At 37.2% G+C, this 140532-nt stretch overlaps 1 pseudogene; it reads left to right on the top strand.

Annotated features, from left to right (window-relative positions):
* The first annotated feature begins 66348 nt into the window (after positions 1–66348).
* On the top strand, positions 66349–118896 carry LOC140523153 (protein transport protein Sec61 subunit alpha-like; annotated as a pseudogene).
* Positions 118897–140532: the final 21636 nt, after the last annotated feature.

Here is a 140532-nt window from a genome sequence, read left to right as displayed (position 1 = left end):
AATAACCAGCACGGATCTGTCACTCTCCTAGCCAAAAAGCATTGATGGCTTCCAATTGCCTCCAGGATAAAATAGAAATTCTTCAGTTTAGCATTTAAAGTCCTTTAATATTTGGATCTAGCCTGCCATTTTGTATATATTTCATTATTCCACTTCATAGAATGTCATTCCTCTTCCAGTTAAACTAATCTACTTGCAGTTCTTGAAGTTGGCATTCCATCCAGGCTAATTCTCATCCCTAGAATGTGCCTGGTCCTCACCCCCATCTCTTACAATCCTTAAATTCCCTTGATAACTAACTCATGTCCCACCACCTAAGGGATCTTCTTTACTGTCCCTGCTCTCTCCTGCCTCAAATGACCTGGTATTATTTATCGTTTTATATGTTCTCCTTCTGAAGATCCCAATCTTGTTGTTCCGTAGCCTAGAAACAGTCTTTAATTTTGTCTTTGAATCCCCAGCACCTTGGATTAGTGCCTTTCACATAGGTAATGATTTAAATGAAATGAAATTGAAAATTAAGAAGAAATGTTCATTTATATTTCCATATTTCCCTGTTTGTTTTTGCATTTTATGTACCATTCCTATAAAAATGGATGTTTACCCTCACTAGAGGTCAAAGGATGTTAAGACTGGTAACTTTTTGTCCTGTCATTTATTTCCTGGTTAGCCTTTGGCTGTCTCTTTGTGCCTTAAGATAATTTGCTGAAAAATGATACTATTAGAAAATCATCCTTAATCTCCCACATAAAGTACATTTTGAAAAGAGTCCCTAAATATTTGTAACATCTCAGATGACAGAGTTAATCAACAGTTTCTCAACCCTGGTGAGAAATATGCGTAAATGTAAAATGAGTTTTTTTTAAAAAAACAACAATTTTCCCTCTGTCTCCCAAGTAAAACACTGCTGTTTTAATTCCTCTATTTACTTTTTATATTGACTCTTCTAACAGTTGTAAAGTGTGTTCTCTTTCACAAACCACCAGGGAGGGTCTAGGGGGTAGGAGAGAAAAAAAGTTTGTTGTTTAACATTCTAGTATCTGCTGGGAAATAGTGTCAGGATAAAAAAACACAAACAGGAACCCCACACTTGACAACAATGAGAGATTTGGGTTTTAAAACTTACACAATTAACTGGCTCTTGTTCCTACTATGGGTCTACAGCAGCTGTATGACTCACTGCTGTCTGTTTTGCATGCTTTAGCACTGAGAGGCTGATGTAAATAGGAAGTGATGAGGAAAATCAATTTGGGGCAAACACATTTTTTCAAGGCTGTAGCAGGAAGAGATAGGAAGCCCAGGAAGATACTTGATAGATATTCAACTCTGTAGAAAAAAGGAAGTAGCATGTTGAAGCACTAGACTTAGTTATTTTGAGTTGCTCGACGGAAACGGGATACAGCAAAGAAAGGATACGGAGAGGATGCATTTTGTTGCTTAGCAACGCAGAGGATAGAAGCTGCTGTACATAACTGAGACCATCTGCTGGTATGAGAGACAAGAGAGAAACACTTGCCTGGGGAAAAAAAAATGGAAAAGGAGAATAGGATTGAGGAAATAAGGGTGTATAGAACACATACAATTTGTTGATCCTTTCAAATGTATATTTCAGGGTAATATTTTGATTTTTTTTATAACATTGTAAGGAACCACCATATTATCAACATTTTTCATCAGCATTTTTTTCCTAAAAACTTTATAAAGTGCCCACTAATCTTGTCAAGCTATATGATAGGAGTTAGGACAAGGAGAGAACACCTTAATTCCTTGTACTATCATTCATTTCAATATGTCTCTGAGGGACACTTTTTTTAATCATCTAAATTAATCTCATTAAACCCAATTCAGATCTGGACAGAGAGGGAAAATGAGAATGTGGTCCCAACAGAAGTTATAGCTTTATTCTTCCTTACTTCTTGCTGTGTATGACTCCCACAAAATATTCCTAGAAATAATTGCTATTACAGCATCCTGAGCAGAGGCAAGGAATGAGAATCCAGGGAGACAGTTCAGGTAAAATGTTGTATAGAGGATTCTCAGGACTTTATTTGGAGTCTCTCCCACTCCAATCCATTTTCCATATAACTGCCAGAGTGTGTGACTAGGTCCCTTCCCTAAACATGGAAATCTACTGGGTCCCTATCACCTTCAGAATCAAGTAAGTTCCAGACAGCTTGACTCTACACAGCCTGGGGCAGTTGTTTGAAGAATGAATGGATCCTGGGGCCAGGAGTGAGAAAAATCTGAGATCAGGTCTGGCCGCTTCAATAGAAGGCTGACATCAGCAACTTAGGAACACAAGTCTTCAAAAGTTTCAGAGAAATGGCAAGCAGATTCCCCAGGATCAAAATTCTAAAAGGGAATTCAGCCCTGTTGGGATAGGAAGCCCTCAAGAATGAAATTTTGAAACCACAAATGGGAAAGATTTGTAGGTGGTGAAAAATACTTGTCCGTTGACTGACATTAAGAATTTTGCAACTTTAAGGAGCTATGTAAACATAAACTGTTATCACAAAGAAATGAAGGACTATTTATCACGCATGAAGTACCACCAGCAAGACATGATAAAAAGTATATTGGCTTAGAGTCTTGACATTCTCATAAAATTAACTGAAATTGGCAAGGAGTGCTGAGGAAACAAATGTTATATATGGAAATAGACACAAATACAGAGATAGACAGCAGCTGAGAAACAGAGACAGAAGAGACTGACAGAGAAACAGAGACAGAAACCCAAACAGAGACAGAGATTAGCACTATTCACAAATAGTGGAGGATCAACAAACAGAAAGGATGATGGTAATGGCCTGTAAAATGAAGACAAATACTTAATTCTTATTATTCTCCTTTTTTTTTTTACATAAAGACAATATTCTATGGGATGAATTATATTTATCTAAAATCATAAATTTATTAACATGGAATTCTGCATAGGAAACTCTAATTTCTTGGTTGCTTCTGCCCTTTTGGGGATCTCTCCTCATTCCTAATTTCAGCAATTCGGACTTGCTGTTTTAGCAATGCTATGAGTATTTTTTTTTATAAAAAGCTCTTGGATTTAGGCATCATTTGAATTATTTGCCATTTTCAATTGTACCTATGTTGGCTTTGATCCAGGTTATTTTTCTCTTTTCCCTTTTTTTAATTGCATATTTTCCCTATTTTAACATATGAATTTAATTTATTAATTTTTTATTTTTCTTGATATCAGCATCCAAGATAGGAATTTGCTTCTGAGAACCCCTTTGATTTCATTCTACTAATAGTAAAATATATGTTATCACTGTTGTTCAAATTTATTGTTGTTTCTGTAATTTGCTCTTCACTTAGTCATGATGTAATAAATACTTCTTATTTGTTTGTTTTCCATATAGGCTTATACCTCTTATTCATTGCATTAATATTTACTACAAATTTTATTGCATTGTGGCTTGTAAGTATAGTACATAGTACCTCTGTTCTATATTTGACTTTTTATAGCTTAACACATGATCAATTTTTGCATGAATTTCATCAGTTCTAGAAAAAAATATATTATTTGCAGCTAGATGGCAGAGTGGATAGTGTTCTAGGACTGGAGTCAGGAAGACCTGAGTTCAAATCTGGCCTCAGAACTTAATTGTGTGACCTTAGACAAGTCACTTAACTTCTGTTTATTTCAATTTCCTCAAGTGTAAAATGAAGATGATAATAACACCTACCTCACAGCATTGTTGTGAGCATGAAAGGAGACAATAATTGTAAAATGCTTGGCAAAGAGTATTATATAAATGTTATCTCATATTATCATTAAAATTAAGCTTTCCCCACATAGATATTACATGTTGCTTGTTTAATATTCTGTTTGGCTCTATTCCTACTTTTAAAAATTCTTTGTTGTATTTGTCATATTCTGATAGTGGGGTGTTCCTCTCTCATAATTATTGACTTCTCTAAATCTATTTTTGAAAGACTATGAGCTTTCTCTTATAAATTTTGCTACCGAATTATCAGCTTAATACATATTTAAAACTGATATGCTTTAATTTTACATAGAACTTTTCAACAATTCTTATTTTCTTAATGTTCTTCAGGTTGAATCCAACTTTGTCTATTATCATTGGAGCCATGAGAAACAAATCGCCATGTTGGCCATGTCCAGATATGTATATTTCATTCTGCATATGGAGTTAATCACCTCTCTGTCAGAAGGTAACATTCTTTATCATCTGTCTTCTAAAATCAAAATTAATAATTAAGTTGATCAGAGTTTTTGTCTTTCAAAATTATTTGTTAATAATGTTCATGTTATTGTATAAAATTGTTCTTTTAGTTCTCACTTTATTTTGTATCAATTCACATCTTACTTGTTTTCTCTGAAACTGTCCCTTCCATCATTTTTTACAACACAGTAGTATCCCATTACATTCATTGGTCATAATTTGTTCAGCAATTTCCTAATTAATAGGGATTTACTTTTTAGCTCTTCACCACCACAGGAAAGAGCTTCTATAAACATTTTAAATATATGGTTTCTTTTTTCCTTAATATTCTTATGGTATGGCCTAGAAGTGTCGAAAATCATTTAAGAAGCACATTCCAGGTACTGAGACTGACACCTTTCTGAATTCTTTCTCAATGCAGATTCACATCGTTCCTCATTAGGTTTTTTGGTGTCTCAGTCAATGGAAATACTCTAAAATACTTTATTTCATATGCATATTTTCTATATTTGTTAGAAGTTTGAGAAATAATAAGGGTTGAAAACAATGTTCAGTTGTCCATCATGTTGATCATATGATCCAGAAGCTTCCTCTCATTTTCAAAATATTCTTCTTTTTAAATATATTTTCTTTATTTTGTTAAATATTTCCCAATTACATGTAAATATATTTAACATCAATTTTTTAAAATTTTGAGTTTCAAATTCTCTCTTTCTATTCTGCCCCTTCTCTACCCCTTAAGGCAATCAATATGATTATCAACTATACATGGTAAGTCATGCAAAACATTTCCATATTAGCCATAATTCTTCTTAATTTTATTTCTATTATTAACACAAACTTAAATCTTAAAGTTTGCCTGCCTTATGTTAATACTTACCTAGGTTTCTTTAAATAACACTTTTCTTTTTACCAATAATAGTGGGTTGTTTTAGAATTATATTGGTTTTTTGTATCTCTTTTCTCTGGAATATCTTTCAGAAACATTTAAAGATTTAGTCAATAAATGCTCCGAGGGATTTAATATTTGGTTATCAGATCTTATAGCCCTAATTTGGGAAGAAGGAAATGTTTTAAATAATTATCTGTTCAATTTTTTTTAATAAATGACACATGAAGTTATATATGGCATACTTAACAAATCTTCAGATGTCACATGATTGCAAGGAATGGCTCACATTGCTAGAAAAGAGAGTCAGGATGCCAAAAGTTCTTGACACCAGTTCAAATCTAATAAGATACAAATAGATGTAAAGTCTTACACCAAGGTTCAAAAAAAATCAATTTCACAAGCTCAAGATGAAGGATGCATAGATAGCCATTCCTCTGTAAAAGAAGTAAGTCATTAGTGAATTTCAAGTTCAATCTGGCCTAGACCCTTCCAACCTTTCCAGCCTTCTTACATGCCACACCAGAATTCTTGGCTACTCCTTGCACAAGACACTCATCTCCAGACTCCAGGTATTTTCTCTGGGTGTTCAACATGCCTAAAATATTCTCCCTACTCATTTCCACCTCCTGGCTTCTTAAATACCAGGCTTCTTGTAAAAGATGGGATTTTATATGGTATTTAAAGAAGTCAAGAGATGAAAATGAGGAGGGAGAACATTCTAGGCATGTTGGACAGCCAGAGAAAATGACTATCAAACGGAAGATTTTATATTAATGAATTGCTTTCATTACAAGAACTTTAATCCTTGTAGAAGTTGTGGTTGTTAATGTCCCTCCATTACCACAGCTTGGCAAACCCTTACATGTCTAAGTGAATTGCTATGAATGAAAAGTCACTTTTCACTGGACATAAGAATCAGCCTGGATGGGAGCCTCTCTGAAACGGATTAAGTTTATGATCAGACATAATATCTGTCACTGAGCCCAAGCTCAAAGACTTTCCAGCTTGGTGGGACCCACAGTTACTGGTTCTTCTAGTTTGGGATTTTAAAAGAAAAAACCTCAGTGCCAATTGGAATGAGACACAGGAGAGGGCTTGTGTGGAATTTGTCAAGTTCTCTTGAAAAGAGAAAGGGGCAGTGTGGTGTAGTGGATGGAGGGTCAGCTTTAAATCAGGAAGACTTGGTTTCAAGGCTATAGTTGAAATGCCCAGCAGGTCACTTGAACCTCTTAGTGCCTCGGAGAACTCTTTAAGACAATAAATGGTAGCATTTTCTTCTGCATCATGGCTTAATATGGAAATATTTTACATGACTGCACATGTATAATCTATATCAAATTGCCTTCTTAAGGAGAGGGAAAAATTTGGAAGACAAAATTTAAAAAAAGTTTAACAATTATTTACATGTAATAGAGAGAAAAAAGAAAATCAAACAAAAAATGAATAAATTGCAAAATAGCTGCTGTTCTACACTGGTGGGGGACTTGCCTCTGTGAGGGACAAAAAGCAAAATGTTTAGTGATCACAATTTATTATGCCAATCATTTTGATTTAGAGAGGAAATTTTTTATTTTATTTTTGCTACAAATGAAAGAGAAAATTTCTTCTCCATCAACCACTCACTGGCACAGCACTTAGCACAATGCCTGGCACATAACAAATGCTTAGGGAATGTTTATTGATTGACTAACCATTATGTTTTTGGATCAGTATAAGGAGTATGTATATCTCTTAGTTGTCTGTTTTTGTGTATCTGCTTCTTGTGTGTTCATGAGATTCTGAACTTCTTGAAGGAATTCTAGGTCTCTCCCCTCTCCAAGTCATCTTCTGCTCAGCTGCCAAAATAACTTTCTAAAACATATCTAGCTATGCCATTCCCCTGAAAAACAGCCTTCAGGGATTCCAGATTCCTTTAGGATAAAATACAAACTCTTCAGCTTGCAATCACAATCTGGCTCTAGACTTCCTTTCTAGACTTACTATGCACTACTGTTCTTTGTGTACTCTCTGTTTCAGCCAAACTGGTCCTCTTCATGTTCCTATAAGTTTAGCATTCTCCTCTGAGCCTTCATTCAGAACGTCACCTGTACCTGGGATACAGTGCACTCCTTTTTCAGGTTTGCTTCTTAGAATACCTAGCTTCTTTCAAAGTTCAGCTCTTGTAGAGCCCCAGACTTTCTTAATGCCCTTAGTTGTTGATTTTCTCTCTCTGAAAATTTTCATATATGTGTGTGTAGGTATGTGTATGTGTGTATATTTATGTATATGTGTATGTATATGCATGTATATGTATATACACAATATACATATGTGTTTGCCTATGTGTAGGCATGTATACATGTGTATATGCATGCACATGTATCTGTGTATATGTCTTTATTGTGTATGTGTTTATAGTATATATGTATAAGCATGTATATCTACATGTACGTATTTGTAGGTATGTGGATGGATGGATGGATGGATATATGCACACATATTTTGTTGTTCAATTGTGTCCAGGTCTTTGTGACCCTATTTGAGGTTTTCTTGGCAAAGATACTAGAGTGATTTGCTATTTCTTCTCCAGTTCATTTTACATATGAGGAAACTGAGGCAAACAGAGTTAAGTGACTTGCCCAGGGTCACCCAGCTAGTAAGTGTCTGAGGTTGTACTTGAACTCTGGTCTTCCTGACTCCAGACCTAGACTCTAGACTCTAACCACTGAACTATCTAGTTGCCCTTGTGCACACAAATACATGTGTGCATTCACATATATTACATATATTCGTACATATGGAATGTGTGCTTGTGTATATACATACATATATTTATCCATTTATGTATTGCATTCCAGAGGCAGCTAAATGGCACAGTATAAAGAGCACTGGGTCTAGAGTCAGGAAAAACTGAGTTCAGATCTAGCCTCTCAGGTACTTACTAGCTATGTGACATTGGGCAAGTTATTTAACTTCTGTTTGCCTTAGTTTTTACAACCACAAACTGGGAACGATGATAACCCTAGCTTCACAGGTTATGAAGATCAAACGAAATGATATTTGTAAAACTCGAGCCTGGTGCCTAGCACAGAGTGGGCACTACATAAATACTGATTCTCTTCCCCTACCCTCCCATCTCTATCCTCCTATAGAAGGAAAACTCTATTTTTCTTCCCTTTTCCTATCCAGGGTGTCTTGTTCTTCTCCAGCTCATTTTACAGATGAGGAAACTGAGGCAAAAAGAATTAAGTGACATGCCCAGGTTCATGTAGCTAGTAAGAGTCTGAGGCTGGATTTGAATTCATGAAGATGAATCTTCCAGATTCCAAGCATCTCAGAACTCTATCCACTCTACCACCTAGCTGCCCCAGTCTTGCAAATCGAAGGTGATTAATATGTGCTTGTTGGGTGAGGTTGTTAGAGCACTATTGCTTCCTTTCTATCTACCCACAAAACTGAGAACAACACTCCATGTACTCTGTACTGATAAACAATAAATGGTGTTGGGACTGATTCACTCAAAAGCAGTATTAAAATGGATTTCCACATCTGCCTGTGTTTTATAGATGAACCCAAGAAGCCAATACTGATTTGGATCTTCTTTATTCTCTGCTCCCTCAGATGTGCAAGCCCATGTGGGCACCTGTGATTACCATGTACAACATAATGAAGCATTTTAAAAGGAGGCCCTTTTCTACTCTAATGATCACCCTCCTGTCAGCGGTCAGATTAGTGCCATCAGTAAAAACACAGTATTTTAGGAGATGAGGTGCTAACAGCTCCCCCCGCCCAGCTCTCAGCATTCTGGTTCTTGTTTTCTTTTCCCTATACTGTTTCAAATGAGCATATACTTAAGCTGCCATTTTCTGGGCTGTCCAACACATAATTGTTGAGGAAATAACTGTGTTGCACCTGTCAGAAGCAATCCATTGTCATGGACTGAGCCAGAGGGAATTACTGTGAGCAAGGACCTTAGTGTCTTCAGCTGATTATGTTCTATACTTCTTGGTAATAGGCGTTGTGTCCTTACACAAGTGTAATCTACAAATAGCATCTGCAGCTGGAGGGACCTTAGAGATCATCTAGTCAGTCAAATAAGTGTGTATTGAATACCTACTATGTGCCAGATACTGTGCTTAGCACTGAGGGTACAAATACAAAGAATTAAACTATCCCTACTCTCAATGAGCTTACACTCTAAGGGGGAGAGAAGAAGCACATGAAAACACATCTACAGAATAGATATGAAATTAATAAGTACACGTATGTAATTATATATAGACAAAGTAGTTAAATACAGGGTAGTTTGGGAAAAAAGGCACAAGCAGTTGGGGGATCAGAAAAGGCTTCATGCGAAAGGTAGCGCTTAGACTCTTTAGAAGAAAGACAGGGCTTCAATGACGCAGAGGTCAAGAGAGGATATTTCAGGATGAGGGTTAGCCAAAGGCACAAAGGTGAGAAATGAAGGATCATGGGCAAGAAAGCAGAGTGAAAGCAAATCCAGCTCAGTCATGGAGTGTGCAGAGGGAGAATAGTGTTCATAGAGGCTGACAAAATATAGGTTGGAATCAGGTTGTTAAGGGCCTTAAAAAGATAAGCAGAATATAAGAAATGATGAGCAGGATACTCCCAGAAAAATCTGGAAAGATATACGTAAACCGATGCAAAGTGAAATGAGTAGAACCAGGAGAACGCTGTACATAATAATTGTAATATTATGCGATGATCAGCTGTGAATGACTTGACTATTCCAGTAATGCAATGATCCAAGACACCTCTAAAAGATTTATGATGAAAAATGGTATCCATCCCCAAAGAAAGAACCAATGGAGTCTAAATACAGATTTTTTTTTTTTACTTTTTTTAACTTGATGTTTCTTGGAGGTTTTTTTTTTTTGGTCTATGTTTTCTTTTACAACATGAGTAATATGAAAATATGTTTTGCATGATTATACACATATAACCTATATCAAATTGCTTGCCTTCTCAATGGGAGTAGGGAGGGAAGGAAAGAATCTGGAACTCAAAATTTTAAAAACAAATATTAAAAATTGTTTTTACATGTAACTGGGAAAAATAAAATACCAAATACTGTTTTTTAAAAAGATAAGTGGAAGAATATACATTTATCCTAGAACCAATAATAAACCACAAGATTTGATTAAGTATGGGAGTCACATGGATGGATTTGTGACGAAGGAAAAGTGATAGCAATGTATGCTAAAGAATGACTTGGCAGAAAGTTGAATTAGGAGGCATCTGCAATAATGTCATCTAGAGGGGATGAGGGTCTAGACTAAAGTGGCAATTTTGTGAGTTGAAGAGGGGTAGGATACAATAACTGTTGTGGAGGTAAAATGGCAAGATTTCACAATTAATTGCATATGTGGGTTAAGAGAGACAGTAAGGAGTTCAGGAAATGTGAAAATTCAAAACCTAGGACAGTGGACCAATGATGATGCCTTTAACAAAAGTAGAAAAGTTTGGAAGAGGGGAGGGTTTAGAGAGAACGATATTAAGTTTTAGACATATCTCTGGAATATCTAGTTTGAAATTTCCAATAGGCAATTGATGACATGGAACTGAAGGTTGGGGTGACACAGGAGCTGGATATGTAGATCTAGGAGTTATCTGTATAGAAACAGCTAAACCCATGGAAACTGATAAGGTTACTAAAAAAGAAAGAGTGTAAGAAGAGATAGCCCAGAACAAAAACTTGGGAAACACCTACAGTTAGGGAGTGTGATACAAATGATAAGAAAGCAAAGAAAATGGAGGAGTGGCTATATAAGTAGAAGGAGAACTAGGAGAAAGTACCATCATGAGAACTCAGAGGAGAGAATATCCAGGAAGAGAGGATGGTCAATCATGTCAAATAGCAGGATTATCACTATCATCTCCTTATTCCTGGATCTCACAGGGTAGAGGAGAAAGAAAGAAGCCTGGGTTTAAGACCTGACTCTGAATCACAAGTCCACCAGTTTTTCATTTCATGTCTCAGAGACTCCATTTCCATATCTACAGAGATCTTAATACTTGAACTAGCAATTCCATAAGACTTTAGTAAGGAAAGCATTTATTCACTTCTCCCATTGCTCTTAAGAATGAGCTAAAAGCACACTGGTAAATTGGAGAGGCAAAGAAAGCTACTAACTTCAGTGAATATTTGTTGAGTGGTCACAGTTCTCTCATTGGATCAGCTTCTGGTCTTCTGGGATATCCTAGTTTAACTGTATTTGGAAAAGAAGTATGAATACTGAAAGTCAGTGGTTAAGAAAGTTCTTAATGTAGAATCCTGGATTAAAATTGTGCTTCTGGGCAGTAACAGGTGGTACAGGAGATAGAAGATGGAGCCTGGAGTCAGATTTTCTGACTTCAGACACTTACTAGCTGTGTGACCCTAGGTAAGTCACTTAACCTCTGTCTTCCTCATTTTCCTCAACTATAATTAGAGGATAATGACAGCACCTACTTAATGGGGTTGTTGTGAGGCTCAAATAAGACATTTGTAAAGCACTTAACAGGGTAAGTAGCATGCAGAAAGTGCTTAATAAATGATTGTTCCCTCCCCTTTCCTTCTTTACTTGACTCATCATCCACTTCCTGGAAACAAGTGAGAAGTATTTGAGAGACATTACTTTGTCTAGAGAGGAAAAGACATCAAGATCCTCAGGAAGAAGGGAGGCTATGCTTCTCCTGCTTAGCCACGCAGCCCAGATCTAGAAATGGCAAATAGAAGCTGCAGAAAAGGTTATTTCCCTGGATGTAAGGGGGAAACCCTAACAAATATTAAACTGAGTTTCTTGAGAACAAGGACTGTTTTTGTTTGAGACGGAAGGGGTTCCTTTCTGTGAATTCTCATCACTTAACATATGTGCCTGGCACATAGTAGGTGCTTAATAAATGTTTACTGACTTGACTTGTTGAGTATGCTGTAGAGGTCATCCTATTCAGACGTGTATTAGATTTGATAACCTCTGCTATCCCTTTTAATTCCTGTTCTATGATTCTCCTTTCAAGGGACAAAGAAAGAGACAGAATGAAATTTACTCCTACAAACACTTCTACTGACTCATCCGTCATTCAAACTGGTTCTACCTCACATCCATTAAGGGCGCTAAGAGGTTCAGCTTCTCCTTTCATCGTAATTTATTGTTGTTGTTTTTCCATATGACTCAACAATTAAAACCCCATTGAAGTTGATTGGTTCTGGGAAAAAAATAGAAGCATCAGTCCTTATCTAAAAGGAAGAACTTCATAGCATTCTGACCCAAAGCTATTTTGTTTTTAAACAGGATAATGAAGGCATTAGATTATGGAATCTATATTCCATTATGCTAAGTTATTCCCTTTGCACATATACCTCTCCTGGACGTATTAAAGACTGATCAGAGAAGCTCTTTTTCTCTGTTGCTTGAATTTGCTTAGCATGTTTCTAACAGGAAGGCCGTCTTTCTTGCCTTAGGTGGGGGATGGCAGAGAGTCTGAGGAATCTGGTCCTATTATTACACCAGGCGTCTTGAGTTGAAAACTCCAGCCATGTACCCTATCAACACCTGCTCCCTAACTTAGTCCTAACTCCCCTGAGCATGAAGAGGAATCAAGTCCACAGTCACAAAGCCAGTCTGTGTCAGAGGCAGGCTTGAACCTAGGCCTTCCTGATTCCAAGGCTAGACCTCTATCCGTGACACCATCCTGCCTTCCAAGAGAAGAATAGGATTTATACTAGACTTTTAATATTTTGAATCTCATCTAGAGGTAGTGTGATAGAATGGAAAGGACCCTGGATGTTCAAATCCTAGCCTTGCCATTTACCACCTCTAACACTTTGGGCAGGCCATTTGACCTCTCTAGGACTCAGTTTCCTCATATGGAAAATGAGGGAGTTGGGAAAATGAAGGGTCTTAGGATCCTTCTATCCAAATATCTTATTCTATGATCAAATTTTGCTTTTTAGTCACTAAGTTTAAATGCTTGATATTATTCTACCTCCAACTAAGTTTTAGTCACTTACCAGTGAAGCACAAATTCTACATCCTACCTAGGAATTTGAATATTGCAATAATAGTAATCACTGACTTTTAAATTGTTTACTTAACTCTTGCAAAGCTATATACACACATGACCTCATTTAAGTCTCTGAAGATTCTTATGAGGTAGGTACTATGGTTCCTATTACCTCCATTTTACAAATGAAGAAACTGAGATTCAAAGAGGTTAAGCCACTTGCCCAGAGTTACTCAGCTAGTGTCAGCATTCAAAAGCAGAACCTTCTAACTCCTAGTGTTCTGTCTGCTGCCCACACTACCTGCAAACCGCCTTGATTAGTTCATTGTGTTGGTAACGTAATGGTGATCCCATCTGCCTCAAAAGGCCAGGTCTTCCCAATGGCAGACCTGGGGAAGGTACCCCTGGCATACTTGGAAAAACCCTGAATGTAGAAATAGACAACTTGGATTCTAACTGATACTTTTTAATTCTATTTTAACCTTGGTCAAATTACTTCACCTTACAAGCACTCAGTTTCCCTATTTGTAAAATGAGGGAGATAAAGGACCTTAGAGATTTATGGCCCTTTCTAGCTCTAAATCTTGAAAGACTATGATAATCATCCTCCTAATAGCATTTGGGGAAGTAAAGGAAGGGGTGTTTTGTTTTGTTTTGTTTCCTGTAAAGCAAATTGGAAGTCCTCACTTTCAACTCTAAACTACACAAGAAAATCCAGCTCAAATTCCTAACAGTAGCTGAATGATTTGGTGAATTGCCCAGTAATCGAAATAGCTATGGTACAGTAATTTAGGAATAGTCCAGTAGCTTTAAGATGCCCATAACCTGTCTTAATCAGCATATCTCTGTGTTCATTAAATCTCATTACATGAACAGCTTTCACTGATAACCACTGGCTGGTTAGACAATATTATAAATAAGTAAGAACCAAATTCCTGTGGGCTGGGGGCCCATTATGCTACACAGCTTTTCTGAAGCAGTGCATGACTGGAGGAAATCATTATCAACCTAATGATGTTCCCTAGGCTCCATAGTCAGTAGAGAAAATCTGTAGCAAGGAGCAACCAAGAAGATTTTGTTTAATATTCAACTGCCCTTCAGTTTTAAGTGAATGTAGAGCATTTCTTCAATGTTTTACCAGTCATTTTCTAACTGGAAAACTATGATTTTTTCCTACTACACCGTTAATATCATTGCCTTCCCCCTTCCTCCCCCAACTCCCCATTTATATAGTGCCTACTATGTGCTAGGCACTGTGCTAGATCGTCACAATAACCCTGTGAGTTAAGTGCTATTATTGTCCCCGTACTACAGTTGTGGAAACTGTAGAGGCAGAGAGAGGTTAAGCCAACTACCCAGAGTCACACAGCTGCTAAGTTTCTAGGGCTGGATTATTTCCCATTTATCCTGTGGGCAGATTGATTGTACAAGTTTTCACATGTTGTCTCCCCCTAAGACTACGTGTAAGCTTCTTGACAGCAGGGACCCTCTTTTACCTTTCTTTGTATCTCTGGTGTTTAGTTCAGTGCCTGGCACACAGTAGGCACTTCATAAATGTTTATTGACTGCTTGAGGTCTTCTTGACTCCAAGTCATGTCTGGAATTTTGCCCCTTTGCTTTCAGATGATACTGGCACTACCAAATCCATAGAGTTGTGGCAAAGATCAAACGAGATAATGTACCTGTAAATATAGGCTGTTCATCTTATTCTCTGCTACGTCATACCCCAACGTTTCAGTATAGTACAGGGGCAAGCCGAGGCCTCTGAGGTCAAGATAAAGGAACGCAGGCTCAGGAAGGAAGCAGGTCTTACAAACTAGAAAAGCTTGTATGCGCCCGGCCACACACTGCATATTTATCACTTGAAGGCTGGTGTCTCTAAGCTGGTCGAAGCTCCTCGCCCAAGGTAAAGCCTGTCACCATGAGGTAACGGATTGTTTTTAGCCTCAGTCAGGAAGACCATCTGCTCAGGCAGAAAGGGATTGAACTCTGTACTGGTGGAGACAGGAGACACCCTGGCGAAATCACCAACCTTTCGAACTATTGAAATGAGTAGTATTGTTTCTATCATTTCAAGAGTTGAAAAGGGGTCTAGTTTTGGCTTATTTAAAACTTTATGCTAAGAAATAAATAAATAAATAAGAAATCTAATATATACAATTTAAAATAGAATGATAAAAAATAAGAAATAAAGTACCCAGTTCCCAGCAAGGTACTATCATGACCTTCTATCAGAATGAAAATAAGGTGACTATCAGACGAGGAAAATAAAAGCTGAGCCATCCACTGAGGTTGCCTAGTATGTATGTGAGCTCATATGTATTTTTAGTGACTCAAACATCTTACACTTGAGGGATGGTATTAAGAATAAGCCAGGGTAGAATTATCCACAGTATGGAGAATCCTGTGAGTGATGTGAGGGTTAGGCGAGGGATACAAAACCTCTATGTAAAATGTAAGACAATACAGACTGCATGGTTTAGAATTTCACATCTTAAGAGGAAGGAGGAGGATTGGAAGGGAGTGTAGGGAAGGGAAACCAAAATGATTAATTTCAGGGTAAGGAAATAAAGCCAAGGAAGAAATATGGGAGTATTTGGCATTTACTTAGCCTATGTAATAGGGGCCTGATGGGAATGTGTAACACGTTCAGCCAGTATAGCCCCTAAATGGAAGAGACTGGGGAGCCTGCTTCTGGAAAGGCATAACATGTCAGGGGGTGCTCTGGCCCCCAGTTTGGAGCACCTGGAGAGATTCTATAACTGGATCTGAAGAGGCAGTCTCTTCATTGGCTGTGAAGTTGGAAATGGGGTACATCCAAAAGGACCTAAATGTTCAAAACAAAACCTTGTCCTCATCACTGCCTGAGGTGAAGGCCCTTGGTGGAGGGAGAAGCCTCAGGTCTTTACCTCCCCACTGAAGCTGCCACATGGCTCAAGAGCACATAAACCTGCTATTGCTTTAACAATTCATTTTTATTCTTCCCTGATTATAGGTGAAGACATATTAGAGACTACTACAACCTTGTACGCTTTGAAAGGCCAAAATAGTAGGCCTCCAGAGCTCTGAGATCTGGAGTCCATGCTAATATTTACCAGAAACTCAGTGGTAAGGAGCAAAGTACCAAGCAATTTGTTTGACCCAACCCAGTAGTAGATGAGATGCCAACTCTTCAACTATGACACATTTGGAAGTAAACTTGGCTATGACCCATTAATGGAGAGAAAAATAGTATAGGGAACCATATACTTCCAGGTGTTGGAAGGGAGGGAGAACATTTTATTTCTATTCTTGTTATATCTTTACAATAAACAATCCCTTTATTGAAATGGGCCTAGAGTCAATAAGGCCTGAGTTCAAATCTGGCTTCAAAAGCTTATGAAATGTGTGACCCTGGGCAAGTCACTTAACCTCTGTTTACCTCAGTTTCCAGTTTCCTAATAATAGCACCTACCTCCCAGGGTTGTTATGAAGATCAAATGAGATAATATATAATATAATAATTGTAAAGTAATTAGCACAGTACCTGGCACATAGCAAGCACTATGTAAAAGTTATTATTATGTTGTTAATCACTTGAAGTTAACAATGGGGGAAGCACCAGAACAGGGTCTTGAATCAGCTGCTAGAAAGACACCCACCCCTCCACACCTTAAAACAAGAATTCTTTACCTTTTTGTGTCATGGACCCCTTTGGGCGAAGCCTGTGGACCGCTTATTAGAAGAATGCTTATAAATGCATAAAAGAAAAGACATAGGATTATAAAGGGAACCAATTATATTAAAACAGAGTTGTCAAATTTTTAAAGAAAAATCATAAACCTCAGAGTACCCCAGAATTCTGAGGCAGAGATATAAACCAGTCTTGTTCTAAGAGAATGAACCCAGAGTATTGCTATATGCCTATAAAAGTTAAGCTTAAGAGCCAGTTAATAGAAGTCTCCGAGTCTCTGCTTTGAGACACTATCATCGTCCCAACTATTCTGACTCAAAATCTTCAAGTCATCTTTGACCCTTCCATTGTTTCCATGCCCCAAATGCCATCAGTCACCAAGTTCTGCTTTTGAAATGTTTCATGTTAGCTCTTTCCTTTCCATTTCAGCTATTAGCCCTACTGGTGTCCCTTATTACCTCAAGTCTGGTATAATTCAGGGGACTCCTAACTATGCTTCTTTCACCTCCAATGTATTCTGTGCGCCATCATGAGATTTATCTTCCTAACAAACAGAAAAGTAGCTTAACAACTCAAGTGCTAGAATAGAGAGTCAAGAAGACCAGGTTTGAATCCTGCCTAGTTATGTGTTATTTAACCTCTACATAGCCTCATCTGTGAAATAAGAATTATAATAGTACTTGTGCTGCTGCGTTATCCTGAAGGTCAAATGAGTTATTGTATGCACAGTGTTTTTTTACATACCTTAAAATTCTTTCTAATTGCTACATAACTATGAGCTATCGTTATAAGTAGTCACATAAATTCTGAGCATCCTTACCCCAGTTTCCACTATCAGAGATGAGTTGGGTCCCCAAGGATAGTTACATTTCCTTTCAGAGTTCTAAGGGCATTTCTTGAGGGATAAAGGATATTTTCATTAATACCATTCACCTGAGCCCTTATTACAATATATTCTACTCAATATCAATTGCCAGTGATTGCTGTTCACATATCATTTAACCAATTAACATTAATGAGCTTTTACATAGGGATATACACTGAAATGTGACAAGAAGGGAAGCATAAAGCATTTCACACCAAAATTGGGGGGCACATTTTCCCCTTTACTATCTTGGCCCCAGGGGAAAGTGGGCTCAAACTTAAAGCAGTTTTTACAAAACATTTGCCCCACTAAGGTCACGTTCAAACACAGCATAGCTATATTTTTATTCTATGAAGTTCAGTTTCTAAATGCGCTGATGTCCAATATTTAAAGCAAAGATTATTAACCCTTTTATGTCGTGGAGCCTTTTGGGAAGCTAGTGAAGCATATGGACCTCTTCTCAGAATAATATTTTTAAATACATAAGATAGAATTACAAAGAAAAACAAATATATTGAAATAAAAGAATCAAAAGAAAAGGTTTTCTCAATCAAGTTCATAGATCCCATATTTGGAACTCTTGGTTTAAAATATCCCGATTACTGGATCCCAGCAGATTGGAGTACAATCAGACTCAAAAAAGAGTAACAGAAGAGGTGAAGTATACCTTACCTAAAGTCTACCTCTCACCCAGCAGGCTCAACAGCAGTTTACTCTGAAGAAGAGACTTGCCACTCCCAAAAGCTTAGTACTGGGCCCTTTCCTTCTATTTTTCTCTATGCTGTGTCATTTAATGATCTCATCAGCTCCTGTAGGTTCAATGATCATGTCTATCATAGGTTCCCAAAATGGGTGATACTGCCCCCTGGGGGTACTGGAATGATCCAGAGGGGCAGTAGCCTCAGGTGCAATGGGGGGAAGGGGGCATTGAATAAAAATAAGAAGGCAGTAGAAGCATAAGGAAAGAGAAGGGAAGGAAATTTTGAAAAACTGTTCATACATGTTTCATCTGTTGTGTAACAAAGTTAAAGTCATAGTGATTACATTATTTTCCAAAAAACACAAAATGCAAGTTATAACCAATCAGATGTCAAGTCAGCTGACAGGTCTTAACAAGCAAGTTTTGGCAGGCAAGTAATGTTGCACTTTGTCAAGAAGTCCAGCATGCATCAGCAGGAATATGTGCATGTAATGACTTGTTTACAATATGATACTATAGAGTTACATGATGCAATATTTTGTCATCAAAATTTCAGTACAAGAAAAAGTGAACAAAGTTATGATAAGTTACTAAATTTAGGATGCATAATTTTAAAAAATTTCATATTTTTTGAAATGAAGTAAATTTTTTAAAAAGTTAAAGAATTAAAGAAAGTAGATTTCCAGGGGAGCACTGAGTATGTTTTTAAGGGGGCAGTAGGTCATCTAAGTTTGGGAAACTCTGAAATGATTCCCAGATCTATTCTATACATCAATCACTGATCTCTCTCTCAAGAGTATAAATATAATGTGTGTATGTATGTGTGTATGTATATCATATGCTTATACACATATGTACATATATACTTGTGTCTACATGTATGTGTGTATGTAGGTATGAATGTATATGTGCATACCAGTTGCCAAACCCTGCCTTCCCTCTTTTCTTCACAGCATTTTGATATCCATACCCTACTCTCCATTCGCATAGCCACCTGAACTAGGCCACCATCTTACCCACTTACACATGGACTATTGCAATAACCTTTTCACTGGTCACTTCTCTCAAGTATCTCCTGCTACAATACACGTCCAAATAGCTAAGTTTTCCTAAAGCATATATCTGACCATGTCACCTCCCTAACTCAATAAATTCCAGTGGCTCTCTATTACCTGTAGAATCAAGATGTCCCAATTCCTAAGTGTGACATTTAAGGCTCTTCACAACCTAACCTCATCCTATCTTGCTAGTCTTTTTAATTTTTAGTTTTCTTGATTTATTATGGCTAACATTCCACAAATTTCTCAAATAAGAAGTTTTATTCTACCAACTGTCCCATTAATTGAATAGTTTTAAATTGACCATTGAATCTATTGATGGCCTGGTTAACCTCACTGGTGTTCATCAGGATGGATGTGCGGTCCTTGACTCAGTGATCCCAACATATAGACCCACTAACTCACGGATGGTATTCTGGACTTTGGAAGGGGAGGGACCAGGTTCTTAGCCCAATATGACAGATGACATAAAGTCTTATTATTTGCACACATTAATCCCTTCCATGAATTCTACAGTCCAGCCATATGGATCTATTTTGCTATTCCACAAATAATAACTTTACATCTCCCCTTATCTTGGTTGTCCTTATGAATGGAATGTTCTCTCTCCTAACTTTCCCTAGTCAGGTGGCCTGGCTTCTTCCTTTAATACTCAGCTCAAACCTTATTTTCTTCCAAAGTGTTCTCCTGATCTACCCAGATGCTAACACCTTCCTCTCTAAGGTTACTTTTTATCTACTCTGTACTCGTGTTGTATGTATATTTTTACAATCATGTTGTAAATTTGTGCAAATGAAACTGAGGCAGCAAGGTGGGACAGAGGATAGGGAGCTGGACCTGGAGCCAGGAAAACCAGAATTCAGATACAGCCTCAGATTATTTATTAGTGGAGTGACCCTGGGCAAGTCACTTAACTCTTGTCAGTCTCAGTTTTCTCGTCCGTAAAATGAAGATAATAATAATGCTGGGGGTTGTGAGGATAAAATATCTTTGTGAAGTGCTTTGTACACCTTAAATCAATATGCAAATATTAGCCATTTGTTGCCTTCCTTATTAAAATGTAAACTCCTTGAAGACAAGGATAAATGTTGTTTTTTCCTTGTATCCCCTTAATTTGGTAACAAGATTTGGTACATAGTAGGTGCTTAATAAATGCTCATTGATTGATTTATTCAGTAACCATTTGTTGGGAAAATATAGCATCAGAGATAGGGAACTAAAGGGACCTTAAAGTCCATATGGCCTAAATCTCTAATCTTATGGATGGTGAAATGGGCTCAGAAAGGTTAATTTTCCAGTGTCACACAGATAATAAGTAATCAGACCAAGATCACACCAGTGTCCTCTGACCTTAGCTCCTTCACTCTTTCCATGGTACCACTGGATGTCCAGGATGGAATACTAAAGATGGAATTCCTATTTGGATACAAATTGGATTGGATCACATCTACAGTCACTTTCAACTCTGGGATTTTATGATTTTCTTATTAATAGGATTTTGTACTCTTTTCTCTATAGGTTTATTTTCTCCCATTTTTGTGCCTCTGCACAGTAAGTACTTAATAAATGCTTTTGAATTGATAGTATACACCTTATAAATATATTCATTTTTCCTCAGTGGAATATTCCTTATTAAATTATCTGACTGCCCCCATTGCTTTGTTTAATGATAATCCATCAGCCAAATCACTGGGATTGATGCACCTTTAGTAAACAAAAGACTGCTTGGTGATCAGAGACACAGAGCGGTCTGCTTCACAGGAAGAGCTCTCCTTGGCATGACGTTGGATAGACTGTTGTGCAGCCAGTTGTACACACACACACACACACACACACACACACACACACACACACTTCACTTTTATTGCCCAAACTCCTGACCTGAGGAGGATGCATTCTCTGCTAGAAACATCATTTAAAACCTTTGGTTTCCTGGGTTACAGAGTAATATTGCTTTGAAGTGCCTGGCTAGGCTAAATGAAATATTGAAGGTAGAAAACGAATCCGCAGCATTTTAGTGTTGGGAGGGACTAGAGGCCATTTAGCTCAACACCCTTACCCAGAACACAAGCCACTCTGCGCCTTCCCTGGTGAACAACCATCAAGTCTCCATAGGAACTCCTCGAAAGATGGGTCTTATTACCAAAGGCAAAGGAAGAAAAAATCCAGGCATGTCACATACTAGCAAGATGAAATATACACAGGGAACAACTGTAGGGCGATCTAATCCACTTACGCACCTTCTCCACAAAAGGAAAATCCTTTTTTAAAAAAAATTGATCTGTTTTTGCATTACAAACACAGATTACCCCCTCTACATGAGGGATTTTTTGTAACAAACTAAAACAATTAAGTAAAACTATAGTTTATAGTGACCTCATAAGACTGCTCATGCACCATTCCATATTTAGAGAAGTCCCACCTCTCTATTTTTTTATTTAAAAAAAATTAACAGAGATTTTTCTCTCCTTCCCACCTCCCACACCAATGGGGGAAAAGAGACAATAAACACAGATGCCTACTAACAATTATGCAGAATTAAACAAAACAAATTCCCTCCTTAGTTGTATACAAAAATATGTTTCATTCTGCATCCTAAATCTGTCACCTCTCACAGCTTAGCTCAGTTCCTATATAGCCTTAGTGTCATCATATTCCAAGTCCAAAGCACTCCTTCCCCTTACATTCCAACTCTCTGGCTTCTCGGAACTTCCCTACTGAGCTGGCTGCAAATATAGCCTGGAATCCTGGCTCCAAGGTTGGCATGGCTCAGGTTCTCAAGTCCAGAGTCTTTACTCCCTGCTCCAAGAACTGAAGAGGACAAATGAATCTCGGTCATGGGCCCTAAAGGAAAAAGAAAAAAATGTTCCTTCTCCCACTCCGTAAAAAAAACACAAAAAAAACCCTTAACCTTGAACATCACCAAAAAGAGAGAACAACTCTGCCTCCAACAGGTCAATTTAAAGATGCAGCTAGTTCTAGCAACACAATGTAAAGAAGCTGCTCCTAGCCATCTGATAGGAAAATGCAGGATGGCCTCTCTCAGAAGCAGGTCTCTGGCATCTCCCACATGCTGGCCTCTGTCTTAGGTGATTTACATATGCACAGAAGCCCATTACATTCATAATGTTGATGTTATGGGATAAATTGTTCTGCTGGTACTTCACTCTGTATCTGTTCATGTAAGTTTCTTCAAATCTATTTCCTCATTTTTATAGCACAGTAGTATTCCTTTATATTCATATATTATAACTTTTTCAGTTATTCCTCAATTGATAGAATTCTTTTAGGTTCCAGTTTTTTGCCACCACAAAAATAACCAGTGTAAAGATTTTTGTACCCATAGGACTTTTTCCTATTTCTTTGGTCTTTTGGAGAATATAGACTGACTAGTAAAATAACTGGGTCAAAGATCATATATTATTTAGTAACTTTTTTGCATAAAATTTCAAATTACTTTTCAAAATGGTTGTACTTATTCACAGATTCACCACTAGTGTATCAATGTGCCTATTTTCTCACAGCCCTTCCAACCTTTATCATGTTCCTTTTTGCTATTTCTGCTGATATGATAAGTTTGAAGTGGAATCTTGTAATGTCATGATGTGCAAATGGCCAGGAAGGGGTGTGACAGGGTGAAGACAGGACAAGATAAGGCTACTGTTCCCCAGTCAGAGCCCAGGGTACCACAGTCTTAAAATATCACACAAATGTAATAGAAAATCATGGCATTAAGAGAGACAATTATCTCATACAATAGTTATATTTCAAGAATGATACCTCCAAAAGATGATCATGTCATAGGTATACAGCATTGGACCTGGATTCAAGGAAACCTGAATTCAAATACCTCCTCAGACTCTTACTAGCTGTGAGACCCTGGACAAGTTAATTAACCTCTCTGGCCTTGGTTCTCTCATTTATAAAATGAGGGAGTTGGGCTTAATGACTTCTATGGTTCCTTCCATTTCTCAGTCTATGATCCCATGACCTCTCAAAGTCAACTTCGACCTCAGTGATTCTTTCAAGTAGCACCTCAGAGGCTGAAATTTCTTTCTGTCTCCCATGTATAAGGAAAGAGTGAGACAGTAAAGCCTTCATCATCATTTTTTATGGTGTCACCGATAGCCATTGCCAAACACTAGAATTGCTAGCTAAGTTATAGGTTTCTGGCTAATAGCTTTTTAAAGTTCTCTATCTCATTAAGTCAGCTCCACTCTAAATGCTGCTCATTTAAACAATGTGCCCGTTGCACCGGCATACCTCTGAAGCTGAAGTTAAACCTATGAAATTTCTGTTCTGCCATGTAAACTGGACCCACTTCCTGTGTAAAGTCAGTTTACTCTATTTGCACTGATAATACTGTATTTACCCTACACAATGCATTACTCTATGAACTCTCCTGGATCTGTTTGCCTTCCTTTTTATTTGGTTGTTAAAAATGAAGCTTTAATGAAGGTAAGAGTTGAGTTTACTTGAAGACCATCATTATAATAAACGTGCAGTGAAAGCAGTAGGCTTTAAAAATAGTGTGGAATCAGTCAGGCACACCAATAGACTATTGGTGGAGTTGTGAAATGGTCTGACTATTCAGAAAGGTCATTTGGAATTAGGTTAAAAAGGAAAGACTGAGTAAAAATCCATACGCTTTTGACACAGAGAGCACATTGTTAAATAAGCACTCCAAGGAGGTCAAAAACCAAAAGGTCTCATGTATACCAAAATATTTGTGGAAGTATTTTTTGGGACAGTAAAGAACTGGAAACAAAATCACTGACCATCGATTGGTCGAGATGGCTACACAAATGTAATAGAAAGTCATGGCACTAAGAGAGACAATTAATATGAAGAATTTGAGACCTATAACTGATACAGAGTAAAGTAAGCAGAACCAGGAAACTATTTAAACAATAACTACAACAACGTAAAAGGAAAGAGCAGCAAAACAAATTAAGCGGAAGACTTCATTATTATAGTGGCAAAGCTTAACCTAGAGAAGAGTTGAGAATGTATCTGCTTCCCTCCTGTTATTGCAGAGTTAGGAAATTATGCATGTGTAATATTGCACATTATTAGGTGGCATCAACATATTCATAAGTTATGCTGAACCGTGTTTCTCTCTTTTTTCGTCTTTGTTACAAGGGATGACTTGCTAGATGGGATAGGTAAAGGGATGTTTTGGGAAATAAATATAAAAAAAAGAAATCAATAAAAATAAAATAATTTTAACAATGTGAAATTGATTCTAAGGGCCATCAAGATTGTTGTCATTATGTGATCAATAAGCTGTGGAACGTGAAGAGGCCTCAGAGACCAACTAGTTCAATTTTCTTATTTTTTGCAAGTAATGGAATTGAAGCCCAGACAGGGGATATCACTTGATTGAGGTCCCATGACTTGTTGGTTGCTGGGTTAGGAAAAGAACCCAGTGTCCTGACTATGTAGCATTCTTTCCATTGTATAACACCAGTTCTCTTCTAAGCAGTTTTATTGTTGTGATTATAAGCTAGGGGAGGAAAGTTATGTGGTATAAAGGCCAGAACTTTGGAGAAGTTACCATTCCTTTCTGGGCATTAGTTTTCTACTCAATGAGAAAGTTTAAATAGCATACTAAAGAAAGGTGATCAAGAAATAACAATAATAATTTCTGACCCATATGCTAATTTATCAACTTTTTGAAAATATTCTATACATGTAAATTAATTTAGAATTCTCTTGATAAATTTGCATTTATGTGTATATATACATATCTATTGCATATGTGTATACACATATGTATATACACACATATATTTTATCAAGAATATAAACATGTATATTCCAGTTATAGAGATAGTTAGATTTATATATGTACATATATATAGACATTTATATAAAGATGATATAGATACATGACAGAAATGGATTTATGTCATTACTGATATATGTTGTTGTTTGTCCTTCATTCTCAAAGAGGAACAATGACATCACGAGGGTGACGTCTTGATTTGTACATTAATTGGATTTAAGTGAGGCAGAGCTATGTAAAATTGTCAATCTCCCTCTCTCCTCTAGAGTCATCAAAGTCCAATGGCAAGACAAAAGTCAAGACAACTGGAAATGGTCTGGGATGCAGTAGATGACCTTGGCCTTTCTAAATTAAGGTCTTTTCCAGGCCTCAGTTTGTCTGAAGCAACACCCATTCAATGACTAAGGGCTAGGTAAGAATTGAGACAAAATATGGCCTAATTTACCATCACAAAAATATCCATAGTCAATGTATGAATGTAAGAATGGAGGGCAAGGAAAGGCTTCACCAATTATCGTCTAAGGAAAATCATGTCTTCAGTCATTTAATCACCTGATAGGTGTAGAGAGTACAAAATCCTTCTATGTTTATTATTTGTTTATTTACAAGATTTCTTGATTATGAGACAGCATTTGACTTAGATAGAACAAAATATATTCTTAAAAGGAACCACTCCTCCATTTGCAAGATATTCTCCATGATGGTGATGAATATCTTTGCTGAGCACATTCCCAACTTTATGCCTCACTTGATATTAATAATCAAGGTATCATTGAAGGCATTTATCTCTATAGGAATCTTTTTTGATAGTCACATATAGGTGAAACTCTTTTGAGAGAACCTTTAAGGATGCATCATTCTCTAGCAAGTCTAGAACTTTCTTACAATTAAACCACAGTAAACACAGATTAAATAAGATAGCATTTTTTTCTTTTCCTGGTTCCCCTTAATGGTATTTTCCGTCTGTTGATTATCTCTAAATGACCCTGTATATATCTTGTTTGTACATAATTGCTTATATTGTCCCCCTCAGTGCGCTCCTCAAGGGCGGGAACCATGTTTTTGTTGTTATTGTCTTTGTAGCCTCATCATTATGTGCATATGGCCCACAGTAGATGAGCTGATGCTTGCTGACTGGCAGAGGGTGTCATCTCTGTACCTTTCAGCCCCCTGTGTGACTGAAAAGACAATGTATGTGAAAGAATGTCACTTATGAAATCTTGCTCACTTCCTCCTCACATTTTTATCAAGGGTAAATTATAGATTATTATAATAAAACATATAGTGAAAGAAAATGCATATGGTGCCAGAGTTACTGAAATCCTTTTGATTTTTTCTTTGCTAATAAAATTATCATAACTTTATTTGCATTTTGAGGTATCTTTCCTTCTTTCAGATATTTGAAAAGCCAGACTTTCAATGCCTTCAAAATTGTGTTGCCTTCAATACAAATTCTTCCATGTGTATCTGATCTGACCTACCTGCTCTTCCCAATTACTTCTTGAATACCATTACCAATCAGATACATTAGGTACTAAAGTATTAGAGCCCAAATGTACTTTCATCATATCAACAATGGAAGTATATCATTATAGAAAGATTTACACATCTGTTTCATTTTTCAAATATTTGTTGCCCTTCTTCCATTTTCATCAATGAATGTCCTTGGGATTGTCTAACCTTGTGGGTTCTCATACCAAACTTTCTAAAGACAAATTTTCCTTCCTTGTTCTTCAGTGTTTTATGAGATAATACTGCTCATAATTTTTCACCATTATCTTAATAATGTTTTTAATAGATTTTATTGGGATCTTTTGTTTCTACATTGTCCATATTTCCCTTTATGTCACTGTACCTTCCTCCTCCCAGACAACTATCTCTTTGGGGTGGAGGCACAATCAGGGTTACGTGACTTGCCCAGGGTGCCACAACTAGTAAGTGTCTGAGACTACATTTGAATTCAGGTCCTGCTGACTTCAGGGTTAGTGCTCTATCCACTGTACCACCTAGCTGCCCCAAGAACTATCTTTTATAACAGAATTTTCTTTAAAGAGGAAAAGAAAATAAATTGAGCAAAACTCATCAACATATCAAAAAAATCTGGTATTATATTCAATATTCCATGGCCTTGACTCATTGAAAAAGGAATGAGGGAGGTTTCTTCTCATACCTTTTTGAGGTTAAGCTTGGCTTTTTGTTGTTGTCTTGCTTTTTAGAATTTTGTCACATTCAGTTTTAATTGTTTCGTAGTTGTTATTTCTATTTTCATTGCTGAATTGTTGTGTTATATTGTCTTTTTGATTCTCCTTACTTCACTTTGCATCAGTTCATATAAGCCTTTTCAGGTTTCTTGGTATTCATCATGTCCATCATTTCTCTGATGTCACGGTCTTCTTCAAAAACAAAGAATGAACAGAGACAGACAGGTATTTCTTATATTACAGCAATATTCTATTATATTCATATAGCACAATCTGGCCATTCTCCAATCAATAACATCTACTTTGTTTCCAGTTCTTTGCCACCACAAAAGATCCTGATACAAATATTTTGGGGTTATGTGTGTGCTTAGTATGTGCATGTATGTGTGTATATGTGTGTGAATAACATGCATGCATGTGTGTAGCATATGTATGTTATATATTACATACTGTATATACATATTCTATGTGTGTACATATATAATTTATACATATATATTGTGTATACATATATTATATATATGTAAAATATATTTGCTGCCTTTCTTTTTGTTACTGACTTCCTTAGGGTATATGCCCAACAAAAGAATCTCTGGGTCAAATGGTAGGGACATATTAGTCACTTTATTTGTATAATTCCAAGGTGCTTTCCAGAATGATTGTACCAATCTACAGCTTCACCAAAAAATATGTTTCTCTTTCTTTCCACAACCTTCCTAACATGGACTATTCCTGATTTTCTGTCATCTTAACTGTTTGCTGGCTTCCTGTTTTGAAAATTATTTTATTTTCAAAAGAGTGTTATCCCTGATTTACAGATCTCTCCATTTGATAAGAGACCAAATATTTGCTGATAAAAGCAATTTCTGGCCTCTTGTGACATCCTTATAGCAGTAATTGATTGATATTAGTTTAACTACTATAGGAAAATGCTGGTAACCAGAATATATATCTTTTGTTTTATCTATTCCCCTTTTTACCTCACAGATACTTTGTGTGAATAGGTCAAGTTGGAATTGCTGTAATTACATACAATTCTTCTCAAAGCTCTCCTTTCTTCTAATTTGTTATTGATTTTGTTCTGTTCTAACTAACCAACCATCTTACTTCAGAGACTTACTTCACTAATAATCAAAATCACATGATTCTCATGTTGATTACCAGACATTACCTGCTTAGATATATTCAATTTATTTTTTTATGATAATAAGTATTCACCAAATCCAGGAACTTTTAACTCTTCTTGACGAAAATACTCATGATATAGAACTGTAGGATAATCTAAACATCTTCAGCTACTTACATTTCTTAATTCAAAATCATATTTTCCCATATAATTTTTCCTTGTGCGTAGTTTGGCATGGAAGAACTGATTTGGAGGATATTAAGATATTTCCTAAAATTTCTCTTCTATACCCTATATAACACAATTGGTCCACAAGATAACATTTATCTTTATGGTGGTCTTTTCATTTACAGGCATAATGAGCTCTATAACGCAAGATAGTCCAACGGCCCATGAAATTGTTTCTTTTTTCCTTTGAACACACAATAAAATCAACTCTAACAATGTCTTTATTTGCTTCTCTAAGAAACAACTATGAGTCATACTTCCATTTAGCTGCAACTTCCTTCTGTATTCAGGACTGATTTATAACAAGAATATAAACATGGATGTGATTGAGTTTCTCCAGTTGTACACTGATTTGTTTACTGAACAAGGTCTCATATTAAATTAAGCATTAGATTAATGTTTATATGTGGTCTAAATATTGTGTGATTCTTAGTACCCTCTATCCCCTTTCTCACCTTTCTGTCACCATCATCTCAAATTCTGTGAATTAAGGTCAAAGTCCTAATTCTAGAAATTGATCAAGGTTGAAGTGAATACTTTAGGAACAAGAAATATGGTTACTAGAGTGGAGCATAGTGTGGTATTTGAGTTCCACATGCTGAGTGAGATTTCTCTTTTACTTAATCTAGAGTCAAGATATTGTTGACTCCTTCCCACATCTCCCTTTTACTGACTGTAAAAGAGAGATAAATGTCATCAATAAACTGCTCTTCCAGTGTTGCTTCAGGACCACATGGAGATGACCCTGGCTCCTCAAAGGCAGTAAAGAAAAGGTTCGGGTAATTCTCACCAAACTGGAAAGGCTTCAGATTTGGGCCAGTAACAGATGCATGCCTATCATCTGCTAAGGAGTTCAGAGAGACTCATCAATGAATTAGCCAATCCACGAGCTACATTCCAAGCACTGCAGTAAGAACTGGGAATACAGAGACAAGGAAATATCTCTCTAAAGAAACCTATTTTCTATCAAGGTAGACAACATGTATGTAGGATAGGGATTAAGTGTGTGAAATCTCTGATATAGGGAACTTCCAGTGAGAAAACTTTCTCAATTAATGTAAGTCAGCACTTTCTTGGCTTCACCTTTCCATCTTAGAGAGTTACCTAGATCACTGAGAGGTTAAATGACACACTCAGAGGTCTTGAGTCAATTTGTGTAGAGATGGGACTTGAACCCAAGTCTTCCTGGCTGTGGCTAGCTCTCTATCCATTAGACTGCACTGTCTCTTAATATGTACATATGTGTATGCATATATGGATGAGAGACAGACAAAAAGGGAAAGAAAGAGAGAGAGAGAGAGAGAGAGAGAGAGAGAGAGAGAGAGAGAGAGAGAGAGAGGAGAGTTGGAAACAAGGGAAGAGGGAACAAAGGGAATATCTCAGGCACCGTGCTAAGTGCCTTATAAATATAATAAACACACCATATTATAAACAAACATAGATATTATACATAATTATATTATATATCATTATATTACCAATGAATATATAATTATATTATAAATCATTATATTACAAATGAATATATAGTTATATTATAAATAAATATCTCATTTGATCCTCACAGTAACCCTATGAGGCAGGTGTTATTATTATCTCCATGTTATAATTGAGGAAACTGAGGCAGTGGAGGTTATGTGACTATTAAGTGTCTGAAGCTATATTTGAACTCTGGTCTTTCTGGCTCCCAGGCCCAGGGTTCTAATCACTGTACCACCTAACTTCCTATGAATTTTTGGTGATGGATTTTTTTGGAAACAGCAGCTCTCAAAGAGTATCAACCAAGTCATAGATGGATTATAATATATATTTGTGGAGAAAGTATCTGCACTTATGAAAAATCACAAATCTCTCAAAGATTGAAGTAAATAGAAAAGAATGTAGCACCTTATACCTTACAAAATATTCATGCCACAATCACCCCATGAAGTGAGTCATATAGGCATTATCTTCATTTGTTTTTCACATTAAGAAAATGAAGTTCAGAGAGGTTGTGCCTCTCCCAACATCACACAGTAAGCAAGTGACACATTAAGTGCCTTTTCTGCCACACTATAATGAAGGCTCCATGATGATCCTTGACAAGGTCCCAATGAAGGTCCTACCATTAATGACATAAATTTCTGGTATCATTTCCGGTGTCTCTTCATGTTCTTTCTTTCAAACTTTTGGCTTGGCCCATTCAGTAACGAGGGCAATGAGCCTAAAGTCAGGAACACCTGAGTTCAAATTTCACCTCCAGAATACCTGTGTGACCTTGGGGAAGTCACTTAATCTTCATTTTTGTCAATTTCATCAACTATAAAATGGAGGTAATAATGACACTTACTCCCAGGGCTGCTGAGAGAATTAAATGAGATAATATTTATAAACCAGTTAGCCATTCTTGGTATATAGAAGACACTATAAAAAGGTTAGTTATTAGTATTACTCTTATCATTATTATTTAGAAGAAAACCTTCTTTGTGGGGTTTAGACTGAATTGATTCAATTTTTTCCTTCTACCTTTCATTTAGGAGCCTAGAAAAGGCAATATTTTCTCTGTCTTGGGGATTCCAAACTCGATTCTGAAAGCACTAGATGGAGTCTTGTTTTGTTTTGGTTTGGTTTAGTTTTCTTTTCTTTTTTTTGTCATTTGTCCCAAATGATTTCAATTTGCCAGCTGCAAATGATATCTTATCTCCTCTGCATGGAGCTGACTTTTCCAAAGCTGATAATGGACAAAGTTTCACTGCAGATGGGAAAAGAGTGGGAGGAATAGTTGAAGAGATGAAGGATGAAGAGTTAGGGTGGGTAGAGTGATTCACCTCCTGCACTGAGGGAAATGGGTTATTCTGAATTTTGAAATGGGAAGTAGAAGGGGTTTTTATAAAAGATCATCTTTTCTTCACAATAAGCTGGCAAGCCACAAAACCCGAAGCCAATGATGAGTGACTGTTGAGTTTTTTTCTTCCGTACATCTAGCATTAAAGCAATTCCAGTAAGCCTTGATTTATATATTATATTACCATGAAATTGCATGGAAACCAATTGTTTTAATCAAGCTGTTTTTAAATGTACTAGAGCAGAAGTTCTTAACTTGGGGGTCTGAGAACTGTAACTGTATCTAGATATAATTGGTTTCACTTTTAATCCTATCTATTTTATGTGTTTAAAAAATGCTATTCTGAGGAATTCATAAACTTCATCAGATTGCTAAAGGGGAGTACAACACAAAAATGGTTAAGAACCTTTCTACTAAGGAATTTGGCAATATGAAAGAAACCTGTCATAAGTCCTTTGGGAAAAGGAAGGAAGGAAGGAAGGAAGGAAGGAAGGAAGGAAGGAAGGAAGGAAGGAAGGAAGGAAGGAAGGAAGGAAGGAAGGAAGGAAGGAGGAAGGAGGGAGGGAGGGAGGGAGGGAAGGAAGGAGGAAGGAGGGAGGGAGGGAGGGAGGAAGGAAGGAAGGAAGGAAGGAAGGAAGGAAGGAAGGAAGGAAGGAAGGAGGAAATGAAACAACCATTTGTCTACTACATGCTGCACTGAGCACTTTACACATACCATCTCATTTCATCCTTGCAACAGCTCTGCATTCTTAGTATCTCCATTTTACAGCTAAGGAAAATGAGGCAAGCAGAGGTTAAGTGACTTGCTCGGTCACCCAGCTATTAAGTGTCTGAGGTCAGACTTGAACTCGGACTCCTGGCCTAGAGCTTTATCCACTGTACCTAGCAAGTAATTTTGTAAAGCAAGTATCTATAATCCAGTTTCTCTTCTTATGAGGAAAATGTTTTTACATTTACAAATATATTATCTATGTTGTTGCCTTGCAGTTTGCAAATGGTTAGATTTTTTAAAGTTAGGCATTCTTGTATGCTTTACCATTCCAGTTGTTAAAATAACTAAGAATCTAATAATATTTTGCATATTTTTTTAAAAAAGCAGTTATGTAGTAAATGTCCCTGAAATACAAACCATAAAATTATACATTATCTTGAATTTTATCACGTGTCTGCTAGATTTATTTCAAGTATCATAACAGAGTTGCATCAATTCTGTCCCTGACATTGTGATGCTCTTTTGGTTCTTAGAACCACACAGAGGTCCCTGATCTTGGTTTCAGAAGTCATTTGAGCTCATCAAATTATTTGTAACTAGTCATCCGGTTTGTCCAGAGATCTCCATTGTAGAGTGCTTAGGTTATCACCTACCTAACTACCATAGGAAGATGAGATAAAAATGTGCTTATATATACCATTCCAAAGACTGGTTCAGAATATTCAAAACCTGGATTCTAAGGGGAAAGAGTCAGAATTTCCATCAGAGGAGGACTTTGGGAAGTTAACTTGTTTGTCTTCTAACCTTAACTGCCGTGAATAAAAGATTCCAACTCTATTTTTCGTGTGTCTGTGTTCTAAAATTACCATTGAATCATAGAGTTAGAAAAGACCTCAGAAGTTTTCTTGTTCGACCCATACCCACACCCCATGGGCAGGATCTCTGACAAGTGGTTATCCAGATCCCACAGAATGAAATTATGAAAATTATGAGTGGCTGGATCTATAACTAATTACACATGCAAAAAGTTTACATAAGTATATCATCAGTTCCTTCATTTACAGACATAGAAACTGAGGCCAAGAGGTTAAATAATTCATCCAAGTTCACACCAATAAGAAATGCTTCTAAATCTAGTACTGTCACTGTAAATTCCACTATTACATGATAATGTTTGAGTTTGTCTCTGTGTCCAAATCCTTTAGCACATTTAACTAGCTGGCACAGGATAAAGTGTTCTAGGCTGGAACTCAGGAAGATATGAATTCAAATACAGCTTCAGATACTTACTAGATGAGTGGCCCTGGGCAAATCATTTAACCTCTATGTGCCTCAATATCCTCATCTGAAAAATGGGGATAATAATAGCACCTACCTCCCAGGGCTGTTGTGAGGAACAAAGGAAATAACATTTCAATGTACTTAGCACAATTCCTGGCACATAGTAGGCTCTTAGTAGATACTTCTTTCCTAAATACATGTCAATTAATCAATCAGTTAAGTGTATTTATTCAGTATCTTCTATGTACCAGGATCTCTGCTAGGTACTGGATGTAACAAATATAAAGAGTGTATAGTAAAGTACAACAACAGGATTACAAACCCAGGGAACTAGCAGGACCATGGTACCCTGCAAGGAAACAGGGAAATTCAGAAGCAGTGTGAGTTTGGGGAAAAGATCATCAGCTGTATTTTAACCATGTTGAGTCTGAAATACCCATGGGATGATCAGTTTAAAGTAATCAACAGGCATTTGAATATGCATAATCTGAATGGAGGTGTTGATAATATTTCCATCCGTATAGATGTAGTATATTATATTGTATTACCATGAAATGACATGGAAACCAATTTTTTAAGGTAGATAGACAGACAGACAGACAGATAGATAGATAGATAGATAGATAGATAGATAGATAGATAGATAGATAGATGATAGATAGATGGAACAGGATGAGTTCTATAGAACAGGATAGATGGAACAGGGTGAGTTGAAAATGAAGGGATGATATCTAAAAAATAAAATTAAGGTATGAAAAAGGAATATGTTGGAAGAAGGAGAAAGGGAGAGATAGAATGGGATAAATTATCTCACATAAAAGAGGCAAGAAAATGGTTTTACAATGGAGTGGAAGAGAAGGAAGGTGAGAAGGAACAAGTGAACCTTACTCTCATCATATTTGGCTTAAGGAGGGAATAATATACACACTCAATTGGGTATCTTACCCTACAGGAAAGTAGGGGGAAAGGGGATAAGAGGGCTGGGGGATGATAGAAGGGAGGGTAGATTGAGGGAGGGGATAGTCAGAAGTAAACACTTTAGAAAAGGGACAGGGTCAAAGGAGAAAATAGAATAATTGGGGGGTGAGATAGGATAGTCTTTCACAGCATGACTAAAAATGGAGGTGTTTTTCATAAGAACACATGTATAACCTATATTGAATTGCTTGCCTTCTCAATAAGGGTGGGTGGAGAGGGAGGAAGGCAGAGAATCTGGAACTCAAAGTTTTAAAAACAAATGTTAAAAAATGTTTTTACATGCAACTGGGAGATAAGATATACAGGTAATGTGGTATAGAAATCTATCTTGTCATTCAAGAAAGTAAAGGGGAAGGGGACAAGAGTGGGAGATGATAAAAGGAAGTGCAGACTGGGGGAAGGGGTAATCAGAATGCATGCCATCTCGGGGTGGGGGAAGGGAAGATGGGGAGAAAAATTGGAACTCAAAATCTTGTGGAAGTGGATGAAAACTAAAAATAAATAAACAAATTTGAATCACAGCAACACTATTCTGAGGAATTCACCAGACTGCTGTTATTTACTAGGGAAGCCCCTGAGGATCATAACATTCAATGACTTGCCCAGAGTAACACAGACAGCAAGATGTGATAGAAAGGCAATTTGAATAAGACTTCATGTTCTAAAGCCATCATTCTGTTTACTCTACCACACCACACCATTCCATACCATCCTGTGCCACCATAGTAGGATAGGATAGGATGAAATAGTCTGGGATGGGATGGCATAAGATGAGATGGGATGGGGTGATATGGTATGGCATGGTGTGGTACAACATGGTATGATACAATACGGTTTGTACAGCATGGTATAATATGGAATGGTGTGGTACAGAATGATATGGCATGGTATGGTATGGTATGGTATGCTATGGGGTGGGGTGGGGTGGTATGGTATGGAATGGTAAGGTATGATATGGTGTATGGTATGGAATGGAGTGGTGGGATGGTATGAAAGAGAGTGAAATGGAACAGGATGGGAAGGGATGGGATGATATGATATGGCATGACATGGCCAGCGTAGGGTCATATTCTGTCATAACATATTGTATACTCAAATATGATAACATGTATAGTGTTTCGAAAACCTAAAGCACTACATAAAGGCTAATTGTTATTGTTTTATATCAAATGTATCTGTCTTCTCATTGATTCAGGTGTTTCCTCCAGCTAGATGGCTCATAACCCACAAATACTTGCCAAACCTGTACAGCTCTGGCCCGTGTTCTCCTACAAGTTTACCACATAAGATGTATACTGCATGAGGGTCTTTCCCACTTTCTCTTGATTGCATCATGATACCTGGGGACTATGAGTTTTCTCTTGATAATCCCCTCTTCTCGTCATTTGACCAATCAATCTATCAACAAGAATTTATTAACAGCCTACTCTGCAAGGTACTGTGCTAGGCACTGAGGATATAATCATAATGAATCAAATAATCACTACCCACAAAAAGTTTATATTCTAATGGACAAGTCCACATTTTTTTTTGGATCAAACATTTCTTGAATGGCATTCTTCACACTGATTTTTCATAATTCTTAATTTCTGTATCTTGCCCACCCTATTTCCACCCACCTTGTGCTTCTCCATTGTCTTCTGAGTAATATTCATTTTTAATTATTCAGAGACTATAGTCCTCCATGATTCTCAGCCATATAATAACACAGATAGAATATTGATAATGAAATGATGAAGTTTGATTGGAGACTGGCCAGACAAATTTCAGCACATGAATATAATATTATTCTGCTATAAGAAGTGATGAATGATAAAATATGGAGAAGTATGAAAAGACATATAAGGTAATGCAAAGTGAACTAAGGAGAACCAGGAAAACAGCATATATAATATTCAAACAATGTAAGTGGTAAATAACAACAACACAAAGCAATTAAAAATAAATATTACAAAATTATAGTGACATTTCTAAACAATTGATTAATGCATATGCTGGGAAATGGTGCCATCTCAAACCACAGCAAAAACTCAGGAGACCTGAGTTATGCTCCTAACACATCCTAGATAAGCGATTTCATAGTTCTCTGTACATCAGTTTCCTCAAAAGTAATACAGAGTTTAAAATGATCAGCGTAAGACATGGTCAACACCTTGAAAGTTATTTAAAACATGGATAAACAAGAAATGGAACTGGAAATTCATTGTGATCACATGAGAGGCCATGGTAGACAAAGTCTGAGGTGCAGTCTGAAGGAGAGGAATGAGACATTCCTGGTCTGAATTCCCTCCTTAAATGGAGGTTCTGGGAGGAAGCATACAATCATAAGGGAAAGCCACAGGCGCTAGTCCATGATACACCCAATGTACAGAGATTTCTGGGGCTACAGAAAATCCTGTGCTATAAGAAATGAGCTCAATGATCTTGGAAAAACTGAAAAACATGCATGAAAAAATGAAGAGTAGAATGAATAAACCCAAGAAAACATTGTATACAGTAACAGCAATATTGTTTTAAGAATGATTTTGAGAAAATGTCATTGTGACTATTATAAATATCAAAATCAATGATAAAGGACATATAAAGAAAGATGCTATTGGCATCCAGAGAAAAAACTGATAAATAGAAGTATGTATAGAATAATTTTAAATACATATAAATATCTATGTAAAGACACACACATTGAGGTCTAATAGTAGCCATCTTGAAGACAGAGGGGAGAGGGAAGAAAAAAAGAAATTTACGTAATAACTTCATTATATATTTAAAAGAAATAGCAAGTTGTATGTAATAGTTGCAATTTCATGGGCAATCATGTTTTATATTATACTACATTATGGAAATGTTTGTTTTATTCCATGAACTAAAAATTATATATATAAATCTAATCCATATATAATACTTTTCTATCTTTTTCTTTGCTTATCAAAATATTTATCAGTTCCTTAGATTCAAAATTAAGGAACAAAATTTTAAAAAGAGAAAGTGCCTTAGAAATGAGCTATTCTACAAAAAAACTTAAAAATAAAAAAATAAATGAGTTGTTCTATTACTGCATTTCAATAAGAAGAGATACTTAGAGCTTACTAAGTAGCAAAGAAAACTACAATCATGCAAAAAATTAGTGACATATTAAAACATTTAAATTATTTTACTTTCCATAAAAACTGTGAATAAGTAAAAGGAAAACTCACATTGTCTAAACATCGTATAGGAGTTAGAAAAAATGCAAAAGGAAGTTTTCTGTTATCATTAAAGTTTCTAATGAATATTTCTTGACCTATGGGTTCATCCATTTGACTGAAAACCAGACTGTCATATTCTTACATTTCTTCTTACCGTATTCCTATCACCATCACTACGTTTAAACTGGAAACCAGGAAAAAAATAATTGGCTCTTTCATGAATTTCTTTCTCCAGAACTGACCTCAACACTTTAGTAGGAAAAAAAGGATACACTTTTTGTAGGGTAAGCAATTTGCTTAAGACTATATTCATCAACTAGAAGCTTGTCTCAGGGACCTAAGAGTTCTTATACCCAAACATTGAAATAGTTGAGTTTAATACCTGGTTAGCAATACAAATTAATTAAAATAGGAAGATATTTGATGGAAGTGCTACTTATGCCAAGTAGCCAAGCAGCATGGAGATTTGTCTCCATTTCCATCCCAGCTTCATCCACTAGAGCTAAAAGAACTTTCTGATTCCCTACCATGGAATAGTTTCTCAGGGTCTCTGCCCACACAGGACCTTACATACCAGGAATTCCCTCCCCCAAATTAATTCGTCTTGAAAAGTTGATATGAAAGCACACTTTATGCAGTTTTCCTTGGACAACAAAATTGCTCGTTAAGGCTCTAGCTAAGGCTAGTTAAGTCATAAAAATAGGGAATAGGGACTGGACCTGGGATTTCATTGGGAAAGGAAAGTACTAAATAGTCTCTCTCACGAAGCAAGTCAGCACTTTGTCTACAACATAATAGAGAGCTGTTGGGATGACCACAGATTAAATGGTTTGTTTGTGATCACATTGTAAGTATGTATCACAGGCAGGCCAGGAACCCAGATGTTCCTGTCTCAGAGATTAGCTCTCTAGCCACTAAGCCGTGATGTCAAAGTATAGGACTATTGAGGGAAGGGGAAGGAAAAGAAGAGAAAATCCACGACAGATGAGAACAGAGGCATAACGTGAACATTGATTTTCCTTCCAAACATGCATTAGAAACTCCTGCTGGTAATGATGTGAAATATATTTAGTACCTGAATGATGTATTGGGAATTGTGTGAATATTTTAGTTAAATGAAAACCTAGGAGATGGTGGTGGAAAATGGATTGATTGATTTGTATTTTTAAAAATACCACAATATTGATGTTGTCTCACATCATCCAGAAGCAAACAAGACTGTCAGAGCCAGAGCAACACACACACACACACACACACACACACATACACACACACACACATACACATATGTGTGTATATATATATATATATATATATATATACACAAACTATATAGAAAAAAGAAAACAAAATTAAAAGAAAGAGAAGCTGAGACAAGCTTTGACAGGACACAAAATAAATGTATTTCTTATTTGTTTATTTTGTTGATTGGTTTGGCTCTATTTTGCTAAATGTCAAGGATTTTACACAAAATTTTATTCCTTATTTTATATTTGCTTTTCTAAATACTTTTGTTGGTTGTTTTGATGTTTAATGAATTTATCAAGCATTTCTTAAACACCTACCATATGCCAAGCTTTGTGCGAGGTATTGGGATACAAAGTCAAAAATGAAAATAATCGTTGATCTCAAGAATCTTACATTCTACTAGGGCTGGAGCAGAGGGACAATATGTTCACAAGTAACTACAAAATTTATACAAATGTAGCCTATATAAACTCTGAGGATCCTTATCCCAACTCAGTGAGAAGTGGGACTCACAACAGAGCTGCTTTCTTCCCTATACTACCCTCCCTGGGGTCTCGGGGTACCCCTGAACAGTCAAGAGTGAGTCTCTAAAACTATTGACTCCAGTTCCCATGGTGTGTTCTCAGTTTCAATCACTAGATTAGTGCCCTATTGTCATTTAAATAATTTACATCAATTAATTTCTTAAAAGGTTTATTTATTGCTAGGCTAGAGCAAGAGCAGAAATAATAAACATTTCTTCCTCAACATCTGAAGTTACAATCTCAGCTATACCAATAGGTCCCTGGAAAAAGTAGGATCAAATTTAAAGTTTTTACAAAGCATTTTCTTCATCAGGTTCACTTCCCTATAAGACTAAAGGAGACAGTTTCTCCCTTACTTAGAGTATCCAACGTCTTGGTTGCAAGGGTCAATCCAGTGCTGAGTTTTACCGTTGGGTTAGGTTCAGCTGGCCACAAACTCCAACACAACGATCGACCCTTTGGAACTCACCAAGTTTCCAATACATATCCAATACTCCTTCCCCTAAAAGATTAGTATAAATACAGTGAACAGAAGTGATGGTCACAGTGATGATGCTGGAGGAGAGAGAAAAGTTTGAGGTCTCTTTCTCCACTAAGGGCTTATTACAGTCCTTGCCCCTCAAGTGAACATAGCTAACTGAAAAAGAGAAATAGAGCTACTTTAGCAATTAGGTTCTTTATAAGTATATCCCAATTCTGGACCATTAGCCAATCAAAAGTCTGTCTTTCCCACCCTCTTCTCACATCCCCTTTTCTTTCTGACTCCCACTCTGAATCTGTCATTTTCCACCATTTATACTCCCACCTTCTCTACTTTTTTTCATCTTGCTTCCTTTAATCTTCTTAATTCTATACTCCATATACTTCCTTTCCTCAACTCAGATCAACACTGAGACTTACTGAAAATGAATAATGAACCAAAACTGTCAAATGCAGGAAAAATGTTTTGTGAAAGGAAAATTTTCTAAGTGTGTCTTGACTCAACCTCTTCCCCCTATTTTTATATTTCTACTTGTCACAAGAAGTTATAATTTTAAAGAATGAAAGGGATCAATAAACTCTATTTTACCTATTAAGTATGACATCCAGTACAAATGACACAAGACTTTAGAAAACACTAGATGTCCTATTTACTCCTAAGAATTCAGTAAACACTTTCTATTTTTTAAACTCTTTTCTTCTCATTCTTGATTTTTATTGTTTGTGATCACTATCTGTGCTATTTTCATCTTTGAAATTATCATGGGATAGTTTGCTTTCAAAATAAAATAAAAAGAATAGTGTTTTACAAATATCTATGTTATGTACCTACATACCAAGACATTGTCTTCTCTACGTTGATGGAATTCCACCTCCACAAAAGACCTAATAAAATAAATTACATTAACATCAAGGTGACTGTGAATTATTAAAGGATATATTTAAGAGAATAGAAGCTGTGGAAGGTTCTACCATGCTCGAAAGCCTTCAAGTAAGAAGGTTTTGTATTGATTAAAACCATATGTCTGTTTTGTAAGAACAGTTTGGTTATGTACAGAAAGCTTCTTCACCATTAGGTTGGCAAGTGGGCAAAGAATTTCATAGCAAAGAAACCTATGAAATAGGCAGTTCTACTGACTCCCTACCATTTCTGCAGAGATAAAGGGAAAGTGGTGGAGAAAGGGGCAGATGCATATACAACAAAATATTCATATCAGTAATTTTTTGTACAAGCAAAAAACTGGAAGCAAAGTGAGTGCTCATTGACTGGGGGATGGGAGTGACCTAACAAATTGCAATATATGATTATAATGGAAAATTATTATACTGTAAGGAATGACAAATATGAAGAATTTAGAAATTCATCTGAAGACTTATATGAACTCATGCTAAGAAAGGAAAGTAGAACCCAAGGATAATATACGGGACAATAATGTCTCCGAAAAATGAAACTAAAAGACACAAGAACTTATATTATTATTGATGCCCTGTCTTGGTTCCAGAGAGGGTGGTAAATGTAAGAATTTTCTCTGTGCTTTCAGATGCAGTCACTGTTTTTATATGTTAGCCATTTTATCTTTGCTATTGCTGAAGATTGATGTGATAATAGACCTGCCTCAGGTGTTACAGATTATTATGGGAATCTGAGGCACCTCACCTTGTAGTCCATCCACACTTGACCCGCCTCTTGACTCTTGACATTTAATTTTATCCCCTTGAGCCCTGTATTGACCTAGGTATATAGTGGGATAATTTATTTCTCATAAATAAACTTGTATTCTCTTTCTCATTGGGTAATTAATTACCTTAAGCCACCTCCCCAATTCATCAAATACTATTTAGTGAAATGGAAAAAGTTCTTTTCACAACAAAAATTACTTTCTATTTCTAAATAAACATTAAAATCATTGGATATATAATGTATTAACAAATAGAACCAATAATAGACGTAACTATAATTGCTTATAATTACAGACAAAATTATTTACAATACTTTCACTATAACCGACATGATAGCTCCAGTCACCTCAAATTTTCAATATAGTAATAATTGACTCTCTTTCCAGGGACAGAGAGTCAGACTGGGCCTGTAATTTCAATAACATGGGGAACTCCCAGGTGAAGAAACTCTCTCCAGGTTGCCACCTTCTCTGCAACTTATAGCTTTCAAAAATTGCCTAGAGTACTTACTCAAGATGGGTTTTCCTAGCTCTTAGGTCAACTCTCAATTCATTCTTAATTAAAGATTTAGAGGTGATATTTTTTTAAACCAAATGAGCATATATAATTATTTTAAATATTTTGGCTCACCAATGTTGCAAAATGAGTCCTTTTAAACCCTCAATATAACAACTGACTCCTCTTCATTCTCTTCATAAGATGTTTTCTTTTTTAGACATACCACAGTTAAAATTGTTTCAATAAGGAAAAAAGTTTCTCCTCATCTCCTTCCTGTTTGTTCGCTTCAGTTTCTCTCCAATGACAAGAAACTCTTTCTCCTCTCAAGTTTTTCCTAGTATTTTCTTTATAAACTTTTTATGATTTCCTTGTAAAGTAATATTTAACAGAATTCTATAATAAAAAAAGTTCATTCTCACCTTTCTCCCTGTTCTCTACCTAGATTCTTCATAGATTCTCACAGATCTTAAATACATACATACATACATATACATTATATACACACACACACACACACACACACACACACACATACCTTCTCTCTAACTTCATCGGGAGAGATGTTTCATAAGTCATTTTCTCTACTGTCGCTACAACAAGACATTTCTCAATTAACTTCTTAAAATTCCAACATAAAACTGCTTTCCTCTCAGCTTTCTATTCTCTTAAAGCTATGGTAACAATATTTTAGCTTTTTAGGTACATTATTTTGAAGCTATGCTGGCATAAATAGCAATAACATTAATAAATATTTTTACTTTAATGTCAAATATTTTATTCTTTCCCAATTACATGTTAAGACAATTTTTTAACATTTGCTTTTTAAAAGTTTGGAGTTCCAGATACTATCCCTCCCCACTCCCTGAGATAATAAGCAATCAGAAAGGAAACAGAAGGTACTAAGAATGCTACAGTTTTAATCGGTCTACAAACATTAACATACTTATTGACATTCTAAAAGCTGCATCCTTGTCTAATGACCAACAAATTGATACATTGCTAAATATGGAGCATTTAATAATATTCAGAAGGGAACAAAACCATATCAATATGTTTCTATAAATGTAATCAGAAAACAAAAAGAAGCTGCATCAAATAGAAAGATGGATCCTAGCTTCTACTTAGAAAGACAAAGAAAAAACTTGGTTCAGTTGCTTTTACTGTATCTCCAAAAGCAACAAGAAACAGTGTTTGATGAGGGTGTTGGAAGAGCTGAAAGCAGAGCGCGAAAGGGACATCAACATGAGAAGTTCAAGAAGAAGAAGTACTATATACAATTCATGCCCCTGTCCACCAAGTTAGCATCAAAAGCATGATCTCTAGCACCTGCCTGATAGACTCTGCAATGGGGATCATGACAGAGTATGTGGGTGAGTTCACACCTTAGTGTGAAGCAGCTTGTTGTAGCTATTAGTGAGAGAGATTTCATTGAACCACTTCCAACCATTTATAGGAAATCACTGAGGAACTGAGTACCTACATCCAAAAGACTGTTGACAACCCAACCCTCCCTTCTTACACATCTTAGGCTGTCATGATGACAAAATGCTGGAGGGCAGGCATCATATGTCATTGTTTCAAGATTAGAATATTGAAAGGAAGAAGGGCAATGCCCGCAGAATCATTCTACCTGTGATGTTCCATAGCTTCTTCATGTCCATCATTTTAATCAGCATTCTTTAATGAAAGGCACTACATCATGATATCAATAGCAGATGTAGAAGCAGGGACACGGGTTCAAATCCTTCCAGTGACATTTATATAACAATGGAGGAAAGAGAAGGGGAAGGGGTAAAAGAAAAGGAAAGGAAAACGGGGAGCATCTGGCTCACATTTTATGTATGCTAATATATCCTAGGAAAGTCACTTAACCACTCAATACCTCATTCATTTCATTGAAACTTAGATACTTGGTCATAGATACATTGAGATCTATATTACCAGAGAGAATTCCCCCAATAGGAATCTTCCATGTTTACAAAATCACAATTCTTTCACATATTCAGATATATTCACATATATCTGGTAATGCTATAAGATTGTAGTTTGAGTGACACTGGGTGTGAGAAAAGAAATGTGCAGTCATAAAAGTTACCCAACTACTACCCTACTTCAGGTCCTCATCACCTCTTTCCTGGGTTATTGGAAAAGCTTTCTCATTAGTGATGGTTGTTGTTGTCCAGCTGTTTCAGTTAGGTTTAACTCTTTGTGATCCCATTTGGGGTTTTCTTGGTAGAGACACTGTAGCAGTTTGCCATTTACTTCTCCAGCTCATTTTACAGATGAGGAAATTGAGGTAAACAGGGTTAAGTGACTTGCCCAGGGTCACACAGCTAGTAAGTGTCTGAGACTGGATTTTTAACTTAGGTTTTCCTGATTCCGGACCCTATGCTCTATCCACTGCACCACCTAGATTTCCCTCTAATAGGTTACCCTGACCCAAACACATCTCTATTTCAATCCATTCCTTACACCAGTGACAAAATAATTTTCCTAAAGCACAGGACTGGCCATGGCACACTCTCTTTTTTCTGAAATCTTATTGATGTGTTTTGTTTTTAGATTACAAACATTGCAGATTATCCCCACGATGTGAGAGTTCTCTTTAGCAAAGTAAAACAGTTAAGTAAAACTAATTATATAATGACCTCATCTGAAAGTCCAAGCAGCATTCCACATCTGCAGCACCCCTCCACCTCTCTATTTTTGATTGTTTTTAATGAATATGACTCTATTTTTCTCCCTTCCTCTCCTATGCCATAGGGGGAAGAGAAAAAAAATTATTTGTAACAAATATGTACAGTCAAGTTAAAGAAGTTCCTTCATTGTCTATATTAAAAAATATATGCATCACTATGGATGCTAAATCTGTCCCCCCTTTCAGGATGCAGATAGTATTTTTCATCCTTGATCCTTTTGAATCATGGATGGCCATTGTATTGATTTTTTAGCTTTCAAAATTCTCTTTGTGTATTCTCATTCATTTTATTCTTCATCAGTTTATAAACATTCTCAAAATTGTCCACTTTCGTAATGTTTTGTGTCAGTTTTTCTCCTGGTTCTGCTTGCTTTAGTCTTCATCAGTTCAAAATTCTTTCCACATTTCATCATTCCTTATAGCACAATAGTATTACCTCATATTTACATACCACAAATTATTCAACTGTTCCTCAAATGATGCACACCCTAAAGGGAAGTTTTCTTCTCTTTTTTTGCACTACAAAAGTAGCTGTTATAAATATTCTTCTGTATACAAGACCTTTTCTATTTCTTTGATCACTTCTGGGTTTGGACCTAGCAGTAATATGTCGTTCTCCTCATCCATAAACTCCATTGGCTCTCCATTGTTCTGGGGGTAAAATGTAATCAATCAATAAATACGTAAACACTCATTAAATTCCTACTGTGTGCTGTACACTGTGCCAATCACAGGATTACAAAAAAAGGCAAAAGACAGTCTAACTTATAATCTAATGAGGGAGATGACATGCAAACCAATACATACAAAGCAAGCTATTTGCAGGATAAATAGGAGGTAATTAACAGAGGAAAGGCACTGGAATTAAGAGGGTTAAGGAAAGCTTCCTGTAGAAGGTGAGACTTTAGTTAGGACTTAAAAGAAATCTCTAGTTTTTAAAGCTCTTTACAACATAACTCCAACTTATCTATCCAGCTTCATTATACATTACATGCTCTAATATACAGTCAAACAGGACTTCTTGTTTCCTATACATAAGATCATGACCCATCTCCATGTGTTTATACTCACTGTCACTCATGCCTGGAATGCACTCCCTCTTTACTTTCATCTCTTAGAATACCTTGTTTCCTTCTAGACTCAGTTCAAGCTCTACTTCACACATGAAGCTTTTTCCTGATTCCCACAGTTCCTCATACCCTGCCTTCCAAAATCGCCTTCCATTTACATGTCTATTTCTCTTCCCATCATTTCCCTTGATTCGACTTAAGCTGCCTAAAGGCAAAGACTATTTTCATTTTTGCCTTTGCACCTTCATGACCTAGCACTTGCAAGTATTTAATAACTGCTTATCAAATAACCCAATGATGCAGTGAAGCAAAGGATGGTAGATGGAATTCCCATTGAGATTTATGTCGTATCAAGAGTTTCCAAAATGGGGAATGAAAAGATTCAGGATGGTGTAGAGTCACATAAAAGGAGAAAGTATAAATAGAGTGTAATTTGTATTAATTACTGAAGAACACACTGACGAAATCACAAATTCACTGTAGTACTATTGACACTGGTACTAGTGTACATTCTAAGTGTAGAGTAATTTCTACTCAGTTCAATCAGCATTTATTAAATGCCTACTCTGTCTCGCTTCCTGGTAGGCATCAGATATACAAAGACAAAAATGAAAATAATTCTTACCCACAGTGACTTATATTCTACAGATTCCCAAAATATATGTTAAAACATACCATGGAGAGGATAGTCAATCTGAGAAGCTGAAACCAGCCCAGGGAATTTAATCAGTGCCAGGAGATAAGGTGAGAAGCCTTCAGGCAGTTTCCAGTCATGCCCTGGAACAAAAGGAAACTGTAGGAAGTCAGTTGTGATATTCACCATCTTAAGCAGAAATATGGTGCCCTGCTCCTACACTATAAAGATTTGCTGGGATTTCGAGGAATGTAGAAACAGAGTAAAGACTAAGGTAAAGGAAAGGGAAGCTTTGAGTTGTCTATAACTTCCACTTCCTTGTCACCTAATGAACACTGGGGAATTGCCCATTCACCCTTCCATTGCTAAGGGAATTTGTCCAGGCTCCACTATGAGGAAGTAGACACTTGGGTTCAATGCAGCTCATCACTGGGAGAGGGGAATGGTGAGGATGGATCTACCTGGAAGCCCATTCTCAACCTGCCTGACCAGAAGGTAGTCCCAGGTAGGCACACAGTGACTTTAGGGAATGTTACTAAAATGGCCTCTTTTTCAACATGCTTTGAAAAATGTGAGTCAGGGCAGTTAGGTAGCACAGTGGATAGAGCACTGACCCTAAAGTCAGAAGCATCTGAGTTCAAATCCAGCCTCAGACATTTACTAGCTGTGTGATCCTGGACAAGCCACTTAATTGCCTCAATAAAAAAAATTGAGTCAACATGGTATGATGAATAGAGAATAGACATTAAAGTCAGGAAGACCTGATTTCAAATGTGACACATACTGACTGTTTGACCTCTGGTGAAAAACTTAACCTCTCAGTGCTCTCTCTAGGCAATTCTCTAAGACTCTAGGTTTCAGAGAAGTTGCTAACCTGCGTTTGTAGGAGTTTTCTTACCCAGGAGTCCCCCTTACTAACAAAATCACAGGTCCAGTTCATTTCCTTATTTTAAAAAAATACATCCATTCATTCAACAAGCATTAATTAAGCACCTACTATGTGCCAGGCACTGTACCCAGATGCACAGAGGGTGTTAAAGTCAAAAGAGATCACCCACAAAGATCATCTAGCCCAACTTGATCATTAATAAACAAGAATATGGATTCACAGAGAAAGAAAGCAACTTGGCCAAGATCTCTCTGCTTAGAATTAAACACAACCATCATAGAAATAGAATTCTGGAAATAAAATCAATATGAACAAAGAAAATAAAAATGAGGAACATGTCTTGCTAACCTTAAAACACTCTGTAAATGGAGTTGTTGCTGTCATTATCACCATCATCATCATATACGTCACCAGGGCTTTTCTGAGAATGGTGTATTGTTTGTGGCACCAAAATAATATGAAGATAAAGGAATAGTCCTGGCTTTAAAGAGTAACCTTGGTTCTTACATCCTTCCCATTCTCAACTTATGGTTCTCACATTGAATACTTATTTTCAGATGTCATTGTCAGAAACCTCAAATGGGGAATTATTCCCACATGAGGTTTTCCTATCAACAGTATTCAAAGTCCAATGTCCCCTGGGCAGAATGATTAAGTTGTACTGTGCGTTCTTTGGGAAACCACAGGCAACATAACGGGATGTCATGGAAAGAGATTCAAAAGTGGTTTGGGGGAAAAGATCTTTGGGACAAGGTGGATGCAATTTTCAGCACTAATAGGAGCAATTTCAGAAGAAAGGTAGAATTCAGGCATGTGGCTGAACAGCATGGAATAGACAAATAAGCCTGAACAATAGCCAGGAGAAAAGAGCACTGAATGATATCACAGGGTTAGCCAAGGTCTAGAAGGAAGAGAGATGCATGATCTTGGAATAAGTCATACTCTGCTACTAAGAAGCAGTGAATAAATCATAGCCAATAACTGGCTTGAGTTATATCCATTTAACACAATTGCCTCTTTCCCCAGTCATGTAGAACATGCAGCTTCCAGATGCAAGTGGACAAGAAAGTGGCTGCCCCAGCGATACTGGTAGTTAAACAGTCCTTAAAAATGCATTTGAGAAAGAACAAAAATGAAATGCACAGAAGCAGTTGCTGGAAATCCCTGAAGCATTTTCCATTAATGTCTGCTTTAAAATGCCATAAGCATTTCTGCGAACCATTAAGGGTGGACAGACTTACCAAATGAGACAGTCAGGTACATTTGCTGCAGGCTTGTTCTATCTCATCTCCAAATGCTCACTTGTACTGCGCCCTATGATGATTCTCACATTAAATCTGTCAGAGGTCGTAATCAATAGATCCCTGGTCACACTTGGAGCTCGGCTGTCATGAAAGCAAGACCAAAGCAAAAAGCCCCCACCTAAAATGCTTTCTTTGAAAATCTGAATGGATTAATTACTGTCATTCACATCTGTAGCTATGCAAACTATGATAATGATGTGTGTAATGAAACTCCTGCCCCAGGCCATAAGCTGATTGCCTGCGGGGCTCAGAAGGCACATCTCCACCTGTGTGTTGGGATTTCACAGTTAACGAAGTTGCATCATAAAGTTTGGAAAACTGGGTGTGACTTGGGGCCAAGTCCCGGGCTCTAGGGAACAGTCTAAACTGAATCTTCTTACATGGATTTAATGACTCCACAACTGGATGTGTGGGGTGTGGATTATACACTTGAGTATGTCGATGGATATAGTTAATATTGGGGTTTCTTTTGTCTTGAAATTTATCTGCTTTATGAGAACCAAGAAGGAAATGGGGATATTTAGGCTGAGAAGAGAAAACCTGTGGGACATATGATAACTGTCTTCAAGAATGTGAAGGGCTGTCTTATGGAAGAGGGATTAACCTACTACTTCACCCCAGAGGACAGAACTTGAACCAATAGGTGAAAATCACAAAGGGATGGATTTGGGTTTGATGTATGGAAAAACATCCTGCCTGTTAAAGCCATCTGAAAGTGGAATTGGCTGCCTCAAGAGGCGGTGGGATCCCCATCACTGGAGCTCATCAAACAAAGGATGCACAAACACCTGATAGAGGACACATTTTCAGTTCTGGGTGGACTATGAGCACTGATTGAGGCTCGTTACAATTTTGAAATTCAATGATTTCTGCGAACTGAATAATTTTCAAATGAATTGGGTGAATTTGAATTAAATTGAGTAAGATTCATAGCTAGGAGATTTTGACTCAAGTAATTTATTCATTATCTGAATGCTTGCAGTCATTTTCTATTCTTTAAATATAGACAATGACAATCTGGTTACTCTTAAGGTAGAGTTTTTACAACATACACCCCCATCTCCACCACTCCAACTGCTATAACTGCATCTTGTGTGGCTTATAACTGTCTGTGTAAGAACTAAGAGGAACTGCAGCTCATAACTTCATTAGGGTTCAAAGTCCAGAAGATGCAACTCTTCCGTGGCAGATCAGCTAGTATGCATTTATTTTTTTCAGAATGCTGTTTGTTTAGATTATTTTCAAAGGGATGACCTTGCCCTTGTGCTAACACTCTCTATAACAACCATTATATTTAACCAAATTCAAGCTAACTCACAAAGTTGCTGATGGGCAAAGCACCTATGTTTGAGGCAGATAAAAAGTGAAAAATGAAGTCACCTGGATGTTTAGCCTGCTCAGCGTTAATGAAAAGAGGGGAAAGGAGGGAAGAGAAGGGAATGGAAGGGAAGGGGAGGGGAGGGGAGGGGAGGGAAGGGAGGAAAAGGAGGAGGGGAAGGGACAAGGGAAGGGAATGGATAACGAAAGCAAAGGAATAAGGAAAGGAAAGGGAGGGGAGAGCACTGGCTTTAGAGTCAAAAGACTTGGGTGCAAATCTCAAGTCACTCAAACTCTCCCTGCCCCCATAATATGAGTACTATGGTATAGTAGAATGAGCACTGGATTTGCATTTGAAGGATCTAGATTCAAATCCTAGTTTTGTGTACTTATTTGCTTTTGATCTTGGGTAAGTTTCTATTTTAATCAATGAGAGAAATGAAAGGGGGTGAGGAGGAAGCAGGGAGGGAGGAAGAGAGGGAGAGAAAGAAAGAGACTTGCCCAAGGTCACAGCTAATAAATAGCAATAAATCAAAGAATTATCTATAATGCAAATAATCACTTCCTAATTTATCTGTTTTTCCAATTTAGATTTTTCTGTGGATTGTTGGGATTTTTTAGAGGCAGACAACACCTGTCCAACTATAACGCAAGAAGAAAAAAATATCAAGCCAATTTTTTATTAATATTGTTTCAAACCACAGGCTTAGATTTCTTGCAAGCAGGAAAAATGATACATTTAAGTTATCAAAAGAATAACCATGGTCTCTCTCCAGCATTGCAGAGCACAACGTCTTCATGCCTTTTGAGTGTGTAATTTTTCTGTTTTCACAGATGCTCCATAGAATAACTAGCCATTCTAATGGAAGAAGACAAAAGAGAATAAGGATTTATCAAATGTCTGCTATGTTCTGGGAACTGTACTAAGCACTTGGCAAATATGATCTCATTTCATACTCTAACACTCCTGTAAGGTAGGTGTTATTATCCTCATTTTATAATTGAGGAAACTAAGGTTAAGTAACTTGCTCCATGTCACATAACTAAAAAGTATCTGAGGACAGATTTAAACTCAGATCTTTCTGACTGGATGGACAGAGTGTTGAGTTCAAAGTCAGGAAGACCTACATTCAAATCCAACTTCAGACACTTACTAGCTTTGTGACCCTGGGCAAGTCACTTCATCCCATTTGACTCAATTTCTCATCTATAAAATGAGCTGGAGAAGAAAATGGCAAACCACTCCAATATCTTTATGAAGAAAACCCTAAATGGGGTCATGAAAGCCAGACATGGGTAAAAATGAGTGAATAACAACTTCCTGACTCCAGGCCCAAGGTTCTATCCATTTGACCAATTAGCTGCCTGCTTATTGGAACCCTTCCTGTACTTTTAATATGACTAGTATATCAATATACTCCTAACATTTCCCATCTGCTAGCTTTTATCCTTATTACATGACCATCCTCTCTACCTACAACAATACTCTTTTACATTCTTTTGAGCTTGAGTCATTGTTGGAAATGTGATACCCACCTGAATGCATTAGATCCACCAAGAATCTTTCTATTGCTGTTTGAATAAACCATCATTTTTACTTGTCCAGTGGCATAGTGCTCTATGTTTTATGGCATATAACATCAGTGTGACATTGTAAAGAGATATTGTTAGAGGCAATGAGCAATCTAGGATCATTGAAAGCACAGTGAAATTTCTTAAATGTGATCCAGCCTGATCTCCAACCACTACTGAATTTGGAACTCAGACTTGAACTTTTGGGAGCCAAGATGGTGGAGTGATCAGTAAATACTCTACCCCTCCCCTTGCTGATCTTGAAAGACCCATAAAATATTTCCTCAGGAAAATTCCTGGAACAGTGGGATCAGCCAAAGGGGCATACAGTCTCAGCTCATGAAGCTAGGAAAATTGCAAAGGGGGGGGGGGGTCCTTCCTGCTGTGACTGAAAGGGATCAGTGCAGAACCAAGCTGTCTCAGACAGCCCCACTTCAGCAAACTGGGAGGAGATCCTGAGCTCAAGGGGAGTGGAGCCCACAAACACCAATACCACGATACTAGGCATGCCTCAGCACTCTTAGGGAATTGGGAAGACATTAGCCCAGATAGGTTCACCAACCACTGAGTTTGCCTATGCTTGAGGTCAGCAGAGGAGACCTCCTGTGGCCAGACCACCCCTCCCACACACTTAATGCAGCTAGCTCCAGGGTAACTCCAGGGAAACACAGAAAGACTTCACCTGGATTCTGCTTTCTCACACCAGCCAACTCAGCACCAGGTAAGCTGTAAGAACTGTGGGACAGAGCCTCTTGTGCCCCAGAAGAAAAGATCTGCTTTAAAAGCCAGGAAAAGGGTGATCATCATGAATAAGAAACAAAGCAGAAAAGAAGACCATTGAATCTTTCTATGGGGACAAGGACCAAAACATGAATATCAAAGAGGTCAGCATTGAAACTGTACTCCCATCTGAAACTTCAGAATGGAATATGAACTTGTCTTAACCCCAAAGAGCATTCTTGGAAGAGCTGAAGTAGGATTTTCAGAGCCAAATTAGAGAAATAGAAGAAAAACTGGCCAATGATTTTAAAAATATGAAAAAAGAAATCACAGAAGAATTTAAAAGGAAAATTGGACAAATGGAAAAGGAAGTACAAAACCTAACTGGAGAAAATAATTCCTTTAAAGGGACAATTGGACAGATGGAAAAGGAGATGCAAAGGCTAAGTGAAGAAAACAATTTGATAAAAATTAGAATCAGGCAAGTAGAATCTAATGACTCTATGTGACATCCAGAATCAGTCAAACAGAATCTAAAGAATGAAAAGATAGAATAAAATGTAAAATATCTAATTGGAAAAACAACTGACCTGGAAAATAGATCTAGGAGAGAAAAATCTAAGCATTATTGGTCTACCAGAAAACCATGATGAATAAAAGAGCCTGGAAAATATCTCCCAAAAAATCATCAAGGAAAACTACCCAGAAGTCCTAGATCCAGAGGGCAAAAGAGTCATTGAAAGAATTCACTGTTAACCTCCTGAAAGGGATCCTAAACTAATAACACCAGGGAATATCATTGCCAAATTCCAGAACTATCAAGTAAAGGAGAAAATACTGCAGGCAACCAGAAAGAAACCATTCAAATATTGAGGAACTACAGTCAGGATCACACAGGACCTTACAGCTTCTACATTAAAAGACTGAAGTAATTGGAATATGATATTCCATAAGGCAAAAGAACTGGGACTACAACCAAGGACCAATTACTCAGCAAACTTGAGACAAATTTCAGAGTTCCCAGATCAAGGAGAAAATACTAAAAGCAGCTAGAAAGAAAAAATTTGAGCATTGTGAAAATACAATCAAGATAACACAGGATCTGGCAGCTTCAACATTAAGGGATTGAAGGGCTTGGAATGGGATATTTCAGAGGTCAAAGGAACTGGGATTAAAACCAAGAATCATCTACCCAGCAAATCTGAGTATAATACTTCAAGGGAATAAATAGTCATTCAATGATATAGACGACTTTCAATCATTCATATCGAGGAAAAGACCAGATCTGTACAGAAAAATTTGACTTCCCAAGACAAGAATAAAGAGAAGCATGAAAAGGTAAACAGGAAAGAAAAATCATAAAAGACTCTCTAAAGCTGAACTGTTTGCATTACTACATGGAAAGAAAATATTTTAAACTCTTGAATCTTTTCTCACTATTTGGATAGATGGAGAGATTGTACACACACACACACACACACACACACACACACACACACACACATATATAGATAGAGAGTAAAGGGTGTGTTGAATCAGAAGAGATGATATTCACACACAAAAAAAATTAAAATAAAAATTAAAGGGTGAGGGAGGAAAATACCAGGAAGAGAAAGGGAGAAATGGAACCGGGCAGGCTGTAACTCATAAAAGAGATAAGAAAAATCTTGTTCAATAGAGGAGAAAAGGGAGAAGGGGAGAGGGGGAAAATGAAGCTACTCTCTCCACATGTGGCTGAAGGAGAGAATAACATGCTCACTAAATTTGATATGAAAATTTATATCACACCACAGGAAATTAGGGGAGGAGGTGACAAGTGGGGTGAGGGGAATGACAGAAGGGAGAGCAAATGGGAGAAGGGAGTTACAGAAATAAACACTTTTGAGAAGGTACAAGGTCAATTGTGAGGGGGGTAATAAGGGAGGATACAGTAGGACAGAGGGCAATATAATTAGTATTACACAATATGATTATTATGGAAGTCTTTTGCAAAATGACACATATTTAGTCTGTATTGAATTGCTTGACTTCTCAGTGGGGTTGGGGAGGGAGAGGGGAGGGAGAGAAGTTGGAATTCAAAGTATTTGCAATGAATGTTGAGAATTTTTATTGCATATAATTGGGAAATAAGAAATACAGGGAATGGGGTATAGAAATTTATCTTGCCCTACAAGAAAAGAGAGAAGATGGAGATAAGGGAACAGTGGGGTGTGATAGAAGGGAGGGTACATTGAGGGAAGGAGTAATCAGGATGCAAGGTATTAGGAAGCAGGAAGAGGGGAGTGACAGCGAGAAAAATTGAACATGTTACAAAATGAGGCAAAAGCAATTAGTATTAAAACAATTGACTGAATTAATTACTGAGAATAAATCAATGACATCTTTAGTTTGGGGGAAAGAATTTTAGTCTAAATTTCCTAGAGGAAGGTAACCTTGGGTAAAATTTGGCATTGATGGAAAAGTTAAGGTTTTAATGGTAAATTTGATTTTATGATTGCTATTTAATTAGGAACTAGAACATGTATAGAAAGGCATGTAAGCCACTTAAGACTTGCCTCAAAAGGCCTTAGCCAAAGTGAAATTATAATCATATTTGAAACCTGGTTAATGGAACTTGCCATTTTTAGATGCTATGGGACTACTGTTCTTCTGAGGCTAACTCCAGGTATGGATAGCAAGAAAGGCGGTCTGAGCCTCCAATCCATGATGCCAGTAAGCCTGTGAGATGCTGGTATGAACCGCAAAAGGTGATCTCATGAGAAGGATGGGAGAGTGGCTGGTCAGCCTGGGCTGAGGTAGGATTCTCCTGACTCAGTTTCCCCACTGACACCTGGCAGACTTTAAGCCTGACTGAAAGCAAGTGGACAATCTACTCCTGCCTGGAATTGACATGAAGTTGGGGACATTCTGTATCCCTATAGTGTCCCTACTGTTGGTGGCAATTTCCTATAGTCAAAAGGTTTATAAGCTTAATACCAGATCTATTAAATTATAGATTATTGGTAGGGGAACATCAGAGGTTAAGTCTAAAATCAAGCTATTAGGCATAGGACTTTAGACCAACAACAATAAGTTAAGGTCCTTTAATTCTTAGTAATACTGTAGAGACAAGGTCAAGAGATCAAGAGCTTGTGAAGTTAGCAACATAAATATTATTTGTGTCTCAGTTGGTTAATGTTAAGAAGTATCACCTGAGCAAAAGTCTGAATTGTTTTATGTGTTATAAACTGTGTTAAAAATGAAAAATAAAATTTAAAATAAATTACATCATAAGAAGAGACACAGAAACATATTACAGTAGAGGGAAAGAGGGGAGTGAGATGAGCATTGTTTGAGATTTACTGTCATGTGATTTGATTCAAGGAGGGAAAAACAGACTCAGTTAAGTATAGAAATCTAACTAGCTCTATAGGCAGTAGGAGGAGAAAGGGGAAAGAAAATGGAGGGGAGGTTAAAAGGGAGGAAAGAAGTAGTAAGGGTAAAGGGGAGTAAAAGGGAGGGGGGCTGAGTGAAGGAAGGGAAGACTGAGGGAGTTGGTAGTCAAAAATTAAAACTATTGTGGAGGGGAAGGGAGAAGGGAGAACTAAAAGCACAAATGGGGAGAAAGAGGATGAAGGGAAAGACACAGATAGTAATCATAACTGTGAATGTAAATGGGATGAACACTCCCATAAAATGGAGACAGATAGCAGAATAGATTAAGAACCATAATCCAACAATATGTTGTTTACAAGAAACATATCTGAAACAGGGGAATACACTCAAGGTAAAGGTAAAAGTTTGGAGCAGAATATATTGTGCTTCAGCTGATATAAAAAAAGCAGGGGTAGCAATTCTAATCTCAGACAAAGCAAATGCAGAAATAGATCTAATCAAAAGAGATAAGGAAGGAAACTATATTCTGCTAAAAGGCACCATAGACAATGAGGCAATATCATTACTAAACTTATATGCCCCAAGTGGTATAGCATCCACATTCTTAGAGGAGAAGTTAAAGAGAGTTACAGGAAGAAATAGACAGCAAAACTATACCTAGTGGGGGAGCTCAACCTCCCCTCTCTGAACTTGATAAATCTAACCTCAAAATAAACAAGAAAGAAGTTAAGGAGGTGAATAAAACTCTGGATAAGGTAGATATGATAGATCTCTGGAGAAAATTGAATGGGTATAGAAAGGAATATACCTTTTTCTCAGTGGTACATGGCACATATACAAATATTGACTGTGTACTAGGGCATAAAACCTCACAATCCAGTGCAGAAAGGCAGAGATAGTCAATGTAAACTTCTTGGATCAAAATGCAATAAAAGTTATATGTAATAAAAGGCCATGGAAAAATAGACCAAATGTTAATTGGAAACTAAATAATCTAATCCCAAAGAATGAGTGGGTTAAAAAACGAATCATAGAAACAATCAACAACTTCATTCAAGAGAATGACAATAATGAGACAACCTACCGAATCTTACAGGATACTGAAAAAGCAGTTCTTAGGGGAAGTTTTATATCTTTCAATGCCTATATGAATAAAATAGAGAAAGAGGAGATCAATGAATTGGATATGCAGCTGAAAAAGCCAGAAAAAGAACAAATTGAAAATCCCCAAGTAAATACAAAATTGGAAATACTGAAAACCAAAGGAGAGATTAATACAATTGAAATTAAGAAAACTATTGAACTAATAAATAAAAGTAAGAGTTGGTTTTAAGAAAAAACCAATAAAATTGATAAACCTTTGGTCAATTTGATTAAAAAAAGAAATAAGAAAACCAAATTACCAATATCAAAAATGAAAAGAGTGAACTAACCTCCAATGAGGAGGAAATTAAAGCAATAATTAGAAATTACTTTGCTCAACTGTATGCCCATAAATCCAACAATCCAAATGAGATGAATAATTATTTTTAAAAATATAAATTGCCCAGATTAACAGAAGAGGAAGTTGAATACTTAAATAACCCCATCTCAGAAAAAGAAATTGAACAAGTCATCAATGAACTCCCTAGGAAAAAAAATCTCCAGGGCCAGATGGATTTACAAGTGAATTCTATTAAACATTTAAAGAACAGTTAATTCCAATACTATATAGACTATTTGGGAAAATTGGGGAAGAAGGAGTCCTAACAAATTCTTTTTATGATACAAATATGGTTCTGAGACCGGAACCAGGAAGAACCAAAACAGAGAAAGAAAATTATAGACCAATTTCTCTAATGAATACAGATGCAACAATTTTAAATAAGATATAAATTTTTAAAAAATTAAATAAGAAAACAGCAACTTATCACAAGAATAATACATTATGATCAGGTAGGATTTATACCAGGAATTCAGGGCTGGTTCAATATTAGGAAAATTATTAACATTATTGATCATATCAACACCAAAACTAACAGAAATCATATGATTATCTCAATAGATGCAGAAAAAGCTTTTGACAAAATATGATACACATTCCTATTGAAAACACTGGAGAGCATAGGAATAAAAGGAACTTTCCATTAAATAATAAGCAGTATCTACCTAAAACCATCAGCAAGCATTATACGCAATGGTGACAAGCTAGATGCATTTCCAATAAGATCAGGGGTGAGACAAGGATGTTCGTTTTCACCATTGTTATTCAATATGTTACTAGAAATGTTAGCTGTAGCAATGAGAAGAAAAAGAAGTTGAAGGAATTAGAATAGGCAAAGAAGAAACTAAGTTATCACTCTTTGCAGATGATATGATGATATACTTAGAGAATCCCAGAGAATCAAGCAAAAAACTATTTCAAATAATAAACAACTTTGGCAAAGTTGCAGTTTACAAAATAAACCCACATGAATCATCTACATTTCTATATATTACTAACAAAGACCAACAGCATGAAATTGAAAGAAATCCCATTTAAAGCTACAGTAGACATGATAAAATATCTAGGAGTCTACCTGCCAAAACAAACCCAGGAACTATATGAACACAATTACAAAACACTTTTTGCACAAATAAAGTCAGGTCTAAGTAAGTGGAAAAACATCAGTTGCTCATGGGTAGGCTGAGTCAACATGATAAAATGCCAATTCTACCTAAATTAATTTACTTATTCAGTGCCATACCAAACTACCAGAAAATTATTTTCGAGAGCTAGAAAAAAAAAAATCAAAATTTATCTGGAAGAACAAAAGGTCCAAAATATCAAGGGAACTAATGAAAAGAAATGCTAGGGAAGGTGGTCTAGCCCTACCAGATCTCAAATTGTATTATAAATCAGCAATCATCAAAACCACTTGGTACTGGCCAAGAAACAGAGGGGTAGATCAGTGGAATAGGTTAGGTACTCAATACATAGTAGTCAATGAATATGGCAGTCTACTGTTTGATAAACGCAAGGACCCCAGCTTCTGGGATAAGAACTCACTGTTGGACAAAAATTTCCAGGAAAACTGGATAACAGTGTGGCAGAAACTGGGCATAGACCAATGCCTGACTCCATACACAAGAATAAAGTCCAAATAGGTACATGATCTAGGTATAAAGATTGATACTATAAACAAATTGGGTCATCAAGGAATAGTGCATTTGTCAGATTTATGGAGAATGGAGAAATTTTTGACTAAACAAGAGATGGAAACATTATGAAGTGCAAAATGGATAATTTTGATTACATTAAATTGAAAAGTTTTTGCACAAATAAACCCAATGCAACCAAGATTAGGAGGGAAGCAGAAAACTGGGAAAGAATTTTTGCATTTAGTGTCTGTGATAAAGGTCTTATTTTTAAAATATGCAGAGAACTGAGTCAAATGTACAAGAATACAAGTCATTCTACAATTACCAAATGGTCAAAGGATATGAACAGGCAGTTTTCAGAAGAAGAAATTAAAGCTTTCTATAGTCACATGAAAAAATGCTCTAAATCTCTATTAATTAGCAAGATGCAAATCAAAACAACTCTGAGGTACCACATCACACCTATCAGATTGGCTAACATGACAAAAGAGGAAGATGATAAATGTTGGAGAAGATGTGGGAGAGTGGGAACACTAATTCATTGTTGGTGAACTGTGAGCTGATCCAAACATGTGAAGAGTAATTTGAAACTATGCCCAAAGGGTTACAAAAATGTGCATACTCTTTAACCCAGCAATATTGCTTCTAGGACTGTATTCCAAAGAGATCATAAAATTGAGGAAGGGTCTCACATGTACAAAAGTATTTATAGCAGCTCTCTTTGTGATGGCCAAAACTTGGAAATCAAGGGAATCCCATCAATTGGGGAATGGCTGAACAAGTTGTGGTATATGAATGTAATGGAATACTATTGTGCTATAAGAAATAATGAACAGGAAGACTTCAGAAAGGCCTGGAAAGATTTATATGAACTGACGCTGACTGAAAGGAGCAGAACTAGGAGAACTTTATATACACCAACAACCACAGTGCGCAAAGGAATTTTTCTGGTAAACTAAGTCCTTCATAGCAATGCCAGGACTTAAAAAATTCCCAATGGAGTTTTGAGGCAAATCATCTTCCACATCCAGAGAAATAACTATGGAACTGAATTGCAGAATGAAGCAAACCATTTTTTTGTGTTAAAAAAATATTTGGAGCTCAAATCATCACCTACTTGCAGCACCTGTCTATTATGTTGGTGAACTAATTGGACAAACTCAACAGGCTACTCATTCAGTTACTGAACAAGTCTTTATCAAAGAATTGATGCATTTTTATCCACATTGTTTTCTTAATCTAGAAGGTTAGTGAGACCAATCAATCTTTTGTTTTGCTATGAATTTTACTAAGGAAACTTGAATCCAATTGGTACAATGTGGACTAAGCATATTTTCATTTGGAAAATTCTGCAAATTGAGTAGCAATCCCTGTCTTAGACTTTTGACATAGCATCTTCCGTGAAACTTAAAAAATATAGGTGAACACTTACATTTTTCATTTCATTTGATGTGGATCATTGAACAAAGTTATTTCCAAAGATAGTTACATCTATCATAGAGTCTTATGTAAATTTTAAATGGGACTTGGAGAAACCTTGTCTGAGAAGAATCTTCCAAGTTAAATTTTGTCCTGCAAATCAAAAGTCTTAAATATCAATAGACAATAAATACAATGAGTTCTGATATTCTTTCTACTTCAGTCAGGTGTATCAACATAAAGGTGGAGGTCTGCTATAGAAATTAGTTTGAAATTTCTTGCTTGTCCCTTTCTTATATTTTCATGAAGGATACCTTCAGAGAGTGTGTAGACTATTCTCATAAAGATTTTATATACTTAGAAAGGAGGTATATGAGTTGGCAGTTACTAATGCCTTCTTGTTCTTATCTTTACGGTGATTTCTTTGTTTAAGATCAGCTTGAGTACTGCAGAGCCAAATGACTAAGTGTCCCATGAAATGATGTTTCTTTTTCCCTTTGTGAATATGATGAAATCAACTTCAACAACTGTTTCTTTGGGTTTTTTTCCAATAAGAATATGAAAGGCTTCTTTCCATTTGATTGTAATTTCTTTTTGTCATGTGTGTGTGTGTGGCAAGAATGTTATGTGGGTATGGTTAAATTCCTTCCGTAGTTTCTCAAATCACTGATCAACTGACAGAGAATACAAACAGTTTAATTAATGTATATGTATCAAAAGACTGATCGAGGAAATTCTGATTCCCCCCTCCCCACCTCCATTAGGAAAATTCTAGTCCATTTTATGAAATTAAAATTCTAGAGGTTTTGGATTGAATCACCCAATTTCCTACTTGGTAAGACTGTTAGACCTTCAATAACCCATTTGAACTTAGTGAAGGATGTGAAACTTTGAGTAGCCTATTTGGATATAACAGGATCAGGAAACTCAACTTAGAACAGGCAGAAACAATGGACTTGACCCTAGGTTCAAAATGACTCTGGGAGTCTGAAAACAACCCTGATGAGGATAGTGGAGAAAAGATTCAACTCCTATAGATCTTGAGGACTTATCCTAGGTACATTTTGTGGAATGTACCTAGAGGATAGAGGGAATTTCTCTTCCTCCCATCCTAATCAACAAGGTTTTCTTGCAGTCACAGACTGCTGTTGCTGTGTTTGTCCTTTGTTCTCAAAGAGGACCATGACATCAAGATGATGACATGACTTGCAGTTGACTTTGATTTGAATGAGGGAGGGCTGTGCAAGGTCAACAACCTCACTTTCTTCTCTTGAGGCATCTGGGTCCAGAGACCTGATATGCATCAGGATAACTGGAGATGGGCCAGGATGTAATGTGAGACCCTGGCCCTTTCAGGCTAAGGTCTTATTACATTCTCACTTTGAGTGAGATACACTCATTCAATAAATACACTTCTTTAAGTTACTCAAGAGATGGTCTCTTTAATAAAAAAAAAAATCAAACTGAGAGGGGAAGACCGTCTGGGTTCCTGGTTAAAAGAGAAATGGTTACAAAAGCATGACAAAACATCTCAGTTACTCACCTGCAACATGTACTTTCATGCAGCTTGGGAGGAATTAAAGCACATTGTTTCCTGGACCCCAACCTTCTATACAGAAAAAAATTCAAAGAGAAAGAGTTTAGTGCCTAGAGGAAGTATCTTACTTTTCAGGAGATGTGAGATACCCATCCATAAATGTTCCCCTGATATGGGACCCTCATTCATGATCTCTGTATTTGATTACTTGCTCCATTAATTCTGTAAGTTTGCCAGAGTATATGATCGAAGTTTAAAGGTGGGGGGGCTGAGGTATACTGCCTATAGTATCTTACTTAAATACCTTTGTTTTGAGATAAATATATATGTTTATATATATTATATATACATGGGGGGGGTGACTAATGACTAATGACTAATGAAAGCCTATGCAACACCAAGTCTAGAGTTAAGAATATCTGAGTTTAAATCTGGTCTCAGACACATATATCTATTTGATCTTGGGCAAGTCACAATCTCTGTTTGCCTCAGATTTCTCAACTGTGAAACAGAGTTGATATAGCATCTACCTCACAAAATTGTGAGAATCAAATAAGATAATATTTGTAAAGCACAAAAACAATGCTTGGTAGATAGTAGTCACTATATAAATGCTAGCTAATATTGTTATAATCGATCATAATTATATTTGTGGGGACTCATAAAACTCATAAGTTTCAGGCATAAAGACTCACTGCGGGGTTGAATCTCTCTGAGAGATTCAACCAATGAGTGTGAGTTGGAGAGTGACTCAAAGGGGTGTTACTTGCATATATAATCCAAGGACTATAGGATTCTTAGCACCCTATGCCTATCCTTTCCCTGCCACTGTCACTATTAGAGATTAAAAAGGGCCAAATGAAATTTGACAATTATTTTGTGTTCTTATCTATTTCATGAGTTAGCAAAGCCAAGATGTTTGTCTCCAGTTGACCATCCTTCTGGTAACAAGTCTTTTTCATAATTAATGAGACTGACCTGTAACAAAAAAGGACTTGAAGTCGATTTCCAGGTGCATACTAAAAGCTTCTCCAACTTTTTTAAAAAAACTTTCAGAGTTTGTGCTTTATTGGCATAGCCTTCAAGAAAGCAGGCTACCTCTATGCCACAAGAAAGTATAAAAGTAAGACCATATAAGGAAACAAATTTGTATTTCTCAAAGCTGCAGAATAATTCATAGAGGGACAGTCTTATGGTCAGGAAAATCTAGATATGAGCCCTACCTCTCACATATACCGTCTGTAACTCTGAGTAAATTACTTACCTTCTCAGTACACCAGGCAATTCCCTTTTATTTTGATTGACAGCACAGTTTTCAATCAGTATTGGTGGAGGGAATTTCCTCATTGCAAGTTTCCTAGAGCAATGAAACCACAGGTATAGACCAAAAACAAAGAAGCAAAAAATAATCTGTAGTTACAAAGTGCATAAAATATCTGGAGATCCAACTACCAAAGCACATAAACACACACACACACACACACATACACACACACACACACACGCAAAATACATATCTAGATTCAATTTGAAAATGCTCCTTAAAGAAACAAAGAGTAGCTTAAATAGCTACAGGAATACTTCATGCTTAAGGCTGGACCATCCCAATATAATAAAAATGACAACACTACCAAAGTTAATTTGCACTTTTAATGATATACCAGTGAAATTATCAAAGGTATACTTTACAGAACTTGATAAAATAATACAAAATTCATTTGGAAAAATAAAACTATCAAGGAAAATGATGAAAAAAGGAAGGAATGAAAGGAAAATAACAATTCCAGACCTCAAACTACAGCGAGTCATCAAACTACCTAGTATTGATTTAAAAATAGAGAGATATCTCAAACTAGACAAAGAAGAATTCAAAACAATGGAATCCAATGGCTCAGTTTTTAAAAGACCAGAGAACATATATTACTTAGGAAAAGAGCTTCCCATTTGGTGAAATCATCTGGAAAAACTGGAAAGCAGCCTGGCAGAAATTGGGCTTAGACCAGCATCTTACATCATAGTTCATTCTATGTTCTAGAAGGATATGCAACATGCTAAAAATAATACTTTTAAAATATTAGAAGACAAATGGATCATATACCTTTCACAGCTATGGGTAGGAGATATATTTTTACCCAAACAAGGTGTAGTGGCAGTTAAAAAAAAAAACAAAAAGATGATTGTGATTGCAAGAAACTGAAAAACTTTTGTACAAACACATTTAATGCACCCAAGGTAAAAAAAAGGGGGAAAGACCAAATATGGGGGGGATCTTTGTATCAAATTTATCTAATAAGAGCTTGGAGTCTGACATATTTGTGTGAGCACATATACATATATGTGTGTATGTGTGTACATAAATACATACATATATATACACATACATACACATAATATGAAACCAAAAGTCATTCCCTGATACGAAGTCAAAGGAAAAGATCAAATAATTCTAAAAAAAGTTGAAAATTATTAACAACTATGTGAAAGAATGTTCTAAATCACTAATAAAAGAAATGTAAATCCTTAGGTTTCACCATCTACACTGCAAATTGGTAAAGATGACAAAAGATAAGGACAGTCAATAGTAGAGGAGTTATGTGAAGATAAGTACATTAGTATATTACTGGTGAACCTGTGAATAAATATGACCATTTTCAAAAGCAATTTGTAATTATGGAAATAAAGTTAATGTCCATGACCTTTAATTCAAAGATTTTACTGCTAAACATATATCCCAAAGAGGACATTGATAAGAAGAAAGTATTTATATACATTAAAATATCAATATCAGTACTTTTTTGTGATTGCAAAGAATTAGAAACAAAGTTGATGCTTGCTGATTGGGGAATGGCTAACCAAATTGTAAAAAACTAATATACTCAAAAAATTACTGTTCTGTTAGAATGATGAATGTAATAAATGTAGAGAAACATTACAATATCTCTATGAACTGATGTAGAATGAAGAAAGTTGAGCCAAGAAAATAATATACACAATAACTACAACGTTGTAAATGAAAAGAACCATGAAAAATCAAAAGTTAATGTTTAAAAATTAAAAAGGACAAATATGCCTTGAAAGAAGAGATAGGAGAAGACATTCTATTCCCTTTGTAAAGGGAGTTGAGAGGTATACATTGTATATTGCACACATTTTCAGAGTTTTTCAATATATTGATCAATTATGCTGATTTTTTCCCTTTTCTTTTTTTTTGTCTTTAAGAAAAACCACCTAATATATGAGATGACTTTGGGAGGAAGGAAATTATAGCAATGTTAAAACAACAAGATCTCAATAAAAATTTGTTTATTTTCAAAATGAAAAAAATCCACATCTTCATAAATGTAATGAGTACTGGAATCTTCCCCTCCTCTTCTCCTTTTCCCTTCATACTGATTTAAGAGAATTAAAGCACATGTATAGATAGACAGGTATATTTAGGAATGCATATTAGGAATACATAATATGGGTGAAATTTTTGTCAAACACCCTGAGAAAGTCAGGCTCATGGATCTCAGTTTCTTCATCTATAAAAGGAAAGAGTTAATCAGTGCCCTATGTCTAACATTCCCATTTTCTATGAAATATAAGCCTTGAATAATTTGGATAGTCATACCCTAGTGCTGAAGAAGAGGGAACAGGGAATTAATTGATGTGTTTTGAGTGGAGAGTATCCCCTGAGGTGGAGGGGACATGACACATGGAAGCAAGGACGAGTGATTTTAGGTTTTGTTATCTTGACTAACCCTATAATTTCTGACACAATGGAGCCACATTGATTAGTGATAAGGACATGATCCTAGAGAGATGGGCTGAACACTTCCACAGTGTTCTCAACAGATCATCACCAATCAATGCTGAGACCACTGACCGTTTACCTCAAGTTCAAGTCAATCCCTCCTTAACTGAACTTCCAACTGAAGAAGAGGTCTTGAAGGCCATTAGGCTCCTTTCATGTGGCAAAGCACTTGATGCTGATTCTATTCCAGATGAGATTTACAAGCTAGGGGGACTATTGCTCATACAAAAGTTGACTAAAATTTTCCAGGTTATATGGCAAGAGGAGGTTATCCCCTAGGAGTTCAAGGATGCCTCCATTGTCCATCTCTATAAAGGTAAAGGGAATAGATTGTCCTGCGACAATCACAGAGGGAAGGAAGTCTCTCTCTTAGTAATTGCTGGCAAAATTCTTGTTAGAGTCCTTTGGCTGATCCTTCACCTGGAAGAAGGTCATATACCTAAGAGCCAGTGTGATTTCAGAAAGAAGCAAGGAACAATCGATATGGTGTTTGCTGCTCAACAACTCCAGGAGAAATTTCAGAAGCAGAACAGAGATCTGTACACAAAGTTTATAGATCTCACCAAGTCCTTTGACACTGTTAGTTGTGAGGGCCTATGGAAAATTATGTCAAAATTTGGTTGCCCAGAGAAGTTCATCAGTATTGTACGTCAATTTCATGACGGCATGTTTGCCTGAGTTCTGGATAGTGGACTATACTCTCGTGCTTTCCCAGTCACCAATGGAGTGAAACAGAGCTGTGTATTTGATCCCATGCTTTTTAGCACGATGTCTTCAGACAGGTTGTCAAATGCTTTCAATGAGGATAAACACAAGGTCAGTTACCATACTAATGGTAAGTTCTTCAATTTGAAAAGGCTACAAGCCAAAACCAAAGTGGAGGGAGTGTTGGTACATGATTTTCTGTTTGCAGATGATTGTGTAATCAATGCAACCTCTGGAACTGAGATGCAACTAAGTATGGATCAATTCTCTGCTTCCTGTGCTAATTTTGGCCTAATAATTAACACCAAAAAAACACAGGTGCTCCATCAGCTACCACCACACTATATGTGGAACCATCAGCTACAGCAGTGGAGAAGTTTTGAATGCTATAGATAAGTTCACTTACTTTAGTAGTATATTTTCCAGGGATGTATACATTGACAATCAGATTGATGCATGCATTGTCAGAGCTAGCACAGTTTTTGGGAGGCTCCAAGGAAAAGTTTGGGAGAGAAGAGGTATTAGACTGACTACCAAATTGAAGGTCTACAGAGCCGTTGTGCTGACCTCATTGTTATATGTTTGTGAAACATGGACAGTCTACCAGTGCCATGCCAGGAAACTGAATTGCTTCCATTTGAACTGTCTTAAGAAGATTCTGAGGATCACCTGGCAGGATAAGGTACCAGACACTGAAGTCGTTGCTCAAGCTGAAATGCCAAGCATTCAAACTATGCTTCAGAGAGTGCAACGCCAATGCGCTGACCACGTTGTTCAAATGCAAAATGTACACCTGCCAAAAAGACTATTTTATGGAGAACTCACATGGGGCAGGCGATCACATGGAAGTCAGAAGAAGAGATCCAAGGACACTCTCAAGGTCTCTCTCAAGAACTTTGGATTTGACTATGCAACATGGGAGACACTGGCACAGGACCACTCATCATGGTGTGCCCACATCAGAAAAGGTGCTGTGCTCTATGAGCAAAACGAAATTAAGACAGCATAAAGGAAATTCAGGATGCACAAATTTGGAGTATCCACCCCAAATATTCACATGGACTATCTGTGCCCAACCTGTGGTAGAGCATTCAAAGCTCACATTGGTCTGATCAGCCACAGTCAAACACACTGAAACTTCCCTTTATCATGGTGATGTCATTTTGGTCGTCTTTGAGAATGAAGGACAACAACCAACCAATCAACCAATTTCTGACAGGAACTCTCTAAATTAGAGCAGTCAGCTTCAGTCTGGAGAGCTTTGTTGGCACTACATCTCTAGAGCTATGAAGAACCATAGAGAAAACAGTTCCTGACAAAGAAAGAATTCTTAAGGTTTTTGTTTTGTCCTTTGCTTTGGCGGTAGAGACCGCTCATTAGCACAATCTTAGCTTTTCAATGCTGTTATCACAAAGCCATGCCAAGGACATAACAACTAGGGGCAGCAGAGAGCAGCAAAAGAAATGAAGCCTGATCCCTCCTAGAGGTAACCATGGGAACTACAACTGAAAACATCCCCACGAGTGTCATTGTTAAGGGATAAAGCTCAAGGAGTTAACCACCAGTAGAAGCAAACTTAATGCAGCAGATTTAGGTTTAAAGTCATATCTGAATTTGAATCTCACCTCTTCATGTACTATCTGTGTGACTTTAAACAAGTTATTTCACCTCTCTGAGCTTCTGGAAAATAAAAAGGTTAGATTAGATGAAGTCTATGACCCTATAAGGGCCATAGATAAGGATCATATATAAGGAGCATGCAAGTATAGTGCAAAAAGAAGAAAATAATTCAGCATCTTTTGGGGATCCGTTTCAAACAAAGGGTTGCACTATTCCTAATACATATGGAAAAAACAAAAGAAAATGATAGATTCCAATTTTCACAAAGATACACACTAACAAGAAACCAGGAAAGAAAAATTATGTTCCCTAAAACATCAGTTTTAATTAAACCAACAAGCAAGAAAATCTGAGTGACACAGTTACAAACTGTGGGGCCTCACCTTTTTAAAAAAAATGTGTTAAGTTCTTACATTGTTATTAGTAAACAGTGCAATATTTATGTGAAGTAAAGGTTACGGGTGCTTAAAGGCCAAGGAATTATAATACTGAATGACTGCTGCTGCTACTGCTACTGATGATGATGATGATGATGATGATGATGACGATGATGGCGATGATGATGATGATGATGACGATGATGGTGACAATGATGATGACGATGCTGTTTGTCCTGCATTCTTGAAGAGGACCATGACATCAGGAAGGTGATTCCATCACATGCAAATGAACTGGATTTAAGTGAGAGAGGGTTGTGCAAAGTTACCAGCCTCACTTTCACCTTGGAAGCCATCTGGGTCCAGTGGCCAGATATAGATCAGGACAACTGGAGATGGCAAAGGATACAGTGGGGATCCTTGATCTTTTCAAGCTAAAGTAGCAAGATTTTAACAAGGAAAATGCAAGAATAAGTATGGAGCTCAAAATATTCAAAATTGGGAATAGCTGAAAAGGTTATTTTGCTTTATTTTATTTTTAAATTTTTATAAATGCTATTTGCTTTTTATGCCATAGACATTTCCCAATAGATCACACACACACACATATATACATACATACATACACACAAATACATGGATCTTTCATGATAACAGTCAAAATGGACCCACAAATGGACTTTATTGAACACTGATCTTATATCACATCTTCTCCATTTCTACTGAGAAGAGGGATAAGTGCTTTGTCTTCTGTCCTCCAGAGCCAATAGTCATTATTGTCCTTTACATGTGTTTAGCTACCTTTTAGCAATGTTTTCATTTATATTATTTTACTCTTTGTGTGTGCTGTTTTCACAGTTCTGCTTCCTTTGCCTTGCATCCATTCATATGTCTTCTGACTTTTTTCTAAATTCCTTCTGTTCCTCATTTCTTATAGTACAATAACATTCTATTATATTTATATCCCACAGTTTTTGAGGCCATCCTCAAATCAACAGGCACACATTGTTTTCTAGGGTCTGCTACCACAAAAAGTAGTCAGGGGCATCCAGCACATGTTGTTACACAACTTTCTATCAGTTCCTTCCCCTGACTGTTCCCAAGAAAATTGTTTTTTGTATAATGAGTGATCCTAAAGTAAAACAACAAATCCCCATCTGCCATAGTCATATCATTAGAGTAAGAAAAGGGCCTGACCTACAGTGTAATTTATAGGATCCCACAAGTAGAACTTTGGCTTAAGGACATCATCCAAATGTTTTCCAAAATGTTTTGAAAACGCTATATGTAATACTGTTCTCCAACCCCATCACTGGGAAAATGCCATGGTCTGTAATGTGCAAACACTGACCATTCCCTTGCCCATGTGACTTAGAGAATGATTGCTTTAATAAATAATACATGGCAGGATGTAGAAATTGTATTCCTTTGCAGTTGAAGGTCATCAGTAATTCTTAACAAATTATCTCAATGGTGTGTCTTTTTTCTCTCCCAAAACTTCCTTGTTTAAAGAGGTTACTACATAATCATTTGCTTCTATTTACGACAGATGATGATCAAGAATGACCAATGCAAACAACTGAAGGCCAGGTCATTTATTTAAGATTAGAAGAGTCGGGGCAGGAGGAAGATTACAATATTTGGGATTAAGATGTCTTTTCCATATAACAACAAGGAATAGAAAATATTCTTACAGCAAAGAAGTCTTTTCTGCTTTCATTACATTAAAACTGAAAAAAGATTCATCTTCTACCTTTAAAAAATGTTTCGTTTCTTTTTGCACACTTTGAAGTTCCAATATATTAATTTCTACTTCAGTGCAAATTACCAATAAACAATCCAACATCTAATTCTATATGAATCATAGCCCCATCAAACCCAAGTATGCATACAGCAACTTCTTGTGAGGAGAGAGAAAGAAGGAAAAAAAGGAAGGAAGGAGGGAGGGAAGGAGGAAGGAAGGAAGGAAAGAAAGAAAGAAAGAGGGAAAAGGGAAGGAAGGAAAAGGGAAGGAAGGGAGGGAGGAAGGAAGGAAAGAAGGGAGGAAAGAATTTCCTTTTTCAGAAAGTGAGAACAAACAGTAATCTAAACCTAGGATGACTAGAATTGTGTAACCATTACTCTGTAAATTCTGTAAGGATTATTTTTTCATTTCTCTTCTTCCATGTCATAAGAATATTAACTCATAAATCCCACCATTTAGGTAAGATTGTTTTCCCTCTTATTCCACCCCCCAAACAGGCATAAGTATAGGTACATATTTTGTATGTAAAACAAATGTATGCAACCTCAGATTGTCCTGCCTACAGTGTAATTACCCTAGAATCTGGGGAACTCTGGACAGTTTCCTTGATTTGTAGAAAAATAGTAATTCAATAAGTTTCCATAGCAATGACTCTGGGTAAGGCAAGCCTAGATTATGAATTACAATCAAATAAAGGCTGATTGTCAATGTAATGTTGAATAAAAATTACCCGTCAGGAAAAACAAAAATCTTTGGTAAGTGATGGTCATCAAAACTTCTTATATTCACTGGCACAAATACAATATTCAAATTCTTGTGTCTACTCAAATCAAGTCAATTTAGTGAGTAATTTAAGTGCCTAGTATATACATGGCACCATGCTAGTCACTTTTGGGGTTTTTTTCAGTCATTGCAGTCCCATCCAATTCTTTATGACCTCATTTGGGGTTTTCTTTGCAAAGATATGGGAGTGGTCTGTCATTTCCCTCTCCAGTTCATTTAACAGATGAGGAAACTGAAGTAATCAGGGTTAAGTGACTTACTTAGGGTCACACTGCTAGTAAGTGTCTGAGGTCAGATTTGAACTCAGGAAAATGATTCTATTTAACTCCATTCTATCCACTGCATCACCTCACTGCCCAAAAACCCTAAGCTCTACCTGTAACGTCAGTTATCTTGACTGCCCCCTTGTTGTTTGTGACTCAGTCATGTCCAACTCTTTGTGACCCCATAGACCATAGCATACCAAGGTTGTCTATAGGGTTTCCTTGACAAAAATGCTGAACTGGTTTGCTTCCTTCCTTCCTTCCTTCCTTCCTTCCTTCCCTCCTTCCTTCCTTTTTTCTTCTCCTCCATAGGATTAAGGCAAACAGAGGTTAAATGACTTGCCCATGGTCAAAAATAATAAGAGCCTGAGGTTGGATTTGAACTCAGGCCTTCCTGACTTCAGGCCCCGCCCTCTATTCATTGAGCCATCTAGCTGCCTGATCACTAGGGGTACAAGATCAACAATTCCAAACTGTGTTTGCCTTCAATAAACTTATAGTCCACTATTGCAATACAACATGTACACAAATAAATATAGCACAAAGAAAATAAAAGATAGGAAACTCATTAACTAAGGCTAGGAGACTAATAATTGGTGACTTCCTCAACACTTACTCAGTCTTCAACCCTCTGCAATTGGTCTTCTGTCCACCATTACTGGACCCAAACTGGTCTTTCCAAGGTCAACAATGATCTTCAAATTCCCAAATTTAATGGTATTATATTATCTTCATCCTTATCATTCTGGATCTTTCTGTAGCATTTGACACTGTTGCCTACTCACTCCTGGATGTTCTCTCTTCCCTAGGATGTCTGTTAGAAGTTAATTTACCCAAGAAACATGGAACTAGGCTTTCACAAAACTCTAGTCAAGCCACACCTATCCCATTCAGGCTTATCCCCATTCCCCCAGTGTGAGGTGACTTCTCCCTCTTTGGTATTCTTCTGGCTCTTTGTACTTCTCTTATGAACATTCAAACTAGTCAGTCTCCCCTACTCAATTATAAGCTCCTGGGGCCATGTCTTGCTCATCATAATATCCATCACAGTCCCTAGCTCAGTTCTATGTATGTTGTAAGTACTCAAAAAAATTTTTTCCCATTTTAGTTTGTGGTCTCTTGTATTCACTTTCTGTTGACACAATAAAAAATAGGCAAATATTTTTGCATCACATTGGGCAGGTGTTTTGTGTCTACCTACTTAAGGTTCATTTATCTGGTTTCTTGATCCACACTCAACACTGTGTGCACACAAACACAAGTATATATTTTCACTTGCATATTTGTCCATGCATTCATTCAACCAATGGATGCTGAGTTTATACCATATAGTATCCTACCTGGAGCAACATTATTGTTCCCACCTTTGCAAGGCAACACATACCACAAGTAAAGAAGGATGTTTCAATCAATTTCACTATGCTTAGATTTTTCAGTATGGCATTGAAGCCAATGTAAGAAAGTAAAAAGGGGAACAGAAAGAGTCTGACCTATTGCTATAAACTTTTCATGGGCTAGTTTAAAAAAAGTATATTTAGTTGGAAACCAGCTTAACCCTCACCCAAAGTAGTTAGAGAGAACCACTGATCCTGCTATATTGAAAAAGGCATTCCCCTGCCTTGTAAATTAAGTTAAATAAATGCCAAGTAAAAATGTACCCTAAGCCATCCAGAGCATGCCAACATTTGGCCAGATTTCAGATGGTGTGTAAAAATCAGTTCAGAGAACTATAAAACTCAAAATGAGCTGTGACAGCAAAGCCAAATCCTGCATTGCCAATGAGTTACTCTTCCCCTAACTTACAGAGTCTCATTTTTTATAAACTATACAAACTTAACTTGTTGGCAACCCTCCAAAACATTCCAATTTAATCAATCTGGGGATAAATGGGCTGTTTATTTATTTATTTATTTTTAATAATGGCTTTGTCTTTGGAGCTTGCTCATAAAAGCATTATTCAGTCACAAATATTTCTTGAGGTATCATAAAGAACATTCCCCTGGCATAAATCAAAGAGTGTATACCTTGCAAAGCAATATCACTGATGTCTATTATCTGGCCATGATTGATTATCTGCTTATCCTAAACTCATTTAAGTGCCAATCTACAGTGGACCCAGAGAGCACATCTACTTCTAAAAATAGCAAGAAAGCAACTTTACACAGCCATGGACTCAAAATTTTAATTACTCTCCTGTAAACATGTTCTGGATCAGGGATACAAATACTTAGTAAGTAGCAAATAGAACACAACCAAAATAATACAGAAATGGGCAATACACATGGATGCTATTTGGACTTGAGAGGCTCCAAGTAAACTTTTAAAAGTAACATTGAACCAAGAGTTTCGTAAGCCCCAATTAAGCCTATTATAGCATAAGTAAAAGGGAAACTGGACTTAAAAGACTCAAATTCTAATACCAGGCTTGCCACTTAACTTTTTGCATGATCTGGAAGTCTCTTCCTTTCTCTAGGACTCAATTTTGTCACCTATGAAAAGAGAGTCATGGAACAGATTATCACTGAGGGATCTTCCAGCCTTAATTTTCTATGCTTCTGAGGAATCTATCAAGAGTTCATAAGATTTTGACCCACAAGAGACCTTAGAAAATATTCATGTAATCTAAACCCCTTGTATTAGAAATGAAGAAACTGTGTTCCAGGGAGATCATGACTTTCCCAAAATCATGAAGGGTTATAACTTGTACAATAGCTCTTTTTTTAAATCTTACTAATATTGGTGTCTCACTGTCTTCTTATTTTCCCGCAAATTACCATTTTTTGCTATTATATTTCAATCAATGTATGTACTGAGTGCTTTATTGGGTGCCTGATGCTATGTGTATTCCTTGACAATGTTCATCTAATCTCTATGTATCTCTTTTTCTCCATCTGTAAAAATAACATGAATCTTGAACATTCAGGGAACCCTTTATGGCTACAAAGCACCTTATACACAGAATTGCACTGGCTCCTCACAATAACCTTCTGGGTTAAATAGGGAATATATTATGACTCCCATTTTATGGATGGGGAAACTGAAATTCAGAGAAATCTAATCACCTGCTCAAGGTCATCCAGCTAGGAAGTAGAAGAGTCAAAATCTTGAGTTTCTTTTCATTGTACTTCTCTTTCCTTATGTTAATATATTGGGATTTGATCAGGAAAGGGACAAAAAAAATTGTCTAGGAACATGTATCCAAAACATGCATATTCTCTCCCCTCATAATTCCTATGTTTTATGTATTTAACACTTCCAGCTAGGGCACTTAATTAAGAGTGAAGTAGGGAGCTCCCTGTTATCCTGCATTTGAGCCAAAGAATCTTTGGCTTTAACAAATGTAATACCTAGATAAAAATCAGAACAGCCCCCAAACCAAGATATGGAGAAACATCTCTCCTTCTAGCTCTGCCTACCACCTGCAGTCTCCTTCCCCCACTACTTCTGCCCATCCTACATGTGACTGCTTTTAATCCAGAAGTTTCATTCTCTAGGAAATACTTGAATCAGAACTAATTACAGCAGTAACTAAAATGGTCCTCAAAAGCCTGCCCGACACAAGGAGAATGTGTGCACTCGATCACTTAACTGTGGCAGGTGATGTCTGCTAATGTTCTCTGCCTGGATTCACCACAGACAGGCTTGGGAGGGTTTTCAGAGTGGTGTTAAGACACAACAAGGGTCAGGTAAATGGGAGAGATTAAGAAAGAAATGGACTCAGTTGCTTGGGAGTAAACTTGACAAACAATGATTTCCAAGATATGGGAGGTAAGAAGAGGGTCATCTCAGCACACCATTGAAAGACGCTGATCTTTATGCCTTTTTCTTTATGTTCCAAGATACCATCAATTCCCAGCTCAGTGTGGGAAAGAAACTAATGGCCTGAGACAATACCTGGAGCCAAATAATTTTATTTATTTATACCTGGGGTTCCCCACATTAATACCAATCTGATACAGAGGCAGGAGAAGGCCAGAGCTATTTCTTGAGGCTCCTCGTGGCCTGGCTACTTAGCGATAGGTTCTTGCTTGCTTACAAGAAAAGAGAAGGAAATACACATGAATCCTAGCATCTAACAACAAGTTAAGGAAGGATTTCGCTTATGTCTTTAGCTAATCATCATCAAGGATATTTAAAAAAAGAGGAAAGACAGAAAAAAATATGTGTGAATGGCAAATATTCATTGAAGAGCTGACAACAGAATCAAGATGGAGCAAAAAACCTGTTTGGTTATATAAGAGTCTTTTTGCCTTTGTTTTTCAAATCTTTTTGTTAAGGGAAACCAGTGCAGAATGAAGAGAAATAAAGAAAAATATCCTTTCAAGTCCAATTAATTATCTTAGTAAATTCCTAGCAGAGTTCAGCAAATAAAGCCTGAGACTGAGCATCAAAAGTTCTTCTTCCACCATTTTCTAGCCATGGAACTTTGGGGATTTCGTCTTATTTCTGTGGACCACCTTTTGTCAATCAATGAGCAATTAATTATTAAACACCTACTATGTTTTAGTAATTGTACTACGTTCTGGAGATTCAAAGGGAAAAATGAATTAGTCCCTACCTTCAAGAACTCTGCGTTGTATTGGGAAAGAAAACATGTGGGTAAAAACGTACATACAGAATAGGTGGAAAGTCACCTCACTTAGCAGGGAAGTTTTAGTAGCAAGGGAGTCTAGGAAGGGCCTCCTGAGGAAGGTGGCATTGGGGCTATCTTGAAAGAAGTCAAGAATTCTGAGAGGCAATGGTGAAGGGAAAGAATATTCCAAGGATGGGAAACAGACAATGCAAAATCACCAAGATGGAAGACTGAGTATTCACAAGTAGACCAGTGTGAATGAATTACATTATGCATGGTGGAAAGCAAACACAAGACAGGAAAAACAGGAAGGGACCAGGCTATAAAAAAAGCTTCCAGAGAACTGTATCTTGTTAGAAGGATTTATGGGGAAAATATAGAAAATTGCACAAATGTAAAGAAGTTGCGATTTTTACCATTTATGGGAATATCCAAAGAGATCACAAATCCATCTAAGCAATGATAAATAACAATTAGTAAGTAAAACATGACATTCTTCAAGCTATAACATTTCCGTTCAGTTAATCAGTAACTTTCAATGCCACTTCTTATCTCTTCCTTTCAGGTTATCTCTAATGTGGCTTGTAGACACCTCAGAAACAGACAGCTTTTAATTACTATGCATACTCCATTTTCCAAGTTCTAACTAGGGTATAGAGACTAGAGTCTTACCTCAAGGTATGAGTGTGTGGCAATGACTTTAAACCTTGTATCTTCCACAAACTCTATCTATGCCCTCATTATCACAATACTCCTCTCCTAGTCTAATACTCTTTCATTCTTGGGGCAGAACATATTCTGGGAAGGATAGATCAGACTGAGGCCAATACAACTGCACTCAACCAAGGTGTACTGTCAAGTACCCCCACCTTACACATTTTGAAATGCAATCTGAGTCAAAGACTATTATAGAAGTTAACCTTGCATATTGGTGGAGGTGGGATCCCAAGTTTCTTCCCATAGCACAAGTAACCTACTTCTAGGCCAGATTAATGGTGTTCCTTCTCCCCCAGTTCCATGATGACTTCAACAGTGTCACAAGATCTCTGCCTGTGGGAGCCATATTAAGTTTTCTCTCTACTTTCATGTTCCAGGGTCTCTTCCATCATGGGTGCTTGTGTTAGGAGATCTTCAGTCTCTCTCCAAGGTTCTTCCCTGAACAACTGAAATTGTTTCAGCTGGTGGAAATGCTAGTTAAACCTCCAGCCACTGTCACAGATTTACTAAGAAATAGTTAAGACTATCAACATTTTGCCATTTTTTAAAAAATAAATTCAGTAGCTGATTAATTAAGTAGTTGATCATATTAAAGAGCTTAATAAATGTTGAATTGTTGAAATGAATGTTGTTGAATTTTAATCTGGAGTGGACTTTTTGTTTATTTGGTTTGATTTGGACCCCTGATATCCTTGATATAGGAAACTACCAGTAAGGAAACTTCCTCTTCCATTGCAGGTGGGTAACTGCTGTGCAATTTATTATCTTCAAGAGACTGCCTGAGGCAGGTCGTATGACTTGCCTAAGGTTGAATCCTACCTCTGAGAGGAGGAAAAGTTGTTACATTAATCTTCCTAAATGAATCTTCTGAAATTATCACTTTGTTCAGGTCATTTTCTACTCAAAGATCTTAAATCACTCCCTGATGCCTAGAGAATAAAGTCTAAACTCCTTAGCCTAGCCTTCAGTGTCTTCCACAATCTGGTGTACTACTACCCTACACAAAGGCAACTCCAGCCAAACTTATCTCATCATCCCTTGAACATGTACATTCCTGTCCCTGTGTCTTAATTCAATATATATTCTCCCTATCTGGAATGTGCTGCTTCTTCCACTCTGTTGATCTGGTTCCTACCAGACTTTTAAGGCCCTGCTATGGTCTCATCTCTTCTTCAGAGCTTTCTAGCCCTCATTGATCACCCTGTGCTCAGAACTCCCACTGATGTGAAAACACAAAAAATGGAATTCCTTAGAAAAGAAAAGGCATTTTCCAAATTAGAACTTCTGATTTCTATCATTCACTGCTGTCATTTGCCCTTATATGTACAGAGTCTGGAACATAATTGGTGGAGCACTGGAATGCAAATTACTTACTAACTATATTACCCTAGACAAATCATTTAATCTCCCTCTGTCTCAACTTTCTCATATGCAAAATGGAGATAATGATCCCTCTACTACCTGTCTCATAGTTTTAAATGAAACAAACATGTTATTCACCTTACCAAGTGTATTTTTGGTTGTTATTTGAAAAACTATTACAAAGGAAAAACTGCTAAATGTGGAGTCAAGGGAAGCCCAGGTTTGAGTCATGCCCCTGATAAGTGCTCCCATAGAAGTGTCACCAATGACAGTTCTCTTGATGTCTCCGGGTTCCAGATTCTTCTTCTAGAAAATGAAATAATAGAGTTGTTTTATCAAGGAAATTTATGCACACGTACAAAAGCTCTTTACAAACTTGGAAGCAGCATATAAGCACCAGTAATCATTCCATCTTCTTCCCATTAAATTATAAGTTCTTTGAAGGCAGGGGTGATTTTTTATACCTGTTTCTCTTGTGTATAATAGCTGTACAATAAAGACGTAAATGATGATGATAATGATGACAGTCTGACTAAACACATGGCATTTCAGCTAAACTTGTCAACAGAAGTGAGTATGCAGACACACTCTTTATTGTTCCTCAGAAGAGTATCTTTTCCCTGCCTGGCCCTCTGGAGGTATTTCCTCCTATTCCTTTACAGATGATATTTTCAAGAATTCAGTATTCAGTTCCCAGATTGGAATCCAAATGCTTTCCTATGTAATACCAGTCATCTAATTGCAATTAATTACTTAATGAACCTTGCTCTGCCAAAGAAAACATTGCTTTCTAGGATGACAAGTAAGCCTGTCACTTTAAGAGGCACATTAAAACCCTTTCAGGCCATAGAAGCTATAATGTACTAACTAGCACCCTGACAGCCTCAAAGAGCTAATGAACCTCACCAAGAGCATACTAAGGAAGGACAGGCCAGTGCCACTATATCTCCTGACTTCAGATGGACCAAACTAAGACGAATCCTTATGTGCTCTAGCCCTTGAGGATGGTAAGAGAAGAGAGTCCATGAGTTTATTTATGTAATTGAAGCAATTTTCTCTGTTAAGATCCAAAGAGCTACTACATCCATCAATATGTTTAAATCATCTTAGCTCTTACTCAACAGTACTCTAGATGGCAGATGATATATAAGCAAGAGGTCTGATCTATTGTTTCCTTCCTTACAGATACTAAAAAAAAGTTTACGTAAAGCTTTGGCAGCATGGTCTAGGGAAGAAAGCACCAGATACTGAAAGGGCTGGTTGGGTTTTTTTTTTTTTAACTTTTGTTCAAACTGTCTCTGTGATCATATCATTGTCACTTTCATTAAGTTATATATCTCCTCCATGACCAAGACATATTATTTATAAAGTTTTCTCTCTAATATTTACAGGTAAATTGGAAAATATTAGCAAATTTTCTGAGATTCTCAAATACAAGCTGTAGCATGCACAGTGACCACACCCCTGTAAAACTGCCATGGCAGATGGCTAAACCAGGTTGAAGATAATTGACAGGCCTCAGACCCATTGGTGAGTTAGGGGGATGTTCACCCCAAGCATGTGAAGATTTCCCATGGCAGAATGGACAGATGAGAAGAATTTGTCCCAAGGGTCATGAAGGCAGCTGAAGCAGGCACTGTGGAGCACATAGAGCTTGGTCAGACATCAAAGATGTCAAGGTCAATCACTGCATCCCAGGCCATTGCCAGCTAGCTGGTTTGACTTTTGTTCTGCCACTAGACTTCAATGACTCTGGAAGAGAGAGTAAGACTGAGAACCTTGTGCAACTCTGCTTCATTTAAATCCAATTCATGCACAAGTCAAGACATCACCCTTGGTATCATTGGTCTTCTTCAAAAATGAAGGACAAACAACATGTGTGTGTGTATGTATATGTATATGCTTGAATATACATATATAAGTCTGTGAGTATATGTAAACAGAATGTAAGCTCCCAATAGAATGAAGGTAAAATCCTTGAGGGCAGAGATAGTTTTGGGGGGTTTTGTCTCTTTATCATTTTTCAGTGCCATACACTGAGCTTTGCAATCAGTAAGTATTTAATAAATGCTTGCTGTTGTGTGAATTTAGAACCATACATAGACTTTTAGAGCTGAAAGACACTTCCAAAATCACTTTATAAAGGCCTCATATTCTATAAATGAGGTTAATGAAAAGAAAAAGATTGTGTGAAACCAAAGGTTGCTAACTAGTGACTGACAATGCCTGGAACTGAGGTCCTTTGATCTCAGTCTTCTTTCCTTTATGCCAAACATCCTCACATGTGCATGCATGGATAGGTTTAAAAACTATGTTCAATTCTAAGCAATAGATAGTTTTAAGGCATTTCAGATCCAAGTATAGATAAAAGGGACACAAAATGAATTAAATTTCAATCAAGTTTAGGTTCAGGTTGGAAAATATGTTGAGATTCTGATGCAATAGGACTAGAAAATATATGGAAGCTTTGATAGAATTTGAATTTCAAAAGTAGGTTTAAAAAACCCTTCGCTTTGATTTGTGAATCTATTAAAAAAGAAATCAAATTTATTTCAGGGTTCAGAAAATATGCCTGTTTAGTCTTGTGTTCCAATCCATGGTTCATGGAGTTAAAAAACTCCAGGTATATCTGCCAACAGGGGTTTACATTCAACTGGAGCCAAGCAGTATGTACATATATTAATAAATACAAATTCATTTGTGGGCACTAGCAACTGAGGAAACCAGTAAAAGACTGTGGGAGGTAATACTGGAGCTGAGCATTGATGGAAACTGAGAATACTAAAGAGAAACAATGATGAAAGAGGCCATTCCAAGCATGGGGGACAGTCTGTACAAAGCCACAAAGATGGGAGAAGAAATGGTCATGTATGAATAACTTCTACTAGGTTAGTTTGACTGGAAGATGGAATTCATGAAAGGGAATAATATATTAAATAACCTGGAAATGTGTAATCAGCTTTGAAAATTAGTCTGCTGCAAGACTATGAAGGATCTTAAATGAACAACATGGGTTTTTGTATTTGATCTTAGAGGCAATAGGAAGCCTCTGAAGCATTTAGAGGAGGGGAGTCACACAGTCAGTCTTATGTTTTGCAAATATCACTTTGGCTACTATGTGGAGGTTTGAGTGAAGTGGGGGAGAAAATGGAGGCAGGTAAACTACCAAGGAGGGTACTCCAATGGCCCAGATAGGAGATGAGTGAGGACTTGAAGTAGGGTGTAGCTCTGTGAAAAGAGAGAAGAGGTTGGATGTGAACAATGTTGGGGAGGTATAATAAGAAAGATTTGAAAAATGGTGAGATAGAGGTGAGTGTAGGAGAGTTAAGAGTCAAGAATGACTACAAGGTTGCCAACCTGGAAGACTGGGAAAATGGTATTGCTCTAGAGCCTAGACAGAAATTAGGAAGTTAGGAAGAAGGATTAGTTATGAAGAAAAGTAAGGAAGTAGGGAAAAATAATCTGTTCTGTTGGGGATGTGTTGAGCTTATTTGAAATATCTGGTAGTTCAAAACCTCCGATAGACTGTTAGTGATGTAAAACTCCATTGCCCTACTCCTGACTCTCTGTACTTTCTATTCCATGCCACAGAAACCACTTTACCCTGGAAGGTCACTCTACCCCTGGACTTCTCACATTGGAAGTACCTCACTTTCCTACCCTGTGGCCTCTCCATATCATTGGCTTCATCTTCCTACTTTAAGGAGGACTTGAGGCCAGCCATGTTGTCCTTCCTCTTCCAGCTGCTTTTCTCACTCTCTGGACTTTCAGTAGCATGTCCCAGGGCCAGGCATCTTCCACTTTTCCATACATACACATATGGTACCTCCAAGAGTTTTTCAACATCCTTCTGTGTCTTGTCTTTCCCCATTAAAACATGTGTTAAGAAAATGGAGGGACTGTCTTTCTAAGTGAATTTCTATTCCCATCACTTAGCATAGTATCTGGCACATCATAAGTGCTTAGCAAATAAATGTTTGTTGACCTGACTTCATTTGACTAAATATAATTCAGTAGAAAGCCTCAAATGTACTCCCTCTTTACCTCCACCTCACAGAAAGCCTGCCTATGGGCTTAATATTCATATGAGGTATAGTCTTTTCCTGAATCTCCCAAACCTTGTATTTGATTACTCTATGGGTATTTGTGCATATACTTTATATTAATGCTATATGTATTTTTATATGTACTAGTTTTTCTCCATTAAAATATAAGATCTTTGAGAAGAGAGATTGTCTTCCTCATTGTCGTTATATTCCCAGTGCCTAGCATAGTGCCTAACATAGAGTAGGTAATTAATAGAGATATGTTGATTGATCTGGGAGTCCTACACAGAGAGACAATAATTAAACTCATGGAAACTGATGAGATTGTCAAGTGATGATGTAAAAAATGAAATACAAAAGAAGAGGATACAAGACATAGCCTTGGGGGACAACCGCAGTAAGAGAGTCTAATGTAGGTTATGATCCAGCAAAGAAGACTTAGAGGGAAAGGGCAAATAGAAAAGAAAATAACTAATCAAGAGTAGTATCACACAAACCCAAAAAGGAAAGAGTTTCCAGGAAAAAGGTTAGTCAGCAGCATTAAATGGTTCAGAGAGGTCAAGAAAGTTGAGGATGCAGAAAAGGCCACTGGATTGCCAGTGGTTAGCAACTTTCACTAATAGCAGTTTCTTCCATAATGAAGCTAACTTCCTCCTGCCAGAGGTTAAGTCCATTTCTTCTTACTCTCCCCTTTCAGAAGTAGAACCAGCAGTCCTTAGCCTCTGTGCACTCCAATGTTTAATATCCCTGAAGGCCATTATTATGTCAGCATGCACTTGTTGCCTCAGCAGCCCATGCTATCTTAGCTGAGGAGATAAACAGAATGAGTAAATTACCCTTTTAATCATCCTCAGGTCATCAGTGACATTTCCCAAGCACCCAGAGGATACAAAGAGCTGTTCTTCCCTCTGTGGGCTGGTGATTCATTCACAGTGGTGTCTTAGAGGAAGAAAGGAACTTTTGGGGAACTCAAGTGCTCACCAATATCCAGGATGGTATGAACTTACCAAGACAGTCTCAGCAAACCCCTTATGATGTCAGCTCAGATATCTGTTGGTCATTCCTGCTTTTACTCAAATCGATGCATCTCTGTGTAAGACTCATACCACTAGAACACAAGACTATTTATGGCTAGTTGACTCACTGAAGTTATCATGAGACCCTACATCAGGGCTTAACTGGGAGGTCTGTGAACTTTTAAAGTATATTTTGCTAACTATATTTCAATATAATTGATTTTCTTTGTATTTTTATATATTTCATTTTATACATTTAAAAAAATCATTCTGGGAAGAGGTATGCAGGCTTCACCAGACTGTCAAAGAGGTTTATGACACATTAAAATGATAAAGAAGGCCTACCCTACATCTTGTGTCTACACATACACATAAAGTGATTTGACTAAATTCAATTAAAACGAATAACCTCTCCAGTCAAAAAAAGGAATTGGATAAAGCTTTTGGAATGAACTTTTCATGCTCTATGAAAATTGGTTGAAGGGGATATTAGCCTAGAGAAGAGAACATTGGTGGGAAGTGGGGGGGGGGGCATGACAGTTTATCTTTCAGTATTTCAAAGACTGTCACCTGGAAGAGAGACTAATGTTTTGTATGTCCTCAGAGAGTATGGCTAGGAGCAGTAAGTATAAGCTACAAACAGACAAATTTTGACCTGATGTGAGGGAAAATTTTCTAACTATTGGAGCTGTCCAGTAAAATGAGCTGTCTTAGAAGATGATAGGACCTCCCTGCTGAAAATCTTTGAACAAAGGTTAAGTGACTCACTTGTTCTACTAGTTGACCTCTGAGGTCCTTTCCAGTTCTGAAACTCTGTGATTCTCTGATCTAGTTGTCAATTCCCATATCTATCTCAATTTCCCCGCCTTCCTTCAAGGCTGAAGTAAGATCCCAACTTCAGTAGAAGGCCTTTCCTAGTGCTTTCAACTATTACTGACTTCCCCTCTGAGATTTCCTTCCACCTGTTCTATATATATCTTGTATATCCCTCCTTACTTACATACTGTCTCCTCTACAAGAATGTGAGTTCCTTGAGGGCAGGCACAAAGTTTGTGCCTTTTTTTTTATATCTGGTGCTTAATCCAGTGCCCCATTCATAGTAAATGTGTGTTGAATGAATGATTTAGTATTTGCCAGGCACTGGGCTAAACACTGGAGATACAAAGAAAAAAGTGAGACAAGGTAATTAAAGGACAAAGTGGGCCAAAACTTTAGCATCTGGGATGATCCATGTACCGATAACAGGATTATACGGGTGCCACACCTACTTTTCTTCTGCAAGCTAACCCAAGGACTTAACTCACTGGTGCTCTTTTCTGATGTCTTGCCTCTCCTGGGTTCTCCAACAGACCAGCTTTGCCTACAAAATAAAACAGAAGCTTTCTCTTTCCCTCTTTCATTTGCTGTTTAGTGAAAGCAAAACTCAATCCTTAAATTCACTTTAAAGTTTTTCTATTAAATATCTTGGGCAAACTTTAAAAAAAAACCACGAGACGACGTGATTTCATCAGCATGAGGAACTTCTGGTGAGGAACTTCCTTTACCAATGCAGAAGACCACTATCTACAGAACTTAGGATCTTGCACTAAGAGGTTAAGTGACTTGTCCAAGGTCACACAAATTTGGTCTGAGGTCAATTTTGAACAAAGGTCCTCCAGACTCCAGGGCCTGTGTTCTATTCACTGTGCCACCTAGTTGCCCTATATTCTAGCTGCTTGAAGACAGTGACTGGCTCACTTTCGTCTTTGTGTTTCCTTTGCCTAACACACCACCTTGGCACACAGTAGACAATTAAATGAAGCTTGTTGATTGATTGACTGACTGATGGTCTGTCAGCCCTATCACTCTAGATCAACATCTATGTCCCTTCTTCTCCTGAGGCAATGTAGCCCTAGAACTGCATAGGATCATAGATTGAGACCTGGAATCAACCTCAAAGGTCATCTAGCCCAACTCTTTTCATTTTGCAGTGAAGCCATTGAAGGTGAAGCCAGAGAAGTGAATTAATTTGCCCTAAGTCACACATGTAGTAAATGACAGAGGAGGGATTGAAAGCCAGTTCTCTTGGCCCTAATTTCATGGCCTGTGACATCTTCTTTGGTCTTTCAGCCCATATGTAGCTTTCCATCATGGATTTCCTCCAGATTCCCCTTTCCTTTTCCAGTTCAGACCAGTACTCCCAGAGGACCTTTTTTGCTTCCCAATTGATTAGCTGAATTATAACAATAATTAAATCCTAGGGCCAATGAAGACCTGGCCTCTATCTGCTCCACCCATCTGCCTGTGATCAGGGGGACTGTATCATGATTCACAATCCCACCCCACCCCAGCCCCCTAACTGCAAGGATAAGTCAACTCAAAATTAGGTTCATATTGGAAAAATATTTTGTCCACAGGTGAGGCAACAACAAACCCCAAAGCAGGGTTATACCAACCCAACTTCCTTCTAAATTTCAGCAGACAGCAATCCCTCCTCTTCTTTTCTCGTCCTCTGGTCAAATGAAAATCCTCTTAGCAGAGGGGGCCCATAGGCAATCATTCTGTCTATGAATAGCTGCTGCTAACTGTCTGAAAGCAAACTAGATTATAACACAATGTAGTTACGGATGTCAAATTTAGGACAGCCATAATAATCTTTACACAATTGTTATTTAATTGTTCAATCCATTGTATGTAAATTACCTTATCAAGACCAAACTAATGAATTAAGCCACTAAAAGATCTAAAAGATTTTGGAACTTGGCCCAAAACTTAACTCCTTTGAGTCTCTAGAAATTGTCTAAAATGTATCTAATAAATTTTAGAGGGGTTGCAATCTGCCTTGGTAGAAGGACTTTTCCACAACAAGGAAAGCATAGACCCTCAACATAATGACAAAGAAAAGAAAAGAAGGGAGTCTGGTTCAATGTTGGAATAAACCAAAATCCATAACCAATTCAGGCAACCTAATATGCTATTATTAATCTAATACAATAATATATATTTATTCATTGCCTACTGTGTTTAAAGTTTGGTGCTAAAAGCTGAAGATGAAAGCATCGATGTGACAGACTTTTTTCAAGGAACTGATGAACTGACCTACACACAACAACTCTAGTGCTACTGAGAATGAGGGAAGATCCTGCAGTGACCTAGGTAAAGTGCTGTAAATCATTGGAGAAGCAAGTGATCACTTTCAAACGAGAAGTCACCTGAGATGGGCCATCATAGAATGCTAGAACCCTAGAATGTTAGAAAGATGCAGAAAATTAGACCAAAGTGTAACTCAGTACCCAGCTTTATGTCATAGTGTAGGGGAATATGTTTTATCTATTTTTTTATTCTTTCCCAGTGTTCTGCAGGCAATATGGGTTTAACAAATTTTTGTGGGTATTGTTGCATGTGCTTTTGAATTTCCAGTTTTTTATGTGAACCTCTAAAACAGAGTTCTGAAAGCCCTTACCTAAAATTTTTCATTGCCCATCCAGGAGGCACTTACTTGTTCCAATTATCATCTTCATCATTGCTATTCTTTTTGATGATGGTAATGATGACATAACGAAGAACACAAAATGGGGGAGTAGGGGGAGGGGAGGCAATAAAGAGAATGAAGGCGTACCACTCCTGGCTGTTCAGATTGGGAGATAGTTTAGTATCTCTATAAGCTAAAGTTATTAAAAATGTATTTGCCCAGAGTGGGTTGACTGTGGCATCTTCTGCTCCATTAGAGATACATGTTTGGATTTATTGAATAAATCATTATTGCCAGTTGCCTCAGTGCTTTCAAATGGTCATTTTATTTCCCCTTACTCACATGAATGGCCATAGAAATCATATAGTCCAACCCTTTTCTTTTTTGCAGATGAGAAGGCCTAGAGAGAGAAATTATTTTATTCAAGATTATACAACTAGGCAGTGGAATAGCCAGGACTTCTATAATGTAAACGACATTCCTGTTTTTAAAATGCCCAATGGCTTTCCTATTTATTTGTTTAAAAAAACCTGAGGGGTATTTCATTTTTTATTTCTATTTTATAGATGATAAATGACAGACTGAGATATAAGGAGATTAAATAGCTTTCCTAAAGTCACACATAATTAAAAGAAGTGCCTGGTTAAGGTTTCCTTGAGATTTTTCTTAGTCTAAAATATACCGTATTCACATGCTCACTTAGACCACCTATCGCATACATAAAGCCTCTTGAAAAGCCACCCTAGTTTCAAGGCATTCTGTGGGTTAGTATCCACACAGAATAAATAGCTCAGGAGCCCCCACCAATGGATTAACTTTTATTATCCAACAAGAGGGAACATTAGTTTAAAATATGAGACATTTTATTGAACAGCAAAAGCAGTAAAAAAAAAATTATATCCATGCATACAGACTATTTACCACATCACTCCACTGGTGAAGAAGGGCACTCGCTCACACACACACACACACACACACACACACACACACACACACACACACACACCAGGTGACCAAGTAATAGACCTGGAGAACATAGAAGAAACGTACATACATGTGTAAAGAGGGCACATGCTAGCAACCTATGAAGTGAAAGAACACACATCAAGAGACACATACAGCCAGAGTAACTCCACCTCTAACACCAGTGTTTTGTGGTGAAGACATTTGTTTGTGTCCTTATTGAGTTACATCTCTGCTGTTTGGGTGTCTCTCGTCAGTGAGCTACTCTCTTTAGAAGCTTCACCTACTAATCTTTAGTTCTTTGGAACCATCTAGTGATTCTCTGTTCTCATCTACTAAAGCGTGATGATCAAAAAGCCTCTACCTAGCAATGGCAGTTGGAGCGCTTTTAGTACACAGTCACTGGGGCTTTGAGTCACCATTCTTAACCAAGGTTAGCCCTCTTCAAAAAAAATAAAATAAAATAAAAAGCCACAGTACTTTCAGGCTAAGATTAAGTCTATTCTTTTGGCATCCTCCCTTTGGTGTTGTTTTGATGTCCATGATTCAGGATAACTATCTCACTTAAGAGCCAGAAAATTTCTTGTAACTTCTTTTTGACCCATGATAGGAACTGTTTCCCTAAAATGTGTTTCAGACTCTACCAAAAAAAAAAATCTGCACATTATGTTTGGGATCTGGGTCTGTGAAGTCAACCTTACTGTCAAAATCCTCTGAGATTGGTGTTAAACTAATTTGAACAAGAACAAAAACTAAAGGAAGATAGCAAGCATCCCACACTATCTTCCTGGTTCATGTACTTGCCTTTGTTGTGCTTATCTCTCTGCAACTCTGGGTTTTGTGTTATATTGTGTTGGGGTTGGAAGCTCAATTCCGTGTGGACAGTCTCGGGCGGGTAAAGGTGGGAACTTCTAAATCTTAGAGCTCTCACAAGACCCCCCCAGGAAACGGCTGGGAATCGAGGTGAACCGAGCTATCTCGTGTATTTCCGCCTCTTCCTGTGAGAAACATGATGGGAGAGAGATCTCCCCGCCCTCGAGATTGTCCCAGATTGGAGCACACCTAGTTACCTAACAGCACGATATTTAGATGCAAACTATGCTGCTGGAGAGTTAAGTAGGATCAGGGAAGCCTGAAAGCTCTCTTAGCACGTGAGGAGCCAAAGAGGACACAAGGCTCCACTTTTCCTCTTCTCCTTCTCTCCCCTCCCCCTCTCTCCTCGCTTGTACTTCTACTTCCAATCTCTTATTGTAAGATCTTTGCCTCCTTGGGAGATTCTTCTATCCCTCCTAAGGAAGAATCCCCTGCACTTGTAACTAGACCCTGAAATAAAGCTCAACCCTTGTTCGACTCTGGAACGTCCTTTCTCTCATACGAGCATCCGGTTTGGCCAACCGAAGACCTCGGGAGGTGAGGTAAGAAGACTCGGGTAGCCCTCAGGCCTCTAGGCCTGGCAATATTGTGGCCATTGCTTAGCACAGTGTTTGGCACAAGTAGGCATTTGGTAAATTTGATAAATTTGATAAATTCTTATTTGTTGACTGATAATGCACAACCTTGCTATCTCCTTACATAATTTATACACACATGTAGCATGTATCTCCTGATACTAAAAGTACATGGAAAGTGTGTGTGTGTGTGTATATTCGTTCATTTATTTGTATTTATATATGTATCATGTCATGTAAATAACTATCTATATCCATAGAAATGCCCAAATAGCACATGGAGAGTGTATGTATATACTCCAACAATATTTATTTGTTTGTTTGTTTGTTTATTTATATATGTATGTGTGTATGTGCATGCATGTATGTATGTGTGTATATATGTGTGTGCATGTGTGTGTGTGCATATACATATATATATAAATGCCCAAACAGAAAACAATTTACAGTAGGCAAGAAGTTTCCCAGTAGGAGGCCATTGCCCTTCCAAGATTTCCTCAGTAAAAAAATAAAATAAATAGAATTAAAGCCATACTGTAGTTTGGTACATTTATATTTCTGACACCTCTAGCTTAGTCTCAATTATGCAGCAAAGCCAATATGCTGCAAGGAGAGCTAATAAAAGTAATGAAGTCTTTGTACTATGTGAACTCATGGCTGCTATATCTTTTCTGGGAAGTAGGATGAGCCTGCCAAGTTTGTTGGAAGAACTATTGAATTTGAAGACTGGGAAAGTAAGAATTAGGAGCATTTTGCAGCCCTGGTGGATGAGAGGTGATTGGTATAACTACTCAGAAACGGTATGCTTTATGTAGGCTTCAATTTTATTAAGAACTTATGGTCTCATAAAACTGGATTTATCATATTTGTACATGTCAGCAGAATCCACAGATAAAATCTGAGCTTCATAATATCCAAAGCTCAGGCATATTATGTTGTTTGTAATATGGAGGAGCCAATAAAAATACTGACACATGGTGAAAACTCCTCATTTTCTTTCCAAACCACTTACATCACTAACCATGACTATTTAAGGTGCTGAAAAGGCTGCTGAAGGCACCAACACCAGCCAGAAGTTCTAGAAGACCTTGGAACCGCTGAGGCCAGTGGGAGGTGCTAAAAGACAGGACTACCAAAGGCACTAGTTGGAATCTCCAATCAGCAATCTCATTTGGCCTTAATGCTTATTTTATTGATGCTGTCTTAGATGACATTGTCTGTGGGCTGGCTTTTTGGGGGGTAGGGGGAAAGGGACAGTCTAATAAAAGTGAAATTATGTAGTGAATGAAGATCTAAGAGAGTCAAATTCCTTAGGATTAATCATCTCCATATAACGCTAGGTTTATAATATTATGGAATGTAAGCCTGGAAGGGACCTTGAAGATCATTTAGCTCAATTTCCTTCATTTTACACATTAGCCCAGAGAGGAAAAGACTTGGCTAAGTTCACACAGCTAATTCGAGGCATCTTAAGACTAGTATGTGAGTTTTGTTTCTAAGTCACTGCACATTGATGAGGCTCAGAATTTTAAGAAACACAGACAAAACCTCATATGTTAAGTTAATCTAATTTAATTGGATGGTTGACTTTATTGGATAATGATAACAGCTAACATTTATATAGCATCTACTACATGCCAGACACTAGGTTAAGCTCCTCACAGTTGCCATCTCATTTGATCCTTCTTACAACCCTAGGGATAAACAATAACAGCCCTGGGAGATGGGTATTATTATTATTATCCCTATTTTGAGGCAAACAGAGATTAAGTGACTTGCCCACAGTCACACAGCTAAGTAAGTGGCCAAGTTCTTACTTGAGTAAGAACTCAAGTCTTTCTGATTTCAAGCTGGGCACTTCATCCACTGCTGTACCTACCTGCCTCAATATATAAAACACTGCAGAGGCAGCATGAATCAGTGGGTCAGCGAGGTAGTGTAGTGGATAGACAGATAGGCTTAGGGTCAGTTGTGTCCACTTCTTCGTGACCTATTTGGATTTTTCTTGGCAAAGATATTGGAGAGGATTGCCATTTACTTCTTCAGCTCATTTTACCAATGAAGAAAACAGTCAAATGGGATTAAGTGACTTGCCCAGAGTCACACAGCTAGTTTGAGATCAAATTTAAACGCAAGAAAATGTGTCTTCCTGAATCCTGACCTGGCACTCTATCCACTACACCACCCAACTGGTGGTGAACTCGGGAAGACCTGAGTTCAAATACAGCCTTAGACATTTACTAGTGGTATAATCTTGGACAAGTCACTTACCCTCTGTCTGCCTCAGTTTTGCCAGCTGTAAAATGAAGATAATAACACCATTCACATCCTAGACCTGTTGTGAAAATCTGATGAGATAATACTTGTCAAGCACTTACCACAGTGACTGGCACATAGTAAGCACAAATCTCTTACCTCTATGTGCTTCAGGAAACTTCTAGGAATTTATTTACTGGAGTAACCTGTATAACCTTGAACAAGTGGGTTAACCTCTCTGGACCTCTATTTCCTTATCTGTAAAATGAGTTAGTTGAACTAAACGATGTCTAAGATCTCTTCCTGTTCTGAATACATTAACTGCGTTTTTCGCCTAATTGTTTTTCTTTGTCACAAAGAAGGAAGGCTCATTCTGGAGTGGGGGTGGGGAGAGAATCTGAAATGAAAGTGATGTAAAGAAAAACAGCATCAAAAGATCAAAAAATGTATCTTTTTTCAATCTATGATACTCCTAAGTCATAGATAGAGAGTTCCTGCACCTAACGTAGTCACACATCCTTCCATTCAGTCATAAAAGAACAGCAAAGGTGCTTTCGACCTTTACTGTCATTCCGTAAGTTGCAGATATAAAGTCCTCTGGGGAACACTTGCTCTCATTCCATAGTGAATGCTTAATTGTAGTTGTTGCTTTTTTTAACAGTATCATTAAAGTTCTTAGTCTTTCTTTTTACAAATGGAAGGGGGAGAGGAAGTGGGAGTCTCATGCTTTCTCTGAACTCCAACAGATTTTATTTAGGCTGTTTCCAAATCCTGAAAATATTGATCAGTTAAAAATATTCGGATGCTTGCATCCCTTGATTTTGCTTACCACAGCCTTTCTTCCTGGTCAGCTAGAAGAGGACCAGCAATTTTGTTCAAATGATAAATGATCCTCCCCAGCAGGTCACTTTTTTTTACATAAAGCCACATTCTGCTCCCTCCTTTAGGTCACAACCTGATTTTTCAGGGTGACAGATTTATTCCTCTCTTTGTGTGCTCAGAAACAAATTGCCAACAATTGCTCATAACACAATCTGTCACAATAACTTTGGGCACTTCCTGGCGGGAATGATACACAACGTGAGTCTTCCTGTTTGGATGTAGTAAGGAGAAGAGTCATTTCTATACTTGTTTAGGAAATGGGAAGGCATTGGGGGTTGGAGGGGTGGGGAGTGGGCCGTAGTTGAGTTTAATCTTTGCAATTTATCCCTGCCATTGATTAAGAAGCAACATATTGCTGAGTTGGGAAAAAGCAATAGACATAACCTACTACGTAGTAAGTGTTATATAAATATCATTATTATTACTATTACTATTTCCGGCCATTAACAAAAAAAAAAAAAAAAGAGCCTCAGTTCTGGAATTACAGTCATTCTCTTGTTATCTCCTTATAAAAAATCAGGTCACCATGAAAGCTCCCATGGAATCTTTCTCTGTATTCCTTCCCATATTTTCCCTGCAACAGATATTGGTATTTTTCCATAAGGATGTGAACAAGGGCTAGTAAATTTCGATGACAAAAGGCTGTTTCTCAACATGTCTACCTTTATTTTCAAGAAATACTCCATTTAAAAAATAATTGCAATAAAAATTTTTTACATTAGATGACTTCGTTTAAGATCTGTAGCCTGTGTCCCAATATCTCAAGTTCTGGGCTTCCACAGACAAGTTTTGATCTTGGTCATTTCTCATAAATTTTGGCTTGTACTCTTGTACTCTCCTCTCCTTTCTTATTGAAAGGCTCTTTATTAAGTCTCCATTTCTGGTATTAGCAGCTCCCTGGAATAGAGACTGCTCCTACTCACAGCTTTCCCCTCTCTCCTCTCCACCTGAGCCTTCTCAGCTACCTTACCTCTCAGAGCTCCCACAGCTTTTCTTTCTCCCTCTACTCTCTTGTGTGACAATGTGGTACAGTAACAAGAATGATGGCTTTAAACTCAGATCATATGGGCTCTGTTTCTAGATCCACTATATCTGTTTGTGTGACCTTAGGAGAGTCACTTCCCCTTTGGAAATCTCAGTTTCTTCACCTATAAAAAGAAGGGTTAGACTAGAAGTTTGGACCCTTAAGGTCCTTACCATCTTTAAATCTACAATCTTGTCCTCTCAACTTGGTGATGTAGTGCACAGAGCCCTGGGCTTGGAATCAGGAAGACCTGAATTCAGATCTCATACTCATACACTTACTAACTGTGTGACCCTGGGCAAACCACTTAATCCATTGGCCTCCTTTTTCTCACTTGTAAAATGAGAATAATTATTGCACCTACTTCCCAGGGTTGTTGCAAGGATTAAATGAGATAATTGTAAAGTGCTTAGCATGGTGTCTGGCATGGAATAAGCACTAGATAAATGATACTTATTATTATTATTAAATGAGATAAAAATATAAATCACTTAACACAATATTTGGCATACACACACATATATATGTATACACATGTATTTACGTGTTAGCTATTATTATAAATGTCAACTATTATCATTATTATTCACACACTATATAGACCCCACTCAAAATGTGAAGCTCATCATTTCTGAATACTGAGACTTAATCATTCATCTTCAATTAGATATGAATGGATCAACAAGTATCCCCCAAAGGGACAACCCAGGCCTGTCCAGAAGGTATCATCACTCATCTAGATCTGGTGTTAATGGATGTATCTATACCTTCTGATAGAGAGCTATAATAATTGCCCCCAAGCAACAAACTCATTCTTTAACCTTGCTAACTTACCTAGATTTGTTCCTTCACACACATACATACACACACACACACACACATACACACACACAATACACACTTTATACTCTTTTCTATGAGAAATTAGAAAGGGGGAGGAGGAAAGTGGGTATACCAAATACAGAACTTCAATTATGAAATTTTAACTCAACATAAGTGGTTTCTTAATTCTTTATTCTCAAATTGTGAACACTGGAGCTTGTCTTAGGTGATGACTTCCACCCCAGGATGATTTTAGGGGTCCACAAAATCCAGAATCTAAGAATAGACATTCACATATGGGGAGGCTCACTCTCTCTGCATTCTAACTTTCTCATCTGTGAAAATATCAAAGGCCCCTTCCAGTTCTAATGTTCAATAATGTCATAGTAAAAGAGTTCTAAAAGGATGATTATAAGAAGAAATAGATACCCTTAACCACTCACTAAGGATGAGATGAAAGAGGATCTCGAATGAAATAATTGGTCAATACCAAAGAATTCACTCAACATATTCTCGAAAAGAAATGTTGCTCTTGGGAAAAGAGGTTATGAGGTCTGAAACACAGTCTGTATCTACATACATAAATCCATTTGGCTAGAAAATTTTTGGAAGTTAAAAAGAGGGGAATATCACACCCATTAACCGTCAAATCTGGAATTGTATTTGGAAGATGGAATATTGACTCCAAGGCTCAGAGACAGCTCAGGAGTAGGCTTCTGAGCCTCTCTGTGTGTATGTGTGTGCATTTATACACACATACACATATTTACACACATGCATACATATGTACATGAGTATATATGTGCATGGCATAACTCAATTGGACTTTGTGGGAAATAAGTAGGGCAGATTTACATGGGACTTCACTCTCTTTTCTGGTAGGTAGAAGAGTATCTAGCACATATCTCTACCCCACCTACTCCTCCTCTCAATTTTACTTTCTTTGCTTGGCTTGGAACATTAGCCACATGTCCAGGTATGCACACCAAGGGTTAGGAGAGGTATTGATTTATAATTCAAGTACATCCTATATGCAAGAATGCCTGTGTTTACCTTTAGAGATATGGTTAAGAATTGTATCTTCAGGGGCGGAGCCAAGATGGCGTAGTAGAAAGACGCACATACACATAGCTCCGAACCCACAACCCATAGAACAACTACAAAGAAGTAACTCACGGCGAATTCTGCACCCAGAGGCCACAGAGCATTGGAGCGAGGGAGATTTCTGTTCCGGAGAGACCTGCAAACCTCTCGTAGAGGGTCCTTCGTGCTGCGGACTGGGCGCCGGGACTGGGAGCTGAGTGCAGCCCTGCCGTGGCCGCGGCGCCGAGGGGAGCGGATCCGAGCGGGCTTCGGGGGCGGGATCTCCAGCGGCCGCACAGGTGCCTCCGGCCGCAGGTGGCGGGGGTCTGTGAGGGGGTCCCTTTGGTGGGTCGAGGGGGGAGTGGGGTGCCCCCGTGGCTCGGGCCCCCTCGGGAGGCAGGGGCTGGGGGGCGGCGGCGGACCGGGGCTCTCCGGGCGGGCGGGGGCCTGGATCCATTGTTGAAGGTCTGTGCATGGACTCCCTGAGGGAACTGAGCCTGAGAGGCAGCCCTGCCCTCACCTGAGCATCTGAATTTAATCTCACACTGAATAGCAGCCCTGCCCCCGCCCAAAGCCCTGAGGCTGGAAGCAGCATTTGAATCTCAGACCCCAAACACTGGCTGGGAGGATCAGGAGGTGAGGTGGGTGTGAGGAAAATATTCAGAGGTCAAGTCACTGGCTGGGAAAATGCCCAGAAAAGGGAAAAGAAATAAGACTATAGAAGGTTACTTTCTTGGTGAACAGGCATTTCCTCCCTTCCTTTCTGATGAGGAAGAGCAATGCTTACCATCAGGCAAAGACACAGAAATCAAGGCTTCTGTGTCCCAGCCCACTCAATGGGCACAGGCCATGGAAGAGCTCAAAAAGAATTTTGAAAATCAAGTTAGAGAGGTGGAGGAAAAGCTGGGAAGAGAAATGAGAGACATGAAGTCAAAGCATGAACAGCAAATCAGCTCCCTGCTAAAGGAGACCCAAAAAAATGTTGAAGAAAATAACACCTTGAAAACTAGCCTAACTCAATTGGCAAAAGAGGTTCAAAAAGCCAATGAGGAGAAGAATGCTTTCAAAAGCAGAATTAGCCAAATGGAAAAGGAGATTCAAAAGCTCACTGAAGAAAATAGTTCTTTCAAAATTAGAATGGAACAGATGGAGGCTAATGACTTTATGAGAAACCAAGAAATCACAAAACAAAACCAAAAGAATGAAAAAATAGAAGGTAATGTGAAATATCTCATTGGAAAAACAACTGACCTGGAAAATAGAGCCAGGAGAGACAATTTAAAAATTGTGGGCCTACCTGAAAGCCATGATCAGAAAAAGAGCCTAGACATCATCTTTCATGAAATTATCAAGGAAAACTGCCCTGAGATTCTAGAACCAGAGGGCAAAATAAATATTCAAGGAATCCACAGAACACCGCCTGAAAGAGATCCAAAAAGAGAAACTCCTAGGAACATTGTGGCCAAATTCCAGAACTCCCAGGTGAAAGAGAAAATATTGCAAGCAGCTAGAAAGAAACAATTCAAGTATTGTGGAAATACAATCAGGATAACACAAGATCTAGCAGCTTCTACATTAAGGGATCGAAGGGCATGGAATAGGATATTCCAGAAGTCAAAGGAACTAGGACTAAAACCAAGAATCACCTACCCAGCAAAACTGAGTATAATACTTCAGGGGAAAAATTGGTCTTTCAATGAAATAGAGGATTTTCAAGCATTCTTGATGAAAAGACCAGAGCTGAAAAGAAAATTTGACTTCCAAACACAAGAATGAAGAGAACCATGAAAAGGTGAACAGCAAAGAGAAGTCATAAGGGACTTACTAAAGTTGAACTGTTTACATTCCTACATGGAAAGACAATATTTGTAACTCTTGAAACATTTCAGTATCTGGGTACTGGGTGGGATTACACACACACACATGCACACACGCACACACACATAGAGACAGAGTGCATAGAGTGAATTGAAGAGGATGGGATCATATCTTAAAAAAAAATGAAATCAAGCAGTGAGAGAGAAAGATATTGGGAGGAGAAAGGGAGAATTGAATGGGGCAAATTATCTCTCATAAAAGAGGCAAGCAAAAGACTCATTAGTGGAGGGATAAAGAGGGGAGGTGAGAGAAAAACATGAAGTCTACTCTCATCACATTCCACTAAAGGAAAGAATAAAATGCCTACTCATTTTGGTATGAAAACCTATCTTACAATACAGGAAAGTGGAGGATAAGGGGATAAGCAGAGTGGGGGGGGATGATAGAAGGGAGGGCATGGGGAGGAGAGTGCAATTTGAGGTCAACACTCATGGGGAGGGATAGGATCAAAAGAGAATAGAAGTAATGGGGGACAGGATAGGATGGAGGGAAATATAGTTAGTCCTATACAACACAACTATTATGGAAGTCATTTGCAAAACTACACAGATTTGGCCTATATTGAATTGCTTGCCTTCCAAAGGGAAGGGGTGGAGAGGGAGGGAGCTAAAGAAGTTGGAACTCAAAGTGTTAGGATCAGCTGTAATGTTCTTACCACTAGGAAATAAGAAATACAGGTAAAGGGGTATAGAAAGCTATCTGGCCCTACAGGACAAAAGAGAAGACAGAGACAAGGGCAGAGAGGGATGATAGAAGAGAGAGCAGATTGGTCATAGGGGCAATTAGAATGCTTGGCGTTTGTGGGGGGAGGGGAGAAAAGGGGAAAAATTTGAAACCCAAAATTTTGTGAAAATGAATGTTAAAAGCTAAATAAAAAAAAAAAAAAAAAAAAAAAAAAAAGAATTGTATCTTCAGTTTAGTGAAGTCATTTTTTTATTTACATTTGCGCTGAGCTAGACATTTCTCTAAAGTCCTTGTGCTTACAACCCCTTATTAGATACTATTGGATCAGAGTGAGTGAATCTGAATTCAAACCCTATCTCTGCTATATATGTGTCTTTGGGTAACTCACTTAATCTCTATGGGCTCCAGTTACACACTGGTAAATGAGAGGGTCAGACTTGATGGTCTCAATTCTAAATCTATAATCCTGAATTCTCTCTATTTGTTAAAGTTCACCCAGCTATACTATACCATCAGCCATTTGCTTAAGGAACCTAAGAAGAGTTGGTGAGGAAACATTCACTAAAATGCCTTCCCTAAGCAAAATTCTTCACGTTCTAAGCGAGAATTTAGGAATAGACTTTAAAGCTGTAAGTATTATCAACATTAGGTGGAGCCATGATTAGAGTGAGTTGACTAGACATTGTCCCAGGGTACTAAAAGGTAATGAGTGCTAATAATACTTTTACTCATTCAACAGCTTACAAATATTTTAACTTTCTAGCTAACAAAAATAACTATTTATAATAGAAATCTACTGTATAATACAGGCTTCTTCTTCAAAACTGGTGCAGTATAGGTAATCCTCCCCCTACTATAGAGTAACCTCATTATGTCCCAGGGTCTCTGTCTTACTTCCAATTATCTGAAATTGTCTTAAAAAGTTGTAGACCTCAGTTGAATTTTTGAAGCTTAGTTCAGTCATGAAAAATGCTGGTTGTAGCTTCACTGTTCAGGGGGATTAACTTAGGGAAGCACTGAGAGATCCATAGGGCAAGTCCATTGCACAGACCCCTTAAGAGAGTATTGTATGCCTCTGTGTATGATTTTTATGTGTAAATTGGAGGCTTCATCAATTACTCCATATTTATATGGAGTATAAATAGATAGAGAGATAAACAGAGGTATGCATATATTGGTATGTATACATATTCATATTTTTACAACAAATTTACCTTTTTGACTAATTTCACCGGAGTCATTAAAATGATCTTGTATTCTCTGAACCCATGCTAGCTGAGAGTAGGCTATAGGGTCTTTAAAAATATTTAGGGTGTCCGTGGAAAGCTAGCCCATGGTGCCCTACAGAATAGGAAACGCTCTTGGAATGATCAAAAGTTGATTGAAGTATTTCCCTGACATAGGGAGATCTTTTCATAAGAAATGCCATTAAATTCTGAATCTCAGGAATCCAAGGATTAAATCTAAAAGCCCAAAACACTTGAAGGACATTGAGGACTGAATGATCCAAAGTCACTACCGACCTTCACCAGCAAAGTGCTGAGCCTGACCTTAGTTTTGTATTAGTCTTAGACCTAAAGCTCAGTTAAAAGGGTTTAAATCAAAGCAATTGCATATTTAAAATCATTGCTATCATCATCATCATCATCATCATCATCATCACCATCATCATCATCGTCTCGTTATCCTTGACAGTATGCCTATGTGTAGGTTACTATGCTGAGGCATTGGGGTACAAAAAGATACGACAGAATCCATGCCTTTGAGATTCTGCACTGAAGTTGAAAAAAGGGGGTATGTTTTAAAATATATATATATACATATACATACATATGTATTATAATAATGAGTACAATTTCAGATGAGATGGGATGAAATATGCTAGCCATCTCCTGATAAATGATGGATTAAAGATGCCATGGCCAATGAGGGAATTTAATTTGATTGACTATGCATATTTGTTACAAGTTCCCCCCCCCTCCCCGCCCTGAGGAAGGTAGGAATTTTATTCAGTGAAAAAATACAATATAATTTAAGAAATTCTTGTATGATCTCAGAATATATATGAAAGATGACTTGTTGGAAGAAGGCTTCTAAGACTGTCTTTTTTTACTCAATAAATCAACCAGGTATTCTTCTTCAAAACAAAGGACAAACACAATATAATAATACCAAGCAGCACAGGCTAAGTGCCTAATGAGTAGTTCTGGAAATTAGCAACAAAGGAATTCACTATTATAATTTACAATTTTAATTCACAAATTATATTTTCACAAATTATATCACCATATGATTACAGATAAGTGGAAAACTCATCTCCCTACAATGGTGGACAGGGAATCATGAAAGACCAAAATTTATTGACAGTGAGTTTCTTGTTGTCACCATTAATCTGTCCACATGTTTCCATGGAGGAAATATTCATGTTGTGAGGAAAATAAGGGAGCAGGCTATCTATGAAACTGTCATATGTGGCTACTCTCACTGTCCTTTAGCAAATCTCCTGCTCCTCTTCATCATACAAAGACAACTTTATAGCTTTCTCGATTATAGAGTCCCTTTATGTCTATGGAATAAACATGCAAAGTATTTCATTTCTGTGGGAAGTAGAATTTGTTTAATGTTTCTCAGCATTTTCAAGGTTTTCTAGGAAGAAGTATTAAGAAATAAAAGTTTGTTGATTACAGGTATTTTTATCCTTGATCATTTTGTGGTCCAAATATAGCCTTCCTGGATACAGCATACTTAAATTCCAAGCACCTTACTTTAGCTTTTCATTCTGAATAGCTGATTACCAGAGTTAACTCACGTCTGGGGTGAAAAGAAAATTGGAGAGTTATCCTATGTGGTATTTAAAAGTAAAGCTTTTGCTGGACATTTGAAAATATCCAAATATATAGAGAATAGAAGGATTTTACTCCAAAGTTCTGAGACCAATTTCTAGAAGCCAAATGACCACATGGCATAAGAAAGCCAGTGAGTTATGGATCATTGCACAAAACACCTTTGAATCCGGAAGAGACTATGTCAAGGGTTGCTTATCATAGGTGATTATAAGCTATCAAAGGTTACTCCATGAAAACATGAGCTTTAGAGGAAAGACTGAATACAGGTCTGAAAATAGGCAATGTGTAGTCCCTGGATTAGTCTAGACTATCACTCAAAGTTTGGTCACCAAGAGATGAATTTTGGGAGAGTCATAGAAATGTCCAAAGGCTGTCTATTCTATTGCACAGGAATTAAAATCTGTTTCACGATTGGGAGAGAAATTGTTCATCTCTTAAAGTATCCCAAACTTCATTAAAGGAGGCTCCTCTCCTTCTAGAGCAAAAAACTGTGGAGTTAGGATCAGTCAAGCAATGAGCAGTTGCTAAAAATTTACTATTTTTCTATCATATGCTAAGCATAAAGGATGCAAAGAAAAAGTAAAAAAAAAAAAAAGCAGTCCCTGGCCTCAAGAAGCTTACGTTTTAATTGGGCAGAGTATGTTTGCATCAATCAATCAATACACATTTATTAAGTGCTAGCTACTCGTGAGCACTGTGATAAGTACTAAGGACACAAAGGGGAAAAACAAACCCCCCCTCCCCCGAAAAAAGCTCCTCTCAGGATACTTACACTCTAAAACAAAGAAATTCTGGGTGGTGTGAAGTGATTTGCCCAAAGTTATCCAATTGGTTAGTAGCAGAGGTTGAATTATATTACCCCTTCTGTCTAATTAGACAGAGACTATCTAATCAATAACAATAAATGTATAGTAGTGTGATTTGTCTGTATATTCCTCAGAACAATCTCTCTTGATTAAATATATAATGTCTGTATGGTTTTTCTGCACTCTTTAAAGTCACCTACACAAGGTGATTCCAATACCTCTAGAGTAAATAAATAGTATATTAAAAAATCAGTAGGCTACATTCAGCATAATATATTTGGTGAAAATATTGGGGTACAAAACACCACGGCTATATTCAGGTCACTCATATTGTCTGATTTACTATTACAGGGATAGCTATAATAACATTCTTAGAAAATATATGCTTTTAGAAGAAGTAGTAGAATTTTCCAAGATCCCATCTGAATCATATTCTATGAATGCACAATTTGAGTAATAATCTTTCTTTTACCTAAAACATTCTGTTTGCTCTTTCTACCTATCAATGACTTTAATGGAATAATTTAGGGGGGGAAGTGCCTAATTTAGAGCCAGACGACACCAGTTCCAATCCCAATTCTACTCTATACTGCCAATGTGACCTTGGGCAAATCACTTTATTCCTGAAGACCTCTTACAGGCCACCTGTAAGAGGAAGAGGTTGAACTAGATCACAAGAGACTTCAGAGACTATAAATTGTACCTGCACAAAAATTCCCTTTAAACTGTGCCCAACAAGTAAGTGGTCATATAACTGAAAGATCTCTGATGTGGGGATGGGGGGAATACACTTCCCCCTAAATATTAGTAGGGGGAGAGAGGAAACCTGTGAACTTTGACCAGCTGTTGAGTCTGGCACTCTCCTAAGTATACTAGAGTACCAGGACTCAGGATCTTTTGTCCTTGGTTTTAGTGCCCCTGCAAAGCTGTCTTTTACAAAATATATCTATGGCATTGCTCTAGAGAAGGAGGTATTTAATTGGTATCATCAGAAGTCTTAACGCACTCACAAATGTACCAACCTAGTACAAGAGGAACAACCAAGCACAAGGATCATCATGGGAATTATTAGCTTAACAGCATATGAATCTATCAATAAAAACTTCTATATAATAAAAATAGATGATAACAATAATCCTAGAAATACAAGGCATACCATTTTTCCTGGAAAGGGGATTTGTTGCGTTGGATTAACTTTCTTACATACAATTGTTCTCTTTTAGAACAAAAGATGACAAACAACAACATAGCTTATCATTCATCCCCATAGGCTTTCCTAGAAGAGATAAGAGTTACCCAGAAAAAGACCAAGAGAGGCAGAGAGAGAGAAAGTGTGAGACAAAAAGAGACAGTGAGAGAGACACAGAGACAAAAAGAAACAGAGATAGACAGAGAGATAGAACAACGAAGGCCAGAGAAAGGCAGTGAGAGACAGTGAGAGAGACACAAAGAGAAACAGAGTAAAGAAGTCTAGGAGAGACGGAGGTTGAGAGTTTGGAAAGGAAGAGACTTTGAACATGGTCCAGAGGTTGCTTTGTTGTCACCAATCACCTGGGAAGAGGGAAGTTGAGGGGAGTCAGCATGGACTCTCCAAGCTTCTATTCTTTATTGGGGGGGGGGGGGGAAGGGAGGGAGGGACAGAGGGATGGAGGGAGGGAGAGAGAGAGAAAGGAAAGGAGGGAGGAGAAAGGGAGGGAGGGAGGGAGGGGGAGAGAGAGAGAGAGACAGAGACAGAGACAGAGAGACAGAGACAGAGAGACAGAGACAGAGAGAGAGACAGAGAGACAGAGAGAGAGAGAGAGAGAGAGAAGGAAGACACAGGGAAAAGGACAGAGGCAGACAAAAAAAAAGCAAGGTCAAAGCCCAAAAAGCAGAAATCCTGCCCACTATTTGAGTCAAACAAAGTACCATGCCACTAGACATTTTAGCTCCTCAGCTCACTTCTTGGAATGGGATTCAGCACTCCCTGTATTAGTAACTTTGTTCTCAGAGTTCATTTGGGAAGAAAGAAACTTGACCCCTCTTAAACGAGCAGAAATCTATCTCTCTTTCCTAAGGATCCACAGTATTGAATCAAGACGGTCCTGTCCTATTGTGTGACATGAAGTTTTCCCATTAATCCGGTGATCCACTGAAAGAATATTCCTGTAGTGAAAGACGGGAGGAAAAGGGAAGGACTATTCCTTATTCAGACAGCTGGAAGTCATGAGTTGTCAAGTATGGTAACATCAAAGAAGATAAAATTATAAACACATTTATATGAAACTAATAACTATGACATTACCAAAGTAAATGGTAAGTTGAAGATATTCTGTATTATGAGGAGGTCCATTTTTATATATGTGTGTGTGTGTTTGTATGTCTGTGTGTATATGTATATGTATGCATGTATGTATATACACATACATGTATGTACACACACGTGTATTGTGTATGCATAGGTGTATATATGTTATGTACTTATATATGTATTATACTTATCGAACCTAAATTTGTCACTTTAATTATCACACATTCCTCTTAATTTTGCCCTTTGGGACCAAGAAGAATTCTAATCTCCCTTCTACACAACAGTCCTTCAAATATCTTGAAAAGAGATATCATAATCCCCATGATTCTTCTCTTCTCTAGGGTAAACATCCCCAACCTTCAACTGATTCTCAAATGGCATAGTCCTGAGGCCTTTTCTACTACTGATTATCCTCCTTTAGTCACTCTACAATTTATCAATGTCCTTCCTAAAATATGGTATCCAAAACTGAGCCCAGTACACTAGAAGAACTGTGATAAGGACAAAATACAGAAGGACTGCCTCATTCCTAGTCCGGGATACAATACCTTCCTTAATGCTCTAAGAAAACATTCATTTTATTGACTGCCGTATCACATTGTTGGAGGATGTTGAGTTTGTGCAGTCCATTGGGGAAAAAAAAACAACACAGATTTTCTGGCACTGCTATAGAATCATACCTCTTCCATCTTGTATTTGTGCTGTGGATTTTTTTAACCCAAATATAGTGCTTTAAATTTATCCCTATTAAATTTTGTCTCATCAGTTTGGGTCCAATATTCTAATCTACAAAGTTCTTTTGGGACCCTAATTCTGCCATCCAATATGTTAGCTGTGCCTCTCAGCTTTCCAATCTCCAAAAACTGAATGACCATGACACTTATACTTTTTATCTAAGTCTTGATAAAAATGTTAGAATGTCCAGATCCCTGGAGAGCTCCATTAGAAGTCTCCATCCAAGCTAACATCCAATATTAATGACCACTCTTTTGTCCATTCATGTACATCTACCTATTGTACTAACCCATTTTCCAATTTATCCTACAAAAGATGAAGAATTTTGTCAAAAGTTGCAGTACTAGATGAACTCTAGCTACTGCCTTCCTGGTAACAGAGTTCAAAAATGACAATGAAATTATTTGGGTATGCACTTTTCTTAACAAAACCATGCTGGCCCCTTAGGAGTTTCTGCACCCTTTTTCTACAATTTCCTAATCACCCCTTTAATAACACTTCCTAGAATTTTGCCACAAACTGAAATCAATCTCACGGGCACTCGAGTTTCCAAACTCCCTTTGCTCTCCTATTTTGAAAATTAAGATGATCAACAGTAGAAAGATCAGAATTTAAGAATACCGCAAAGGACCAAGCCACATCAAGTGACATAGAGTATTTTTCTTTCCTCCACAAGGCAAGAAAAATAGAAATGGTAGCATGCAAATTTTTATTTCAAAGTAAAATGATGGTTTCTGTTTTAATTGATAGGTCTGGTCCATGTTTTCCCATCCTGCAATATTACTCTTATTTCACACTATCCTTCAAAGATTATTGTCAGAGATTATGCATCACATCTGCCTTTTCTTTTATTACTCTAGAAAGTAGCTTACCTAGAGATAATTAGATCTGAAGATACTTCTTTTTCACAAAGAAGAAAGAATTATGAGTTGAGAATTTTCATCAACTCTATTTTATCCATTATCATCATACTCTTAAACCCAAGTAGTTACCCTAGCATTTTTGCATCCCCGCTTTGAAACTATTAATTTCCCTAACATAGTTTTTTTAAACAGTCTCCCTATATTGCCCAAATTGAAAATGCAGCAGCCATTCATGGGTTGGCCCCACTGCTGATAAACACAAAAGTTTTAACCTACTCCATTTCCAATCTCAACATTTGCCCGTTGATAGGTCTCCCGGTGACCCTCTGCTCCTGGGGAGCTTAATACATCTCTTCTGGGAGTAGGGAGGACACCAGATCAGATTTAGCCCAGCTTTCCCCAACTCAAACAATAAAGGAACTTTAGCTCTCTTAGTATAGTAAAGAATGTAAGTGTGAATCACCACCCCAGGCCAAATATAGCTTCAAAAAACCTTGTTACCCATAGCTTCTCTTACCAACCTTATCTCATTCTCAGCTTCAGAACTTCTGAACTTCAGAACTCTGATAGTATTCTTCCAGGAAAGTACCACACCTTTGTATTCATACTCTGCTAGTGTCCCTGGCTTCCATCTTCTGCACATTTTTGTTTTGTGTTTTTTTGTATCTAAGTTGTTGAATACATGCCCTTTACCTCCACATCAGACCTTTTAGACAATGTCCCTTTTCTCCTATCATCAAAATGTATTTCTTGTTGCATCTTTAGAACTTTGTTCTTGGTAATATCCTAAAACTCCTGGGATGTCCAAAGAGATTATGAAAAAGGATAAAGGACCTACATGTACAAAAATATTGATAGCAGCTCTTTTGGGGGGAGGGGGGAGCAAAGAATTGGAAACTGATGGGATGCCTATCAAGTGGAGAATATCTCAACAATTTGTGATATATGAATGTAATGGAATACTATTGTATTATTTTTAAACAATGATCAGGCAGACTTCAGAAAAAAACCTGGAAAGACTTACATGAACTGATGCAAAGTGAAGTGACCAGAACCAGAACATTGTATCCAGTAACAGCAACACTGTGTAATGATCAACTATGACTGACTTAGCTCTTCTCAGCAATACAATGATTCAACACAATTCCTAAAAACTCATGAAGGAAATGGTATGCACATACAGAAAAAGAACTGATGGAGCCTACATGCAAATCAAAGCATACTGTTTTCACTTTATTTTTTGCAGTTTATTTTCCTTTTGTTCTTTCTTCTTTCACAACATGACTAATATGGAAACACGTTTTATATGATTGCACGTACGTAACCTATATCAAAATGTTTACCATCTTATGGAGGAGGGAAAAGAAGGAGGGAGAAAATTAGGATCTCAAATTTTTATTAAAAATGAATGTTAAAATACTTTTTATGTGTAATTGAAAAAAATACTATTTAAAAGAAGAAAAAAAAAACCTCTTGGGTTGACTTCCTTTCAAAAATTGCTTCCCATAGCAGAGTTGTCAAACATGAGCCTGAGCATAGCCTGAACTAGATTAAAATATAATTGGAAAATCTTTAACAAAATAAATAAAAATGCAATAGAACATATGGAATGTTATTAGGCAGTTTTCTAAGTTAACATACTGCCTACAGGGCTCCTTATATATGGTTTAGTGCCCCCCTTTGTATTTGAATTAGATATCACTGGTCCACAGGATCTTGGCTACTTTTCTCTTTCCCAAAATCTAGGGCACATGTTCAACTTGGCCCAAATTTACTCTCCTCCCCTTCACAAACTGAGAAGGAATGGTCACTTTTCCCAAGATTCACATTATTTCTACCCTAATAATCACCATTTGTGAGAATCAATCCAGAACAGAAGTTCCCCTTTTTGGTGACCCCACCTTTGGGAGGATAATTATGCAACAAAACTAAAATTTAAGTCTCTTGATTCTCTACCTGGTTCTTTTTGACAGAATTTGAGCATTTTCTTTGGCTATCCTCTAGACCTGGAATTCTCTCCCTCCTCGTCTCTGTCTCCTGGCTTCCCTGACTTTCTTCAAGTCTCTTCTGAGTCTCTTTTCCATTCCTGAATATTAACACCTTCCCTGTGAGATTATCTCTAATTTATCCTAGAAATGCCTTGCTTGTGCGGTTGCTCACATGTTGTCTCCTCCATTAGACTGTGAGCTTCTGGAGAGCATGGACTGTTTGATTGGTTGGTTTTCCTTTCTCTGGATCCTCTATGTACACCAGTGCCTGGCACATAGTAGGTGCTAAATAAATATTGGCTGAGAATCACACTACAAAATCAGTCTCAGCATGATAAGAGACAATATGATATAGTCGAAAGGATGATGGATTTGGTATCAGAAGACCTGGGTTTGAATCCTGTCTCTATCACTTATTACCTGTTTGACCTTGGATAAATCACTTCTTACTTAATTACTTACTTATACTTAACCTCACTTATAGTTTTTCCCATCCGTAAAATGTAGAAGTTGTATTAGATGGTCTCAAAGGCTGTTCCCACCTCAAAACTATGTTCCTATGATGTTATTTGTTTGTTTTGTTGTTGTTCCAATAATGTCTAATTCTTCATGACCCCATTTAGGGTTTTCTTGGCAATGACACTTGAAGTGATCAGATATTTTCTTCTATAGCTCATTTTACAGAAAATAAAACTGAGGCAAATAGGGGTTAAGTGACTTACCCAGGGTCACACAAGTCCGAAGCTGTATTTGAATTCATGAAGATGAGTCTTCCTGACCAGTCCCAGCATTCTATCTGCGGCACTAACTAGTTGACCTATTTGTCTTAGATAGATATTATTTTTTAAATGAAAACCCTTTGAGATGCTGAGGGGGGAGAATGAGGGCATTGTTACAACCAAAGATTTCACCACTTAGTGGCCAAGATACTAATGATGAACCTCACTATAGTCTGCTAGGTTGTTTCTCAGCAGAGTCTTTCAACGTCAGACTTAAAGTTTAATGATCCGCACAAATGGAGAAAACATAAACATTGATGACATCATCATTTCTCACCTGGTTGAACTCTTCATGCCCTCCAGAATCTCATCAATCTGTAAAATCACATCAGCTCTGAGACTCACACTTCCTCAGTGCCCCCACCCTTCCATCTGATTGAAGAGAATGAAGTGCTGCCAGCAGAGAGCTCCTCCCAGATCCTCCATTTAAGAAGGATACCCAGGGCAACCATTTCATCATTTCCTACCCAGCTGCAGTCCTCTGGACTTTCAATCACCCCCTCACGGGGGAACCTCTTGTCTCTCTTTTCAGCATCCGTTTATGTGTTGTCTTTCCCCATTAGATTGTGAGCTCCTTGAAGGCAGGGACTGGTTTTTTTGTTTCTTTGCAATCCCAGCTTTTAGCCCAGTGCCTGGCACATAGAAGGCACTTAATAAAGTGTCTTCTTAATAAAGGTTTGTTGACTCACTCTTGATTGACATCAAAGATCCATCAAAGACTACAAATCCTATTGTCCTGTACCTTGTCCATTAAATGTGGCACACAGTGACTTTAGGCAGCCAATAGGGACAGAGTACTGCATCTGGACTCAGGGAGACTGGAGTTCAGATCTTGACCAAATGTGTGACCCTAAGCAAACCACCTGAATTTTCTAAGCCTCAATTCGTCACATGTAAAATTAAGTCAATAACAGCACCTACTTGCCAGGGTTGTTGTGAAGAGATAACATAAAGAAAACTCTGCAAACCTTAGAGTGCTGCATAAATACTATTATTCTTATGCGATTCCCCAAAACCAAATCTACCCTCAAAGGATACATCACCACTGAGAATATCGTACATCCTCAATTTTTATTCAGTGGTCTCAGTCATGTCCAACTTTTTGTTACTGTTTGGGGTTTTCTCACCAAAGATATTGGAGTGGTTTGTCATTTCCTTCTCCAGCTCATTTTACAGATGAGGAAACTGAGGCAAACAGAGTTAAGGGACTTGCCCAGGGTCACATAGCTAATAAGTGTCTGAGGCCAGATTTGACCTTAGGAAGATATCTTCCTGACTTCAGGCCCAGCATTGTATCCATTGTGCCATCCGCACATATCATGTATACGTAATACATATATAGGCCTAGAGTCAGGAAGACCTGAGTTCAAATTTGGCTTCAAACACTTATTAGCTATGTGACCCTGGGCAAGTCATTTACCTTCTATCTACTTCAGTTTCCTCAACACTGTAAAATGGGCATAACAGTAGCACTTACCTCTAAAGATGATCTTTGTAAAGTGCTTAGCACAGGGTATGTCCCCTCCCCTAATTAGGCCCTGAAGATGATTCCCAAAGAGAAGCCTCCACAAGTATTTTGAGAAATGGTCACGTCACCAAGTTAAATAAGTAGAAGTCCTCCTTGGGTGACTGCTTAAAGGAGGTCAACCAATATGTGTAATACCCATTTTTGTTTGTTTGTTTAGAACTCAGTTACAGCACATATACACAAAAGGCAGATTGGATCAGCTCACAACCCAACATCTCCGGTTTTTAAATGTGTTTCTTTAAGGAATAAGGAAGCTAAAATATCTGTAACAAGATGCTGAAATAACCTAATCACCTGAATGGCTACCAAAGCTGGATTTCCCACAGTTTGGCATTCCAGTAGGTATCGTTTAACCCACTCACTAGGATGAACATATGTCTCTAGCTGTAATGGAAGCAATTGCCAGGATTTTTGCTCTCAACAACTTGGGTGTGAATATTTGGCTCACTTCTTGGAAAATTAGAATCAGACTTAATGGTACCCAATACCAATTGTGTCAAATTTATGGGAACCGCAGGGAATCAAACCTGTCACAAGCATTTCAGGGAAATTCAGTTATGTCTTTCTCCTGTGGGACTGGGAAGGAAAATGTTCTGAGTTCTAAGTAGAAGTCTGGGGTAGCCCTTTCCATTTTCTAGATCTTAAGTGGAAAACTCTGGAATTTAATTATCTATGTATGCAATATCGTACCTGATAATATATAATAAGCACCTCATAAATGCTCGATAATTGATTAATAACATGTCAAGAATTCTTAAAATCTTTCCAAACCAACTAGTATGCTCCAACCTGAGAGTACCTAATTTTATATATGTCATTGCTTTAGTCATTTTCAGAGACTTCCAGGCAGCAACATGGCTAGAACACTGGGCCTTATGTCTGTTTTTGATTGAGGGAGAAGTAGGAGTCAATTAAAAGTAGTTTCTAGTTTTTCAAAAACAATTCAATCTACTACTCCCTTACTCCTACCTCAATTCTTATTCATTCTTCTTCATTCATGCTTCTTTTTAGTGTCTATACAAGACATATGCATTGGTGGATCAGATCCAAAAGATTGCAGTCCAATTCCATAGAACTGTTTGAATGATAAGCATTTTTCATCCATTTCTTTTTTCCTATATGAATAATTTGGGGCAAACATTTTGGTGATTATGAATTATATTTAGGAGGTCCCAGAGAGCTCTCAGGCTTGATGGAATTAGCACAGTGTTATCTGCAAACAGGGCAATCTGGGGCACTTCACCATCTATAAGGAATCTCTCTTCCTTTGGACTCTCTTCTGAACATCCTTCAACAAAGCAGCAAGTATTTTTCTATGCCTCTCTTGATATTAGTAGTCAGAGGGTCTTCCAAGAGAGTTCATTCCATTGTTGCACCTTTCAAGGACTTTTGAATGATTTTAACAAATGTACTGTAGGGGAAGCTAGATGACACAGTAGACAGAGCACCTGGCCTGGAGTCAGGAACACCTGAGTTCAAACTCAGACTTAGAAAATTACTAGTTGTGTGACCCTGGCCAAGTCACTGTTTGCCTCAGTTTCCTCATCTGTAAAATAAGCTGGAAAAGGAAATGGCAAACCACTCTAGTATCTTTGCCAAGCAAACCCCAAATGGGGTAACAGAGAGTTGGACACAACTGAAATGACTGAACAACAACATAGTAGACAACTTTTTGGGAGTTTTTAAGTAGCATTTTGCTCTTTTGTTGGGGGCAGTTAAGTAGCACAATGGAGAGAGTGAAGGACCTGGAGTCAGAAAGACCTGAGTTCAAACGCTGCCTCTCAGACACTAAGAGTTTGACCCTGGGCAAGTCACTTCACCTCTCAGTCTCGGTTTCCTCATTTGGAAAATGGAGATAGTAGGACCTAGCTCAGGGGATTTTGTGAGGATCAAATGAAATAATATATACTATTGTAGTATAATATAAATATAATAAATATATATTATGCAATATATAATAATATATAACATATATTATTTATATAAAATATATAAATATATACAATACGAAGCCTTGTAAACCTTAAAGCAATATGTAAAGGCTGGTTACTAGCTATCACCATTCCTAAATCAAATGCTTCAAATAACGCTAAGCATAATGGAACCCTGTATTTTCTGCACCTTTCGGTCAATTGCATGACTATAAAAAAGTGGGCTGCTATAGAAAATCACTTGCAAAAGCCTTCCCTTCCTATACCTTTCTCAAGGAATCCCTTCTTACCTATGCCTTAGAGGTTCCACTGTTTCCTTCAAAATTTAGCTCAAGTTCAAGCTCCTGCAAAAAGCCTACCCTCCAGTACATCTTCTCGTCACCAATGCACTCACCCTGGAAATTATTTTGCAAGTACTTTTACATTATATTCTATGTGCATATTACCTCCTCCTTCCCACTCCCAATACAGTTTTAGGTACTTGTAGGCAAGACTGTTCTTTTTTACCTTTGTGTCCCAATGCCTTGCACAGTACCTAGCACATATTATTTGCTTTATAAATGCTTGCTAAGTGAATGAATGAGTAAATAAAATTAGAAATGATTTTATGTATTATCAATATTCATTATATTAGCTTGGTATAATCTATAATGTAATTGTGTGGTAATATTTTAATAATTAGTATTATCTGTTTATCATTAAGTACCAACTATATGCCAAACACTGTGCTAAGCTCTGGGGAATATAAATACAAAAACAAGGGGAGTCCCTGCCTTCAAAAAGCTTACATTCTCATAGAAGAAAACCATATATATGGGGATATTTTAGTTTAGAAAATAATAAGGATAGTGAGTAAAGCCCTATTGATACACCTGTTTGAGGGACAACGAAAGAACTAGTTGTATTATGTCTCTAGAACTTGAGAGGAGGGGAAGCAATACATATGTGAAGTAAAAATAAAAGAAGTTGGTCCTTTTTTAGTGGGTGACTGAGGTAACTTCCGTTCAGCAGAGTAGGGTCCCAGGATGGAATTTATGGGTAGGAAAGGGTTAAGTCTTCCTGGAAGTGGTTTATTGTCTGGGCATCAGGATGACTGATAAGGTGAGCCAGGAAGTGAAGAATGAATGAATGAATGACATGATATGACATGATATTACATGTAGACAGATTATTCTCACAAAGGCTTTGTAAAGTTGAGAAAGGAGACATGAGTCAGTATTCACTGTTATTTCTCAGTTGTCTTTTTTACATAGTAAAAATGTTCATCTGATGTAGCGTCATGTAGCATCTGATAATCCTCACCTCTTTCAGATGTGTAGAAAATCAGTCCCACAATACCCTTAACACTGCATCTCCTCAGCATGGACCTTCTTGGCTTTTAAACAAAGCATTAAACATTGTACTGGTTTATCTTCAAAAAGTAGGGACTGAATATCAAGAAAGAGTATAAGGTTTGTATTTTGTCCCCTTATCTTTTATATAATAAAAGAGGCAAATTTGTGTGCCATCACAGAATCCCAGAGTGGGAAGAGCCCTCAGGAGCCCCCTAGTCTAACCTGTGCCTAGAAATTACCTGTATAACATACCAAAGTGGTTACCCAACCTTTGCATGAAGAACTATAGTAAGGAGGACCCCACCCCTACCCCTTGCCCCCTCCAGAGGCAACTCATTCTATTTTTGTCATGACATTTAAATTTAATTCTGGGTTGCCATAAACAATATCCCAGAGGGAATTAATGGACATGAATTATCCAAAATAGCTGATATACAAAAAATTGTTTCTATCTGGTTTTGTTATATCACTTTTTAACAACAGGTTTATCTTTGAAATCCCAAATGACTTAAGTTCATTAGTTTCCATTCTCTGAGCACAGATCAGCCAACAGGGTAGAAAAGAAGTGAATTAGGTGGCAATAAAAATTCAGGTTGTAGATTAAACTCTGCTATGACAAAATCAAAACTAGAGGTTGAGCATAAATAAAATTGAAAGTTGATGAAAAGTGTGACCAAAGAACAACCCCATGTGGTTTCAAATCTACTGCATTTGTCTCTGTAGAAACCCCAGTACCCACTGTGACACAACGACTCTATCTAGATAAATAGAATGCAAAAGGTCACATCATTAAAAAAAAAAAAAGAGGAAAACAGAAGAAAGTACAGATATATAGTTAGGGGAAAATTTCATAGTCTAACAAAGGAGACAATATCAACAACAACAAAAAAGAATGATTATACAAAATGTAAAAGTTTTTCCATGAACAAAATAAATGTAACTAAAATAAAAAGAGAAATTATTGAGTGGGAAAAAGTTTTTTTCTTCAAACGTCTCAAAAGAAAAAATCCGGATATTTCAAGATGTATAATAAATTGATACAAATATATAATTAAGAAAAATGATCAAAAGTATATATTTCAAAGAAAGAATTATAAACCATCAGGAATCAGGTTCAAAACTGCTCCAGATAATTCATAAGAGATATCAAAATTTATAAAAATTCTGACCTTTCACTGCACATCCAGTAAATTGTTCTAAAAGTCAGATACAGTGTTGGAACAGTTGTGGGGAGACAGGCATACTAATGCACCACTTGTACATATGGAAACTGATTCATCTGTTCTGAAAAACAATTTGGAATTCAATTGCTATCAATAAGCATGTCTGCTATGTGCTATATATTGCAGCAGGCGCTGATTATTCATATCCTTTGACATCCAATCCCACTAGTAGGCATGTACTCTCAGGAAGTCAAAGGCAGAGGAAAAGGTTCCATATATACTAAAACATGCATAACAATTCTTTTGTGGTAACAAAAATCTGGAAACAAAGTGAGTGTCCATCAAATGAGGGGTATGACTGAACAAATTATAACACATGCATGTATTGGAACACTACTGACTATTAAAACACAACAAATATGAAGAATTCAAAGAAGCATGGAAGAACTTGATGCTGAGTGAAGAAAATAAAACATACACATAATTGATATACTAATGTCAATTAAAAGAACACTAAAAGACAACTAAATTTACATTGAATGCAATGAACACAACTGATTCCAGATGATGAAACATAACTCCCTTCCCTGAAAACAGGGAGTAGGTTGTGACAGACTACCAATGCCAAATGGGAGAAGCTCTGACAAACACGGTAACTGCATCACTTAAATTGATTTTGGGTTTTTTTTAATATAATGAGACTGGAGAGATCATATTGGGAAATAATTGTGATGTTAAAAAGTATTGATAAAATTTTTAATAATATTATTTTTTATCAAATTTAATAAACATTAGGAAAAATCAAACATAATCAAAATATATACATACAATCATAAAATCCAAACTAAGATTTGTTTTTTAAGAACATGAATATTAATTTTAACATAAGCAAAACAAAATCTCCCTACCTGCTCAGACTTATTTCACCATAAGTCTGAGATCTTGTATATTTCAATAAAAAATAATAGCTACTCTTTATATAATGCTTTAAAGTTTAAAAAGAATTTGACATTAGCTCATTTGATCCTTACAACAACCTTGTAGAATAAGTGCTGTTATTATCTCTTCAGGAAGATCTGAGTTCAAATTCCACCTGACACATACACTTTCCAGACCCTTCCTTAGGAAGTACTAAATCTTTACTTTTGTTAATCTAAGTACTGAATTATAACTGAAGGATAAAACAGAGAATTGTCCTTCTTTCCTTCTTTCTTCCCTCCTTCCCTCCCTCCCTCCTTCCCTTCCTTTTCCTTCCCTTCACTTCTCTTTCTCTCTTCTCTCCCTCACTTCTTTCCCTCACTTCTTTCCTTCCTTCCTTATTTCCTTCTTTCCTGATTTTTTTTATTCTGAACTTAGCAAACACCAAATAAAACAGTCAAGTGACCAATGCTTTTAGATTTGCATTAACCAACAAAGCATCTAGCTAGATGTGCATTCGTCTTCGTTGCCAAAGACGACCATGCCATCAGAGAAATAATGACATGACTTGCACTTGACTTTGTTTTGGGTGAGGAAGGGCTGTGCAGGTCACCAGCCTCACTTCTCCTCCAGAGCTATCTGAATCCAGTGACCAGATATTCATCAGGATGATTGAAGATGACCCAGGATGAGGCAATTGGGGTTACGTAACTCATCCAAGGTCACACAGCTAGTGAGTGTCAAGTGTCTGAGGTGAGATTTGAACTTGGGTCCTCCTGACTCCTGCACTGGGGCTCTATCCACTGCACCACCTAGCTGCCCACTGAAGCACCTAGCATTCCTTTGTTAAATACACTGTGCTAAGTACCAGAAACAGAAACAAAACCAAAATGGCCTCCTCAAGGAGTTTACATTCTAATAGAGAAGAAATAAGATACAATATATCATTATAAGTAAATAAAACAAATACAAAGTGATTTCAGAGGAAAAGAGACTAGCAGCAGGGCAATCTCCTGTAGGAGGTGGCCCTTGAGCTCAGCCTAGCCTAGAAGCTCTTAAAGGGTAGATGAGGTGAGAGTATATGCAAGCACAGGACATGGGGATGTAGAATGGAATGCTACAGGGTAGGAGCAGAAAGAAGATCAATTTGGTTGAATCAAGTAGTATATGAAGGGTTCTAGTGCTAGAAGTAGATCTGTGATTTAATTAGATTAGGAAACTCCCAGCTAAGGAAACTCTTTTTAACTGAGGCAAGTACCATCTCTACCACTTACAGTCTAAGCAAGTTCCCCAGAGCACTCAGAGGTTAGGTGATTCTCCCAGGGTCATACAGCCAGTAGGTATAGGATTTAAATGCAGATTTTCCTGACTTCCAAAGCAGCAATTTGTTCAATACACTAATGGCATCAAATTTCAATAGAAACCAAGACCACTAAACCCCTGTCAGCTGCATGATGACTTAGTTTTAAATTGTAATATTATCCATATTTTATTATATTTTTTTATTTTGTCAAACATTTCCTAATTCCATTTTAATCTGTTTGCCACACTCGGGAGTGTTGTTGGCCACGCACAGTCTGTAGGCTGTGTGCGCTACACCATAGCCATCTCTCAAGAAGGAGAGTTATAATATGTGAAATCTAGATTGGGGCTGACTCATGGAATGCTTTCAGTGTCAAACAATAGAGTTTCCACTTGATCCTTTGGGTAATAGGGCATCTCTAGAATATATTAAGCAGGACAGTGATATGGTCACAATTGTGCTTCAGGAAGATAATTATAGTCAGTGTGTAAAGGATGGTTTGGAAGCTGGGATCAAGCTTAGACTTGAACCAGGAAATTCAGTTAGAAGACTATTTTGGGAGCTGTAGTGTGTGCTGATGAGGGTCCCACAAAGATGGTGGTGGTGTGAGTAGCATATAACCATCCAAGAAATATGTGGAAGCAGAATAGTCAAAAGCTAGAACTGATTGGGTATAATAGAGGAAGGAGAATGAGAAGTAGAGGACAATGCCAAGGTCATGCAACTGAACGACTAGAAGGCTGGTGTTGGCTTCAATAGAACTGGGGAAGTTAGGAAGATGGGTGAATTTGAGGGCAATGATACTACATTCTATTTTGTACTATTGAGCTTGAGATACCTAGAGGTTAATCAGTTCAAAGCATCCAATAGTTGGTGGCATGAAGCTGATTCTAAAGAAAGATAAGAGGATTGTGTATACGTAGATCTGGAGGACCTCTGCATAGAAATGATAAATAAATTCAAGGAATCTGGTGAGATCCTAAATGATCAATTGAACATTTAGGAAAATAAAGCACCAGCTCCTCCAACTTCAGCCTGCTCCTTAACAAATATTTCAAAATACCGATAAATAATTGTGACTGTGAGCAGAATTCCAGTGCCTGAACCAATAGCTCCCAGGAAGTCAGCTAATACTGAGAGGGCACCAATGCGCAAACCACCTAAGGCAGCTGCTGTGGGGATATACCTATTCAGTTCATGGCACAGAGGTGTCTTGGTAACCTCTCATCACCATTTGCCGTTCTTTAAGCAGCTTAGCCACTTCTTTGACTGAGGAGCCAGACACCTCTATCAATATCCTTTATAAAGATATAAAGAGATGTGTGCATGCGTGTGTGTGTGTGTGTGTGTGTGTGTGTGTGAGAGAGAGAGAGAGAGAGAGAGAGAGAGAGAGAGAGAGAGAGAGAGAGAGAGAGAGAGAGAGAGAGAGAGAGAGAGAGAGAGAGAGGACCTCAAATGGTCTTGGGCTGTACCCATAGTTAGTGAGGAAGGACAGATGTAATGATTCAGCAAATGATGCTGAAGAGTGATAAGACTTGAGTCAGAATCTGAGGCTGAAGCAGCAGGACCAGTGGAGGAAGAGGAAGGCAGTGCCAGAAGGCTGCTCGTCTCCACCGGGTGCTCCCAGGTGTCACCACCGGGTGCTCCCAGGTTGTCACCACAGCCGTTAAATTTTTAGAAGTTATAAAACCCTTCTGTACTGTTTTACCAGAAATTCAGAAACCTAAAAGGAAGATTCAGTTTAGAAAGTATTATAGACTGCTATAATCTTGTTTCTTTTCTTAGTATGTTGTCAGATACCACTGTTTGGAATCACGTCATCAGATTCTGCAGATCCATTCTCCTGGATGAGCATTATTCTTGCTTTATACAGAGCAACTTTAATGGAATTAGGTATCTCTCCAATCGTAACATCTGGTTTGATCATGCAGTTGTTAGCTGGAGCTAAAATCATTGAAGTAGGAGACACTCCAAAAGACCGAGCTCTGTTCAATGGAGCCCAAAAATTATTTGGTATGATTATTACTATTGGGCAAGCCATTGTGTATGTCATGACTGGAATGTATGGAGATCCTACTGAAATGGGTGCTGGAACCTGTTTACTTATAATCATTCAGATGTTTGTTGCTAGTTTGATTGTACTGCCGTTAGATGAGCTGCTACAGAAGGGTTACGGCTTGGGGTCTGGTATCTCCCTCTTTATTGCCACCAACATCTGTGAAATCATTGTCTAGAAGACCTTTAGCCCACTACCATTAACACTGTCAGAGGTCCTGAGTTTGAGGGTGCTGTCGTTGCTCTGTTTCACTTATTAGCTACCTGAACAAAGTCCATGCTTTAAGGGAGGTTTTTTATCGTCAAAATTTGCCCAATCTCATGAACCTCATCACTACAGTGTTTGAGTTTGCTATTGTTACATATTTTCAAGGATCAAATCTGCTCAACATCGTGGACAATACAGTAGCTATGCCATCAAGCTCTTCTATGCCTCCAACATTCCCATCATTCCTCAGTCTGCCTTGGTTTCTAACTTATACATTATATCCCAGATGCTGTCTGTTTGGTTGAGTGGCAAATTCTTAGTTAATTTATTAAGACAGTGGGCTGATTTAAGTGGATATCCTACCCAGTTGGAAGCCTTTATTATTAATTTCTCCTCCAGAGTCTATGGGTACCATATTTGAAGACTCTGTCCATGTGGTTGTTTACATCATCTTGTGCATTTTTCTCTAAGACATGGATAGAAGTGTCTGGCTCCTCAGCCAAAGAAGTGGCTAAGCAGCTTAAAGAATGGCAAATGGTGATGAGAGGTTACCAAGACACCTCTATGGTCCATGAATTGAATAGGTATATCCCCACAGCAGCTGCCTTAGGTGGTTTGTGCATTGGTGCCCTCTCAGTATTAGCTGACTTCCTGAGAGCTATTGGTTCAGGCACTGGAATTCTGCTCACAGTCACAATTACTTATCAGTATTTTGAAATATTTGTTAAGGAGCAGGCTGAAGTTGGAGGAGTTGGTGCTTTGTTTTCCTAAATGTTCAAATATTTCTTTATTCATGTGAAAGGGAAAATATTTTGACACATCATTTTGATCAGATAATGCTGTGGTTTCCCCCATCCCCCCTCTTGTTTTGAAGTGCTAACTACGCCACTTCTTTAATGGGTGAAGAGCTATGCCTGTGAGCAGCATTAGTACCAGCTGCCTTAAAAGTAAAGCTTACATTATTTGTTCAAAATAGAGCTATCTTATCTACCTAGTGTTCCCTATAATGCTAGAAACCAATGTATTTACCTTGCTGTTTTGAACTACTATGGTGAAATGCATCAGTTTGATATTGGTAGATACTTTTGCATGCAACACTCAAGAATGATAAATATTTCCCTTACTTGTGTTTTCAAATAAATGCAGTTCAAATGGCCAAAAAGAAATGGTCAGACTGGAGGGAAATCAAGGATGAGCCAGGTCATAAATACCTGAAGAGGAAAGAAAGTGAAAAAAAGAGAGAGTGATCAGCTATGTGAAATTCTACAGAGAGGTCAAGAAGGATGCTCAGTGGTCATTGGAGAAATGACTACCAATGGTGAAACTAAGTCCATATGAACAAAATAAAGCCAAAAAAATGGGAGAAACTCTTTGGAAGATTCATGATCGAAAAACCCAACATATTTAGGTGTTTGTGGTCAAATTATTATTTTCAGAGGGAGAAAAACTGAATTAATGGGATCATTTGTTTAGTTTTTGACTTCTTTCTACGGATGATTTAGCCTCAGTGAAGTGGGAGACTGAGTAATTTACTAAACAGGGGCAAGATAGAACACCTTTTGTTGACCCTACCATTTCTATAATCCAGCAATTATGCTCCTCCTCTCACTTGTAGAGCCAAAGCCCAGGAAAATCTACCTATTTTCATCACCTCTATTTCCTCTCTTTTTACTTTTCAAAACCTTGCAATCTGGCTTTCTACCTCATCAGTGATTTTTAATTGCTTAGTGTAATGGACTTTTCTCACTCCTCAAAGTGTCATAAAGTGTTTTGAGATGTCTGGAGAGTTTATTATTGTTAAGAGGAGTGTGAAAAGGAGGTGGTCAATCTGTGTTCACATTCTCAGAATACACATCTCACAGAGGACTCTCCGGTCTGTCAGACCCTGATATTCCAAAAGACCTGTTATTTGACCAAAGAAAGGCATTTCAGGCTCCATGTCCACATGGCTAACAGGGAGACCATCTGAAAACAATGTGTCAAACCCATTTCAGGAAAGTGGATTAGATTTGGGCCATGGGAGATGTAACGCCCTCAATGGCCTTCTCTGATCCAAGGCCTGGAGAGAACAAGTTTTCAGCATATGTGCAGGCTTTTTAAGTTAAGTACATTGCATGGTTATGGGACACTCCCAGGAGAATGTAGACTCTATAAACAAGAAACTAATAATTTAGGCAGCTGGTGATTATAGCTCCCTCACCCCATTTCATGAAAATTCATTCTCACTTTTATCATAAACATTGTAGATAAAAAATAAGGTATATGTCTGTGTGACCCAGCTCAGAAATGTATACTATAATTTTTTAAATTAACATTTTAATTTTCAGGACGCTGAACTGGGCACAAAAGCTAGTTGTCAGTTGTACTCTACCAGATGGAAGAGATTTAAGTAAATGTAACAGAATGTCAAATTGTTTATGAGAAATATGAGATAGGAGAATTATGTGATAGAGGACAGATAGACAAAATATCTGAATTTATTCCTTTGCCACCTCTGGAGTCCCTATTAGCTCTCTGAAATATGTAATTGAAATTTCATCCTGAAAATAGGGTTATGACTCTTCCACATGAGTTCTGCAGACCCTGCAACTGCATTGCAGCCATATGGATACAGATGCTGGCAGTACAGAAAATAGGTACGTGTTCTACCTTTGCCAATGTAATACAATCAGCTCCATTATTCAGGGGCCATAGTTGTACACCGTTTTATAAAATAAAACATCAGTCCTTATAACTACTTAACAAAAAGCAAATTTGATGGCAAAATGATTAAAGGGTTTTGGAGAGGGAATGGAGTTGAAGAGGATCAGACCTGTGATATCATGGGGATAGGAAACTGCTTCTATCAGTGTAGACCAGCACCTGTTCTGAAAGTTGTTCACGTTAAATGACCTGTCCAGGGTCACACAGTCCAAAGAGAGAACTTGAACATGTGTTCTTAGCATTAAGGACAGTTCTCTATCCATTATGCCACACTGCCTCTCACTGAAATACATAGAGGTGATCTGTCTTAAACCAAATTCAAAAGGTGACATCACCAAGAGCAATGTAGTGGATCTGAAATTTTCTGGTCCTGAAATCACTGAGAAAGTAGTCTTGAGTAAAAGAAATGAGATTTTAGAATGCTAAGGGATTTAGAATACTAAGGGAATGAGTACTTTAGACTCTATATTTTCCTCACTTGGGTGTATGTTTTAAATTTTTCTTTTAATTTCAAGAATTTTAATTTTAAAAAAATTAAAATATTTAGTTCTATTTAACTATGTTACATAGGCTCACAAAGTGAGGTATCCTGGCTAAAACTCTGACCTTGGAGTCAAGAGGGCCTGGGTTCCAGCCCAGCCTCTAACTCATGCTAGATTTTTTTGACAGTGAGCAAGTCACTTAGTCTCTCAATGCTGCAGGTACCTAAGTTACTCAATTGTCCACTTGCATCAGTGAAGGGAGGTTATGTACCCATTCTTCTCTACACAGGCAAAAGCATAAAAATAAAAAAAGGAGTCACAACACTCACTCATCCAGATAAAATCTTCATGGAACCTACCAAGGTTAATGGGAGGAAGGGGAGAAAAAGGGAAAGGAAGAATGACAAGATTCTAGGTAATTAATCTAAACATTCAAATTGAGTTGATTTATTGAATAAGATAAAAATTATTATTGACATTTGCAGAACCCTTCAAGGTTTCAAAGCATATCATGTTATTTTATCCCCATTATAAGCTTCTCCCTACCTTGGATAAGGAATAGGGAGCTGAACTGTCAGTTTGCTTGCATAGGAGAGTGGAATCAAACTCAAATAGAAATGGATGCCACTAAATTGTACCTAAGGATCCTCGTGGACCACATATTGACTAAGAAAACTCCACGTTTATATACTTTTTTTATTAATACATCAACACATTAAAATCAAATAGGAGCTATATTTTAATTTGATTAAGCCACTATCAGGAGTGTTATGAGCCACACATGGCTGCTATGTTTGACACCAGGGAACTCCCAGATGAGGAAACTCCTTCTACCAATGCACATTGACATCTTCTTTGAAAATTACAGTCTTAGAGTTGAGTAGAATGTGGAAAAAGTTAAGCAACATGTCAAGGGTTACCCAGAATATATAAGAGGTAGGATCCCGAACTCATCTTCCTTTCTCCCTAGGACCAACTCTTCATCCACCTCTCAAGCATTCAGTAAACAATTTGTTGGTTGATTTACACAAATTGAAGTCAATGGTGCTTTCAAAAAAGTAGGTAAATCTTTACTTGAACTGGAACAATACTTTAAAATTTGGTCCATTCCAATCTCCCAGATTGTCTACACACCATTCCTACATAGTCATAAGCCCAAAGAACTCATTTTGCCACTTAGAATATGTCAAGATGGTCAGCAGTAAAACAGGCCAATGGAATTATTTGGTTTTTCCACTAGTTCACCCCACTATCTAAATTAGGTCCCAGAGAAGTTGGCAATGAAAAAATTTTCAACCTTAATTAGCACTAGTACTCGTCCCTGAAATTGATTTGACTTCAAGTTCATTAATGATGAATTTCTCTCCGCTCATCCCAAAAGAAAAGTAATTTTTAACTGTCTTTATGCAAACAACTTTCCATCAGGCACAATTCCTTATAGAATTCCATCAATGTGGATGAAACAAGTACCCCAAAGGAACTGAACTGAGAAAGGTGTGTTTGTATAATAAGGGGAATTTGCATTTATTTATATAAGATTGTTTTTGACCTAAAAGCTCTTTCAGTGCCATTGAAATAATTCTATCCTCCCTTTTTTAAGTCCATCCTTTGCAAAAAAGAAAATGTGGTTGGTGATCATTAGCCAGTTTTATTTTATTTACCAAGATAAGGTTTATAGCTCTCAAATGAGACTAAACTCTTCTGAGCTACTCACAAGTGCTTTGTAACACAAAACCCCGATATCAGCATCCTTAAAAACTATGTCCTTTCTATAGACAATGAAAGATTCCTGGAAGTCCATGACACCACTTTGTTCCAGTAACCTCAAAAGGCTATTCAAATATCAGTTCATGTATACAGCACTTCTCTAAGGAAGGGGAATATTACTAGGGCAAGGGGCTTCTTAACTTGGGTATGTTTATAGAATACTTTCATGTTTATCTAATAAATAAGTCCCATGGAATAATTTAAGCTTCTTTCCTGGTAGAAATTTTGACCCACTGACTTAAGATTGTGACCCAAAAGTGACTGAGCCTCTGAGGCTCCGAGGGAAATGAGGCATCCCGAGAAGCAGGACTTATCCCTTCTTGCCCCCAGAACACATTCCAACTTATCCACACAGTCTCATTCTATACAACTCTCAGTCTATGTATTTTCATAATGACAAAGAAACTCTATCTACCATATGGCCTTCCTCTAGATATTTTGACATTATATGGGCACCAATGTAGCACATGGGCTGTCCATGTTAATTCTTGCTCTTGGTACTTGATTGGCTCAACTATCTTTTCAGACATGGGTCCATTTGATGGTGCTTTCCACATTGCTTTGTATATGGAACTTATCATGTAGTAGCAGTAGTAGTAATAGTAGTAGTAGTAGTAGTAGCAGTAGTTCGCACTTATAAGATGCTTTGACATTTGCGTAATATTTTATAAATATTATCTCATTTTATCTTCACAACAATCCTGGGAGATAAATGCTATTATTATCCTTATTTTACAGGTGAAAAAATTGAGGCAGACTGAAATTAAGTGATTTGCTTAGGGTCACACAGCTAGTAAGTGCCTGAGTGTAGATTCAAACTCAGGTCTTCCTGAGTCAAGGTCTAGCATTCTACCCACTATCATTTCTATCCATTAGTATCCACTTCACACATATACTGTAGGAATATAAGGAGGGTGTAAGACTGGGAAAGCTTGGTGAGGGAATGCCTTTCACCAATTGAGATCACAATCTATGACTTAGTAGACAAATCTCAACAAGTTTCATATGGCACATACAGATTGGATCTTTTGCCTATGGTTACTACGTAATGTCAGAGACGGGATTTGAACTCACTTCTTACTGACTCTAAACTCAGTACTCTGTGCTCTATCCAGTCATGTTAAACTCAAATATAAACAAATCCTTGAAGCCACAGAGTGACTTAGAAAACCACAAATGAACGTTATCTATGTCTTATTGTATTTTTATTTGTTTTGTTAAAGATGTCCCAATTATATTTTAATCTGCTAGGCTGACCCTCAGAGTTATAGGCAAAACTAGTCCTTGGGTCACAAGTTTGACACCAATGATACCATAATGCCTCCTGCATTCAAGCATTCACAGTGGCCCATTCTATACCACCTGAGATATCCGGGTGTTTGCTATTTAAAGATATGGCTCTTCACAGATATTAATAGACATCTCTTCTCAGTAAACCCTAAGGTCAGCAATGAAAACCAGTCACTTTCGTCCTTTATTGCTGCTTCCAAATAATCAGGATGGTTAAGGCTGACTCTGTTGCCCATGAAATATATTTCCCTGAAGGATCTAATTTCCTCACACCACCTGCTTCCACTTGATGATAATGTGAGTGCCCCTGATCTAACATGGGGTGTTTATATGCAAGGAGCCAAAAACTGCCCTGTCCCAAACTGTGAAGGAGATAAAGTTCAGACTCCTCTGTCTAAAGCCCCTCTCAGCTTGCTTTCATGTACTTTTCTAGGTCTCTAACACGTTCTTCCCTTTTACTCCCTATACAATCTAACCAAAATTACCAAACTGATGGTGTTCCCCCAAACTGTCAAACCATCACCCACCTCCATGCTTTTGCACTAACTGTCTGTCCCCCATGTCTGGAATTCCCTCCCTCCTCATCTCTGTCTCAGAGACCTACCTTCCTTCAAACCCAGGTCAAGTTTCCTGGTCTGCCTCCCCTTCCAAATTATGTTGTGCTGACTTCGTATTTATTCTGATTTGCTTACATAGGCATTGTTTCTCCTAATACAACGTAAGCTTGTTGAGGGGAAGAATTCTTGCTTTTCTCTCCTGGTGTTTCCAGCACCTAGCACAGTGCCTGTTAAGTACATGTTGATTGAATGATTGATTCAATTCCTGCTCTGGAGCAGGAAGAAATCTTGGAAATCAATTCATCCTCAAATCCTCATTTTACAGAAAAGGAAATTGAGGTCCAAAGAGGTAAGATATTTTGCCCAATATTACACAGGCTTTCAAATCAATTCAATTTCATTCAAAAAAACATTTATTTTTAAAAGACTTTTATCAATATCTTTTGTTATTACATTGTCTATTTCTTCCTGTTATCTCCTTCCGCCTCTCAGAGAGCCACTTCTTGTAACAAAGAATTTATGGAATTTACGGAATAATTAATAAATTAATTATTAAATAAATAAAAAAGAGAAAGGAAAAAGAAAATCAGTTAAAGCATCAATATATTAAAAAGAAATCTTCCATTCTGTAAATACAATGTACCACATCTGTGCGATAATGAAAAGATTCTAAAAGACCCGGATGAAGAGGGAATGCATTCCAGGCACTGGGATGGCCTTTAAGAATGCACAGAGATGAGAGACTGACTCCTCAGAATGTAGCTAATAATATTGTGAAATAAGACTTAAAAGGTATGCTGCAGCCCAATTGTACAGGGCTTTAAATACCAGGCTGAATTTTTATTTTATCCTTAGGCAGTGGGAAGCCAGAGAAGGTTTATGGGCAGAGAACTGACATTGTGTCATCTGGGCTTCAGTAAGATTGTTGTGATAACTATATGAAGCATCCTTCATGTTAGAGAGGAAAAAGACTGAAAGCAGGGAAACCAATTAGGAGACTCTTACAATAATCTAGAGAAGAAGTGATAAGAGCCTGACCTAGGGTTGTGCGGAGGAAAAGGTAATATTAGGTTGGAAATATTACTTGTTATTTGTAGAACTAGCAATCTAATCAACAAATATTTGTGCAGCACATATTACGTGCAAAGCATTTTGCATTGGAGGAGATGCAAAGGAGTATAAGCTATGGTTCCCACCATCAAACAGCTTCAAGGTAGTAAGAAAAATGGTTAAAGCATCAAAACTCACCATTGATTGAGGCGTAGAGAAATGGGCACACTCATTCACTGTAGGCGAAATTGCAAACTTGTAGAATCTTTTGGGAGAACAATCTAATAGTAAGCAACAACAATTAAAATAATCCTGTCATTTAACTCAATAGTTCTATTGCTGGCAGTGCATCCTAAAAGTATTATTTTGGGGGGGAAAATTATCTCTTCAGAAATTTTCATAGCAGCACTATTTGAAATTGGAAAAAAAAACAGAAAGCAATCATTGTGGCATATTAATATTATTAAACATTAAAATGCCAATGATATTGATAATTATGAACAATAGAAAGGGTTCTAGAAAGCCCTTTATGAAATAATGAAAAATGAAAAAGCAGAACCAGAAGATTGTGTGTGTGTGCGCACGCATATAAAAGGAAAAGAGAATGACAATGTAGGGACAAAGGGACAGAAAAGAGAGGGAATAAGTATTTATATAGTCCCTACTATGTGCCAGACACTGTGTCAAGTACTTTACAAATATTCTCATTTCATCTTGATGGAGACTAAGAGGGAATAAATGAAATGTGGTGACATTTAATGAGTAGAATTTCATGTATTCAAGTGACAAAAATAATGTCATGTTGGTGTTTAATATTTTTGTAATAAATTCCTTAAATATTTAAGAGGAAAAACCTGCTATAACTGGCATCTTTTAGCAACTTTTTAAATCTTCAAAACTGCACATGATTAAGGCATAGTGAAATGTGACAACTTTGCTTCCTGTATATTTTTTAAATATTAAATATTAAAATTTTTAAATATTTTTTTAAATTCCTTTTTTTAAAACCAAATATAGAAAAAAGCTTCCAAACAAAATGACAGATTAATATATTTAAAATCAGTTAACAGTGTAAAGACAAGAATTAATCCACTTGCAAAATTATCTCATAAATATCACCAAAGAGTTCCGTGACTACCTTGTCTGTATAGTTCATTTGGAAATTATGTATGTGCTGCTGTCTTGTGACATGTTGTCTTGCACTGTCAGCTTGTCATGTGTTCCTCTCAGGCCTTTTTTTGTTGCTTTTTTGTGTGTTTTTAAACAAATCTCAAAAATAAATAGGAAGTAAATTTGCATTGCCTTGATTTGCTTCAATTATGTGCTAATTACAAAGATCTTAAAGCTGTTTGTAGGGTTTTTTTATCCTTTTAAAAAAAATTTTAAATAATATGTTTAAACATTTTAGTCACATATTTTAGAGAATTTGTGAATTAATTAAGAATTTGACTATAACAACAATGGAATTGAGAACTTCCCTGTTACTCAGGCAGTAAAGTCAGAGATTGAGATGGAACAATGAAAAGAACTTTAAAATGTGTACAAAAATGATCATTTGAATCAATGAAACCACATAAGGAATAAACTTCTGGGTAAAAAGCAAAAGATTGAAAACTGAATTTTCCAAATGGTAGCCCAACATTCCAATAGCATTCCATGGATTATCTGTCCCAAAGTCAGTATCATGTCTTCAGTGGAATAAGCTGAGGGCAGACAAAACAATTGGAATTAGGTACTCAAGTATTATTGGGACTGAGTAAGTGATAATAACCCTTTTTGGAGGTCAGTGTGCTTTCCTGTATGGTGTTACATTGGGTGTTTTTAAGGTGAAAAATGGCATATTATAGCAAATCATGAAACCACAATGCACAGCTCTGTTATAGGTAGTGTTTATATACAGCCCTTCCCTTTGCATCAACTGAGAGGAGAGAGGGGAAGAATGTATGCACTTTACATCCCATAATTTTTCAAGAGTCAATGTAAAGTTGTATTTCACATAAATTTATAGAACCTGAAACATTTATTAGTCTAATAGTACATTCACTGGCACTGTATAATGGAACCATTGGAAGATTTTGCTCATTAAGTGCTAGAGGTTACCACATTTTTATTGTATTCTCAACTATGCCAATTCTATTAAAGTGCTATATCTTTCTAGAGCATTGGAATGTTAGCCAAGTCGTTATCTGACATGGTAAGGTCAAGGCAAATTATCTGTTCAGTAAAGGGGCATCCTAAGTCATGAGTTTCCTATCCTTAATAACCTGGTTCAACCTGACTTCTTTTTTCCGTTTTCCCCCTCCCAACCGTTTGAGCCCTATATAATACTCAACTTATAAAAAGAATTCATTTAAAGGTAGCTTGAAAGTTAATGGTTAAGCCTGTTGTTTGTGGTACCATGAATATAGGTCATAATGGTTACAAGCCTTTAGACAGAAGGTACATAAAGAGATGGCAGGCAGTTCAGGACCTTATTACAACATGTCTATCAAACACAGAGAAACAAACAATGTGTCTCCTTTATTTAAAAAAAAAAAGATAACTCCCGAAGACGGCACACATTGTTCCAGCATATGTATACATCAAAAATTGAAATTAAAAAGGACATAGGAGCATAGTTATTAGCAGGCAACAATGTGACATAGTGAAAAGACCACTGGATAACGAATCAAAGCCAGGTCTACCTCTATGACCTTGGACAAATCAATCCTCAAAGTCTCAGTCTCTTCATATATACAAAAGAATATCAGATTCTGGACTGCTAAAGCCCCTTCCATTTATCAGTACTATTAATGCTATTAGAAGACAAGAATAATTTGGGAGCAAAACCCCCATATGAGCCAAGGAAAGGATCCATATCATTCTCTATAAAAATGAAATGATGCCTTTGAAAGAAATCACAGATGGATAAAGGGCTGGCCTTGGGATTCAGGAAGACTTGAGTTCAAATCCTGTCTCTGATGCTCATTAACTAGATGACAATTGGGCAAGTCACTGGACTTCTCTGAGCCTTGGTTTCTTATGTAAGCAGAAGTATGTATGTATCTATATGTGCATGTCTATATCGTATATAATGGAAATGATAACCCCACTAGTATTTACCTGACAAAGGTTGTGAGGTTCAGAGAAGTAGTGCATACCATATTATATAAATGTAAAATAAATAATTTGTCGTAAATAATGCATGAAATAAAGCATGATATAAACGTCAATTCATCATTATCGTCAGTATTACTATTATTATGGTTCATTCACAATGATCTTAAGCAAGAAGTCCAAAGTATCAACAAAATGTGAGGAATTGGGTTGTATCTGTTACCAATTCTATTCCAAGCAATCATATGCCTTACTTCTGCAAATAAACAAAGAATACTAAGAAATAAGAAGAAAAATTAATAAGACCTTTATGGAATGTAAGCATTTCCACTTTAAAGGCAGGGAAAGGGTCTTTTCTTCTGTATACCCCTAGTACTTAAAATGGTACCTGGCACATTATAGAAAACATTTGTCAAATGTGTGTGGAATTGCACTGAACTAAAATGAAATTAATTGTTTACAAAGGGAACATCAGAAAATAATTTTTCTCATTTTGAGACTGATAATACAAATCACTTGGGTTCATTTGTCCCACTCACTCACTGTTTTCCATGCTACTGTCTGGCAAATAAAATGTGTGAACAGGGGCAATTTGCCAAGACCCTGGCCAGAAGCTTTCAAATGAATCTCAAAATGTCCAAGATTATGAAAAAAATCAAGAGTATTTTAGATGCATGTGGATAAGGAAAATATAGTTTTTCAGCTTCAAATATCAAACATAATATTTATTTAACAACATCCCAGTCTAACTGAGAAATATAGACTTTCCTTACAGATTTTGAAATTAGATATGACCTCTACTTCAGCTTAAATTTGAAAGAAGGTGCTCATATGTTACATTTATTCAATGCTTGCAGTCTGAAAGGGGAAAAAAGGTTTAGAATTTCAATCTTACCTCTTAATGACTCGAAACAGTCACAGTCTAGCAACCCACACCAGAAAACCCAAGTGGATGAAGCAAGTTTATTGCCCAAATGGCAAAATTTAATTGCATGGACAACTCTTTGGGGTAGTCTGTCAGCACATATCTCTTAGATAGATGTGGTATGAATGTGGTATGGATGAACAATGAGCTAGATCCAGATTTAAAAAGTAGGAGCAAACCAGACTTAATAGAATATGGAATGTTGTACAATGCTTTCACTGATCCCTAGCTGCTTCTAGCTGCAGTAATAATTTAGTGTTTTCAAAGTACTTTCTATGTTATCTCATTTGGTCTTCATAGCAACCCTGCAAGGTAGACACCATGAATAGCTCCATTTTTTATTTTATTTTATTTTCAATTCACAGACCAAAACAAGCATTTCCATAGCACAGTACAAAAAAAAAAAAAAAGATGATTGCAGGTGAAACTGCATACTATGTATAACTTGTTATTCCCTCCAAACATACAACAAAGTTATAATGCACATTTATTTTGTTTCTTCCCTCCCCATCCCTACCATAGAGATGGCTGCCCTTAAATATATATAAGCATACATGTAAAATTATTCTATATATGTATATATGTTTGTATATATCAGTTCTTTCTCTGGATGCAGATAGCATCTTTCTTCATTTTTAATTGGGTATTTATAATAGTCAAAATGACTTAGTCACTCAAAGTCATTCTTAAAACAATATTGCTGTTACTACATATAACATTCTCTTGGTTCTGCCATTTCGATTTTCATTTATTCGTGAAAGTCTTTCCATGCCTTTCTAAGATCATTGAGCTCATCATTTCTTATAGCACAGTAGTATTCCATCATATCCATACACCACAGTTCGTTCAGTCATGAAGCATCTGAGGCACAGAAAGGTTAAGTGACTTGCCCAGGATCACATAACTAAAATGTTTCGGGCAGGATTTAAACTCCAGTCTTCCTGACTTTGAGTTCTATGTGCTATGTCATCTAGCTGCCTTGCCCAAAAATATACAGGCAACTTATCAGGGAAAGATAGAAAAATGATAGCATGTACTACTAGGAAAAGAAGTAATAACCAACGGTATAACTAGAGGAAGGGATGATAGATGGGCAGCTGCAGGCTTCACTGGTGCCCACAAAACCTCAAAAGAACCTGATGTATACAGCATAAGAGATACATACTTCTCTTTTTTTAAGTACGTAGAAAGTCATCATTTCTTATAGTGCTCTCTCTATCTCTGTCTCTATCGCTCTGTCTCTCCCTTCCTCCTCCTCCATCTCTTTCTTCTTCTTCTTCTTTTCCTTCTTCTTCTCCTTCTTCTTTTTCTTCTTCTTCTCTCTCTCTCTCTCTCTCTCTCTCTCTCTCTCTCTCTCTCTCTCTCTCTCTCTCTCTCTCTCTCTCTTCTCCTCACCTTTCTATTTTGAAAACACATAAGTATGGCTTTTGAGCTGGGAGGGATCAAACCCCCCTCCCATTTTGCAAACGTGGAGCTGGAAAATATTTGTTTTGGTTGCTGACTGTTAAGTTTGCAAAGGAGAATCAGGACTGGGTCAATGAATTCATTGTTAGAGGGAACTCCTTAATGAGGAAACTCATTCTACTAAAGTTGCAATTTATATTCTCAGAGCATTGCCTGGATTACTAAGAGTTTAAGTCACTTTCCAGGAAAACAGACAGTATATACTGGAAGCAAAATTTCAATCCAGTTCTTTAACTCAGGTCTGCCTGGCTCCAACACCTGCTCTCTCTCCAATATGGCTCCTGTCTCTTATCTATGTATGATTTACAAACTAGAGGAAATGCTTCCAGCACTTTGGGCAGTTCCTCTGTGAAGACTTAATGGAGGACAAGCACTAGAATCATATGGAGTGAGAAGATATGAAGAGATTGAAGTCTGCTGTTGTGTTTATTCTTCTTTGCGGAAAAAGACCATGCATGCCATCAAAGAAATGATGACATGACTGGCACTTGACTTTGTTTTGGGTAAGGGAGTACTGTGCAAGGTCACCAACCTCACTTCTCCTTCAGAGACATCTGAATCCAGTGACCAGATATTCATCAGGATGAACGAAGATGACCCAGGATGCATTGGGAAACTTTGACCCCTTCAGGCCAAGGTCTATGCAGGTACCCACTTAGGGTGAGGTAAAGGGGTCATGCCCTGGCTCCTTCTTAAATATGCCTATTCAATGAATGGGTGTTACCTCACCCTGAGTGAGAACCTGCATAGGCCTTGACCTAAAGGGGCCAAGGTCTCTCAGTGCATCCTGGGTCATCTCCAGTCATCCTGATGAATATCTGGTCACTGAATTCAGATGTCTCTGAAGGAGAAATGAGGCTGGTGACCTTGTACAACCCTCCCTCACTCAAAACAAGGTCAAGTGCAAGTCATGTCTCATTTCTCTGATGGCATGCATGGTCATCTTCTGCAAAGAAGCACAAACACAACCCTGTGAGTAGATGTAGCTGCCTGAATGGGGACCCAGTTAGTTTGGTAACTCAGCTCCTCCTCTCCTGTTTGTTTCCCCCTCCCCTTCCTTCTCCTCTCCAAAGGAAGGTAAATTTGGATGGTCAAAAGATGCCCAGTTGACTTGGATTGTACTGGCTAGACTCCTTCCCTTCCCTTTTCTTCCCCTTCCCAGAACCTTAAACCTACTGCACTCTGAAGCTTGGATACCACTGGGCCCCTGCCTAAAGGCTCTCTTCTGGACCCTCCTGGCTTAAGAGTGATTATCAGTAGGAACTGTTGCTGTTTCCCTCCCAGCCTGATTGAAGTCTGCAAAGTTGGAGGAAATATCCAGATCAATGACAACTCAGTCTTTTTTTTAAACCCTTTTTAGTTATTGTAAACTCCTTAAAGGGGGTAATTGGGCCTATAGTTCTTTGTTTGATCCCACAGTGCTTAGTATTGTTCTCAGGAAATGATAAGCACTTAACAAGTGCTTGTGCAATAAAATTGGTAAATCCAGTGTACAGAAATGTTCATCAAATCAAGTCATGGGATCATGGATTTAGAACTGCATGGACCTTAGACATTCTCTTGTCCATCATCTTCATTCTACAGATGAGGAAGCTGAGGGCACAAGAGGTGAGGTGGCTTTCTTGAGATCACACAGGTATTCAGTGGCAGAATCAGGATTCGAACCTCTGCCCCAGGACACCAGATCTAATAAGTTTCCAACTAAGCCATGTTGCCTCTCTGGTTAAATTATCTTTGGGGCCATAGAGCACCCCATCTGGCATCAGGGAGAGGTAATTTCAAATTCAACCTCAGACACTAGCTGTGTGACCCTGGGCAAGTCACTGAACCCTGTTTACTTCTATTTCCTCATCTATAAAATGATCCAGAGAAGAAGATGGTAAATCACTCCAGTGTCTTTGCCAAGAAAACGGGATCATGAAGAGTTAGATAAAACTGAAACTAAACAATATTCTATAATGAGAAAATAATAAAAGACTACACAGGGAAGACACAGAAAACATTGCAGCCTGAAATTTATTTGACTGACTTTTTACACTTAATCAATGTCCCCCAACCACCCCAGCCAAGTGACCACCACATGATGCTAAAGGAAGACTACAAGACCTATGGGACCTTCCTCAATATCCCCATCCAGATCCCACTGTCATTCTGCCTTCTCAACAATGAACTCTATGGGCCCCTAGCACTTTTTAATTGCCTTTCTATTCTACCCTAAGGACCACTGGGTCTTTCCATCCACCCTATGGCTGAATTCTTCTATGCTCTCTACCCCAATTAGAATATGAGTTCTTTGAGAATAAAGTCCAAATGGATATATGATCTAGGTATGAAAATTGATATTATAAACAAATTAGGAAAGCAAAGAATAGTGTATTTGTCAGATTTATGGAGAATGGAGAAATTTTTGACCCAACAATAGAGAACATTATGAAGTACAAAGTGGATAATTTTGATTACATTAAAGTGAAAAATTTTTGCACAAACAAACCCAATGCAACCAAGATTAGGAAGGAAGCAGAAAACTGGAAAAGAATTTTTGCAACTAGTGTCTCTGATAAAGGCCTCATTTCTAAAATATATAGAGGACTAAGTCAAATGTACAAGAATACAAGTCATTCCCCAATTGATAAATGGTCAAAAGATATGAACAGGCAGTTTTCAGAGGAAGAAATTAAAGCTATCTATAATCATAAGAAAAAATATTCTAGATCACTATTGATTAGAGAGATGCAAATCAAAACAACTCTGAGGTACCACATCACACCTATCAAATTGGTTAACATGACAAAATAGGAAGATGATAAATGTTAGAGAAGATATGGGAGAGTGGGAACACTAATTCATTGTCGGTGGAGCTGTGAGCTGATCCAACCATTCTGGGGAACAATTTGGAACTATGCCCAAAGGGCTACAAAATGTGCATACCCTTTGAGCCAGCAATATTGCTTCTAGGACTGTATCCCAAAGAGATCATAAAAATGGGAAAGGGTCCCACGTGTACAAAAATATTTGTAGTGTCCAAAAACTGGAAATCAAGGGGATGCCCATCAATTGGGAAATGGTGAACAAGTTGTGGTATATGAATGTAATGGAATACTATTGTGCTATAAGAAATGATGAACAGGAAGACTTCAGAGAGGCTTGAAACTGATGCTGAGTGAAAGGAACAGAACTAGGAGAACTTTGTACACAGCAACAACCACACCATGCAAGGAATTTTTCTGGTAGACTTAGTTCTTCGTAGTAATGTAAGGACCTAAAAAATTCCCAATGGACTTTTGAGGCTAAGCACCTTCCACATCCAGAGAAAGAACTATGGAATTGGATAGCAGAACGAAGCAGATTATTTTCTTTTGTGTTATGTTTTGTTTTGTTTTATGGTTTCTCCCATTCATTTTCATTGTTCTATTCAACATGACTAAGGCGAAAATGTATTTAATAGGAATGTATGTGCAGAACCTATATAAGATTGCAAGCCATCTCGGGGAGGGAAGAGGAAAAGAGGTGGAGGGAGGGGAAAAAATCTAGGATATATGGAAGTGATTGTAGAACACTGAAGTCAAATAAAATAATTTAAAAAAAAAAAGAATGTGAGTTCTTTGAAAGTAGGCATTGTCTCCCTTTTCTATTTGTATCCCCAGTGTTTGTCACATAGTCAGTGCTTAGTAAATGCTTTTCCATTCCATCCTATAAATATGCTGCTTGAAATAAGGAAACCATTGTCTAGGAACTCTTAAAATTTTTTACAAGGACATTATTATTGTAATCTAATTTGACCTGTGGTTCCCTGGTCTCTTAGGGTCATAGAATTATACTATTGTAGTCCTAGAGCTGGAAGTGACTCAATGTAATTTACCTTCTCCTATTATATTATTGAATATTAGTTTTTGTTTTATTTTTAATGAAAAGACACGGGCATAATTAAATTAATAATAATTTCTGATAAGTTTTAAGGGTTTTGGTAATTCTTTGCTAATTTTCCAATTAAAATGCCCCCCCTCAAAAAAATAACTTCATAATATAAATTACCTGGAAAACACTGAGATATCACACAACTAGAGTTTTAATATGGGATAGTAGAGAGAGAAGGAATTCTTTTGGGCCAAACTTTTCCAGGCCTTCACACCTCTATATATGCCAGACATGAGCATTACACATAGTCTTTGTGTTCCTGAACTATCAAAGTGACTTTAGATCTGGAAAAAGCACTAAAAGATACAAGTATTAAAAATATTTTCTTCTTTTGCAAGACATCTATTTATTCCCCCTAACCAGGGCTTCAAAATTTCTAGACTTATGTCTCTCCATTTAATGAAACTAAAACAAAAATGGTAGGACAATTTATAACATGGAAAATTGAATAATGTACTAATAATCAATTTTTTCTTCAAGGGAGAAAGCTGCCAAAATCCTATAGCACTCAGAGGAAAGGCCTTAGGACTAACCTGTCTATAGCAGCCATAGGGACTTCAGGTTCAGAAGCAGATCCGAAAAAGAAATAAAAAATAGTTGGAATAGATGATGTCAGAAATACCTTCCAAAGACGGTTTTAAAGATGCTCTGTGCAGAAACTGGGAGTAAACATTGACTTTCTCCAGTCTGTGGTTTATTTTACTAACATAATTAACAAAAGAAGAAAATACCATTATTAATAACACCATCAAGTCCAATGCCTTGATAATATGATCTGTTAAAATGATTTGGGGGCTGAGAGCTATAACACTTCCTTTCCTGAAAGTTTGCCGTTATCTTTACTTCCTTGAGTGAAATGAGTTGAATTATTGAAGGTACAACTGTTGCAGAAGTGGTTTTTAAATGTAGAAGCTTTGGCAAAAAAATAATAATAATGCATTTTTGCCCTTTGGAAGATGTAACGAACTAGGAAGAAACAAAACAAAGAAAGAAAGCTACAGACCAATATCTCTAATGTATATTGATGAAAAATTTTAAATAAAGTATTTTAACATAATATCTGACATTTTGTACCTTTCAGTTTTACAATGTACATAAATATGATTTCATTTGGTTCTCACAACAAAACCCAATGGGATACCTATTTCAATTCCCATTTTACAGATAAAGAGACTGAGACTCTGAAACACTAAGTAACTCATCTATTGTCACACAGCTAGGAACAGCTAGGGACAGAATTTGAACCCTGTTACCTAGTCACTGTAGGTTCTTTATTTTTTAACATAGCACATCTTTTATAAAATATTAATAATAATTAATTCAAAAGATTTTGTACCATAACCAGGTTGGATTTACAGGAAGAATACAAAGTTGGTATCACTATAAATATGACAAAACATGTTACTGATATAAATAATAAAACCGCATGATTGTAACAGCAGATGTTGAAAAGATTTCACACCTATTTTCTATTCAAAACTCTAAAAAGCATAGGGATACATGGACATTGTTTATCTAAATCTAAAAGCAAACATGTATAATTGAGAAAAATTTAAGGCCTTTCCAATAAAATCAGGAGTAATTCAAAGATATTCATCATCACAACTATTATTTCACATTATATTAAACATGGTAACCATAGAAATAGGACAAGAAAAGGATTTTGAGGTAATAAACACAGGCAGCAAGAAAATAAAAGTATTGCTTTTTTGCATATGATATGATGATGCACTTAGAGGATTCTAAAGAGTAAACTAAAAACTAATTGAGGCAATAACCAAAAAATTGCAGGATATAAGATAAATCCACATAGCATTACTATATATAATCAACAAAACCCAACAGAAAGAGCTAGAATGAGAAATTCCCTTCAAAAACAACTGCCAAGGCATAAAATGTTTTGCAGTATACTTACTCCAAATTCTCCTTATTCATCCAGGGCCTATATGAATCTAACTATAAAACCCTCTTTGCAGAAATAGAAACCAAAACAATTAGAGAAACATTAATTGCTCGTGGATAGTTCAAGTCAATCTACAACACTACCTAAATTAATTTACTTATTCAGTACTTTACCAAACTCCCAAAAGAACATTTATAGACCTAGAAAAAATAATATGGAGTAACAAAAGGTTGAGAATCTGAAGGATAATAGCAGGGGGAGTAAAAGTAGGAAGGAAGGGATTCTATCAATAACAGATTTCAAATTGTATTTCAAAGCAGTTATCATTAAAACAATTTACTACTGGTCCAGAAAAAGAGAAGGCAATCAGTGAAACAGATTAGGTGGACAACAATATAGAAGCAAACAAAGTAGCGTAATATTTATTTGATAAGCCAAAAATGGCTGGTTTCTGGGTGAAGGACTATTTGACAAAAACTGCTGGGAAAACTGGACCACAACCTGGAAGAAATTTAGATTAAATCAATATTGCACACCACACACCAAGATAAATTCCAAATGGATAAATGGCTTCAATATAAAAGGTTGCATCATAAACAAATTAGAAAACCAAGGGGAAAAATTATTGTCATATCTTCAAGAAAGAGTCATGATAAGAAGCTCACAACTAAACAAATGATTTTTTAAAAGGGATTACTCCATATAAAATGTAACTTTTTGGTTATATGAAATTTGAGTTTTTGCACTCAAAAAAGTCTAACAGTAAAAATTAAGAGAGAAACAGGCAATATGGAAGAAATCCTTGCACAACATATACCCCTGCTGATAATAATTACATATCCAAAACTGATTCAAATATGTAACTAAGATCTATTTCTCAATAGATAAAAGGTCAAAAGATGTGAACTAGCAGTTTTTTTTCAAAGAAAGAAATCCAAGCAATCATGAAGAAAATTACTCCAGATCACTATTAAGTAGAGAAATGAAAATTATTGCATTTTAACTTAAGGTTCTATTTCACATCTATCAGAATCTCAAAAATGACAAAAGATAAAAATAACAAATGTTGGAGGAACTGTAGGAAAATAGGTACTCTACTGTATTGTTAGTGGATCTGTGAATTGGTCCAGCATTCTGAAAAATAATCTGGAACTATGTCCACTAAGTTACCAAACTATATCTCTACTAAAACTATACCCTCAAAGAAATAGGAAAAGGATCTCTATATACAAAAATATTTGTAGTAACTCTTTTCATGTTAACCAAAAATTAGAAACTAAGGGAGTTCCCTTCAACTGGGAAAAGACTAAATAAATTGTGGTATATGAATGGAAGAAATTGTATCCTAAGAAATGATAAAATGTTTCATTTCAGAGGAGATTGGAAAGATCTCTATGAACTGATGCAAAATGAAGTGAACAGAACTAGAAAAATGGTTTCTAAAATGATAGGAATATTATAGAAAAAAAACTTAACAGACTTTAGAGCTCTGATCAACACAATGATAGATTACAGGTTTGAATTACTATGAAACACACAACTCGCCTGCTAATCAAGAGGTGATACACAGAATATAGAAAGAGACATTTTCAAACATGGCTAATGTGAGAATTTGATTTGCCAGGCTATGTAACTATGTATTGAGGGTTTTATATTTTCTGTTTTTTAAATTACCTAATTGAACAATTTAATGGTCAGATGTAAATTTGTTTGTAGAGGGAAAAGCAAAAAAGAATGAAAAAATGGTAAAGTGGAAGAAACAAATTATTTTTTTAAATGCTTGCTAGTTGAAAAACAAAGAAAAATAATCAAGAAAGAAAGAAAATAAAAGGAAAAAGTCCACTGCTGAATTTCAAATGTCAAAAATGACTTCCTTTAGAAAAGAAAGCACATGATGTCAATTGAGTATACAAAGCCAGTCGAATCAGTTTTAGACCATTATGTCTTCACTGGTGTGAGGCAGGGTTTCCTGGGAAGGCCACGCCACACACATCCACAAAGCCCATCAAAGGACCAGAAGAGTGGTTGAGCAAAACAATTTTCTTTAGGGTTTATGAGATGTTCACTCTCAGTTCCACCGCTGATTTGTTACTGTAACTGGCAACTTAACCACTCATGCCTGGGCTCTTCCATCCCATTAAGTTCAGGTAATAATATTTGTCCTTTCCTCACAGTGTGGGGGAAGGGAGAGCAGGAGTGTAGTTAATTGGAACAGAAGTGTTTAAAGTTTGACAAGGTAAGGAGAAGATTCTGCAACTTAAGAGATATGTTGAATTTAGCTGAAAAATGTGTATAAATTACTGAAATTTAATCAACCACAATTCATCCTGCTTATTCAGTAATGAAAAAATCTCTTTCCCCAGAAAACCAAAATGAAAAAAGGAAAGGAAAGATTTTTAAAATAAATTCTAACTTCTGAAGGGATAAAAATTAAAATAATGCAATGCAACTTAAAGTATAATATAGCAAGGTGGATAGGGGGCTAGTATTTTGGTTCTTTCATTCAAGAGCACTTATTTAGTACCTTCTATGTTCCATAAGACTAGAGTTCACATATTAACTATGTGACCTTGGGCAAGTCATTTACCTCTCAGTGACTCCCTTAAGCAACTGTCTCAGATTCTAAGTGTGCAGAGTTGCCAGTCTATGCCTATGAAAGGAGTTTCTACACTAGAGGGTTCATTAAACAGGATCCTCTGAATCTATGTTCATAGATGTATGGAGAACAGCTTTAGTGGTCATGAAGTCTAATTTACTCATTTTACAGATGAGAAAACTGAGATGTAAAAAGGTGAATTAGGTGAAAGAGGATTTACTAAAGATCCAAACAAAAGAGCCGGGATTCAAAGGCACAGAATAAATCAAGGTCTCTTCAGTTTTTGTGTCTTGGGCCCCTTGGGCTGTCTGGTGAAACTTCTAAACCCGTTCTCAAAATAATGTTTTCAAATATAAAATAAAATACACAAAATTACAAAGGAAACTAGTTTTATGGAAATAAAGTTGTAGTTTTTCCCATCCAAAATTCACAAACCCCCTGTAATTTATCCATAGACTTCTTGAACCCAAAGGTTAAAACTCCTATACTAAATCATGAAAGGGGACCAAGATGGGGGAGAGGGAGAGATGGGGAGGAAGGGAGAGAGAGGAAGATGGGGGAGACTGACAGAGAGAGAGGAGGGAGAAAAGAAAGGAAGAGAAGAAGAAAAAGAGAGAGAGAGAACATATATACATAATACATATGAATGCATATATAATATAAGTATAAGAATACATGTGCATGTATGTGAGTGTACAGGAATGTGAAATGTGTGTATATTATAGATATGTGTGTATGTATGTATGTATACATATATACA

Source organism: Notamacropus eugenii, chromosome 2 (assembly GCF_028372415.1).
Source record: "Notamacropus eugenii isolate mMacEug1 chromosome 2, mMacEug1.pri_v2, whole genome shotgun sequence".
Taxonomy (NCBI): Eukaryota; Metazoa; Chordata; class Mammalia; order Diprotodontia; family Macropodidae; genus Notamacropus; species Notamacropus eugenii.
The sequence above is the reverse complement of the archived record's forward strand: the minus strand, read 5'-3'. Positions and strand labels throughout refer to the sequence as shown.